Below are 123242 nucleotides of genomic sequence, written 5' to 3' on the forward strand. Positions count from 1 at the left end.
TAAAACTATGATACAACCCGAAACCCTATGCTGGTTTGCATACGAAGTCCTGTAGACCCTAATAAGACTGGGCCAACTAGCCAGAACGTGGGCTTATTGAGGCATACAAGAACTCGAGAGCATTTTCAAGTCGGCATCAATGGTTTTATGTTTAGGATTTTTGAATCGCTAAAAAACTTTGATAAAATTAAAATTGTTACTTGGGTAAGCACATTCTTAGGGTGGGACGGGAGGGTCTAGCCAAAGTCTACGCTCCATAAAAATTTAGAAAATTTTGTATGAACAAAAGTCTACGAGGGTGAAGGAGGGATCTGAGATGACCAAAAATGAGTCCACGTAGTTTATGGACATCGCCTGTTCAACTGTCGCTTTTATAGAACATTTATTCAAATGATATGCTTATTAATGTTTCTTAATTGTTACTTGGGATCTTATTGTTGCGGTCAATGCTCGCCTAAACATTTTAATGTTCTGAAAAGCTTAGGCTTTCAGCTTTCTAATGATGAGTTCAAAATTGAAATCGGTTTTTGTGAACATAGCCAAAATCGCGATTTCAAAATAAAATTCAAAATGTCGTCTAAATTCAAGATAGCTCCTAATTTTTTTTCAACTTTATATCAAAGGCCTATTCTATTCTTTCTCTGCTAAGTTTCTACAAAGTTTTGAACATGTTACAACATGACATTTCGAGATATCACGCGATAAATTAGGTGCAATTTGATGCAAAATCGTCATTATTGCCACCTTCCCGAGCAAAGTCTGACAGCAAATTGAAAACATATTTTGACGTTGTGATATTGCAAATTATGATAACTCAGGTTGTTGTCGTTTTGGTCGTTTTAACGGTTAAAACATCAAAAATGAGAGCAGAAAAATGTTCCCGTAACAGCAAGTTGAAAACAAATCCTGCTATCAATGATAGCAAATTGATAACTATTTTTGCTATTAGTAAGAAAAAATGGAAAAATCGTTAAATATAGGGGTTTTTCGATTGATATGGAACTCTAAAGGCTATAAGATAATTACACTAATAGTGTATTCTTAGAATTATTATACAAAATTGGCTAAGAAGTTCGGAAATACCTTAACAACTTATTTTCTATGATAGTTTGAAGTGACAGCAAAGCGAAGTCTAAATTTGTGATCAAATTTAATCAAGACAATCTGATATCAAAATGTGATATCAATTTGCTGCTGAATACAAATCGAGTTTTCGATTTGCTACCATTTTGATGTTAGACTCTGCTCGGGTTGCCAGCCCTTTGGCAAGCGAGGGGTTCATCAATTTAATCCAATCAAAGTGGTTTTCATCTTTTTTTTATCAAATTTCAGCGAATAAGCAAGAAGCATTTGAAAGCCCAGACTTTGTTTTAATGGCAACCTGCTTTCAGCGAGAGTTACCCATGATCAGCAGCTGTGAAATATAATAGTTGGGTTCTTGTCATTCAATATACAGTATGCGGTAGGAAAAAATGCGAAAGGGTTTTTTCAACTTCAATCTTCATGTTCGTCCATTTGACGTTAACCAATCTATGTTTCAACATTCCATGATCTCAAACAGGCTAATTTCATAAAGAATAATTTAAAATGTTTACAAGACTGCGCCTGAAGCTAAAGACAATCAACATTTTTAAACCACTGAAAATTACACAGGTCACTAAATTTTATACCCGATAAAACTTTTTTTTTTATTTTCTCTACAATATCATCATAAATATGTGATTATTTCATCTAGTATGTGAAGCTACATGGTTCTGGATTAGTATGGCCTGGTTTTTCATCGAATGAAACCTAAATTGTTTAGTGTTTTAGCCACTTTGTATTATGTCCATTGAGCGCGCAGTTTTTTGATACCCACTTTTTGGGCTTACATTATCGCATGATAAAAATCAAAAATATTTATTTTCATTTTTTTTATTTCTAGAATATAGGCAGAGAAGAGAAGGGCATCTCAGAACAAACCGACCACACGAAAAATGATAAATTTTAGGCGTGAAAAATCGTCTCGATTTATTTTGTTTCTGTCCATTTCGTTTCCATCGTGTATAAACGTCAAAACAACTACATGGCTCAAAGTGTATTGATTACTTCCAGGTATAATCAAAATAATGAATAGATGACGTCATATCGATGACTATACTCGGAGTTTTCGGCTATTCAGTCTTATGATTTCAAACGGTAGTTTGTTAACTGCCCGACGTTTCGGCTGTTCTTGGCAGCCTTCTTCTAGGGGAAATTAGATCTATCGTTTACGTTTGTGAACAAATATCGTGTGTTGGCTTGTCGTACATTTTAAGCGTGGATAGTTGTGGTTGGTTTTAGTTTGCTACTAATTTTCTACGTTTTTACCACTGAAAACAGTTAAACAGTGTCCGTGATCAGTGGTGAAAACGTAGAAAATTAGTAGCAAACTAAAACAACTATCCACGCTAAAAATGTACGACAAGCCAACACACGATATTTGTTCACAAACGTAAACGATAGATCTAATTTCCCCTAGAAGAAGGCTGCCAAGAACAGCCGAAACGTCGGGCAGTTAACAAACTACCGTTTGAAATCATAAGACTGAATAGCCGAAAACTCCGAGTATCAGAATCTACCAGTCGAAAACCACTGTAAAATATCGATGACTATTTCTCTCATTTTTTAAATATTTTTTTTTGTTTCATTGAGAGCGTATTATTTGTTGTTTCGACCACTATTGCAATAATATGGTAGACGTACCAAAGATGTTTTTGCAATTGTAGGCTGTTATCTAGGCTGTAATAAAGGATAATAATTATGTTTTACCATTTTTTTTTAATTATCATGATGATATTAAACATATTCCCATCATTATTGTATCGCCTACCCTATTTACGGTTTTAAGATATAAGAAGCTTTGACCGTCTCCCGGAAATACATTCCAGTTAAACACAATCTTTTTGCGAATCAGTTTTTGAGTTTGTGTACCAGCTTCCGAAATACTTTGCTCTTTCGTGTCAACACGTGAAAAGTGTGATTTCAACCGCTAGGTGTCGCAACCAACTGCATGAATTATTTATCAATTTCTGACTCGGAAGATGACCTTCTCTTCTCTGTTATAGATACTGACTGATACACTGTCATGAAAAAATAGTCATATATATCCCATATTCAGCGTGTGATAACGCCTTTAAATTTTCATTTTTTTTCCTGCCTTACCCTGTAAGGAATCCTAAAAACATCATTACATAAAAGCACCGTATGTCAAGAATGGCTTGACCGATCTTCATTAAATTTTGATGGTAGCTGCACAACTTCTAAAAGTCTGTGGTTTATATTTATTTACTTTTTTGATATCGGGCAATAAGCCGACATAGCTGTCGAAATTTCTCGATTTTTTTTCCAAAATTTCGAAATATTGCCCCTCCCTTCTCCAAGAACGGGCAGGGTCAATAATACAGATTTATGAGTTTCTAGTCGGGAGCAACCAGAAAGGGTGAAATTTAGAACTGGACTAGACAAATTGTTCGACGGTGTTTTTATTTTTTTTTCTACACATGTAAAACAATAATATCAATATTGAAATCTCTTTGTTTTGCATCTTTTTTTTTTATAGCAAATCATGAACTTTAAAGGGCTTGTTCTAGTAACTTCCTTTTGAACTTTAACCCTCATTTGGCATTGGGGTCATTTTGGACCCAAACCGTAAACTACGTCAGCGAGCTGTTCCCAACCTGATGCAAAAGGAAGGTTTTAACCTTTAGTTGTTTAGGGCTTGTGCAGTCAATTTTTGAAACAGGTATAGAATCAAATAAGCGGTGTGTAACTAAAACGATTTTTGAACCACCCTAACTTTACAAACAGTGCACCAATAACATTCTGGGAATTTCTCTTTTTATGGTTAGTGGACAAACACATGCTATGTTTACAAAACACAGTACTTTTCGTTTATGAAACTTTTGATGAAACAAAAATAAAACTTTATAAAACTAGTTCTTGCGACCCTTCTTGGCCTTGATCGCCATTTCAATCAGGAAACAGCACATCTCGTTAGCCTCATTGAGCAGTTGCCACTTGACTTTGTATTGCCGCTGCAAAGCAAAAATAATACACATGAACAAACTAACCTTACGATCAACAACTGATTTACTCTTACCGTCGGGTAGGACTTCATAATGGGCAGATCGTACGAATAGGATTGCCTTTGGCCGGCTGCGACCGGACAGCTGGTGTACTTGCATGCCTCCTGGTCCAATCCGGCGAACGGAAGGTCAACTGCCGAAGCCCAGAAGGCCTTTGCCGTGGCAACCTGGGCGTCGAATTCTGGCGTATAATCGAACGCGATCGTCGCATTGGTACCCTTCAGCATGACACAGGGTTTATTTTGGGCAGCTTCCGGGCACGGGTGCACACGAACTTCGTGAACCGTGCATTTCACTACGAGCGTTGAGGTAACGAGAAAATTAGACAGAGTTAGTTATATTGTCGGTTCCATTCATAGACAAGTGATGAGATTATTGCACCGATCGACCTTCAACCTACCACTGATAACACTGGGGCGCTGTGGAGTAGAAATCACAATTCCGTGACAAAAATAATCAGAAAATATGTGTAATTAAACCTAATATGACTTATTGAATGACAACATGACAACACGAAAACATTTTATCTTATTTTACTATTTCCTTGTGTCCTGAGGATTTTCACAGTTATTGATTATCAAGCTTTTTATCAAGCCTACTTTATGCAATACAATTGTATAATACTTTTTTCATACAACTTATTTCAGTGTTTTAATGACTAACTTAATCCACGCAACTGTAACAACATTTTTTGTTGATGTTGAACATAATAAATACAAACTTTGCTGTTATTGCAGATTATGGGATGCCTAAGAGCAGTAAAGAAAAAAATGAGTGCCAAACTCTTGTTTTGTGAAAATTGTCATGAAATTATAATTTCTGACCCATAGTGCGTGGTGGCGCGATTGGTTGCTCGAGCTCGACCCAATTTCCGGAGATCAGTTCCGCTGTCTCGTCGCCACATGGTATCAATCACGTCTTTCTACTTACCGCTTTCACTACACTTCTCAAACGAAATTACTTCCGCACGCGCAATGGTTATCACGCCGATCAACAAAAGAATATTGAAAATTTGGTTCATATTGAATGATTTTGCTCTATTCTACCACTCCAAAGGATCACGTCTGCTACGTAGCTTTGCGTACTGAAGACTAAGCTCCAGTCTCAGCTGTCCCCTTCAACTGTAAGAAATACGATCGAATCGTTATCGCTTCCGATCCGAGTGAGCATTTTGTCTAGACTTGTTCTTTCCTATTGAATCCGACAGACATACGTCTCGATGGTATGCGTTTCGATTGATAATTAAAAATCGTTTATTTCAACAGTATATTAACATAATACTAGTTCCACTGGTGAGTATTGGAAATGGGAGAGCCATAGGCGTTCCAAGGAACGATTTTGCACTGATATTTGTCATGATATGCAATCTTAAGGGCTGTTCAAGTATAGTATAATACTTCAAGTATAAAATACTGTCTCGATGAAAACGGACGGAGCTGGTTTACTGGTTAGCACTGGGAGTGGGACCGGGGGGTGATGTTCCACGTAGAATATATGTTACTGTTTAGTGTTAATCGATGATTCTCTTTGGCTCGGTTGAACTGTGTCGCACGTTGCTTAGTTATTATAAAGAAGAAGAAAAAAGTAGAAAACAAGAAACGTGACTACTTTACACGATGCAGAGCGTGGTGTCACGACAGAGTGATATCTGAGCCTCCTGCAGGATTCGTAACCGAGGCCCCAGCGGAATGCCCATCTTTTGCAGTCTCTCCTCTCCTAGGTACGGCAGCTCGATCATTCCGACCCGTTCGTTCTCGAAGATGGAGGCATATTTCTGGGAAGAGGAATTATTTAGGATAGTACATCATTACAAACATGAAAATAATTTAATCTGTATAAGAGATCATTGGTGGATTCATCAATAGGTGGATTTTCGTATATCATTCAAGAAACAAAAACAATTCGTAAGTCTCAGAGTATGAGGGGAAGTCCTTGGTGGGACGTCATGCAATAAAGAGAATTCTGAAGATTGAGGTATGTTGTATAAGATTTTGCCGGTTTATTATGTATGGCCATGGAGTACTTTCAGAGATTGCTATTGCTCTTGTAGTTCTTCTAGGGATTTCACTAGGAATTCTTCCAGAGATCTCTCTCAGAGTTTTCTCAACGATTGCTACTTACATTCTCACTGATGTTCCTCCAGGCAAATATTTGAATATTTCTTCAAGTATTCAATCGAATATTTATTCAAAAACCTCTTCAAAAGTTGCTCACAGAGTAACCTCAGAATTTCCTTCAAGAATTTTTCAAAAACTTCCTTGTGCATCTTCGTGCCTGACGATGTACAAATACAAAACGGTAATTAGACAAGAAAGCTCCTGGTTAATAATTGCGGAATTGCTAATAAAACAGCAAAACATTCTTGCACAAAATTCAATTTAGGTACTCCCCTCAAGGAACTTAAGAAACTCCCCCAAGGATTCTTTCTGAAATTTTCAATTGTATTCTTAAATTTTCCATTGTATTCTCCATTGTATGCTCTATGCATTCTTCCGGGATTCCTACAAGCATGATTTTTGGAATATTTTCATGGATTCTTTTTAAAATTTCTCCAAATATTTCGATAAAAATTCCGTTGGCAGGATTACAGCAGTAATTCCTTCTAGTTTTCCTCCAGAAACTATTCAAAGGCATCTCTGAAATTCCTTGGAGGATTTTTTTATGAGTTACCGATCGAAATGGTTATGCTGAATAGTAAGCAAATCAGAAATACACTACCGCTGCTATTGGTACTCCATACGACCAAATTAAATGTAGTTGTTCTATTCGAGTAAATAAAGTAAATAGTCGCGGTTGAACCGTTTGTTGAAGTGACCGATATCCCCATGATCTTTCCGAATGCTGTATGTGCGAAAACAGATTTCTTCAAGTATTACTACATGGGTTCTTCCACAAATTCCATTCCAGAATTAAACCAATCTCTGATTTCGGAATTCCTTTTACTATTCTTTCAAAAATTTCATCATGAATTCTTCCAAGGGTAATCCTGCAAGAATTTGCGGTGGATTATCCTACCAAATTGTCGACCACTTAAAACTACTGAACATTCCAACGGTAAACCAAGAACAAATTTGCTAAAGAACAATATCACAATTAGGTTTACTCTTGGCAATCAAAGGAAGGATGGTTTTGTTGATTATTCCAATATCAAAATAAGTTTTCTGGATGGATAGTAATAGCAAACAAAATTCAAATATTTTCATTAACCTTCACGTACCCGATCCCCGACAACTCATTTTCAAAATACTGGCTCTTCGTCAATTTTTATCCGATTTTTTTTAAGTCGCCGTCAATTAATCATAAATTGATGCTAGTTTATTATACTCAAGTGGCCATGCAATACCTGGAACCATTCCAGGAACATTCCGGATTGTACTGGGGTCAGAAGGGTTGCCAAATGCCTAAAAGTGAATATATTGTGTGTTATTGTGTTTGAGCCATCGATATTCAGCGATTTTTTTTATTGCGTGTGTGTTCAGAGTGAAACACAGTTGCGATAACCAGATTTAAATAAGTTGACCCATCCGGATTGCCGTGACAGGTTCCGCGGTGCCCCTTTAGGGACACTTCTGGTTTTCAACCTAAACATGCCGTGCGACATATCAATCTTCATGGTTTCGAATGACTGAGTCAGGAACGATAGACTTAAGTATGAATCAACAAATATGGCCACCCCGGAACATATCGCACAGGTTCCAAGTGGTGTCATCGGGGACATATCTGATTTGCAACCAAAACATGCCTTACGATTTCGAGAGAATGGGGCAGACAAAAATGACTGAAGTATGCGTCAACTGATGTGGCCGTTCCGGAATACCTGGAACAGGTTCCGCAGGGGCCTCTCAAACACAATAGCACACAAAATAATCACTTTTAGCCATTTGGCAAAACGGACGCCACTCCCATCCCCCGACCACAGTACAATCCGGAATATCTCAGGAATGGTTCAGGATATTACATGGCCACTTGAGTATAATAAACTAGCATCAATTTATAATCGCTTGAGGACGACTTCAAATAAATCGGATGAAAATTGACGAAATGCGAGCATTTTTAAAATCAGTTGTCGGGGGTCGGGTAAGTGAAGGTTAAAATAACCTAGTTTTAGGAAAGGTATTTGGAGTACTTAGCTCACATTTTCCAGAGCATCGTTTTATAGAACTGTGCAACGGATTTGGCTGAAAATGCATCACGATGATTGTTGTTCAGCCATTGTTAACATCGGGATGCATTTTCAGTTAAATCTCTTTGATGCTTCTTTTAAACGGTGCTCTAGAAAATTTGAGCTTTGCACTCCAAATACTTTGTAATAAAAATGTCAATATTATTTCTTTTTTGTTAAGTGCCAAAAAGGTGATGATCAACAATATCTCGGAAATTAGTATACCAAATTAGATATTCAGTAGTTTGAACAATTTTTCAATCATTTACTAAATGACAACAAATTTTATAATTTGATATGATATCATATTTTGTTATTGACATGTTGTTTTAAGCTTTCCATTGAAAACTCATATGTAAATATCGAAATTTGTTATTACCGTGAATGGGAATATCATTGACCAGCTGGGTAACATTGACCAACCACATGAAATGTTCAAATAAACATTTTTCATTGAATCACTTTCTGCTCACGAATGGTGTTTCGTAATGTGTTTTTACTTAGCTATAAAGGCTCAAATAACTATCATTCAATGATCAGCAATCATCAACTATTAAAAAGCAGTTTTTTCGCTCAAATTCACAAAGCCTGTATTGAATATTATTTTACTGTTATCAAGATGGTAAATAGAGTGCAGTGATAAATTTTCATAACCATTGTTTGAAATTTGAGCGAAAAAACTGCCTTTGAGTTTTTCAATACGGATGATGATAAATGATATGAAAATTGAATTTCATATACATTGAAATAAATGGAGTTTTGCTTAACTGTACAGGAGAAAGACAAAATGATCGGGACAAGCAAAATTTTCACTTTTCAAAAAATGTTCAACTAGCTGTAATTTTTCGAAAAGTGCATCAAATATTCTCAAATCTTTACTGTAAGTTCATCAACTAGATGTGCATCAGTGGTTCAAATTTGAAAAATATCGGGCCATTCTCCACAAAGTTATAAAGATTCTTGAAAAAGGTAAAATTATCCGGTAGCCAACTTTGAGCTGTAATATCTCCGGATTCAATGAACCGATTGAAATGAAATTTTGACAATTTATGACTTATATAATGAACTCTGGAAAACATTTGACTTTACTTGAAATTTTTAACAAGAGACAAAATTATAGCGATTATAATTTTTTCACGATTTTTTAGTAAATTGGTTCATTCTTAATATGCATTCTTTAACTTTTCCAATTTATTGGTGGCTGTGTTGTTACTTTCCTTCAAAACAATTTTATATATAAGTCAATTAGAGGGAATATCAATGAACCATAATTTGCATCTTGAATTTTGAAACGATGTTGATATTTTGGAAAATTTGGTGTTTTATTAGAAAAATAATCTAATCGACGAATTTCTCGCCAACTCGACCAACGGTTGGCAGCACCCTCTCAGAATCGAACGAAACTTTGTGGGCATAAACAATAAGTCTTTCTAAGCAACTTTGCATGTTTTTTTTTCGAAATTTTTCAAGAGTAGCATTTGAAGAGGGCCTAATTTTTTTTTTTTTTTCAAATCGATGTAACTCAAAAATGACAAGACCTTCAAAAAAGTGTTGTATGGCGGACTATCGTGAAATTCCATGAAGTTTTTTAGAAAAATATCCAAAAAATACAAAATTAATTCCTACACTGAAAAATAAAGGTTTTAAAAATTTAAATCGATATTACAAAAAACTCTATGAATAGCTAAGGTTTTTAATTATTTTTTAAATAATTGAACGCTTACAGCGCCACCTAGCGGCAAAAATAAAAAGCTTAAGATTTCTGCATACATTTGGTCAAGTTTTCCCATACAAACTTCAAGATCGTTGAGCGCCCCATTGAGGGCCATGCACAAATTACGTCACGCTTTAGAAGGGGAGGGGGCTAGGTTTTGCAGAACGTGACGACCCATACAAACAGTGGTGAGGTCCCATATAAAAAGCGTGACATAGAGGGGAGGGGAGGGGGGTTAAAAAAGGACGTATTTTGCGTGACATAATTTGTGTATCACCCCTTAGACTAACTCGTTTTCGCTCAAATGCTGAACGTAGTTCCTGGGAGTCCAAAACAATCGATACAGGAGGTAAGACTTGTCATTTTTCGAATTTTATGTTTTTCATATAAGTGTGGGCCACCCTAATACGCCCTTTTCAAATGGTAGTCTAGATAAATATTAAATTAGGCCGTTACAAATATTTATTTTACTTTTTGTCCCACCACTCTTTGGCTGGTCGAGGGGGGGGATAAAAATAATAAAGCATTTAATCAGAAAAATATTAAAAACTCATCGGTTTTGTTAAAGAATTTTTAGCAAGACTCGATATTTTGATAAATATTTTTTTATCTGCCCCCTCAAAATGCCATTTTGAGCCAAAAATTTTTGAAGGGGGGGGGACAAAAAGTCAAAATTAAATTTGTATCAGCCTTATGCAAAATTGCTTCTTCAACAATTTTTTAAACATCCATAAAGTTTCATTGGTTGATGAGAGGCTACTGAACCTATATGTGGCCATGTTGGCACGAAACACGATGAAAAATATTCACTCAATGTGGACATGAAAAAAGTTTTTGTTAGGAAAACTTTTTTCCCTTAAACATGTCAAAGCAACATTGTTTGGAGAAAATGTAGGTAATTGAAATACCTTTCTCCAGAAAAAAAATCATCGATTTAAAAACATAGGGCTTTTTGTAATAACGATTTAAATTTTTAAAACCTTTATTTTTCAGTGTAGGAATTAATTTTGTATTTTTTGGATATTTTTCTAAAAAACTTCATGGAATTTCACGATAGTCCGCCATACAACACTTTTTTGTAGGTCTTGTCATTTTTGAGTTACATCGATTTGAAAAAAATCTATGAAAAAAAATTAGGCCCTCTTCAAATGTTACTCTTGAAAAATTTCGAAAAACAAAATATGCAAAGTTGCTTAGAAAGACCTATTGTTTATGCCCACAAAGTTTCGTTCGATTCTGAGAGGGTGCTGCCAGCCCCATAGAAGGGTTGGCGCGAAATTCGTCAATCGGTATAATTTTCTTCCGTGTTAAAAATATTAAGTTAAGTCAATGGTTTTTCATATCTCATTATATAAGTCATAAATGGTCAAAATTTCATTTCAATCGGTTCATTGAATCCGGAGATATAACAGCTCAAAGTTGGCTATCGGATAATTTTACCTTTTACAAGAATCTTTATAACTTCGTGGAAAATGGCCCGATATTTTCTAATTTTGGACCACTGATACACATCTAGTTGAAGAACTTACAGTAAAAATTTGAGAATATTTGATGCACTTTTCGAAAAGTTACAGCCAGTTGAACACTTTTTGAAAAGTGAAAATTTTGCCTGTCCCGATCATTTTGTCTATCCCCTGTATTTCGTAACGTAATGAGACACATTTTCAAACATTCAGGCTTGGCATAAATACTAAATACAATCAGTGCTGAAAATGGCAAGCCTCGTTGGATAAATGTACGACTCGTGCTGAAAAAATCAACTTTTTGCAACTCGTTACATAAATAACTATTTCGACATATCTAAATTCAACCACCTGCAGCTAATTTTAGACGCTGTGTTCGTGTCTTTTTACATGCTATGCATAGTGAGCTCCTTATTTGATTTGTTTTTGATTTTTTTTTATAAACAAATTTTGGACACAACAGTTCTACCCTACATACATAAACTTACTTGGGCATTGCATTTAGGCGATTATCTGTGTATGGAGATTTCTGTCCAAATTTACAAAATTGATTCCAGTTCATAAAAACACATTTCGATAAGAGATTCAAGGCCAAACTTGTATTCTACTATAATCTGTCTACGGAATGAAACAAATATCAATTATGTTTTTCTCAAAAAGTTTCAAATAAACTCGGATTTGAAGAAAATAGTCTAAGATTGACTTTCATGTGTATATTTTTAATCTACGTTTAACTTTTTCATAAGAATCATAGATAAAGACTAAACTATACAACGCCTGTCGCACTATCAAAGTTAATCCGATTTACGGTACTAAGTTTCCTCGGCTCCGTATAGCTATCTGTTAAATTGAGCTCAAATTTTAATTGAGTTGACCAGTATTTTTGAATGTTCGTCAATTTAGATTTTAAGCTACAAAAATATGCCTTAATTTAACTTAAATTGTATCTAAAACTAGTCAAAAAGGTGTAAATTTTAAAATAAATTATTTTTCGTCTGGTACCCATTCTCTTGCGATTCACAAAGGATATATTTTATATTTTATTGTTATTTTGTCCAGATCGCGGAATGCTGCAGAATCTGAAAACTTTTTGAATGCTGAAAATGGCTAAAAGTTGACAAAAAACTTTATTTTAAAAACTTTTCTGTAAGAGAGCAAAATAAATGATGCCAGGTGCTGTTTTTAGTTTAAATGATACACTATAATTAGGAGAACTGGTTTCCATTCTCAATCATTTTTTCAAACTATTGTTACCAACCGTTTGGGTAACAATGACTTGTGTGGTGGAAAGGCTAGCTGTTGGTTCAGAGCATGTTATTGTTATTGTTTTTTTTCTTATTGAATATTGTATATTTATATTATTTATTTAAATGTCTAAGTGTATAATAAATGTTGGTCTCCACAGGTTTGTGTTTGAGTTATGTTTATTTTACGCTTAGTAGTTCAAGGTGTCTCTTTATTTATTTATTTGTTCATTCATTTATTTATTTAATTATTTTGTTCTGTTCATATTTTCCGATTGTAGATTTGTTTATTATTCAGATGCTTTATTTATCTATTTATTTATTTATATTTATTAATTTTTTTCTATTTATTTATTTATTTATTTATTTATTTATTTATTTATTTACGTATTTACTATTCAATATTAGATGCTTTATTTACATATTTATTCAGATTGATTTATATACAATTACTAGATTATTTATTTACAAAAAAAGGAAAACAAGTGTCCGTCAGGTTTTGTTAAGGCATTGCATGTGGCCACAATCGGAATTTCAACTTAAATTCACAAGACACCTTGATTAATATAATTTGTTTAGAGTGTAAGTGGCTGTCATCATCATCATCTTCAGATCTGTCACCAAGATTAAGAATATCTGGATGGAATAAGGAGTGGGTCCAAGGGTGGTGGAAGACGCCGCCCCCCCCCCCCCCTCGACACCCTCTCCACACCTCCTCCCCCTTATTGGGGACTATAAATGACATGGCGGAATTTGGGGAGGCTCTCTTATAGTTTTGGTCCGGAGAAGTGATGAACGCGACGGTCCGGTTTTGTCCGCCATATTATAAACCGGTTGAGTTCCTTGTGTTAGTGATTAAAACTTAAACTAAAAATAATCCTAACAAATTTCAATTCGATTAAATGTTAAAAATCTCTACAGCTTAAACGTCACAAACAGTATACAACATTTAAGTTTAATAGTGCGGATCTTTGTGTGCCATCACCACAACGGTTGGTTAATTAGACACCTTTCAATATAAAGTTAATACCAACTGAGTTAGGCTACCAAAGATCACCAAACGTACGAAAAGTTCGAGCGAGTGTGGTGATTTTGAACTGCAGTGTGTGAAACGGTCGGAAGTGGTAAGAAGAAGGGAATCCTCGCGTTAGGACTACCTCGTGACGTTCCGTAAAGTCTGTACCTTACCAATGAACAATGGTGTCAGCTCGCTCGAACCCCGACCCAGTGAAAGTGCACGAATTGGTACCGCTCTCCGGACCCTGTGGACAATGGCCGTAAGCTAACCAGGCCTAACCGTCAAGCTACCCCCCTCCCCCCCCCCCCCCTCTTCTTTTATGAGGATGAGTTTGTGAAGATGGCTGAAGCAGTAAAGAAGAAGCCGAATAACCGTAAGATCACCCGAAACATCCGGAATTCCAGCATCAACAGCCTACCGGATCATCAGCAGCAGCAACGGCCGCAACGTACCGGTGAGCTCGTCCCAAAACTATCTTGTACATGAACCTTATGTAAAACCGTTAGAATACACACACACACATACATAACCTCGAAGTTTTTCTAGTTCCATTAATAATAAATTTGTATGGCTCCTCTGAACCACAGTTTGTATTAGTTTTGATCGTAGAAATCTTGTTTTCCGTTGTCCGTTCCGTTTTGTATTATCCGCCTTTTTACCACACCTATACCCCAGGAATTCTCCAAGACCACCTTAACGACCCTGAGATCCAGGTTATCAAAAAGAGGCCTTGAGCGCCCACCCCGGAAGCAGCCGTCGGCTCAAGACCAGCAGCTTGGGGCTTAGGCCGATTCCCGTCTGGAATTGGCGAGCATAGAAAAACCTGGCTCTAAGAGAATCGTTTCACTATCGATATTTTGATAATTGGAGTTCTTCCGATGAGTTATGACGCAAACGAAAAAAAACAGTAGAGAAAATAGTCAATTTTACGCATTTGTTCTTAAGGACAGACTTGTTAGAAGCCCAATATGGCAGCCATAACGGCCGACTTAGGGACCTACTCACGATTTCGAGGGCACAAATCTCTTCCTAAACAAAACCAGCGCACCTGATCTTCATATTTTAGGCTTAAGTAAGCAAGAACAGAATAATAAAATGCACTGTTGTTTGAAGCTTGCTTCTTGAGATTTGTGCGTCTGAAGTTCTGATGCACTGTTGAAGCGGAATTTCAAGACGTTTGTCCTTAAAAAATATGCATACCAAAGTGTTTTATTGATTGCCACATGATGAAGCAATACTTCATACATCTTCAAAAAAAAATATAAGGCTTTGGGAAATTCCAGGAAAAAATTCGACTTATGGCCAGGTATTTGGTCCATTTACGCCTATGTGTGACGTTTGTTAGCTGAGAAAAAGAATGTGTAAGTTTCCTATTGTTTGCCATCGCTTCAACAATTCTACCAATACTAACACCAGAAGGTTAGCTCAACATGTATTCCAACAATTCTCTTAAGAATTTGTTCAGGTAATCCTTTAGGATTTGTTCCGGGAACATCCTTCAGGAGTTCCTCCAAGCTAGCTTTGCTCCGAATCCATTCAGGAGTTTCGTGAAAATTCCTTTACAAGTTTCCTGCAAGGAATGCCTTTAAAAGTACCTCTACGAGTTTCCGTAGGAATTCCTTCTGAAGTTTCTTCAGGAATATTTTTGAGAGTTTCTCTGGGAATTATTTCAGGAATTCCTCGGATAGATCGTACAGTGGTTCCTCGTGGTAATTTCTCCAGCAATTCTTTTTCCCGGCAATCCCTAATGATTTTCGTCCGGTAGTTTTCTTTCGCAGATACCCTGGGGATTTTTTCGGGTGCTTCTCTGGCAAATTATTGTTTTTTATGTGTTACCGAAGGTAACTCTTCACATATTTCGTATTTTTTTAGAAGTTTCTCCGGCAATTCCAAGAGGAGTACTTCCGTGAAATTAAATTTTCCGAATGATTGTTCGGAAATTCCTTCAGGAGTTTGTTCAGGATTTTTTTCAGAGTTTCCTCTGAAAATTTCTGTTTCATCTATATTAATGTGAATTTTGACAGTAGAATAACTAGCCACAGAAGTCCAATGTTGTGACTGTTCGTGTAACTTACATCTAGTTTGTCACGCCGTTACAGCGTCAGCAGCGGTACTAGAAGTGTTAAGTTAATTTTGTTTACAATAACAAAAGGACACTTGAAAATAGCAAATTATTGCAATTAAAGTTTTTAAATTAATTAAATACGAAATATGACTACAGCGCCATTGGAGTTCTAGTCTATTTCTATTATTTTGACCGAGGCTTATTCTTCATGTACTATGAAATTCTTTAATAATTTCGTCACAAATTTCTTCTGAACGTCATTTAATCATTTATTAGGGACTTCCTATCAAGATTCCTTAACGAGTTCTCACGGACATTCTTCAGAAGTTCCTGTACTGCCGTAATTCTGCAAAGTGACGTAAGCGATATTGATAGTTTTTGCCCATTTTTTTGGTTATTATGCATAAAACTCTTGCCCATTCTCTAAGTTTCTTTCCGTAGATGATAGATTACGACTAGATCTTGCATTCTAATACAGCAGGCAAACCACAGTGTTATTTTTACATCAGATGTTATGTATAATATACTAACAAATATCGACATTTTGAATGGCGCTTACGTCACTTTGCAGAATTACGGCAGTGTAGAAGGAGGTTTCTATGGAAATTATTATTGTTTTATTCATATAAAATTTAATCGAAGCTAATCCATCACTCAGCAGGATTTTTTTAAGGGTCGCTATGGAAATTTATTTATAAGTTTCCGGTATTTCTTCCAGAAGTTTGAAAAAACATTCAATACTTTTCGTCAAGGAATCTCTTTGTAAAATTTTAAATTATATTGTCTCAAGGTTTTTATATAATGCTTCCGGAAAGTATCATGCTACGTCGTCAGAAATTCATTGAAAATTTATTCTGAGCAAGAATTCGCGAAAAAGTGTTGTTGAAAATCCCCCCAGGCACACTGAAGAAAGTGTTTGCTAAATTATATCTCTTAAAATAAATGTAGAGATGGTTTCAGGAATGTTTGAAGAAATATCACAAGAATTCCAATTTAATTGTTCCTTAATACATTATATTACACCATGAAAAATTTATTCAAGAAATTATCAGAGTAAGCCATCTGGAATTTATCCAAAAAATTCTCCTAAAATTTCCTCTTGCAATGTTTTTATAAACTTCACCTAAATTTCTTCCAAAAGGTCAGGATGCAATGTATTAAAAGCATTCCCCTGCTAGGATTTATGCTGCACTTTGCAATGTGTTTTTGCAATTTAACCAGAATATATGGCTAAAAAATCAGAGATTCCTACAACGGTTTTCTCCATATTTTTCGAGATGTAGATCCAAGGAGCAACACCCAAATGCATATGCAGGCTAGGACACCTAAAATAATCGCAGGTGAAACTCCCCAAGAAATGCCAGACAGATCTCATTGATTGTTAATATCTGATCTTGTTATGAAAAATTATCATATGAGTTGCTCATATTTTAGCCGCCAATCAGAAATCAGATATGTATCTGTTGTGTTGTGTGATTTGAAGTTTCGAGTTGGAAGTCATGAAATTGTCTCTTTGTTCTCCAAGTGGAATTGGAATAAATTTACATTTAGAAATGAAATATCATCAAAGCGTGCTACGCTGCCTCCGTATGCTCGCTGTAGGCTAAAGCTTGACTTCCACCACTAGGTACGCTAGTGTTAAGCTTTTAAACGAGCAGTGCTTTTCGTGGCGATGATTCATCCCCCAATCCTAGGTTTTTTTTTATCTGTATTAACGAGATTTTTAGCCCTAGGCTAGTTCATCTCGGGACCCACGCTTTACTTCCCTTCCGAAGGATGAACTCACATTTTGCGAGTTTGTCGGGAGTGGGATTCGATCCCAAGTCCTCGGCGTGATAGTCAAGTGTTCTAACCATCACACCAGGTCCACTTCACAATCCTAGGATATCCCAGTGGAATTTCTTAAAAGAACTCCTACAGAAATTTCTGATGAAATTACTTAAGAGATTTTAAGTGGAAATTCTATACGAACTTCTGGGGAACAGTATTGTTTAAGTAGAACAAACTATTTAATTTTGTCCGACGTTTCGACAAAATTAAGTAGTTTGTTCCACTAAAACAATACAGGAAACCCGAAACTATCTGCAACCTGCAATCACAGTCGAAATAGCATGTATACTATTTCCTGTGAAAGTATTATTGGAACTCCCTGTGAAACTTCTATAGAAATTCTCGGTGGAACTTCTGTAGGAACTTCCGGTGGAACTCCTATTAGAATTTCAGATTAATCTTCTATAGAGATTCCTGATGAAACATCTAGAGGAGTTGTACTCTTATAGAAATTCCTATTTTAAATTTTGGAGGAATTTCTGATAGATCACTTAAATTAATGCTCGATGGCAATTGCTAGTAGATTTATCAGTGGAACACCTGCTGGATCTCCCGGTTGAACTTCTACAGAAACTCCTAGTTGAGCTTTGGTTGCAATTTTCTGAAGAATTTCAACAGAAATTCCCGATGAACTTTCAAGAAGAATTCCCAGCAGAACTCCTATAGCAATTCTTGGAGGAAATTCTATAGGAATTCCCGATGGAACATCAACCGTAATTATCTGTCATTATCTTACTTCTATGGTAATTCCAAGGTGGATCTTTTAGATAATAGCATAATAGCATAATAACTAAGGGTCTTTAATTAGCCTAGTGGTAAGGCTTTGGATCGCCAATCCGGAGACGGCAGGTTCGATTCCCGTTCCGGTCGGGAACTTTTCTCGACTGCCCTGGGCAAAGTGTTTCATTGTACTTGCCTCACAATATACAAATTAATGCAATGGCAGGCAAAGAAAGCCCTTCAATTAATAACTGTGGAAGTGCTCAAAAACCATTAAGTTGAAGTGAGGCAGGCCAAGTTCCAGCTGGAACGTCGAGCCAGAAAGAAGAAGAAGAAGAAGAGCATAATTACTAAAAGAGCGGACACAATCCTAAATAGTATGTTTTAAAAATAGAATGGATATGGAAGGAAAATAATAAATAGCGTATTTTTACTGACTAAGTTGTTTTATCACTACTCTTAAATTTTTGAAAATCAAAGGAGTGCATATTAAACTTACCTCATAGCCCAACTTCTTCAGAAACAGCTTCATCAGCGGTGGATCTTCTCCAAAAAACTTCGTAAGCTTCTTCACCCGTCTGGGGTTGGTCAGATTCATCGGTTCTTTCGAGCTGGTGTTTCCTGCCGTTGCTCCGCCACCTGCACCACCACCACTGGCATTCAACGGAATGTGATGCATCGACTGAGATCGCAACATTGCCATATCGTTCCGAATTTCCTCCAGTTCTTGCGCAACCACATGCTGCGAGCGCATTTCCGACGACAGATGAGCTACGCTGCGAGCAAGTGTGACCACGTGCGATTCCAGCCGCTGGAAGCGCTTGTTGATGCCTCGAATGTCTCGTACTTTTCTTCGCTCATCCGTTCGTCTACGATCCCGGATGGGGCGACCACTAACCGAACTGGATGGAAGAGAAGACAAACTGCCGTGTCGTCTTCGGCGATTGACTCGTTGACTGATGTCGTTACTGGCCATCCGGTTGCCGAGCATTTTCAGCACTTCACTGTACATGGATTCGAGGCCTTCGAGCTGATTGCGAATCTGCTGCAGTCCACCATCCGTTTCGGATTCACTGACCGATTGTCCAGCGTCCCATGGACCTCCGAGAAGCGATTCCAAGTCGAGGGAACGGGTTGTGTTTGTTACGGAGGCACCGTCCGTATCGAGGCCAAATACTGAAATGAGGGAGAGGAAACAGTAGATGAAGTAGTTCTATGAATGGTTCTAAGAAGTTGCTGAGTAAATTCATACTCATACGAACTACATCCATGGCTAAATGACCTTTAAGAAGTTACTTACGATGTTTCTTGAGCATGTTTTGCTCGTGCTTCTTGCTACTGGACGACAGTTTCAGATTGTGCATGTAGCTCTGAATCGTGTTCACCGACGGATGTCCCTTGGAGGGACCAATGGGCTGCGGGTTTTTACTGGCCCGATTATAGGTGTCTGTTCCGTACTCCTGTTTGGCTTGGTGCTTGGAGGAGTTGGCCGACTTGCTGTGGTGCATGGTGTTTGGACCTCCTCCACCGGATGTCGCATGATACGGCGTTCCACCATCAGGCGATAGCGGAGGCAACGGAGGAGACATGGATGAAGCACTTTCCGACATGGTACTCTCCGGACGAATCATCATTCCTTTGATGCCAGGCTCTAGAATGTTGCGCAGCTCCGCATCCACGACGTCGATCTATGAAACAATTGGAAGATGTAAAGCTAGTCGTCCTAGTCACACTATTGTAAACTTACCCATTCCGATTCAGATTTGCTACGATTCCGCTCAGTTTGTTCGACCATGCCCAGGTTGGCCGATTGCTGAACAGCACCTTTCCTTCCACTGGAGTACGCAGCACTTCCACGTCCCGAGTCCACATTGGAACTGTGATTCCCATTACGGTCGTAATCGGAGCTGGAAATCGAATCGATTTGCTTGCTCCCATTGGTGTTCATCTGGACAACATGCGACGAGTCAGATGCTATCTGTACCACTGTATTGTTACTGTTGATTTGCTGATTTCCGTTGATCAAATGCTGTTGATTCGGTGGTTTCTGGACAGATCTTGCTCCGGCTACGGGTCCGCTGGATTCCACTGGATTATGATTTTTGTCCATTTGCTCGTGCCCATTGTAACTGGAGTCACCGATGTTGATTGTCATATGGCTTGTTCCGTGAGGAATTTGCTGTTGATGCGGGACAGGACTATCCGAGTATTCAGCAAGGATTTTGTGTCTTGTTTGAGGAGTATGTTGGAAGTTCACTGGAGTCATTTGAGGCGTTGGTTGTCCGGTTTGAGGATGATTGTGACGATAGTTATGGACATAGTTTTGCTGCAGTTGGCGATTGTGCTGCTGAGCAGGAGTTTGTATGGTTACCCGGGAATTGTTGTGCTGACGGAATCCCCCATCGTCGCTATCAGTTCCATCCATTTGGTTGGGGAAATTCTGTGGAGTTCTGTTGACGTCGATTGCCGCTGTATTGAGTTGAGGTTGCGACATAGCTTTCATACTACGAAAACCGGACAGCGAATCCGCATTGTAACCTTCTGCTGGATCGGCAAACTTTTTATGGTAGTACAATGGCGAGTCACCCCTGGCATTTGAACTCCACAGATTGATATTGGACTGAGCGTGGTTCAGATTGTTACCTTGACTTACTCCAGGCATGTGGAATGATGATGATCCGAGACTATCGTGCTGTTGTTGATGTTGTTGGAGCTGGTGTTGAAGGAGCGATGAAACGTTGTTCAACTCGTCTTCGACTGTGTCAGTACTGTCCTTTTTGAACTTAGACGAAATCAAGTCTTTTAATTTATGATAATTTTTTGACACAGAATTCTTTACGGTTTCTCTATCCTTAGAAAGCCCTTCGCGTTCTGCTAGAGCTGTAATATCTTCAGGTAAACGTACTGCGTTACGGGGAATCGTTCCGGTTATGGATGAATGGATGACCTCAATTTGGGCTTGATTCTGAATTGAAAAACAAATCAATTTGTTAGTACCTAGACAAAACTTCCCCCTGTATTTGAATAAGAAACGTGGTCACAGCTGGCGTGGGAGCAGATCTCTGTCCAACGTAAACCTAAGTTAGCCATGAAAAATGTAGCAAACTTCAAACAAATTTCGGTCAGCTTATGAAACCCTTTCTACTAACTCCTTTATAATTGTAAGAAGAAAAGAAAACACCATTCCCATTTGTAAACTGCTTCTGCTTTGACTGTCAACGTCCGAAACAGAATGTAAGCCAACCCAAAGATCTTCGCACTCATTTGCAACAAGCGGAAATTTTCGTGCGCTCGCTGTGATACTCTTTTCTTTCAGAACCGTTTGCATTCTGGTTAGTTACCGTATCTGGTATCGATTTTCCAACATCAAATGCGAAAAAGATAGCTCGCGTGGAGGGATTTTTCATCCATAACAGCAGCATCATCGGCGGCAACAACATCAACAATAAGGCGCAAAACCCTTTTCCGCTTGATTTCGTTTTGTTCAACGATTCGTTTGAAGGCCCGGCCTCATTGAAGGAGTGACCCCGAGCATGATTGCTTGGATCGTTCATCTTTCGATCCCAGTTGGCGCGCATCGGCGAAAAAAAAGTTCTGATTTTGACACCTTCTCCGTCGAAGTTGGGCCCAGTGATAGTGGTATATAAGTTAGCGAAATCTTACCCTTTTTGATAAATGAGGAAAGGTCTTCTTGGGAAATTAGCCACCCGCGTCCGATATCACGAACTGATAAGGGTGAATTTCTGAGAAATTGTTCTACACTGGTAATGCTGTCCGTTGAACAACGAAAGACGACATTCGTTAGAAACTTGCAGATGGATCATTAAAATGGCAGGCCGTGAATATTTGCACGAAAACTTGAATTGATAAAAGTCCATTATCGATTCTCAAAGACGCTCAAAAACTCTTTACCAAAAAATATTCAATTGAGCTTTCGAACCCCGTCATTAAAATACCGTTTTGGATAACGTTCGATTTCACGTTGACGCTTTCCTTCGTCAGAAATCATCCCTCATTTGAAGAAACACAAATTCTACACTCCATCCAAGTAAGCCATTATAGATTTCGCGCGATATTCTCTTTAATTTGAGTTTTACGACCGACTCTCGTTTCTCGCATATATCTTACAAGGGCAATGATGAATGGTGCTTTTCTTTCGTTTTTTTTTGGCATAACGTCTCATAAAAAGTAACGATGCGTGTCGTGTCAGAATGTGTTTAATGTCACCGTTTATAGTCACCCGCCGAGGACGTAGTCAGGTTTGCGAACGCAGGAGGACTTATGCCATAGGAGCGGACCAGGAGGTTTCCGAGGGTTTCAGGGGGTTTCAAGGGGATTCAGAGGCTCGCAGATGGGTTTCACGGAGGTTTCATGTGGTTTTTAGATTCGTTTAAAGGGGTTTTATTGGGGGTTAAGGAGGCGTTTCAAGGCCTTTCAATGATTCATTTCACGGAGGTTTAATAGTGGTTTCAAAGGCATTTTAAAACGTTTCAAGACGTTGCAATGCGTTCAGGAGGTTCCAGAGGTATTTAAGGGGGTTCAGAAGCTATCTAGTAAATTTCACAGAGTTTTCATGAGAGTTTTAGAGCGTTTCAAAGCATTTCAAAGCGTTTGAAAGCGTGGTTTGGGGGGGGGGGGGGGGGTGGAGGCGTTAGGTTGTTTGAGGAGGGATTCAGAGGCTCGCGGATGAATTTTACGGAGGTTTTATGGGGGTTTTTAAAATGTTTCAAAGCAAAACGAAAATCGGGTTAAGTACCCAAGTAACACACATGTTATATAAAAGTAACGACAGCGCAAGTTTTGGTTGTATAGAAGTTTATTTTACGTTATTTCAACACAATGTTAGAATTACGTAAAATAAACTTCTATACAACCAAAACTTGCGCTGTCGTAACTTTCTTATAACATGTGTGTTGCTTGGGTAGGGTCTTGTACCATTTGTGCAGGTGTACCTATTTTGGGCTCTTGCCGCTATAACTAAGTCAATTTCAAACGGATTGATTTGAATTTTTGTATAGAATTAGGCACGTACAGTATCTAACTCTATACAAAAACTCAAACCAATCGGTTTGACTTTTACTTAGTTATAGCGGAAAGTGTCCAAAATAGGTACACCTGCCCAAATGGTACAAGACCCTACTGCTCTTTTTAATTCCGAGTCAAGTGCGAGACACTGAAGACGACCTTACAGTTGAGGTCGAAATACGTATCTGTCAAAGAATGGAATTTCTTAGTGGAGTTAAAAGGAACTTATTGGATGCTTTCGACTGTGATTGCTAATTTGTTTCGTAGGTTTTCGGCTCATTCAGTCTTTAAAGCAGCTTAAACGACTATTGCTTCTATATTTTGACGTTTCGACGTTCCTGAAAAAGACGAAACATACGTCGAAACGACGAAATGTAGAAGCAATAGTTGTTTATGCTGCTTTAAGGACTGAAAATCCGAAAACCTACGAAACAAGTTAAAACGAACAGTACTTAACCCGATTTTATTTTTACTTAGAGGTATTCCACTAATACGCCGAGGTTCATCATCATTGTTACAAAGCGTTTCTGGAGGTTTCAGAGAAGTTTCAAGTAGCTTCAGAAGCTCTCAGGTGATTTTCAGGACACTTCGTAGGGGGTTGAAAGGCGTTTCTATGCATTTCAGGGCGTTTCATAAAATTACACATAAATTTCACAGTAGTTTCATGGGGGTTTCAGAAGCGCTTTGCAGCGTTTCAGGGCTTTTCAGGAGGTTTTATATGGGTTCCATGGAGATTTCATTGGGGCTCAAGAGGTGTTTCAATGCGTTCCATGATGTTTCATGGGCTTCAGAGGCTCACAAATGAATTTCACGAAGGTTTCATGCATGGGGATTTCAGAGGCGTTTCAAGGCGATTCAATCGTTTCAGGGCGTTTCATGAGGTTTCAGATGAGTTTTAGGGGGATTCGGAGGCTCTTTGATGAGTTCCACAGAGGGGTAATTCTCGCTGAGACCAGCCCACTATTTACACCTTGACTTCAAAAATGTTTAAGGTGCTGATTTTCTGAAAGCCCTCGCTAAAAAAGTAAGAAAAATGCATTTGGTTACTCAAATTGATGGACCCCTCGTTAGTTTGAGCCACATCAATTTTTGCAAACCCCTCGATTTTGGTCAAATGGTGGCTCACTTTTTTTTTCTCCCTCATCTGTAGAGCCTTTTAACCACTGCGTCCACTATTTAGGAATATTGTGGTATGACCCATATTTAATTTGGTGCTAGTCAAGTATCCTGTCACAATTGAGCTGTGATGGACAATGGTTGATGTAACACCTGATCCCAACTAGGCACAACTCGTTTTATAAAGTTTATTACCCTGTTGGGATTACTTCTCCAAATTTCCAAGGGCTCTAGAAACCCTTTACCAAATATCGCCAATCTGTGATGGTACAGCACTCCGCAGTTGCAGAGTAAATGCTCGGCAGTTTCGTTTTCCGTTTGACAGAAACGACACTCGGAGGATTGGATTTTTCCAATCTTACTTAGATGATATTTACTCGGGCAGTGGCCAGTCATCAGACCAGTAATTACCCTGAGATCTCTTTTGTTTAGATTCAGTATGGACCTGGCTTTTTCTGCACTGGGTTTTATGAACCTTTTTGCTTGCTTGGATGTATCCGTGGCATTCCAATTAGATTCTACCGTGGACATTTCCCAAGTTTTTAGTTTCATTCGAAGAGCACACTCAGGAACTCCACAGAAAGGTTCAGGGCCTACAAAGCTTGATGCCGCACCCTGTCTAGCTAAATTGTCGGCGTTTTCATTTCCCAGAATTCCACAATGACCGGGCACCCAGTATAAAGTTACCTCATTCCTACTGGCCAATTGCTTCAGAGAAATAATGCATTCCCACACTAGCTTTGATTGACACGTGAAAGCTTTTAGCGCATTTAGAGCCGCCTGACTGTCCGAAAAAATACAGATCTTGGCAAACCTATAATTTCTTTTCAGACAAATATTGGCACACTCTAGAATGGCTTGAACTTCCGCTTGAAATACAGTGGGACTGCATCCCATTGGTATAGCCTTACTGATACCGGGGCCAAAAACACCAGCTCCAGTATTTTCTCCCATCTTGGACCCATCAGTATAAAATACAATAGAACCTGGACGTAAACTTGGCCCACCAGCATCCCAAACATAGCGACATGGTTTCACCACTTTGAAGGGAACATCATAGTTGGTCTTCGTTATCATCCAATCTTCTACTGTTTTTATGTCCATGTTTAATTTGAAGTCTTTGATGATCCTCAAATGTCCAGCAAGATCCCCGTCTAGGACTTTATTGTAACGTATAAACTGCAGGGCACTTTTTGCCGCTTGTAGTTTAACAAATTGATGCAATGGCAGTAAATTAAGAAGGGCATCCAAAGCAACTGATGGAGTGCTTTTCATTGCTCCTGTCATAGATATACATGCAAGTCTTTGTAACTTACTTAGCTTCTTTTGACAGGTTACCTCATTTGTTTTGGGCCACCAAACAAGTGAAGCATAAGTAATCTTAGGCCGGACTATTGCAGCATAGATCCAGTGAATCATGTTAGGTCTAAGACCCCAGGTTTTTCCTAAGGCTTTGCTGCAAACCCAAAGGGCATTGGTACCCTTGGTTAAAACATTGTTTAAATGAGAATTCCAATTCAGTCTTTTGTCCAAAGTTACCCCAAGATGTTTAACTTCTTCTGAGAACTGAATTTGAACTCCATCTAAAGAAGGTTCAGTAAGATTTATTTTTAACCTTCTAGTAAAAGGTACAATTACAGTTTTTGAAGGGTTTACGTTTAATCCCTCCTCTCGGCACCATTTGATGGTAACATTCAACGCAGATTGTAGCCGGCTAGATATCGTGTCGTCATATTTTCCACGTATCAGAATAGCTACATCATCTGCGTATCCAATAACCTCAAAGCCTTGATTGATGAGTTTTTTAAGGAGTTCGTCCACTACCAAAGACCACAATAAGGGCGATAGTACTCCTCCTTGAGGACAGCCCTTCACAGATCTTACTGGCTCACTTAAACCGTTATAACACGAAATTTTCTTCAAAAACCACCTCAAAACGAATAGTTGTTGAAAAGAGGAAAGATAGAGCTACTATTTACAATAATAAAAAGTTGGGTCGGCCATATTGATTTTTGCCGCCATCTTGGATTTTTATACCTAAACATTTGTTTCATCAAGAGGGCAACCACCGATTTCCAAAATTTTTGCATCAATTGAAAGCTGAGACATTTATACATAACATATAAAAAAAATTAGAGATGTCTTTTCCTTCTTTCAAAAGTTATCTGCCGTTTTGTAAATCATGCCACTTTTGCGCACTGGGCCCGGTGCCGGCCGTTTACATTAATGCAACGATATTTCGCAGTGTTTACGAACACGAATTTAAATTCTGAGTCCACTAATGGAAAGCTGAAGGTTTAAGCTTTTCAAAACACTATGAAAGTAATGAAAACAATGCCCGCATCATTGAGAAACAGTCAAAAACGGAAACGAACCTACGATTTGGCCAAATTTTGCTACACGCGCTTTTGTGTATACATGCAGGCGTAAACTCGGATGCTGTTGCATGTCGTTGCCGGTGCGCATGGAAATGTATGGAGAAAACGTGGCTTAGTTTACAAAACTGCAGATAACTTTTGATAGGAAAAAAAGACATCTCTAATTTTTTGATATGTTTTGTATAAATGCCTCAGCTCTCAATCGATGTAAAAATTTTTAAAATAGGTGGTTGCCCTCATGGTGAAAAAAATGTTATGGTATAAAAATCCAAGATGGCGGCCAAAATCAATATGGCCGACCCAACTTTTTATTATTGTGAATAGTAGTTCTATCTTTTCTCTTTTCAACAACAATTCGTTTTGAGGTGGTTTTTCAAGAAACTTTCGAGTTATAACGGTTTATATTAGCCATCATTTGGCCAAAATCAAGGGGTCTGCAAAAATTGTTGTGGCTCTAACTAACGGGGGGTCCATCAATTTGAGTAACCAAATGCTTTTTTGAATGAGTGTAATCAGTTTTGAACCTTTTAATTCCGCCCTATGTTGCTTATTCTTTGACAGATACGCGTATTTCGACTTCCACTTGTAATCTTCCTCAGTGTCAGTTATCCACTGGATACGCGTATCTGTCAAAGGATAAGCAACATAGGGCGGAATTAAAAGGTACAAAACTGATTACACCCATTCAAAGAGGGTATTCTGCTTAGAGGGTTCGAAAAGTCGGTACAAGATTATGACCAAATGCATTTTTCTTACTTTTTTAGCGAGGGCTTTCATAAAATCGGCACCTTAAACATTTTTGAAGACATGGTGTAAATAGTGGGCCGGTCTCAGCGAGAATTACCCAGAGGCTTCATAGGGGTTTAAGAAGCGTTTCAAAGTGTTTTAAGACGTTTCAGGGCGTATCATGGGGTTTGAGGGGGCTTCAAAGGCTCTCGGATGAATTTCAATTTCTTAGTAGAGCCGATGACCTATACTCAATGGAGTTCTTGGAGATCATTAAACAGACAATGAACTCATCACTTAACCCTTCAGGACGCGGGCCGTTGTAACAAGACCAAAAAAATGACTACGTTGATATATCCCATAACCTATATTCAAGGAAGCTCTTGGAGATCCCTCAACTGACAATGAGCTCACCACTTGACAACACATAGTTACATGAGGCTGTGTAAGCATAAATTTCATTCATAATGTTGGAACATTGATCACTGATTACACTAGTAGATCAGATGACCTAAACTCCAGGGAATTCTCGGATACTGCTATGCAATCATGGAAATTAAGACTTGATGGAACATAGATGCCAGATGCTGTGTGAGTATGAACCATATTCATAATCCTAATACAGGGGTTCTCAAACATTTTCAGCTTGCGAATCACTTTTGATTTTCAAAGAATTTGGCGACCCACCAGCACGAAAATTTATAAAATAAGCCATTTTCTTTTGTAAATTTGGACTACCTTTTCAAATAAATACATTTTATCACTTTCATAGGTTGTGATAAACTTACGTTACGTGGCCCTTAAACCTTTGTTTTTGTTTATTTATAGCGCTCTTTCAGTTTTTTTTTTGGGAAAAGTCTAAGAAGGGTTAAGGTTTTTTGTCTTGAAGTTTGGTATTTTTTTTTTGCTGAGTTTTTGGTATTTCTATTTTTTTATATATATTTTCACAGCAGAATCTGGCGTGCAAGTCTAACAGAAAACGTTAATTGCAAGCAACAACTTGAACTCATTATTGCCAGAACACAAAAATTGTAGCCTAATCTAAAAGCTTTTGATTGAAACTTCTAGTTTTAGAATCGATTGCATTACGCATACAGTAGTTTCAATATTCAATTATACTCCAGACCAGACATATAACATAAAATTGTGAATAGAAATAAGGGGAAACCGAAATTTTAGAAATAACCCTTCTAGTAATGGATTCATCAAGGGAGTATTTGAAAATTGGAAAAAATGCTAGTGATAACATTCGACATAAATTAATAAAGACTTCGCGATCCACCAAAAATCGGTCTGCGACCCACTAGTAGGTCGCGACCCATATTTAGTTTGAGAAAAACTGTCCTAATAGACTAGAAAATTATATCAAGTTTGTAACGTATTGTGTCATGATGTTATAAACATTATCATTACTTATTCTGTTATAAGCAACATGCAGCATGATACTAAAATAATTAAAATTTTAACAAAAAGTACACGAGCAATCAGGAAAATAACTCGGCAAGCCTCGTTAGATAAATGTACGACTCGTGCTGTAAAAATCATTATTTTGCAACTCGTTGTTATTTATTTTAATATAATATGTGGAGCGGACCTAGTGTGATGGTTAGAACACTTGACTATCACGCCGAGGACCTGGGATCGAATCCCACTCCCAACAAAACTCGCAAAACGTGAGTTCTTCCTTCGGAAGGGAAGCAAAGCGTGGGTCCCGAGATGAACTAGCCTAGGGCTAAAAATCTCGTTAATACAGAAAAAAAATATTGTATGCACACTCAATGTTAAATATAATCATAATTAAAACTAAGTAAGTTATGAATATCAGGTTTAATAATTTTTGTTAGAAACTTCTAGTCGGGTTGGTAGATCCGATGACCTATACTCAAGGAAGTTATTGGAGGTCCTCAAACAAAAAAAAACTACTTGACATCACATAGCTGCATAGGCCTGTGCAAGCATGAATTTTATTCATAAAGCTGTAATAGATCACTGATTACGCTAGTAGATCAAATGACCTAAATAGCCGGGAGTTCTCGGATGTCGGAGTGTTGGTGGGATATGGTTGACACAGGGTTCTCACATTGGTGCGTGTATGCCAGGCGTAAGGTGATAGCTTAGTGTGATTATTACTATGAAGCTAAAGCGACACAGGTCGGTCGATTGGATATCTCGTAAGCGTTATTTGACAGATTGACACTGTGCTCTGAAAGTTTGGAAAGAAGGAAACCGGCTTTTTAACCGTTTCTGGCTCTAGCATCGTTATGGACATACTATCCTGCATCCTTATAGAGCAGATTTAGTACATTTTTATTATTTCATACCAAAATACGTCAGAAACTGGAATGCGCTTATGGCACTTTGCAAAATTACGGCAGTTAACCTATTTTTGAAAAGACGTTGTTTGTTACGATGTTCTCCGATCGGAATAAATTTTTCATGGTTCGTTTTTCTCTACAAGAATAGATGTTTTGCGAAACATTAGACTTTTCTTGGGGGGATAACCGGTTAAAACACAAACGCTTGTACTATTAATTATTTTGAACATGCCATACTACGATAAAATAACAACTTTACCCTTGCTACACTCAGTATTAAAATTCAAAACTGCCGATACACCGGTAGACTATTCCCTCGCTAGCTACGCCCACGTTTCCATTGTAGGTAGTATGTGTGATACCAAATCGATCATATCCAGTGCTAAATTTAGAGCCGGACCGAATATTTTTGAGTACAAGCCATCATTTAAGTCAAATTTGCAATTTTGGAATTCTATTTCACGCTTGATGGAGTGTTTCTCCAGAAAAAGAAATAATAAAACAAGGAAACGACCCAATATCCAGTACTACTTACCCATGCCTGCGTTTGCTTAGTCGGCAAGTCCGGCCCAACTGCGGAAACTGACGACCGGTTCAACAATGGAATGCTTGTGTTTCGGTTATCTTGCATCAACGGAATCTTGGAAGCGTTCTTGTTCGAGGAAAGCACCAGCTCGCGTTCAATCTGTTAGGGAATCCATATGCAACACCATTAGTCACTCACTACGCGGTCATTTCGCGCCCATATATCACCCCGCGGTGCGGCGCGCAGTCATTCAACTTACCGGAAACTTGCTCGAGTGAGTTCGCAGGGGTGGGCTCAGCACATGGGGACCGTCGTTGGTTGCTGCGGCTGTACCGGGGATGGGATGGTCATTTTGCACACCATACGTCCCGAGTGGCTGCGGAGGCATTCTATACGGCGGATTCATGCAGTTGACGAATTTCGGTCCGGCCGGGGAAACAAAACTTTCATTTTCCACCGCTGCAAAAAGTAAGACAGAGAGAGAAAAACGCGAAGAGGGTCAAAATTTTGAATTAGGTTATGAGGTTCGCTTGCCGCGAACTTAATAGTCATTCTTCAATCAGTTGTTTTTCCATTTGTGCGTTTTTTTTTTCTTTCGATAGTGGTCATCGCATGCGAAGGAGGCCACCTTCGTCGGGGGCATAGCGAAAATTCCGAGCCAAATTTAGCCTATCGAAGCAGGCGAGCAATATGAATGACTGGCAGATATTATGGTCAGCCGTCGTAGTAAGCATGAGTTGCATAAACTGGGAGACGCTGCGCTGCTAACTGGCCCACTAAGATTGATTTTTCTTCAACGGCCTTTCACCCCCGGCGCGGCGCGTTACACTCACATAATGGTAGTATTTATCGTTTGTTTCAATATTTTGTCTGAGCAATCAGCATTCATTCTTTACGAAAAAAAAATGGGCAGAAACTCATTGTTCGGCGTGTGGAAAACATTTTAAAGTCATTCACAGCTAGCGGACAAAGCAGTAAAACTGCGCCATGGTTGGCGACGGACGGAAGGATGGGAAGAGGGTCGGTCCATGGGAGTACCATTTGATGGATGGGTGGACCGGACCGTTGCTAGATGGTTGGCCAACCGAACGAGCTGGTGTGACCACTCGAATGGGCTTTAATTTGTTTGGAAACCGTTGTCGATGCGGAGGAGAGCTGTTGAAGAAGCGATTTTCGTTGGTTTGAAATTGCTTGAAGCTTCTTGGATCATTGTTTGTTATGCAGTCGAATCGAGACGACGATTTTCGAGTGGGAATTGTTTACTGGGTGCGGAATTTATATCTTTGTTCGGGCAGCAATTCAAACTTCGTATTTTTCGTGCATTGAAAGTGCTATTTAACTCGATGTTTATTAAAACAGGTTTGTTAATATAGTGTAATTTGATTTCCATACTGTAAGTCTGAGTTAGAAATATAACAACAGAATAATGCGTTAAGTTGAACTGGTTTTATAACATACATTGAGTAAAATCCCACAGTGCCTAACAACATATAGGGTAACGGTTGAATTTTGGACCCCTAGAGGACATTAGTTTGAATTTAAGTAAAAATCAAACAGATTCAGAGGATATTTACACATAATAATGATGTTAGTATATTCGTAAAAACCTCCACTGTCCGTTAAAAATACCCACAAAGTCATTTCTGGTTGAAAATTTGATGAAAATAACTGATTTTTGAAGCATCAGTTTCCACTGTTTTGGACACCCCAATATATTTTGGACCCTCCTCAGTATATATTTTGGACACCCGGTGTTTAAACTCGTTTGAAACTATTTTGGAACATTTTGCCGCTTGAATATGCTGGATCACATCCTAATTACTTGATTGACAAAGGCTGATTAGACGAACATTGCGAATTTAATGCGCTAGAATGATAAACATTTTTGTTTACTTTTGCAAGTTTCCTCAGCACCGCAATCTCTTTTTGTAAACATGAACGACACTCGCACGGATGACGAGATTGGCAAAAATTAATTTCAATTCAACCAAGGATATTTCCAGTAAGGAAATGATTGCTGCCCGTGCAGAGCAATCTTATTTAGCGAATGATTCTAAAAATTTCCGTCATCCTATCATTAAACCTGTGTAAGTTGTGATAATACGACCCAGGGGGTCCAAAATATATGGGGGTCCAAATTATATTGGTTACCCTACATGGAGTAGTGGTTAAGCGCCGGCTTTCAACGAGGAGAACCCGAGTTCAAATCTCAGTTAGTAAAAAACATAAAAATATTCAAGGTATAATCAATTTGGATTCCATATGTACTAATTTGCCTTAATAAAAAAAATACTTTTAAGGACTAAGCGCATTTTTTCATTTTTTCGAAGCTTATTTTTATGCTGAATAGCGTTCCTTTCAGCAACACAAGTGTACTTTTTGTGAACTCAAGTTTGGTTAATTACTTGAAAAGTGAGCTGAATAGAATGCTACTCATCTTCCTTCGAATAGCTGATTAAGCCCAAACATGCTATTTTATCCGAACTTTTGGTTGCTTGGGATTGTAGTGTGCACCCTCCATAGGGACAATTATGGGTGATCTAGATCATCCAAACTACTCTTTTCAAAAAGGTTAGTTTCGATTATGACCATTAGACCTCGCAATGTTACGAGCAACTCGATATTGCGGTAGTTGGACATTCCGTGAACTACAAATGGCTTTCAATATAGTTTGAAGTTTGGGTTACATTATCTACATACCGTATCATGCTTTAATTGTGAAGAATGTTCGTGGAATGTAGTCTATGGTGCTGATGGAGACTCAGTGCACTGGTACATTCATGGGATATTCCAGGCTATCCAAACTATTCTGGAATTGGACCTTTAAGGTCTACAGCGTCTACTCTTCTTTCTCATCACTCTATCTACATAATTCTTTCACGAGTGTGTCTGTTGCACCTCATAGTAATCCGAGTGTTGCTATTTGGATGTCCACTGGCATACACACGGACCCCAATGTATTTTGAAGTATGATTCGCAATATCTGAAAGTCTTAGGATATTTTTATTGTGGCAAATGCTCGCGGAATATAATCTACGCTACACTTAGAGCCTCAGAGTGCAATTCTGATAACATAGCAACATTCCTTTGTTGATTTAGGTCATCTAAACAATTCTGAAATTAAGACCTTCAAGGTCTACTGGCTCCGCTTAATTTTCACTTCACTCTATCGGCATAATGCTGTCACTATTGTGTCGGTTGTACCTCATAATAATCGCATTACTTCAGAAGCTATACAATATGATAATAAGGTCGCAGTATTTAGAATAAGGAATCCTCTAAAGGATTTCCATGTGGAACCCTCGAATGATTTCCATGAGAAATCCCCGAAGAAGTTCCAGGAGGAACCTTGAAGAAACTGCAAAAGGAATCACTGAAGGAACTCGTGAAGGGGTACCTAAAATAAATTCCTGGCCCAATCTCTGTAAGTACTGCTGTATGGAACTCTGACGGAACTTCTGCAGGAATCCCTGCAGAAACACCTGATTGAATTCTATAAGCAAATATCCCCGAAGCAAATTTCAGATGGAGTCCCGAAGCAATTCCTAAAGATATCCTTTTGTCTATTTCAGGAAGAATTGTCGAAGGAATTTCAGAAGGAATCTCCGGAAGAATTCTAGCAAGACTACCTAAAGGAATTCCACCGGGAATCCTTAAAGAATTTTTTTTTATCAAAGGGTTTTCAAGAGGAATCCCCAAAAGAAATCCTTGAAGGAGGAATCTTTGAAGGAATTTCAGGATGAATCTCTTATTCCAGGAGGAGTCTCCAAAGAAATCACAAAAAAATTCCCCGAAGGAAGGAGAAGTCGAAGAAGAATTTTGGAACAACAAAAAAAAAACAGTCGAGGCTTCGTTGCCCAATCAGCAAGAATCTCCGGCATGAGTAGAAATTTTTCTCGGTGTACACTTTGTACAGCGCCTAAACTTATTCTATTCTGATTCTACTATATCGAACTGGTTGCCGTTGCGCTGCTTTCACTTTCTACCCTATCATGGTTGAATGATGAACACGAGGATTTTGATGTATGGCTGTTGCTTGTTCCTTTTTCCAGTCCGATCGGGGGTCCATTATGAGTTGCCGGTTCACCGATGTCCATGTATTCGGGTTCGTTTGAGCCATGGGCTCAGAAGAGGGTCAGTGTCAGCTGCTCTCAGGGGGGAAGAGCAGCTGACGAAAGTGACGGGGCAGGGATCGAGCCCATGACCATCTGCTTATGAAGCAAACGTGTGACCCGGCGCCATGAATCCCGGCTTAAATCATATCATTAACAACTAAGAAAATCGATGGTAAGAAATCAATGGATCACTAAAATAACTAAAACGGCCGCTTATAAAAGAACAGATAGCGCCACCGTAGTCTTGTATGTTTGACATAACTCCACTGCTGTCACAATGTTAATGCCCATATACGGTGGCGCCTTTGTTTACATGCGGCGAACAAAAGAAAAGTTTTCTTCATTGATAGAGTATCGGGATGCTTCGTTGGCATAGTCCCCTCGTTCGGCCTATCTCAACGTAAACCAAAAACTTAAACATGCATACATAAACAAGCTGTGCACCAAACAACTGTAACATTTCGTATCCATTTTAGCACTTTGGAGCATTAAAATTGAATGAAAATGTCACTTTGTTTAGCTATTGTAGACGCCATGATTCTTTGGCTTAGTGGCAGGGTGGCCACTCAACTCGGTAAAATTAATTCCCGGTTATTTCCCGGTTTTTCCCGGTACCCAAAAATTTTTTCCCGGTTTTCTAGAAATTGATTTATATGGTTAAATCGGAACACTGATATTGCTATTTTCTATTTTCTCACTTTTCTAATTTTGTAAACAGTTTAACCTTACCGGAAGCGCACCATTGTCAAAGGTCTAACAATGTCAAAAAATATCATTCATCATAAACAGCCCAAGTGAAGTAGACTTTTGGCTCAATTGATCGCGTTCTAGGAGGTTGACAATTTATGGCGGCTTTAATAAAATTTACATTTATATATTTTTTGAATTCCTCAACAACATAACACCATAACTGTTCAATTTTATCCTTTAAATAAGTTTGAACTGTTTAACGTTCAAAATGACATAAAAATACTTGAATGTGATTTTTTGTACCAGAAGTTATTTTGTTCTGTGCAAGTTATCAACATTCAAAATTCAGAAAACGTTAGTAAAATCTCGAACAAAGCGAAAACTAAATCATGCCTAACAATTAGAAGCGAATGAGCCCAGCTATTAGAGCGACTTTGGTGGAAAAACAAAATCCAATATAGGCCACATTTAGTAAGAAGCCCATATTTTCTCTAGTCTCAAAAATATTTTAATTTCTCAAGAAAGTATTTTCGGAATTTTATACATATTAGATATGCTCTATTCAAAGTTAGGGTAGAGATTTCTAATAGAAATGCCAAATGAAATTTTTGAAAAAAAAAACTCAAATCAATTTCTCGAGAATCTACTGCAGCAATCCCTGGGAGAATATTCGAAAAATCTCTTGAAGAAACTTGTAAAGGTAATCTGTAATGTAAAAACTGTTAGTGGAATCTCTGGAATAATTATTAAAGGATTCCTTGATAATGTTCACTGTTGAGGTGCTTGACAGTATACTAATGAAAGAGGGACTCCTGAAGAAATCCATGGTAGGATTCAAATAGGTAAAATATAGTTGGAATTCCCAAATAAATTACTTCAAAAGTATTTGACGAAAAGCATGTAAAATCTTTAAGAACGTCTTTAAAAATTATTTATAATTTTATCAATAATTTTCTTGAAAAAAGGAAATAATTGGTAAAGCTGCTTGATACGGTTGAATTGTTTTGGAAAAGTTACTTGTAAGACGTTTCAAGAAATCCCTGGGAAAATATCTTGTTAAATCTCTTTATGAATGTTTGGATAAATCTCTAGGAGAATCTGCGAAGAAAACCTTGGTTTATCATCAAGAGAAATGTTAGGCAACCTGGAAGAATCGATTGTATACTATCTAAAGAACATGTCGAACATAAAAAACTGGAAATAATGTTATGAAATTCTTGAAGACGATCGATTAAACAGAATTTCTAAAATCATCACATTTGTAATTGTAAAGGAACACTGCGGTAAAATAAGGTATTTTTTTTAATATGGAAATATTTTTTTCTGTAATGATACAATACACTGACTGTCCTACCCAAGACACATTATTTAAAGTTTATACCTTAGCTTTTTCAAAAACAATTGTAAATCTCTACAACAGTTCTATTAAAAAAGTCCAAGATTTAAAATCAAAATTTAAGAAAAATCTAAAATAAATCTTATGATTAAGTTCAAACTCTGCATCTAGTATCTGCGATATAGTATCTTTAGATTACAAAAATATTGATCATGTTTAAGAAAAAAAAAAAGATTCTCATGTAGATGCAATAGAAATTATTATCCTGAACCTACAATTTTAAGGGTGGTTTATGTTCTTAGTAAATTCCCGGTTTTTTCCCGGTTTTTCCCGGTTGTTTGCGATTCCCGGGTAATTCCCGGTTTTCCCGGAATTCCCGGTTGAGTGGCCACCCTGTGGGTAGTCTATACACATGATCATAAATGGCTTGATTCTGGAACATTTCGAATTGACTTTTCAATAACTGAACATTTGATGCGATGGTCAAATACACTATTTTGAACTGGTATATTTGTTTTCAACGAATAATAACTTTTTTTTCAAATTGGATGTGGGTCGGATATTGAGGACATTTTTCTGTACCCAAATCATGACCCATCAGTAAAATGACGTCAACAACACCGATAAAGTGACGTCAACAACATTGCTGGCGTAAGAACCAGAAAGAACGAACAGGAGAAAGATATTGTGTGTGGTGACCGTAAAAATTTAACACAATAATAGGGTTGCGTTGTTTTGTTTTCATTACTGATATAATAAATAACTTTATTTTAAGTGATTTATTAATAGTTTTGTGGAAATTTTGCTCTGAAAATGTAATTTAAAAGTAAGATTGGTGAACAAACAGTGATAATACTTCAGAAGAAATATTGAAAAAATGAGATAATTAGTGGTTCTAGTGCATGGAAAGCAATAGGCCAACGTTGTATCCACTAATAGGCAAATTTTTGTGCCACAGACTAACGTTGCATACCATCGCATCGAATCTTTTCAACGCAATGAAGTAAATTCTTGAATATTTACGTTAGTTTACTTCCAATAATAATAATAATAATAATTGGTGAAACATGCATTGCCTACTAGAGTGTGTAATAGGGTCAACATATTATTTCTAGTCCTATTAATGCATAAGTTATGGTCAAAATTGTCAAGGCGGCTTGCAAATTATGCCAAGGAATGGCACATATACCCTATATTATTAAAGTCAAACTCTTATGATAGTGATCGTGAGAATTCTTTAACTTAACTTTATGTAAACTTAATTTTGTCCGTACACTGATTATCGACGCAAAAAAAATCTCGTTCGGCGTCGGTGTGAGACAAAAACTATCGGCGGTGCACAGATTTAATTCCATGGGGTTTAGATTATAGTTAGGCTGTAGATACGTAAAAACTACTTCAGAACTTATTGGGCGACTCTGAGTGTTCTAAAATAGAATAGTAATGTCTATCAGTTTGAAATAGGTCCAACAACCATGGGCAATGTTATGATAATGGATATATGTATTATTGTAGATTATTGCAGAATATCGTTTAATATTTTCATTAATGTTCATGAATATCCTGAAAGGGATATAATATAAACCACAGCTTTATAAGAGAAAGCAATGCAAAATTAGTTACGCCCTTTAGAAATGTTGTTGCCGAAATGTTCACTTTCGAGGCTTTTGATCACAATAATGGAAATGAAAGTGAGCACAATAACAAATTACGATAGATATCGTGTCGAGCATGGAATCAGTTTTGACAATTGTATGCAGCAACAATCAACTGCATTATTCAGTTCGTTAAACGCCGAGATGATTGATTTTCCACTAATCTATTCGGCAATTAGGCATGTCAAAATATGCCATTGTTTAGCCGAGAGCACATTTATTCGCTGTCGCTTTGCGATGCATCTTCGTTCCGGCAGCTTAGCGTAGCCTACTAGATGCACTCGAGAGCTCAACATCCCACATCATCTGTGCACACTGGCTACCGCAGGCAATCGCAGCTGCAGGTTACTACGATTGCAACTTTGATACATCGAAATAAAGGCTCCCGTCGTCGTCATCTTTGTGACGGTGGCGGTTTTCCCTCCGAAGGGACTCTACATTTGCGTTACGAGAGTGAAAAGCGAAGCCGCTCTATGGAAATCCATTGCCCACTATTCGACGTTCCATATTTCATTCATCTAACGAGCATCATTCCATGGGCACCGGCACCGGCCTGGAGAAAGGTTAACATCCGCCATTCGAGAGCAAATGAAAAATGCAGTGCACGGATACGGTGCATGGTGCATATTGCCAAAAGGCAAACCGCAGCACATGCATGACACAAAACGGTGGGAATAAAGAAAAAATGACTAATCCACCTTGCAGGGACACTTATTTGTCGAGCATAGTATGATCAAACAGTAACACCTGTGGATCAGGAAAAAACTCAACACCATCGAAACCCTCACTTTCTAGTGAAGCTATACCCTTTCACCAAAAGCAGACGAGACGAAAAAAGCAAAAAACCACATCACCATCACCATCATCATCATCAGGATGCAAAACAGTTCACATGATGACGTTCAATATCGGCACTTTTTCATTGTCGGAGCACTCTGCTGGCTGTGGTATGTGCCTACCTACATATTGCCGGCAGTTCGTCAGCCATGTGCATCGTCGCACCACACCACCGAACCAGCAGGAAAAATCCATAAAAATGGTCTTCTTTTGGATGATGTGTGCCGGCCGGCTGCGGCTATATCGATAGCTCGCTCACCTGCTATGATCACCCAATTTCCCCACAGCCAATATACCTACTCTACTCACTGAATGCCAAGAGGCAGGTCAACTGAACCAGCGCCAGCCTTCGATGTTTGGTATGAACATTTTTGAATGGTGCGGAAACTGAATTTCACCAGTACTTAAAAAAAGGAAGTTTTATAAAATAAAAGTAAAGAATTTTACAAGTGTATATACACCAGTGAATGAATTCCGACGCACAATTTCTTCGAAGAGAAGAAAATTTTCTTACAGGTGGGCAATGGAAGAAAATTTCTTCTCTTCGAAGAGATTGTGCGCCGGAATTCGCCCACAGGTATACTTATCATTACGTATCTTTATTGTTATAAATAAAGGAAGTTGCTATTATCAATGATTTGTTTTTCAATTAGCAATAAAATGAGACTCGAGTAAGTTGAAATGTGGTAGTATGACTTCTACAAACACTTCTATACCTTCAAACTTCGAATCAATTCTTGAGCTCGGCAAAAATGCTGAGAATGAAAGGCAATTCATAAAAATGCTGTTTTTTTTATCAACTAAAACGGTTTTTTCTGAGATTTGGTGCAAAAGATTTTCTGAAAATTCAGAAATCATTGCAGCATATTGAGCTTGCCTAAATGCATTGATCGGTTTGTGTCGAAATCAGCAAGCGTTTGAGAGGTTGTCAGTAAATGATCTGGCATTTGTATGCGAACGTTTTTCCTTCCATTATTTTGTTCTAAGGACCAGGTGCTAAGATAAAGGATAACCTTGAGTTGATTCAGAATTCTACTAACTAACTATACTAAAACTTGTCCAAACTTAATTCTTTGGCAAAAATTGAAAGCTATACTTGTTTGCTACAAGTTCTCCGAACAATGCATGCCAATAAAATTGAAGAAAACATATGTAATTATCACATTTGTAATCAGAAAAACCTTAAAAAGTTGATTTTTTGATAGATTTTGTTCTGGAGTTTCACGAGTTTTCACTAGTATTCAATTCAAACAAACATCATACTATGAGCAAAAACCTGAGATTTCTTTATTGATTCCTTCAAGGGCACCTTCAGAAATTTCTCCAGGTATATCTTCAGGAACTTCTCAGGGATTCCATCAGGAATCAGCAAGGATGCATCGACGAATTGCTCCTACAGCTTCCATCAGTGATTCCATCATAAATTCCTCCAGAGATTCCACCAACTAACTGGTTATCGTTTTCAATAAAAATTACAATTACAATTACAATTACCAAGAATTCCTCTAGACTCCTACAGCTTCCATCAGTGATTCCATCATAAATTCCTCCAGTGATTCCTCCAGGAATTCCTATACGCTTTGTTCCAGGAATTTCTCCAGGGATTTGTTCAGAGATTCCTCTAGGAGTTTCTCCATGGGTCTCTCCAAGAATTTCACTAGAGACTCCTCCAAGAATGATTAAAGGCATGCCTGCAAGAAATTCTCTAGGAACTGCTCCAGGCATTCCTCCAGGAATTCCTCCTAGAATTCCTCCAATCATTTCTCTCGAGTTTCTTTCACGCATTCCTCCAAGTTTTCCGCCAGGAGTTGCTCCAGGAATTCCTTAAGGGATTTCTCTAAGGATACCAGCTGGAATTCCTTCAGGAACTCCTCCAGGCTTTCCTCCTTAATTCCTCCACAGCTCTTCCAGTCATTTCTTCAGAGATTCCTCTGGGAATTCCTCCAGGCATTCTTCCAGGAATTCCTTTAGGGGTTTCTCTAGGGATACCTCCTGAAATTCCTCCAAGAACTTCTCCACGAATTCCTTCTGGAATATCTCCAGAAATTCCTCTAGGAATTCAACCAGGAATTACAAAAGAAATTTCTGCAAAGATACCTTCCTAGAATCCCTCCAGAATTTCCTCCCAGATTTCTTCCATGTGTTACTCCAGAGATGGCCTTTACCTGGGGTTCCCACAGGACTTCTTCAGGGATTGCTTCGAGGATTCCTCCAGGAATTCTTTAGAGAATTCTTCCAAGATTTCCTCCAGAAATTGTTAGAGGAATTCTTCCAGGAAATTCTCAAGGAATTTATTAAAAAAAAATCTCCAATGATTCCTCCTAGAATTCCTTTAGTAATTCCTCCAGGAATTTCTGCAGAGTTTCCTTCAAGAATTCCTCTAGCAGTTTCCCCAGGAATTCCTCCAGGGACTTCACCAGGAAATCCTCCAGCGATTTCGCCAAGAATTTGTGCAGAAGTTCCTTCAGGTATTCCTCCAGGAATTCCTTCAAGGATTCCTCCAGAAATTTCTTCAGGGATTCCTCCTAGAGTTCCTCCAGGTGTACTTTCAGTGATTCCTTCATGAATTCTTCCGGGAATCCTTTAGGGATTGCTCCAAAATTTCATCCAGGAATTTCTCCCGGAATTCCTTCAGACATTCCTTCAGAAATTCCTCCAAGTGTTCTACTTGGGATTTATTCAGGAATTGTTCCACGGTCTCTTCCAGGAATCCCTCCATGGACTCCGCCAGGAATTTGTTCAGAAGTTCCTCCTGGCGTTCCTCAAGGAATTTCTCTAGAGATTCCTCCTGGAATTGCTTCAGAAATTCTTCCAGGGATTTCTCCAGGAATACCTCCAGGGAATCCTCCGCACACTTCACTACTTAGGAAATCCTCCAAGAATTTTTTTCAGATATTTTTTCAGGGATTTCTGGTTCTACGACATTACCCGGAAAACCATTACCCGAAATGCCATTTACCGGAAAACCATTTACCGGAATGACCATTTACCGGAATGTACCTTTTACCAGAATGAACCATTAACCGGAAAACCATTTATCGGAAAATATTTTTTTCCCGAAATTTGTTTCCAGATTGCACAGCGATTTCTAGACATTTGATCCCATGCCTTTTGCGCCGGTCATCTTTTGACCCTAACCATTATCCGGTCATTTTTTTTTCTCTGTTCGGGACATAACCACTGCGACAAATATTTGATCTATTGTGGTAACCCGGTCATTTAGCTGAACACAAATTTCGCCAAATTTTGATTAGCAGTAAATTGGTTAACCGACGGAGCTGCCATGTGTATATACATGTGATTCATCAGCGAGTTTATAAACAATGTGGTGAATGCGATTGTTAATATTCCCAGAAAATATTTGCCCTTCTTTTAACATGAGCTGTTCTTTATAGGTTTACTGTTATGGTCGTAAGGTTCTAACTATTTTCCAGAAAGACATTTTCCGAAATAATGCAAATTACCTATTCTCGGCCGTTTTGTTCTCTTCGTCTTTGGGGGTTTTTTGAAACATATTGAACTCAGAGTTGGTCTCAAATCCTTCCCAACTAAGCTGAATTATATGGCCAAGTTTCAGGCAATTTGGCTGACAATAAACCCCCATGACGAAGAGAACAAACCTGCCGATAATACCCATTGTCACCCTATATTCTAAATATATTTTTTTTTCAAGATTATAGAACTAGAACTAGATTCTCGGTTCAGTTCACTTAACAAAATAGAGCTAACATCGTTGGGCTGAATAAACATTTTTCGACTGATAGTAGCTTTTCCATGTGAAATTTTCTTCATTTTCGTCGAATATTGTGCTTCTAGGTTCATTTATGCAGTTTATTGGCAGTCGAACTGCTTACTGTATAGGAGATTTGCCCTTCTTCAATTTAAGTTTAAGTTTAAGTTACAAACTGTAAGTTTCACTCTTAGATATTTGCCCTTTTCCTAGCAACAGGCTGTTCTTTCGATGCCTGATTTCGGTCAGTTTACTTTGATCTAGCCTGATGACTATTGAGCTTAATATTAATTGGATTCATCTAATTTATCCAGATTATTACATAATCTGAATCAACCATTGCCAACCATAGTCAATCAATGTCATATAATCACCCAGGAAATAAAAAAAAATCTTCATGTAATGATCCTCGGACTAAGAACTAAACCTCCTGTCTGGATTGGCATTCAGAAGCAGTAACTAAATATGTACATGAGTTAATATAGACCATATGGTATACAGTATAGTAGGGGCAAAGTTCTCATGAACCTTTTTTTTCTGGAAATGTACATTTCAGTACCGTCCACCCCCGTTGGTTTGACCACATCTGAACAATTTTAAATTTGACCCCCGCTAATCTGTACATCGTTCAAACTAAAACTAGTTCAAACATCATTTTACTCAGGGAACGGGGTGAAACGAAACACAGAATCAAAACAAAACAACAGAAAGTATTTCCATGAGTGTGTTTTTCGATGCCCACAGAGTTACTAGAAGCTCAAATTAAAAATTAATTCCGTTGGTTTGCATGACGTGGCATCCAAACCAACGGAGGTAGACGGCCCAAATAACACACTTGTCACAGAATTGTCACGGCAGCGCAGGGTTATGTTACGCTGAAGTCATTGTGACATACTTTTTACATATAAATACTTACTTACTAGAATAAGTAAGTCACAATGACTTCTGTGCAACAACACTCTGCGCCACCGTGACTCTTCTGTGATAAGTTACTTGAGGGTAAATATATTTCCGGTAAACGGTTTTCCGGTAAATGGTACATTCCGGTAAATAGTTTTCCGGTAAATGGCATTCCGGGTAATGGTTTTCCGGGTAATGGTATAGAATCGGGATTCCTCCATTCAAGAAATTCCTTCAGGTATACTTTTAGAAATTCCATCACAGATTAATTCAGGTATACCTCCAGGGATTACTCCAGGAATTCCGTCATGAATTGCTCTGGGAATCTCTTCAAAAATTCATTCAGGAATTTAAGATTTTTTATCCATCCACTTTTCGAGAGATACTCCCAATCCTTCTATGAATTCCTTCAAATCTTTATTTTTTCCAAGAAACCCTTCAAGAAGTTATCCATTGATTTTTTCAGGAACCCCTCAGGGAGTTTTTTCAGGGAAGTTTTGAGGGTGTTTCTTAAGAAAGTCCTTCAGAGAATTTCAGGAACTCCCCCGGGAATGCCTCAAGGGTTTCCTTCAACGATTGTTTTAGAACTTATCCTAGGATTCCTTCAGAAAATTTACCAATGATCTCCTTCCTAATTTTGTGTAGGGATTTCTCCAAAAAGTTGCCTTAATATTTATCAGAAATTCCTTCAGTAACCCCTGTAGATCCTGGCTCGTCACATTATATATGCCAGAACGATATTGAAGAGTAGGCAACTTGTCCAAGTCTCCAGCGAGATTCGAATGGTCTGGATAGCTCTCCCGAAACTCTTACGCAGTTTTCCACACTATTCATCGTTGCTTTGAGTAGTCTGGTCAGCTTCCCAGGAAAGCTATTATCATCCATGATTTTCCATAGCTCTGTGCGGTCGATACTGTCTTACGCCGCCTTGAAGTCGATGAACAGGTGATGCGTTGGGACTTGGTATTCACGGCATTTCTGGAGGATTTACTTTACGATGAAGATCTGATCCGTTGTCGATCGTCCGTCCATGAAGCCGGTTTGGTAACTTTCCACAAGCTTATTTGTTCCAGGACAATGGAAAATAGTCTGAAATAGCGTTTAAACAGCATTTAAAATGGTGATCGCTAGGAAGTATTCACATTCCAAATGGTCGCCTTTTTTGTGAAAGTTGCAGATTGCCGTTTCTTTCCACACCTCCGGTAGTTGCTCGGTTTCCCAGATCCTGGCTACCAACCGGTGCAGACAGGTGACCAAATTTTCTGTGCTCATGTTGATGAGTTCAACAGCGATACCATCCTTACCAGCTGCTTTGTTGGTTTGAGCCGGTGAATGGCATGCTTAATTTCCCTCATCGTGGAAGTTGGCTCATTTCCGGCCTCCGCTGCACTGGCGTAGTTGTTTCCTCTATTGCCGTGGTCTCCCTTGCCAACGTTCCCCACACCATTCAGGTGTTCATCAAAGTACTGCTTCCACCTTTCGATCACCTCACGTCTGTCCATCATGAGTTACATTAACATTTTCGTCTCAAGTAACATTTTTAGCCAAATAGACTGGAAGAGGTTCTAAGAACCATCACAAAACCAAAATTAAACATATAAGTGTTTCTGATGGTTCTCAAAACCTCTTCAAGACTTTTTGGCCAACATGTTTCTTGAGGCATGAAGTCGTTGTGGAAGGCGGAAATTCCGTGTTTCTTGGGAACAGCACAGCAGTTCCATTTCTTCGCACTCTGCACTCCAACAAATTTGCTGTTCAACCAAAACGAATTAATAAATAGTCTCAAAACAGTTTCCTGGATGTATTGCTGTAAAACCAGCAAAATAGTGTGTACTCCTGTAGATACTCCTGTGAGGACTGAATGAGAGCACAATTTGGAACACATGGACCATCCTAAATACATGGACTACATAAATACATTTTGATGTAAATTATTTAAAGCTACTGAATGTACTAGTGTTGGAATGTTTCTTCAAGCTTCTTGCTAATCAGGATGTTAATCAAATAAAACTCAATTACTCATACTTTTCCCTAGAAAAGCAGATTTGTAATAACTTCGACAAAGACTGAGTTCAGCTAGTGAGCGATATTATGCAGCCATTTTTTTTTTTGGAGTTATACTGTGTCAAACAGAACCAGAGTTGTCACATTCCCGTCAGCAATCTCGTCTAAGACTCTCAGAGCACACCTAGCCACGTGCCTACGGCAATTACTTTAGGATTTAATTAGGGAGTTCACTTCCCAATTGTTCAGAAATAATTGCGACAACTATGTAATAATTTCTATTTTAACCACCATCGCCTCTATAGTAGCGATTTACGTTACATTAAAGCCGAAAAACGCCGTGTAAGAAATACAAAACACCTTAATCTGCATCAGCTAATTCGATAAAAACTGTTCACATCTCATAACCGGAACAAACAATCACAATAGATGCTGCACATTCATCGTTGATTAACTGATTGCTCCGCTGCTGGAATCCCAATCAAATTCGCGCAAGCTACCTTACCCAGCCTATGCAATGTTGCTTTCTTTAATCATTTCTCGATCGCTCAATTCACTCGCGCAGCCAATCATCATCAGCTGGGTAGGCAATTTTCAACCCGTCGCGTCGTCCGTCACCCGCCAAGTCTCGTTATCCGCTAATTTACAGCATCCGACTTTTTTTTTTGCTTGCTCGCTTGCCGCACCACGCCGCGCCGGTTGGTTAATGATGCTCTTCACATAAATTATCGATAAACTTATCGCACTTCGGACGGTTGTGTAGTGTAATGAAGGCGCGCGCGACTCATCGTCCGTCGCTTGGAGCGAGGTTCTGAAGGCGTAGGTCAATGAAACCCGCCTGGATTACGCTTTTGGTTGTTGTCTCATTGCTCTCTGACGCACGGTTTATTTTGAAAACATGCCACGAAATTAAGCTCACTCACTCACTGTGTGTTTCGTTTCGATTCGCTTGATTAGATTGCCTCACTCCACATGTAGGAGATGCATTCAAATAGATCGACGCGGCTACGCGACGATGAGCCCAAGATGCAGTAGTAGGTTTCGCGTGGAAGCACGGAAGTATGTACTCGGAGGCGTGTGCAAGCATTATTAAGTAACACTAGGAAATCAAGAGTGTTTGTGTTTTTATTCATTTCGGCTTCGAATGGGTAGATGTGTTTGCCTGGTGCAAACGATTACAGTGAGTATGATCAATTGTGGATGTTAGTCAGTCGATTGAACAAAATCCTTGCAAAATCTAAGGATTTTCGAATGAACGAACTTCGTTTGCCAAATGGCGATCTGACTTCCCCTGATGAGGAAGTACTGAAATGCTTATTCAGCACACACTTCCCCGGATATGTGGATATTACATCTTCCGATGAACCTGATGTGTTTTCTTCTAGTTATGATTCCCTCGGCTCGGAGTATTGTAACTATAGAATCGATTGAGTGGGCTCTTAATAGCTTTGCTCCTTTCAAATCTCCTGGAGCAGATGGGATTTGTCCTATTTTGCTTCAGAAGGGATTTGATTATTTCAAACATGTTTCGATAAAAATACTTGTTTGCAGTTTTGCTACAGGGCATATTCCCAAATCTTGGCGGGATATTACTGTGAAGTTCATTCCGAAACTGGGTCGTGCGTCGTATGAAGAAGCAAAGAGTTTCAGACCTATCAGTTTTCTTCTGAAATGCTTAGAACGCATTGTGGATCATCACATCCGTGATGTTCATCTGGCCAACGTGCCTCTTCATGTGAACCAACATGCTTACTAGTCCCCTATGACTCTTTTACACAAGGTTGTTTACGATATCGAGAAAGCATTCGCTCAAAAGCAATCCTGCTTGAGTGTTTTCTTAGATATCGAGGATGCCTTGGACAACGTGCCTTTCGATGCAATATTGGAAGCCACACGGGGTCGGTATATCTTCAATGATCCCAGCCAACCACATATCGTAAATCATTGTGTGGAAAAAATCGTATATTTTCATATATTAAATCAGAATTGTAAAATAATATGTATATTTGTTGACAATGATTGCGTGAATTCGTATTTCATGCCAAATAAATTACAATTGAAATTTTGTTTCATATAGTCGTCTCCGATCATAAAAGGTGCGAGATACTATCGGTAGGATCGCACAGAATCGTGAAAAAACATACATTCTTAGTGTCAAGCTGCAAGTTCGCTAGCATTGTATATATGATTTCTTTGAATCATGGAAATCGTCGCTTCACATCGTATATGAATCTGCTAAATCGAGCTTGCTACCTAAGACCGTTCGCAATGCTGTTTTATTTTGTATGGCGAGTTTTAAAATTTTTAAAACTCGCCATACAAAATAAAACAGCATTGCGAACGGCCTAAAGGTATGATGAAAATCGGTGAAATCGTATACAACTATAACAATGTTGTATATTGATCGTTTGCGTCACACTTGCGTCGTATACGAAGTGAATGAAATCGTATATTCATTTTTACAGTCGCATATGATTGTTACTGCACTTTTAATAGTCGAATCTTAATCTCGGAAATCGCAAATGGTTTGTTTACATATTTGTATGATGGAGAAAAAGAAAAAATGGTATTCATCACAAATTTGTATTTTTGTTGTTGTTGACACATTCCAACCATGGTAGCAATAATTTCAACCAAATATATAGGTTTTCATACTAGCAGATGACTTACAATAAGTGATGTATAGATTCCAACAACTATGTGAATTCTGGGCCTCTTGCACGGCACCACTTTTGGTGCCATTCAATGCTAATTTTTATTCGTTTCATGCCATTCACTTTGAACTCTCTATTTTCAACTTGGCAATATAGCCAATAGAGATAACGCGCAGTTCTCAATCAAAGGACCTACATAAGTTCGATTCCCACTGAACACCAATTGTTTTTTTTTTATTTGAAAATCGTGTGTCGTATATTGGTACGCTCAATCGTAATAAGCGATAAGGAAATTGAATATGGTGAATTTGAAATTATAAGATTCCCTTAAATTGTTAAGGTAATGCTGTTCTTTGAAAATGGGGAGACTTGATCCCTCTTTTTATGGTTTGTAATAAAATAATAAATATCTGACAAGTTTTATCATTGAATATACTAGAGTTCCGAGTAAATAGTGGCTTCCAAATAGAATTTTATTTTTCACATGTATAATGTGTGTGTAATCCTCGAGGGATCAAGTCTCCCCATGCCACTGTTGTATATACCAAGCTGCATTAATTAAAATATTTATATAACAGCCTTATTTGAATAAATACGTTTGATAGTATTTTAATTACACTATGTGCTGTAAAATTTTGACACGATTTGGTTCAATTTCAAGTTATTGAGATTTTTCAGAATCGCCTAAAAGATTTCTGAATGATTGAAAACAAACCATCAGCCATTAAAAAATAATGCAATGCACAATCAAAATCAATTGTAACCAAATCATTGTCGTCTGTCAAGATGTAGTTTTGGAAAAAATATGCTAGAAGAAAACTGTTTTTGATTCCGAGAAAATATGGGGGGAACAAGTCTCCCCAGGGATCAAGTCTCCTCAGTCTCCCCTATATATACAATGCATCTATATTTATTGAAAGAGAGGATGATTACTCACCCGACTGGAAGCTCAGCAGAACTCCCTGAAAGATAATTGAAGGAATTATAGGAGAAATTCCTTGTCGAATGACAAAAACAAGAAAAGAATATTTAAAGGGACCCTAGCAGGAATCGTGGCATGAATTCCTGGAAGATTCCCAGAAGGAATCATTTAAGGAATTCCAGCAGTAATTCCTGAAGAAATGCCGTTTGAACACTTGTCAGTTCAAGATTTTCTGAACCAATCGCGGCAGAAATCCCTAAAAGAATCCTGGGAGGATTTCCTAAAGGAATTCTCGGATGCATATTTGGTAGGATCTTGAGAGGAATCTTATCTGGAAGCTCGACAAGAATCCCTGAAAGAATCACAGAAGAAATTCCGGGTTTGAATTACTGGAACTCTGGGAGAAATCCCGAGGGTAAAGAAAGATCTATCGAGAAATACCAGTAGGAATCCCGGAACGCATACATAAAAGAATTACACCAGGATTCTCTGAATAAAATACAAGTCTTGCAGAAATCTATTCAGAGATCTTAGAAGCAATCGCTACAGCATTTCCGGAAGGAACCCTGGGAAGGTTCTCGAGAGGAATGCCTGAGGAAATCCCGGAAGGAGTACCTGAAGGTATCTCGAGAAAATCTCGTCTTATCTAATCCTTACCGTCTTACCGTCCATCTATCCATCTTCTCTGCCCTCTATTCCAAACCTCTATCCTATGCTCTACTCCTATCATCTGCTCTACCCTAACTCTCTACCCTATCCTCCAGGCTACCTTCTACTATACCCTCTACAATATCTTCCATCCTACCGTCAACTCTAACCCTCTACCGTACCATCTACGCAGCCTCCACCCTTTTACTCATCAAACCCTACTGATAGATAGCATATATTCTGGAATGTTGGTCACCATCTTGGAACTTAAGCCGCCATCTTGAATTTGAATACCCCTATAACCACTTCCACAACCTAAGGAATGTGTATGTTAAAATTGTTTGAAATTGCTTGACGAATTCCAGAGTTATGCCGGCACATACAGACGAATGATCAAAATTTCATTGCCTTCGGTTTGTTGAATCCGGAGATATAACAGCTCAAAATTGGCTATCGGATAATTATACCTTTTCCTAGAATCTTGCCACCTTCGTGTAGAATAGCCCGATTTCCAAATTTGGACCACTGATACAAGTTGATGAACTTACAGTAAAAATTTGCGAATATTTTATGCCCTTTTCGAAAAGTTATAGCTATTTGAACATTTTTTGAAAAGTGAAAATTTTGCCTGTCCCAGTTATTTTGCCCAAGTAACAATTCCATCGCTGATTGGTTTTGTTTGATTTTTTTAGGGTTTTATCACAGCAATAATTAAAACTCACAGTTTTATGTCTACTTTTATGAAAACCATTGGTGAAATGTTTTATGTAAACCTTCTGGCATTCATTATTACCACAATAAAACTGTTCAAACTCTCAACAGATGGCGATCCGTTCAATTAGTAACGACATCTGTTGGTGGAAAAGCAGAAACTACGACACTACTAGGTTTATTGCGGTCATCATAAAAGTAAACTTGCTTTCGTTTTATTTTCGCTAATTTGGGTTGTCGCCATATTGAAGAATTAGTTGACGTAAATGGGAAATAGTTAATTTTGCTCTAATAAGCAATGAATTGATAGTTTGCCGCCGTTTCCATAACATGCTCACATAAATATACTCTCTCAGCTGAGTTTTCTTGCGATTCGAGATAGTTTTAATAAATTAACAAATTGATATATTTCATTCTAAGATGATAATATTCATTATTTTCGAAGCGCATTAATTTTTTGTTTCTGCAACCCCAATATTCACGGTAAAATTGAATGCGCATAAGCCTACCACCACAATAACTACTGAAATATTACTTTGAAATGATCGTTTTTTTTTAGTTTTTATTAATGTGTATTTTGACTAAAATGCTAATTCTACACTCAGGTTTGAAATTATCGCTTTCTACTTACGAATGATGTGTCCTCCTGAACTTTACGTGCCATCGAAGAAACTTTTCTGCATCACCTCAATCATAGATTTTGTTGAAAAAAAAACAACAACAATCAGCATAGCCTGTTTTCGTGATTGGAAACTAAATTTTAAAACAGTTTTAATACTACTCTTTTTGTGGTTTGCAAAACCTCTCCGAGAGTGGTCCACTTAGCCGGAAGATGCTCTTAAAGAGGTTACCCGACCAGAAGGGAATAACAACAGCATAAGGAGCTGTGTTATTTGGGCGAAAAAACTGAATAATAAAATCGATTATTTTCAAGCTATTACCATAAAATATTGTGTTATAAACTTGTCTGTCATAAGCGGCAAAATAACAAATTCCATAACAAAAAAATGTTCCTGGAAAACCATTTCAATCACTTGTTTTGTTAGTTTCAATAACAACTTAATAACAGTGAATTCGGAAAATATTTCCATAACCAATTTTGATATTAATATGTTATTGATAGTAATCGGAGAGCAGAATTTGCTATGATATTAAACTCGTTAGTAAACAAGTTATAATACTTAGGCCGATGCAAATATTATTCTTTTATGTCCGAGACCTCTCATCAGGTACAAGAGGGGGACAAAAATAAATAAGGAACAAACAAAAAAAAACTATTAAAAATTTAAAAATTAAAAAAACACTATCGAAATTCGAAATAGTTATTTATGTAACGAGTTACGAAAAGTTGATTTTTTCAGCACAAGTCGTACATTTATCCAATGAGGCTTGCTGACTGGCCCATATAGCCGAGGCGGTAAACGCACGGGTATTCAGCATGACCATGCTGAGGGTGACGGGTTCGATTCCCGGTCGGTCCAGGATCTTTTCGTAAAGGAAATTTCCTTGACTTCCTTGGGCATAGAGTATCTTCGTGCCTGCCACACGATATACACATGCAAAATGGTCATTGGCAGAGGAAGCTCTCAGTTAAAAACTGTGGAAGTGCTCTTAGAACACTAAGCTGAGAAGCAGGCTTTGTCCCAGTGAGGACGTTACGCCAAGAAGAGGAGAGAGAGAGGAGGCTTGCTGACTCTGACGTAAGACATATTTTCAAATGATCGAAGAATACTATATTCAGCTTTTAATTCATTCTAAGAGATTTGAAGTCGCAAGATAATCGAACTTTAGTAATTTCTATATAATCAAATACGACGAGCTTCGATTTCCACCTGTAATTCATATACTGTTCTACTTTAATTGTTTCGGAGCACGGTTCCTCCTGGATTCTACAAGGATTCCGCCAAAAATTTTATTATTATTTCTCCTGAACTTCCTCTGATGATTCCTACAGGACTTTCACTAGAAATCTTTGCAATATTTTTTTTTCTAAAATTCTTCTATTTGTTTCTCTAAGGGTTCCGTCAAAAACTCCTTTTGTTTTTGTCAAGTGACTTTGTCATAAAATTCTTCCAGAAATTCGTCGACAGATTTAATCTCAACTTTTCCATAAATTACTTCAAAAATATTCCAGAAATTTCACCGAGAGTTCTTCGACGGAATCTTTCATGGATTTTCAAAGACTCCTCTAGAAATTCCTCCAGAATCCTGCACAGAATCCCTTCAAGGATTTCTTCAGAATTTCCTGTAATCATTAGTTCTGAAGTTCATCTTAAAATTTCTCTGAAAATTTCTTTGAGGATTTCATCAGGAGTTTTTCCGAATGTTTCTCCAGGTGTTTTTCAAAAGATTTTGCCAAGAATTCTAAACATTGCTCAGAAGAATTACCTTCGGAATTTCTAAGAAAATTGCGCCAGGAGTTCTCTTGAAGACTTCTCCAGGAATTTATCGAAAGATTCCTCCAGAACTTCCAAGTGTTTATCCGAAAATTATTTAAGGAATTCTTAAAACGAGTCGTTCAGAAATTTCCTTCTAACCTGAATACAAAAATGGAACAACACAAAGGGACAAGTCATAATCGTTGAATTGTTGCTGTGATTTCAAAGTTTGTTACTGTTGTATTATTGCTGATAAGTTGATCAATAGTACAACAAAACATGTTATTCAAATGTAATTTAATTAATGTATATCATTAGCTTGATTATAACAAAATGAGATTGTCCAACAAAATTTGTTACGGAAAAGCTATGCCTTGATAATTTAATAATAACAAAACAAGATATAAAAACAGGTTATGTGATTTCGTAGTTATTAACTTGGTATTCTCCTCTGCTTGGGTATCAAGAGGTTTTGATGTATAAATCAGTTTTATTTATTATTATAAATTTGGTCATGAAGATCTTTTATAGAGCAGAACAAAACTTCAAATGTTACTTGGGTTGAGTATCCCCTGTATGCCGAAGACATGAACTATTAATGCTAGACCTGAAAAGGGCGGCACAACTATTGCGCGCCTCAGCTTCTTTCGTCTTTCCTAGGCGTATTTCCATTTATTTAGACCAAGCCCACTCATGGGCTCAATCAAGCGTTTTAACGTTAAGTAGAGCCCCGAACAAAGAAGCGAACCGCACCGGTCGCTGCTAAGTAGGGCTCGAAAGCGAAAAGTTTACGTACGGTTCGTAGCAGGGCTTAGAATATAGAGACACGCAAAGTACGGTCTCTATCCGTAGGCTCGTGCGCTCTCTCGCGTTTAGCTCTCTGGGTAGCGTAAAGAGGAGACGAAAGAACATGAGTATGGATTTGTTGCCAGGTATATAGTTTCTAGAGAATGATTTTCTTGTTTTGTATAGGTAGGAATTTATTTTAGTTTCCATCAAATATTTGAAATTTTCAACCATTTTAGTTTGCATCAAATATTTGAAATTTTCAACCAATCAATATCATAGATCGTTACACGAATAACACAACAAATTGTCTGACATAGAATTGTGATAGAGTGACAACCCAAGTAACAATTATACTTTTGTGGCAATCCTGAAGTAATTTCTAAGATAGAATAATAAAACTTGGCAATAAAGCTCTTTGTTCTGCAAATTTGAGATAAAATAGGCATAAAATATCCATAAGACGAATCTGGCCCACTCTTCAGGAGATCTCCAAGGCTGCTTTTGAAGACTGCTTTGAAACTAGTTGTATTTATGAAGTTTTACTGATGATTGATTATAAGAACTTCATAAAACTTTATCAAGAATAGCTTGAGGCATGTTGATCTTTTAGCTGTCGTCCCCAAGTTGCTAAAAGTGCATAATAAATGAAATCTTTACCTAAGCATTACGCAGATGCGAACTAGTTTTGTTTCATAGATGAAATGTTAATTGAACTACGAATTAATTTTCATCAAATTGAAATGGCTAAAATATTTAAATTGCCTGACAGATCATTGATGACAGGGAATCACAAAACTCCGTGCCATATCCACTTTTTCGTTGATATGCCACCCAAAACATACAAAAATAACAAAGCGCCTCAAAAATAATATCAATCATTAATATACCAAGACATGAATTTCCTATAAAAACAAAAGGCTACGCCACTTTTTCAATTCTTTCTAAACATGGCTGCCGTTCCAAGCGAACAAAACTCATGCAGCCGCCATCAATTGTTATTACCTTTAATCCAAACCACCTCAAAACAATGATAAAACCAAGTTGCCTTGCATGAAATCTACAGCATTTATTGAAGATTGTTTTTACTAGTGATGATCTTAAGGCAGATTTGTTCGTCTTAAATGAAACTTATTCGTTTTATTCAAGAGTAACAGTCCTTGACATTTCACGTACATCCTGTAATTATATTATAGTTTTGTGTGTTTTTGCGTTAGATAATTAAGTGCAACTTACTAAAATAACACTATTTAGCATGAGCATGAGAAGAGTCCCAGTAAGTATCCGTTTAATTTTCGATTCGTATAGTTGTGGCCTGTGTGAATAACTGGTTGAAGGCAGGATGACAGCAGCCAGCTACTCGCGTTTTTGATTGGCTGTAAAATCATTATTTTGTTGATATGGTTACTTTTAAGAATCAGAATAGCTAAATTATCAGTGAGCAAAAATGTTTAAGTGTTTATATATGCATGAGAACGTGATTTTTCAACCAATTTGTTGCATTCATTATTTGGGTTGATAAAATAGTACGTTGTCTTATTATTTCGCATAGTTCTTGTTCCAGAGTAATGGCTCTAGCTCAAGAATAGAAGGTTTCAAGATGTTTTAAAATGAGGATCAGTCAGATGAAATGCACTTGCATAAACGAAGCATAAACTTTTAATAAAATATGTTGATGCTATGTGTTAAAAACTACTTCAAATACGTCTTAAAACTAATTATGAGATTAAATGCTCTTGTGAATCCAGTTGTTTTATGCGCGAATTTCAAAACTAACTTGAGGACAACTTGAAAACCGCAAACGAACGAAGATTGTTTTCTCTTGATAAAAACAATTACAAATGTTCCATGAATTGGTCATGCTGTGATAAAGCTTCCATAAAAATATTCAAATCTAAAAGGAATTGAAATTGTTACTTGGGAATACAAACGCAGAAAAATAATAGGTTTAAATTGGCAAGCTTTGCTTAAGTATGTTATGAATAAAGTTTTCGCTTCTTCGCCAATTTTAGGATCATGCATATCGAAAATGTATTGATTTTCTCTTAATAATAGTTACGATTGCTCATAATCGCACCTTTATTTTTGATTCGGCCGATCGTTTCGAAACTAATATATGAATAAATGTATAGTGATTCAGTGAGTTTTGCTGTTTTAACAAGTACATTTTTGAGCCGGGTTTTCTACGCAGCAAGTAAAGCTTAGTTTCGCACATTTAGAAAAATGTCCAAATAAATAACTCGCGAAGTTCGTTCCGACAAGTTTCAAAATTATCGTCATCCGACGCAGATTCCGGTGAGAAGTATTTTCTAACCCGAAAAGAAACTATTTGACGGTAATACAAGGTTTTCTTTCTTCACTTTCCTGGCTGAGATCCTCCGCTTTGAAAGAGCTGTGCCTCGCGTTTCGTTTTGTCGTGTATATTTCAAAAAGGCAAAAGAGTTTTGGTTTGATTGCTGTTTTTGAAAATGGTGGTCGTCAGTGGGTGGTTTATTAAATATTAATTTAAAAATATAAATTAAATAAACGAGACATTAGGAAGAAAGTGTGCGAAATGGGTAACTTCACCGTCCACGCATCCTTCCTCCCCTGTAAATTCGAGAAGTACCTTGCCTAAATAAAATATTCTGTACTCCAAGTATTTCGAAGAATCATCTTTGCGCGTAAATACAACGCAGTGGACCAGGCCGCTTTGATGCATGTGTCATATCTCTGATATGCTGCAAGCATCAGTATTGACAAGAAAAGTAACACGATTGCTTTCCAGGGTGATTCCGCGTATGTATGAGATTAGATAAGAGTAGTTACGATTTTTCAAAGATGCATTGACTGTACCTAACTCAACTCAGATATCATAGAAACACTACAGTTATTTCTTTTTGTAAAAACTAAATCATACCGATAAAAATCTTAAAAAATGTAGTCGAGCTGCCAAGTTTCACCAATTAAAATAGGCGGTGTGCAGGACTGCCATATTGTAGGTTCCTCGTTATAGAAAAAGCAAGGCGTTGGATGTTAAAATACAACAATTGTTGTATGAAGTGCCAAAAAGGAGAGTGGGCTCATTATGTACTTTGACAAATACGCAGTCTACTTCAAGCGCATAGAATCTACTTCCAACAAAATATTCATATACCAGCATCCAAAAGATCGCAATATATTAAGATTTGTGAGTGATGCTTTGTAACTAAAAGGTTGTGACTGCGTATAGAATTAGCTGATGTTAAAATACACGTTAATGAAAAAAGGTAGCGCAAACTTATCGCAGACTGTTAGAAGACAGCTTCTACTATGACCAGGATTCAAGAATCTTTTTTTATTCTTGATCACTTAACCTTATTTACAGCTCTATTGTCCACCAGGGCACTACGTGAGCGATTTCATTTGACAGCTGCACTTTGTACAGCGCCTAGATGTATTCTATTCTATTCTACAATATTGAACTGGTTGCCTTTCTGCTGCTTTCACTTTTCTACTCTATGGTAGAATGATGAGCACAAGGATGATGATTCCTTTCCGGTCCGATTGGGGGTCCATTATGAGTAGCAGTACGCCGATGTCCAGGTATCCGGGTCCGTTTGAGCCAAGGGGCTCAGAAGAGGGTCAGTGTTAGTCGCTCTCGGGAGAAGAGCAACTGACGAAAAATTGCAAGTGCCGGGGCTGGGAATCAAACCCATGACCATCCGCATATGAAGCGAACGTGTGACCAACTACGCCACGGGCCCCGACCCTTTCATTCAAGAATCTTGACCTACGCAAAGTTGTAAAGGAGACAACTACGTTATAAATGTGTTGGAAATGCAAGGGATGTAATTATTCAATAAACCTAATTATTAAAAAAGATGCTCATATGTAATCTCAAATTCAGATAAATTTCTTGCGAGAAAGGCAACATGAATAGTGAAGAGATGGATATTATCTATATATATAAAAATGCAGTGGCATACGTGGGACCGCGCATAACTTGCGAACGGAAGGTCCAATTTCGGTCGTCTTAGTTTTGTTCTGTTAGTTTTCACCCAAGGAAGGTTTATGAGGCCTAAAACATGGACAAATTGAGAGTTTTCAAACATGGGCTAGGCTAGGGACTTGACACGTCAAAACGCAGTAGGCAAAACAAAGTTTGCCGGGGACAGCTAGTTTTAGATAAAAATTCAACCTACAAGTCATACAGTAAGCAACAAACATATAATTTAAAAAAAAAGATTGCTCGAATTCCGGGATTAAATACAATCATAAATTATTGAGAAAATGAAACGCACCAAAACTGGTACAAATCTCCAAGGGAATTATTTATTTGAATTCAATTTTTACTAACAGTTTTCAGTCTTATCCAAAACCCCATCTTTCATAATATGAGCACAAATTATTATACTGAATAAGATTTGCAATAACCCCATAGAAATACACAAAGTATTGCGATGATTTACAGAAGTGCAAAAAACCGATGGTACGGAGAGAATAGAGACCACCGGTGCGCAAAGGCGACCGATCATTATTTTACTCACATGGAAACGAACGACCGGTGCGAAAATGGGTTGATAACGAAATTAAAAATCGTTAACGACGTGCTGTTGCGTGTGTAGTATTAAGCCCACGGGTGGGCTTGGTCTTATGCAATCTTTTCCCGTTTTCAGATAGAGGGGAGTCTGTTCTATCTGTTACTGATCAGAGATTACTTGAACAATGGAAAACACGCTCAGAAGGACCTGGAGAAGCAGAATTTCGAATTAGATGTTACGCCATAGTCTAGAATTATTACCCATTGTCAAGATTCCAGGGAAATGAATTTCTTTCGCATTGGAAATGACGCTCATAGATCGTGACAATATGTAATCTTTGCAACATCGTTTACGCCACCTAGTGAATCAGTCACACACTATATTGCGCACTATGAACAAGGTGTGGATGTGGAGAACAACTTCTCTGAAGCGAGTATTCTAAAATTTTGATTAATTCTGGAGATATTCACGTCAAAAGGACTGTCCTATAAATACGACACTGGAAGGCATGAGTTAAGGCAGCAGCCGTATCATGTCAACTTCGGCAAGCCAAGGACACACGAAGTTGCCGAATATGTAGACACGTTTGCAAAGCTTCGAACAAATATTCTGACAAATTTATCATCCCCATAAGCTGTTTATATCTTTTTGGTGACAAATACAGATGATGATTAACCTGGGCTTGTTAGGGGAATATCTGTAAATAAAAGAAAATCGGGTTAAGTACGGTTCCTTTGAATTCCACTAAGAATTTGCATCCTTTGACAGATACGTATTTCGACCTCAACTGTAAGGTCGTCTTCAGTGTCTTGTACTTGACTCGACTGAAGAGATCCATCGCATTCTACACGTCTCATACATCATAGGTAAAAATAATAGGTAGCTTAATCTAGGTAGTTTTTTTTTTTTTTTTTTTTTTCTCCCGAACATGCAAAAACTTATATCTATATTAACCTCCACCATAGAATAGGTAAAATTTCCCTCCACCACCGAATAGGTACATTTCCCTCCAGCACAGGATAGGTAAACAAAGTTCATGTATCACAGGTACATTATGAGACGCACGCCATACGAGAGTGCTTGGGGGGTAATAATTTGAAAAGCCACGAACTTCCATTGCCTTGATCCTTATTCAACAGCGTGTTAGGTACCTGTTTGTATATCTCTAGACTCTCAGCAACGTCCAATTTCCAAGGTGAAGTTACATTTTATTTGACAAATACAGGCAAATAATACTCATATAGGCTCATACATCTATGTGTTATCTAACTATGAGTTCGATGTCTGTAAAAGCAATCAAAAAACTCCCTTGAGACATCAGGTCTACAAACGTAATCAGTGATCTATTGAAGCATTATAAATAAAAATTGTGCTTACATAGCCTCATGCAACAATGTGCTGCCAAATGGTGAGTCTAATGTCTTTTTAAGCATCTCCAAGAAGTCCCTTGAGTTTAGGTCTTCGGATCAACAAGCGTAATTAGTCGAAACACCTTAAAGCCCTTCTGAAACCTACTGAAACTCCCCTGAAACACCTTGCAACACATCTAAACCTCCTCGAGTTCATTTTAAAGCCCGTGAAGTCCTATAAAACATACGAGAACCTCTCTGATACCCTCTGAAACTCTCTCAAACACTCTGAAACGACTTGAAATGCCTCTTAAGTCCCCTTAAACTCCTCTGCAACATGCTAATCCCTCCTGAAACAACCCCCTGAAAGCCTCCTAAAACTCTCGTGAAAGTCCCTGAAAACCCCGAGAATCTCTCTAAAGCCTCCTGAAGCCCATCTGAAACGTTTTGAAGCGCCTCTGAAGTCTCCTTGGAACTCCTTTGAAATCCCCCCAACTGCCCATGTGACTTAACTTTAAAATCTCCACTCATTCACCCTAAACTCATTCGCAACCTTGAAAACTATTAGATTAGATTAGATTGATTCTATTTGAGTAGATTCTATTTGTACACCCCTGACTCAAAACCTAAGTGAAGGCACACGTGTACTCACAATATTGATGACTTAACTAGACAAATAGTACGAAGGGCTGATGGACATGTCACCAGTTGAGTGGGCTAATAGTATTCTACTACGTTTAGGCTTTGCGATGTTTGCAGAGGTTCTCAAACAATAATCAGCATGACTATGCTGAAAGTTAACGGTTCGACTTTCGGGTGGTCCAGAAACTTTTCGTAATGGAAATTTCCTTGATTTCCTTGATCATAAAGTATCATCGTGCCTGAGAAACGAAATACTCATGCAGAATGGTCATTGGTGGAGGAAGTTCTCAGTTAATAACTATGGAAGTGCCCATACAGAAAAACTTCTCCAACTTTACACCTCATTTTTGAACATTTGACGTTAAACTTTTCTTTGCCCTGGTGAAAAATGTTAGATGAAACTTTCTGGGTGGCCCGCGGTTGTCGAAAGGACAACAATCTAGTCCTTCTCCAGTAGACAATAGGTATAATTCGACGTCCCCCTTGCATCGAGGCACACTTTCCTGACTTTGGTGGGACATAGGTATAGTGTTTCGATTCGACCCAAAGCTAAATACTTATGTGTTTAAATTTCGATTAGACCAGCAAAAATTGGTCTAACTGCTTTTTTTCTGTTATGGCCTTTGATAATTTAGAACGAATAAGCATCGAGTCACCGTTGGTGATAGCAAGCAAGCCAATGTTTCCCTACCAAGTTACAATATCAAAATCTCGGGACAGTTATCGGTGGTCTATGAGGCGATCATGCATGACTGTGTTCGTTTAAACAGCGCTTCTCGACCTTCTGTACTGATCTGAAGCGGGACTGAATTCAACAGTACACCGTTTACCAGGGAGGACAGAAGAAGATTCAACCACCATACCATCTGAATAATGTTATGTGATCTTCTCCGGGTCTGGACAAGAATGATAAAACTTCAATAAAACTTCAAGAATATTTAATCGAATATAAACTGTTACTTGAGATGACAGTGAGATGGATAGTTTTATTATGAGATTGTCATCCAAAAAATAACTGGAAACATTGACTTAAATAAACTACAATTTGCTGGATCTTTGATATGTATTATTGCAAAGCATATCCAACGGATGTAAATGAAACCGAGGAAGAAAAAAACTCAAACAATGCTCCGATTAATATTTCCGCCAGGATAAGCATCTCAACAGTCGATGCTATAAAGCCTACAATAACTATTCATCATAACCATGAGTGTATGCATATGGATTCTCTAGCCTATATAGAGCCCCCTCCCCCACTACTGTTGTCGTTCATATAGCTATCAACCAACCGTATTCGTTCTGATTCTTCCGATTCACTCGTTGGTTCTTGATCTGGCGCACTGTTTTAACACGCATACTGCTCTTCTTCTGGGCCGGTTCGTCGTCCTCGTCGTTGTGGTCTCGATTGCTACTGGCAATTTCCGCCAATTCGTTTGTATTCTCTTCTCTTCTCCGATTATATATTAGACCATTTTCCCGGGCCTTTCCACACTACACTGACTACTGTTGCTGCTGCTGCTGGTGGTATCACATTCACTGCTGCTGGGTTATAGATATCTATCCGGTTCAGGCAAAAAAAAATCACTGGAAGAAAAACTCGACGCGACCGACCGCAAATTAGTTCGTTTCGTTTATGATTCCATTTTTCGCCAGCCTTCTTCAGGAAGCATGGCAGACGCGCCGAGGACCGCCCGTGTGTGTATTCTTGTTCTGGTTCGGACCAATGAATGACTGACTGACTGACTGGTTGTTTCTAGATGGGTTATTTTAAAAAATAACCATACAGACAAGAATAGCAGATCCGACCGGCGCTGAGAATTCGCAGCTTGGTATAAGCAGGCCGCTTTTGAAACTCTGCAAAAGAGTTACTCAAATGGGCCTACTTGTGGATAAAATAGTGATTAAAGTAATTTATGAGCCAAAGACGAGATCTCCCCCAACACCACACTCGTAGTTGGCCGGGTAACCGGTAGCGTAGCAGGCAGCCAAGCGGTGGGAGATTTTCGCAACCTACTATCGCTGAAGCAATGCTCGCATGGTTTTAATAGTCAGGGTTGCCAGGTAGGTTTTCTAAATGTATTATTCTATACGTTTGAGACTATTTGAAAAACTTTAAGAAAAAAATACACTGAGAGTAATATTCATCGTGGATCTATGATAGATGTCAAATAATCTTAATTTTCCAAAAACCTTATCCTTCAATTTTTTACCATTTCTGTAGGAAGTGGTTTACTAGCCTCAAAATTTGCCAATTAGTCCAGGATTGTCTAATGCTTCTAATTATTCTTTCTCGAATTTTTTTTCATCGGTTTTCAAAACAAGCGAAGAAAAAACACGTTTATTTTTTATTTTACTCAGTAGAAAACTAAGTCTAATTTTCTTTCTTACATCTAACCATAATGCATAATTGACGCATTCCCGGAAGCAGGGATGGCATTCCGCAACGAAAATATCCACAGAGCAATTCATTTTCATATTGAAACCGTGCACACTTGCACTTACACTGAGGAGCTTCTCTGGCCGGAAGGATCCTTGGAAATTCTTGAAGGTATTCTCGTAAAAGGTTTGAAAACTATCACTTGAAGAAACCCTCGAAGTATCTCTGTAAGAATTCCTGAAAGGAATTCCTGGAGAAATTCTTGAAGAATTTCCTGAAGATATTTCCGGAGAACTCTCAGTCAATGGAATTCTTGAAAAAAAAACTTGAATTCACCTTCTGGAATTCCTAGACGAATCACTGGAATGTACCCAAGCAACACACATGTTATAATATAGTTACGACAGCGCAAGTTTTGGTTGTATAGAAGTTTATTTTACGTAATTCTAACTTTGTGTTGAAATAACGTAAAATAAACTTCTATACAACCAAAACTTGCACTGTCGTAACTTTTATATAACATGTGTGTTACTTGGGTATTCAAAAAAATGTATAAAGGGATTTATGAAGAAATTCGTTGAAGAATTCCTAGTACTGGAGTCTTCCTGGAGTCTTCCCTGGGTAAATTTCGAAACGATTCTTTAGAGAAATATCTGAAAGCGCTTCTAGTATGTAAGTATTTAAATGTTTTAAGCCACAGTGACTTCTGCGCAACTAAAACCTGCACTGCTGTGACTCTTCTTTGATATTTATGTTGTTTGGATGATTCCCTGGAAGACTGGAATTCCTGAGTAAACTCCTGAAAAAACTGCTGGAAGGACTCCTGATGGATAACTAAAAATTTATGGTAACTTCTTAGACAAATTCAAAAAGAGAAATTTCTACATAAAATTCGAAAGGAGGATCCCTGGTGAAATTACAGAAAGAATCCTAGGATCAACATTGAACAATCCCCGGAGGAAACCCTTGTGGCATTCCCGGGGGAATTTCTGAAGGAATCACTTGACAAACTTTTGGAAGAATCTCTGAAGAATATTCTAAAGCAACACCCTCACAACGTCTCTAGAAAAACTACAAGATGAATTTCTGGAGCAATTGCTAAAAAAATCAATGGATTGAATGGTTTCTTAGAAAGAAAGAAAGAATCTTAGGATGTGTTCCCAAAAGAATTGCTGGAAGAATTTCTGAAAGAATTCCTTTTCAAGGATTGCAGGGGGTATTCTCGAAAAAAATCATGGATGTAAGAATTCTTTTTTCTTTCTTGGAGATAATTGTGAAAGAATTCTTTGATGACTTCTTCGAGAATTTCCTGACTTCTGTATGTATATTTCTTAAATTATCTTAAAGAACTTCAATCATCAAATTTTTGGAGGAATTCTTCTAGAAATCCTTGTAGAAATTCCAAAAAAAAACTCACGTAATCCTGCAGAAATTCTTGGGTGCATCCATGGACAATTCGGAAAAAGTATTTCTAGAGGAAATTCTGAAAAAAAATTTGAAAAAAATCCGAGAAGAATTTCTGAAGGAATCACTAGAGGAATTCCTGGAGGAATCCCTGGAGAAATTTGTAGAGAAGTCCCTAGATGAATTCTTGGAGTAACCCCTGAAGCAATTTCTGCAGGAACATCTAGAAGAATCATTAGAATAACCCCTAAATGAATTTCTGGAGAAATTCTTAGGAGAATTTCTAAAGGAATCTCTGAAGCAATTCCTGGATTTTTTTCTGAATGAATTCCTGAAGGAATTACTGAATCAATTCCTGGCGAAATTCCTGAGGCAATTCCTTGGGTAATTTCGTGGGTAATATCTGAAGGAATTCTTGGTTGAATTCATGAAAGAGTCTCTGCCTCTGGAGAAAATTGCGGATGAAATCTTGAAAGAATGCCTGGAGGAATACTTGGAGAAATGCTAATAGGAATTCTTAAAAGAATCCCTGGAGGAATTTCCGTAGAAATACCTGTAGGAATTGCTGTTGGAATCTCCGAAGGAATTCCTAGAGGAATCTCTGGAGGAATTCTTGGAGGAATCCCTAGGGAAATTCTGGGAAGAACTTCTGGATGAATTCCGTGAGGAAGTCCTGGGGAAATTTCGAAAGGAATCCCTGGAGGATTTCCCGGAGAAATTGCTACAGCAATTTATAGAGCAATTCCTGGAAGAATTGCTAGATCACTTCATGAAGGGATTCTCGAAGGAATTCGTGGAGGAGTCCCTGAGGGGATTCCTGAATGAAATGAGAAGAATATCTGGAAGGAATGTCTGGAAGGAATGTCTGGAAGAATTCCTGGAAGAATGTCCAGACGAATGGCTAGCTAGAACAATCCTTCGAGAAATCCCTTTATGGAGGAATTCCTGGAGGAACTCCTCGAGAAATTCCTGGAGGTATTCCAGCAGAAATTCCTTCAGGAATTTCAAGAGCAATCTCTATAGGATTCCCTAGAGGTATTCCTGGAGGAACTCCTGGAGGAACTCCTGGAGGAACTCCTGGAGGAATTCCTGGAGACATGCCTGTAGGAAATCCCTAGAAGAATTCCTGGAGGGAGCTCAAGAGAAGTTCTTGAAGGAATCCCTAGAGGAGTTCTTAGAGAAATTCCGGTAAGAATTCCTTGAGGAATCTCTACACTCTGCAATAACTCCTCTCGGTGGAATCTCTGGAGGAATTCCTGCAAGAATTCCCATAGGGGCTGTTCATAATCCACGTAGACCGAATTTTGGCCATCTCAGGCCCCCCCCCCCTCTCCCTCGTAGACTTTCGTCCATACAAAAAATTTGAAATTTGTATGGAGCGTAGACTTTGGCCAGACCCCCCCCCCTCCCACCAAAAAGAAGAATTTTCTACAGAAATACTTCGAACAATTCCAGATGGTATTATTGTAGAAATCTCTAGCGGAGTTTTTGAAGGAATACAACGAGAAATCCCCTGAAGAAATCTACGAAGGAATACCTAAAAAAATCTCTAGTGAAAGGCCTTTGTCTTGTTCTTCTTCTTCTTTATGGTCCCCACAGGAACTTAGCCTGCCTCGCTTCAACTTAGTGTTCTTCGACCACTTCCACAGTTATTAATTGAAGGGATTTCTTTGCCTGACATTGCATGAATTTATGCATTGTGAGGCAAGTACAATGATACACTATGCCCAGGGAGTCGAGAAAAGCTCCCGACCCGAACAGGAATCGAACCCGCCGGCTCCGGATTGGCGATCTATAGCCTTAACCACTAGGCTAACTGAAGGCCCCTTTAGTAATTCCTGGAGAATCCTCGAAAACAGCATTGGAACCCCAGGTAACATTTTGATGCTGTACAATCGTTTTTCCAACTATTTTAAAGCAGCCTTCATTCGATCAACAACTGAGCACAAGACGTACAATCCTTTATTCAGCTCCTAGACATCTAATATTGGTGATTTTAATCAACCTTCAGCTGATTTGAAATTCACTGAAAGGCTGGTTTAAGGCTTGATATACATTCAATCAGCATCAATCAAATTTATTTATTGTGGTTAAAAAACACTTTAGTAAGCTTATTTAACCATGATCAGTTTTCTATTTCCTGAAGAGATGCTTAGGAATGTTCAAATTGATCTATAGAAAAACTGGGAATTGAACTCGGGCCTTCGATTTCTTAGTCATTCACCTTCGCATCTACACCACACACAAATGTATACATATTCTCGAAAACGAGATCATTACTTGTTGTGTGAACTACCCAGCACATCAGTTGAACTAAGCCTGTATTGAGGCAGAAGAAGCTTTATGGACTCTACGAAAGCATTGCTTGGGTTAGCTGTCAAAAGCTGTTTGCTTAAAGGTTGAACAATAGATGTTTAATACGGCATGTTGATGAAGCTGGTTACATAGAGGCATAAAATTCTATTCAACTTGATATTCGGCCATCTTAGTATTGATGTTTAAACAGGTTGGACAAGCCATACTTTAGACCAGTGGCGATTCCCTAACCTCAAATCTACCTGTTCAACGAACGTAAATTCTTGAATTTTCTCATCAAACTGGCTTGTAATTTGTAGAAAATGATGACAATAGCCGTTTCCGTCCAATTTCAATTTGATTCTGATCATGAATTCTCCGCAAATTCCAGTTTTAGGGTCGTTGAACAGGTAAAAAGTGAGGTTACGAGATGCCACTACTTTAGACCAATATTCAGTTATCATTGGGTTCAGCCTAATGGTGTCAGTGGCCAGCCCATGTTCAGTTTATACTCTCATTTTCAGCATTCATTGTTACTTGGGACAATCACTAGAGGAACCTCCAAAGATATACCAGGACAAATTCCCCCAAGGATTGTCTGGTTAATACCCTAAAGGAATTCTTGAAGGAATGTGGAGGAATTTATAATGAAATCACTGAAAAAATCTACGGGGAAAATACTGGAGGAATTCGTCGAGCTTGCATCCTTGCAAAAGCATCTGTAACATTTTCTGAAGGAATTGTCGAAGGAACTCCTAAAGTATTTTTTGGAACAAGTCCTGAAACAATCACTATCGGAACGCCGCAAGACTTAAATGGAGAAAATCGTTTGAACATACAGTATCGGACAACAACAATGCACCAAAGTCGTTTTCCAATACGAATTAGCCTTCTTTAGATTGCCATATCTCAGATATTTTTAACCCGTTGGATTTTATTTTTTCGTGATGAACTACAAAACATTTCAAAACTAAAAACTAATGAAAATGAAACAATAGCTACGGATAGGTTTATTTTGATTATAAAAATGCACCTAGCCAAAAAATCTTTAACAAAAGAGTCTGGAATGGATTCAAATGTTGTATCGAAATGGGGAACACATTTATATCAATTCAAAGTTGTTTCCCTTTCTGGGTTTTGTCTTGTTTACCATCTGAGTCAAGCCTTCCAAGCTTTTAAACTGTATTTTTTACCCTTTGATAGTGGTACAAGGCATTTGATTAGTTTTTCTTGTAATGTACCATCACATTCATAACATGTACATTGCCCGAGCAGAGGAGAATAGCAAGTTAATAACTACGAAATAACATAACCTGTTTTTATATCTTGTTTTGTTATTATTAAATTATCAAGGCATAGCTTTTCCATAACAAATTTTGTTGGACAATCTCATTTTGTTATAATCAAGCTATTGATATACATCACCTAAATTACATTTAAATAACATGTTTTGTTAAAGTACAAGTTTAGTTATTGTTGTACTATTGATCAACTTATCAGCAATAGCACAACAGTAACAAGTTTTGAAATCACAGGAACAATTCGACAATTATGACCTGGCCCATATAGCCGAGGTGGTAAACGCACGGGTATTCAGCATGACCATGCTGAAGGTGACGGGTTCGATTCCCGGTCGGTCCAGGATCTTTTCGTAAAGGAAATTTCCTTGACTTCCTTGGGCATAGAGTATCTTCGTGCCTGCCACACGATATACGCATGCAAAATGGTCATTGGCAGAGGAAGCTCTCAGTTAATAACTGTGGAAGTGCTCATAGAACACTAAGCTGAGAAGCAGGCTTTGTCCCAATGAGAACGTTACGCCAAGAAGAGAAAGAGAGAGACCTGTCCCTTTGTGTTGTTCCATTTTTAAATTCAGTTAAAAAGGAAATTCCTGAACGACTCCTTTTAAGAATTCCTTAAATAATTTTCGGATAAACACTTGGAAACCTTTCGATAAATCCCTGGAGAAGTCTTCCAGAGAACTACTGGCGCAATTTTCTTAGAAATTCCGAAGTTAATTCTTTTGAGCAATTACTAGGACTCTTGGCAGAATATTTTGAAAAAAACTCCTGGAGAACACTTCGGAAAAAAACTCATGGTGAAATCCTTAAAGAAATTTTTAGAGAAATCTTAAGATGAACTTCGGGACTAATGATCACAGGAAATTCTGAAAAAACCCTTGAAGAGATTTTATGCAGGATTCTGGAGGAATTTCTAGAGGAGTGTTTGAAAATCCATTAAAGATTCTGTCAAAGAACTCTCGGAGAAATTTCTGAAGATTTTTGGAGTCATTTATGAAAAAGTTTATGACCAAATCTGTCGACAAATTTTTGGAAGAATTTTTGATAAACATAAAAGGAGTTTTTTACGGAATCCTTAGAGAAATGAATAGAGGAATTTTAGGGAAAAAAAAAATCTGGTGAAAGTGCTTTAGGAATCATCAGAGGAAATTCAGGAGAAATCATAGCAAAATGTTTGGAGGAATTCTTGTAGAATCCAGGAGAAATATTCGACATAATTCTTGAATCCAGGGAAAAAATCGGAGGAATTAAAACAATCTTTCCAGGAAAGTTGTAATAATCTTTATAATATTTCCAATATCCCAAAAATTTTCTGCAAAACTGTTGAGTATTCTAAAAATTCTTCAGTTTCCATGCTGAAAAAAAAAACAAAGGTGCTCCGAACACAATTAAAGTATAACAGTTTATAAATTACAGGTGGAAATCGAAGCTCGTCGTATTTGATAATATAGAAATTACTAAAGTTCGATTATCTTGTGACTTCAAATCTCTTAGAATGGATTAAAAGCTGAATATAGTATTTTTCGATCATTTGAAAATATTTCAGTGAAAATAGTCAGAGAATGATGAACCTCATGTTATTGGCGGGTTTGTGAGACAAAGCGAATAATTTTATATAATAAGTGTTATAACTTATTTAGTAACGAGTTTGATATCATAGCAAACTCTGCTCTCCGATTATTATCAATAACATATTAACCCTTCAGCGCGCGCGCTGTTGTAAAACATACAACACTACCAAAAAACTTCGCTCTTCGTATACAGCGCGAGCGCGGTGCAGTTTCGATTGCTTGATGGCGCGCGTCCTGAAAGGTTAATATCAAAATTTGTTATTGAAATATTTTCCGAATTCATTGTTATTAAGTTGTTATTGAAACGAACAAAACAAGTTATTGTAATGGTTTTCCAGGAACATTTTTTTGTTATGGAATTTGTTATTTTGCCGCTTATGACAGACAAGTTTATAACACAATATATTATGGTAATAACTTAAAAAAAAATCGATTTTATTATTTAGTTATTTTGCCCGAATAACACAGCTCCTTATGCTGTTGTTATTCCCTTCTGCTTGGGTGGAAAGGTTGATATTCAGTCTAATACATGCAATTCTTAATTACACCAACAAAGCTAGCCATGAAAATGTTTGACATTGCTCAGGTCATTTTGACAGACCACACACATGCACGAAAAAGACGGATTATATATTCTACTTTATCGATCTTGTTGCCGTCCTTTTCATGCTCTTGTTACATCTGTCTAAATGACCTGAGAGTTTTCAGTCTTTTTGTGGTAATGTTCGTTGGTGTAATAATAGTTATTTATGTGACGAGTTGCAAGCCTTGTTGGATAAATGTACGACTCGTGCTGAAAAACCGAGTTTTGCAACGAGTTCCATACAAATTTTTATGCAATGATTTTTTTCATTATTCATTTGAGTTGCATAATGTTCATAATGCAACCCAAATGAGTTGCATTATGAACATTATGCAACTATTTTTCTTTATGCAACTCATTTCAGTTGCATAATGAACCAGTTCGGAAAAATTGGCCGTTATGATACCAAGATGAGTCCTGGATATTATGATACTGAATTACATAAAGAATTATATAATGCGCGTGGTTACTTGGATAATGCTTGCCCAAATGCGTACGATCGCACGAACAGAGGATCGAGTTAACCCTTTATAAGGTCGAGAAAACCAGGCACGGAATCCACTCTTTCTACATTGGAATTTAAAGTATATGCGGTGTAATGAACAAAAACGATTTTATTTTCAAAAAAATCGATGGTCGATTTCGTATGAAAAAAATTGGTCTAAATTTCAACTTTTTGTCAACAAAGTTTAAAATGTTGTTATTTTGTGATGCGTTTATCTATCATGCTGATTTTTTGATAAGTTGTTGCCCCAATATTCATGAGTGACATGTGTGGATTTGAACTCGATTGGCCAATCATTTTGGACGATATGGCAATTTTAGTACATGCCTATTTATAGTAGTACATTTTTTCAAAAGGCTGGATTCCTAAAAGTAATGAAGCAATCAAGTTGAAATGTTGTCCACAAGTATAAGGAACATAGGCCTTTTTTCCCCATCATTTGATTTTCAATTAATTCACCACAACAGAAGTTCGAGCTTATAAACCTTTATGCACCCAAAAATGGCAGTTTTGGACAGACATTTTGTTCTAAAAAAGCCCATTCATATTTGTTATGGCTCAAAAAAATCATGAGTGTTCACAAGGCCTGATGTGTCCATCAGTTAAAACAGAAGTTGTAAAAATTTTCTAAACGAACAGAAAACAATATGTGTATAAGGTGGCAATATAGTTGCCACTGCCTTATAAAGGGTTAGGAATGATTTGTGTATTTTCAAAATGACTACACCTGGCAACCCTGACCGGCGCTCAGGTGCTCCGGTTTGTTGTCGTTGCGTACCTCGGGCATTAAAGTTCCTTATAGAAAACAATGGCGTAAGCGCTGCTGGCTGGGAAAACGCTACTCCAAATTACAGTGGAAGAAAAACTAGCAAAAAAACAGATCACTTTTGTTCGAATCACCGCCAAGGCCCAGTCGTCAGTCAGTCAGCCCTCAATGATTCACTTTAGCGCGCCCCGGGTTGCTTTGATTTTGTGTTTTTTTTTTCACTTCTATTCACTCAATTCACTCCCGCGCGAAAAAAAAAACGAGAAAGTTATCACAATCGTAATTTGAGTTAGAGCTGCCCGTGAGTTGGTAACGTGTTTTTCCGTAAATTAGATTCAACTGCGCCGACTTACGTCCCCAAGACGGCGGGGGAGAGAGAATTTAACTCGCGTGTGCGATCCGCGGGATATCAAGACTTTAACTCGTTTTCAAAAATTGTGTAAAGTAATCTTCTCCCGGTTCGACGTGGTTCTGCGGAATGCGACAAAAACACTCGCCCTACTGGAAGTGACTGACATCTTCTACGCCCGTCGCAGCAAGTTCAGGTACGCGCGTGGTGTTACTTCACTGGTTTCTGAAACTACAATACCATAACTGCGGTCGTTTTTTTTTTTTTTTTCATTCGTCTGGCTGCCCCCGGTTTATTTTTTGTACCATAGCTACAGTGTCGGCCAATGCATTTGAGGTTTATTAGATGTTCTATATAAAGTGGTAATATAAGAATGGCTTGAACTGAGCCATTCTTATGCACTGATCTGACTGAAATTTCGGCAGAACCAAGGCTTGAAAGATATGATGGTCTCACCAAAATTGGTTTTCGGACACATACTTCAGGAAAAGAGATTTTCTAATATTTTTTCTATAATGCGAGGTATGCACTTCCAACGGAATCGCTCAAGTAATTTTCGTTCAGTGCATTATTTTTCCGTGACCGGAATGGTCAAGAAATTTGATTTGACGTTTCGTTTCAGCGCCGTACTAGGATCCGGAATAAAGCGACGCTTTATTATTTCTTGAGCGATTCCTTGCCTGAATTTTCCACGCATCGAGATAGTCCAAGAAATTTCTTGCGAACTGCGTACTACCCATAACGGAGCAATAATTTCATAATTTCAGATGGCTACGTTTAAAAATGCGCCTGGATGCGCTTCTTGTTCACCAAACATCGGAAAAGTGGCAAAACTTTTGTCCATCACTGCATACCGGCTTGCTTCAATGGTTTGCTTTCGTTTCATCCAACTGAGCTCTGCTGGCTGGGGCTAAAAGTTGGGCTTATGTTAAACAATTGATTTAAATTTCACATTCCAGTGATTTTGATGTGGAAAAAGTTATTAACAGTAGTGCGGCAGAAGACGAGCAGTAAATACTACTACACATACTACTGTCAAACGCCACCACCGGTGTAGCGGTGGTGGTTGCCAAAGCCACACGGGAACGACATTGAAGGTGGTTGGTTTGCGGATGTGAATTTGTGGACGAGAACTATGTTCCCCAGAGGGTGGCGAAACAAAGACCAAAGGAAATTAGAAAAAGATGTGCCAAGTAGGCTTTGAGTCAGGTGTTCACCACTGTATGCACTACCTTCTCGGTTGTGTTTTGCTCGACTCCAAGGGTGCTAATCCGTATTATTATTGCTGTACGCCTATCGGATTACAATCAGAGCCCATTCAATTCCACATATAAGAGTGACTTCTAGTCAATAGGTCGGCTCCAGTAAGCGGCGAACTGAGCTGATAGAAGAATGAGCCTAAATGGAGTAGCCACTTGAGGTGGCTATTTGAAAACTTAACACAATATCATCAGAGGTCTTTGAGGTATAATACTGTACCGATTTTTCGAATCCTCTAAGCAGAATACCCACTTAGAATGAGTGTAATCAGCAAAAACTGATGACACTCAATCGATTTAAGAATCAGTTTTTATATTAAAATGCTCTGCTTGAAGAATAAAAGCAAAAACATAGATCAAAACGTCTTTAGTATGCACAAAAAATAAGCTTATTTTTTGGAAAAGCATTGGGCTACCGATACCGTTTTATTAAAGCCTCTTTGATGGTCCACAGAGTAGTTCTAGGCAGTGGATCGAATGACAGCGGAATGATTATTCGACGTCAAAAGTAAACAGTGAGCGACAAGTTCACGCTCGCATGGTCCACTGCACGAAGTTATGCTGGCCTGCTTACTCTCACAGAAAATTTGACGTTTGAGAGGTGCCGACACCGCTCAAACGTCAAATTTCGTGTGAGAGTAAGCAGGCCAGAATAAATTCGTGCAGTAATCCATTGTAGCATCCGTCATCGTTTCAAGCTTTTGTATTCCGATTTTTTTTTGTTTGTGCTTCGTCCAAAATTTTTGATCTATTAGATACTACAATTAGTTGCAAACACAGAGAACCAGTTGAATAGGGTTATCCGGTGAGTTCGTTCCTTGTTATTGCATTGTTCTGTTTTCATTATGGTATTGGTTTAGTCTTTTAGTATAGGTGATGATTTGCATCTAGTTATTGTCATTAGTGTATGTCTACTTATGAAATATTTTTTCATGAAGTTTGTCGCGTCGTTTTTAGTAAATATATATATATATATATATATATATATATATATATATATATATATATATATATATATATATATATATATACATATATATATATATATATTTTTTTTTTTTTGAGGCTTTGAATTTTAGAAATTTTAATTCATTCGCCTCCATTTTAGTAAATATTAAGTATTTGTATTTGACTACGATTGAATTTGACTTGAAAACGGCAGATATTCTATCCGTTCGACTATCATTGTTCGAAACAAATTGGATAAAGAATCGGCACTAGAGCACTGCGTGAGCGATGCCTATTGGCAGCTGCACTCAGTGCCTAAGTGTATTCTATTCTAATTCTTCTATATCGAACTGGTTGCATATGCGCTGCTATCACTTTTCTACCCTGTCCATGGTAGAATTATAAGCACGAGGATGTTGATGTGTGGCTCTTGTTCATTTTCCAGTCCGATTGGGGGTCCATTATGAGTTGCCGTACGTCGATATCAAAGTTTCCGGGTCCGTTAGAGCATATGCTCAGAAGAGGGTCAGGTGTCAGCCGCTCTCGGGGGAATGAGCAACTGACGAAAAATTTCAAGTGCCGGGGCTGAGTTCGAACCCATGACCATCCACTCACGAAGTGAACGTGTAGCCACTACGCCACAGGCCTCGGCAATAATTATTCATGTGTCAATGTCAATTAAATAAATACCCGGGTAGACGGGAATATCTAACAATTTTTGCTGTCATTGCTCGATGTGATTTTGATGTGTTATTCAAAAATCTAATGAATATCGCACGAAGAGCTCAAATTGATATAATATCAGTTTTTGTTCTTGTAGAAATAGCTGAAAATTTCTACATAAGTTTAGCTCTTCTGCACGAAATGGAACACATACTCCCATAGAGTTGGCTCAATGTTAGTGAAATGCCATGTACCCCTTCCTGAAAACCTGAAAGTAATAAAAGTCATTAAGAATTCTTCATTTTTTTAATTCAGTGCCTTGAGATAGATCTCAACGAGTTCCAGCATATTATCAACATCCAGACATAATGAGCATTTAAGAGCATTTGCCTCCTCCAAAGCTTCGACTAGACTTAACTGGAGGTACTCAAGAACGACGAAGGTTGTTCCCTATATCTAACATCCTACCCTTCTAACAAATATCCTTCCTTTGGTGGTTGTGGGAATGCCGGGCCGAGTGTTCGAAGCCTCTAGTAGCAACAACCATTACACTCTAGCATTTTTCTAACTTTCCAACTGACTGTACAGACTTGGCCAACTCTGTCATTGATTAAAAATGTGTAGTTTACCCGCGCGGAAGAGTGTGCTTCTTCATGACATGCTGGTGGGATTTTAAAAAAAAATTAAATTTCGGAATGCCGATCAAATTTTAGAGCGTTCCAAGGGGAATGCTGGTTGGCACTTCGGTTCTGAGAAGACTTTCAAAAGGATTGTATTTAGAACCATGGAAGGGCCATAGCCTGATAAAATTTGCGTTTCAGTCTACGGAAGGATGTGTTTAGCTGGATTACCACGCTAATCCTGTGGAAAATTTTAGGGAATTCCCAAGACATACCAGGGTTTAACTTGACTTCAACTTTGAGAAAAAATCAGTGAGTATTTTATGGCGAATCCAGTCAGTGATGATTTCTATTAGCGTGTGTGGAAACTGCGTGTGAGAAACCCAAAGAAGAGCTCGTAACGGAACTCGTGAAGTAAATCCATATAAAATTAATTTTAAAAAATCCTGTAGGAGTTCCTCCATACAGACAATCTACATTGCGAGCATATTCCACAATAAACTTCCAGAAAAAAAATCAGAAGAATATGTAGAAATTATAGAACGAACTCCTGGAGGAATACAGAAAGATTTCGAAGAGAAGAAATCTTGAAGGCAGTTTTTGTAGGAATCTAGGTATTATTTCCTGAAGTGATCTAAGAAAGAACTTCTAAACGAATCCCAGATAATCTCAGAAGTCAAACCTGGACGAACCCGCGAAGAAACTCTTTGAGGAATCCCAGAAGGAAATAAAAACTTCCAATAGAAATCCCGAAAATATTTTCTGAAGAAATTCTAAAGATACTCTTACAGAAATCACAAAAGGAATGCCTAGAAGAATCCAGGAAGGAATTCCATAAATAACTCCCAAAAATACCAAAAAGTGCTTCTGGATGAATTTCAGAAGAAGGAATCCTCAAAAAAAAAGAATCCAAGAATGAACTGCTTGATGAATGCCAGAAGGAACTCCTAGAGCGATCACTAAAGCAACTTATGCATTAATCACCTGCATTGATCACAAAAGTAACAACTGGAGGAATCCAGGAAGGATTTCCTGGATAAATCTTACAAAGAATTCCTGGAAAAATCCTGAAAGACTCCTGAAGGATTCTTGGGAGGTATTTTGAATGGATCTCAGAAACATCTAAGAAGAAACTCCTGAATCAATCTCACATAGAGCTCGTGGAGACATTTCAGGAGAAGGAATCTTCAAAAGAAGGAATCCCTGACGAAACTCCTCAAATGATCAAAGGATCAGCACCTAAAGGAATCCAGGAAGAAATCCCCGGAGGAATTCTAAGTAGAACTCCTGGAGGAATCACTGAAGGATTTCCGAAGAAACCTCGGAAGTAATTTTAAAAGGAACTTCTGAATTCCTGGGATTCCTTAGAAAAAAAAGACACTACACCGTCTTCAGCCAGACTTCATAGACTGAACATTATTAACACGAGATAACGGGCAACACATATAACACCCAGTGGCCCAATGGAGAACTTTCTGTTTGACGAAAAGTTTCCCCGACTGGAGCGGGAATCGAACTCGCTCTTCAAGGCTTACGAAACGCCTAGACGACTGACGCCGCTAACTGCACGGCCACGAAGCCAGAAATATTGTCTCGACAATTGGAGGCAAACTCACAAGTAACTACTGGAGCAATGCCTTACTAAAACTGCTGACGAAATTCTATAGGAAATTGTAGGAGGAATTCCTCAACGGAAACCTGTATGAATTTTATGAATCTCATAGATGTGTTCCTTACGGAACTCATGCAATAAACCATAAGAAGTTCCATAATTCCATAGGAACATATAAGAGAATGCCAAAATGAACTTCTTTAAAAAAAAATCAGAAGAATCTGCAGAAATTACAGAAAGAACTTCTGAAGGTATACAGAAAGCATTCATTGGAGGAATTCTAGAAGCATTTTTTGAATGAATCTCAGAAAGAATTCCTGGAGAATTCCTAGAAGGATTGCTGGAGGAATATCAGATTCGAGTAACAATCCTGAAAAAAATCAGGAATGGATCCGCGAAGGGACTCTTTGAGGAATTCTAGAAAGAGGTCCTGCAAAATTACCGGAAGGAGCTAATTGTGCAATCCCGGGAAAAACTTCTAGTAAGAATCCTGGAAAAATTTCAAGAGAGACTCCTACCTAGAGAAACCCACGAAGAATTCCCATAAATAACTCCTGGAAGAATCCCAAAAGGAGCTTCTGGATGAACCGCAGAAGAATGAATCTTCAAAAGCAAGAATCCCAGGAGGAACTCCAAGAGCAATCACAGAACAGATTTAAGAAGGAATCCCAGTAGGAACTCCTGCAATAATCACAAAAGATATACCTGGAGTAATCCAGGAAGGACTTCCTGGATAAATCTAACAAAGAATTCCTCGAAAAATTCCAGAAGAACTTCTGAATGGCCTCGTCCGGAAGTTTTAAAGAATAAATGTAAGATGGAACTCCTGGATGAATCTCACCAAGAGCTCCTGGAGAAATCTCAGAAGAAGGAAACCTCAAAAGGAGGAATCTCAGAAGGAACTTCTCGAATAATCACTGGAGAAATACTTCAAGGAGCCCAGGAAGAAATTCGCGGAGGAATTTCAGGAAGAACTCCTGGAGGAATCACTGAAGGAACTCCTGCAGAAATCTAGTTTTCTTCTTCTTCTTCTTGGCGTAACGTCCTCACTGGGACAAAGCCTGCTTCTCAGCTTAGTGTTCAATGAGCACTTCCACAGTTTTTAACTGATAGCTTCCTCTGCCAATGATTATTTTGCATGTGTATATCGTGTGGCAGGCACGAAGATACTCTATGCCCAAGGATGTCAAGGAAATTTCCTTTACGAAAAGATCCTGAACCGACCGGGAATCGAACCCGTAGCCCTCAGCATGGTCATGCTGAATATCCGTGCGTTTACCGCCTCGGCTATATGGGCCCTAAGAAATCTAGTCATCTTGGATGAACCTTACAAAGAAATCCAAAAGATACTCCAGAAGGATTCCTGAAGGAACTTCGGAAGGAATTTCAAAAGGAACTCCTGATGGAAGCTCGGAAGAAAAATCTGCAAGAAACCTTTGATTCCCAAGAGAGAAATCATCCTGGAATTCCTCCAAAAGCTCTTTCTGAGATTCCATCAGAATTATCTTCTGAGATTCTATCAGGAATCCCATCCTATATTCTTCCAGGAAACTTTTCTGGGATTTTTCCAGAAATTCTTCGTGGGATTCGCCTTGGAAAACTTTTTGAGCATCATTTTAAGATTTGGCCAGGAGTTCCTTCTGAGATTCATCCAAGTGCTCCTTCTGGAACCCCTGCTTGAGTTATTTTTGGTATTCCTTCCTGGATTCCCAAAGGAATTTCTTCAGTTATTTATCTTGGAATATGTTGTGGGATTCATCCAGGAAAACCTTTCGGGATTTCGCTATGATTTTTTTTGAGAAATTCCTCTCAAAAGTTCCTACTGGATTTCCATCAATAGTCGTGCCAATATATCTATTTGGGTGCTCCATCTTGAGTCATATTCGAAGATCCAGGAAAAAAAATCTTAGAATAAATCCTAAAGACATCCCTGAAGGAAGGAACTCCTGGAAGAATCGTGGAAGCTATTGGAACTGTTGAACCCGCATAAGATTTCTATTATAAACCCGTTTAGAGTCTTCCCTGCATTCAGTAAATAATAGTAGGATCATTTCTATACACACTGGCAAGAGTCACTCTGCCTTCCACCTGCAGTTAAGTAGTCAAAATTGTGGAAATGGAGCGGACTTGGTGTGATGTTTAAAGCACGTGATTTTCACGCCGAAGGTCTGAGATCGAACCTTGCTCCCGACAAACCCCCAAAATGTTTTTCCTTTGGAAGGGAGAAGTGAAGCTGTGGGTTCCAAGATAAACTACCTCTGGAATAAAAAATCTCGTTGATAATAAGTCATCGAGTCAGTTGCAATCTCGCTCTTGTTGAACAATTGGAGTGGCCCAGCTAACGGTCGGAGTTGCAAAGCGAAGTTTGGGAAGTTATGTTTTGGACTATCGAAAAACATTTTAACCCTCTAATACCCAATCCCGCCTTTAGACGGGGTATAGTTTGAGCATTTTTGTAATTTTTGTTTCGTGGAAAATCATTTTTTTTTATATTTTTGGCTGATATTTAGGACTGTTCTGTATATCTCAAAATGGTTTTTGGCGCATTTTAAAGCGTATTTATATTTTTTTAAATCATTGAAAAATTGATGTTTTAGTCACCTTTTAGAAGTCATTGTTTATTTTGTATTGAATCGCTATAATTAACACATTTTAAATTTTTCCCAAATCCTTCTATCCTTGTTTAATAGTTTAAGGAAATCGAATACACTCTAAAATTATTTTTCTTAAAATTACACGGAAAATAAAATTTTCTGTGAAAAAAAAAATATAATAATAATATTTCAACAATAATCATAAAATCTCAAAATGTTTTCATCTCAAAAAATCCGTTCCCCAAATTGGCTTCCAGGAAAAATATAAAAGTGTGGGGATGTTCAAAAATAAAAATTAGAAAAATCAGAAACTGAAATTCACGAAATCGAGAATTAAAAAGAATCATCTTCCAAAACATGTTTAAATCGATTTTAGATGACGAAAAATGATATTTAGATCAAAATCAAAAATTTGGGTATTAGAGGGTTAAACCAAAATTACAGATAGATGTGTGCGCCAGCGTGTACACCGTACCGGCCTGAAAGCAATGTTAGGATTGGAATTTTAAAGGAGTATTGGGCCCATACACGGATGAAGTCAGTTCATGGATATGATGTTGGAAGCCTTATTAAAAAGAATCTTCAAGACGGCGTCGCATCCCGGGTAGAAGTGAAATACTGACGATCAAAACGTGTTATTGGTTTGATTGATATAAGAGATAAAAGATCTGAAAATAATATCTGAAAAATGTTCCTGGAACATTTGAACAATATAAAAATTTGATATTTCAAGATCAAACAAATAGCTTGCTGCTATTGGTTAGATCTTACAAGATCTAAATATGATTTGATGATGATGTTCCAGGAGTAAATTTTACATATTATTTTTAGATCTTTTATTTCTTATATCAATCAAACCAAATAAAAAATATGCTCTTACTGAGCTCTTTTCCTCTACCCGGGATTTGGCGGCAGCGCGGTGGAATGAACACCGCGCACTGTTCAACGTACTGTTCCTCTAACAAATTAACAGCATCAAAACGACGAAACGATTTCCACAGCACATTTCCAAATGTTTTCTTTAGGTAGGGTATCGCGCCACTTGGGCGGTGGCTTCTATATTCGTCTGTTTCCCACTATAACGCAGTCAAATTTGAACCAATTGACACAATTTTTGGAATGCGGTGAGATAGGTATGGAATCTACCCGTGTACAACATTTCAAGTCAATTGGTTCAACATCGACTGAGTTATAGTGGGAAACAGGCGAATATAGAAGCCACCGCCCAAGTGGCGCGATACCCTAATCCAATCGTTAGAAAATAGTAAACTTTGATCTCGATCACTTGAGAAGCCACACGCCGACAAATGTTGCTTTCACGCCGAAAAGTCGACGCACACATTTAATTACTGTATGGCCTACTACGTATCTTTCTACGTATAGTAGAGTGCTTTCCTTCTTGTATGCAGGTAAGGAACAACAACTGGTTATCATTATTGTAAAGAATTCATTATATTTTTTATTTCAACTAAAAACTTTTGTAATCATGGAAGGCAAGAGATCAAAACAACGAACTATTTGCTACTGCTGTTAATGAAGCTGACAAATAAAACAATTCATTTCTCTAGCATGCTTTCAAAACAATAACTGTAATTTGTTCCATTCAAGATGTGATCTCGCATAATTTCTCTAAAAAACCTCCAGCTAATTCCTTGGTTTACTGCCTCACAATTAATCAAAATGACTTTTGTGAAACCCCGACCGAAAAATTCAATTAAGAAATTTTTGCACCTTTCACGAGAAATGCAGCCATTTCATTAGCATCGCCGTCATCATCTCATCATTCGTCATTATCACCGCAGTAAACATGAGTTTTTAGTGCCCTGCCTATCGCCTGAACCACAATAAGGCAATCGAAAGCATCACAAATGGAGGTGTGCGAAACCAAAAAAAAAGCAGATACTCAAACGCAACCAACCCAACCAACCAACAGCTACGACGCTGACTAAAAGGTAAAACCCAAAGCAAAAGACTTACCACACGTTAGTCTCCGGTGCGAATTGTTCCCATCATTGTGCGCTCATTCTCAACCAGTAGCATGCAGCAGCGACAGCCTTTCATTACCCGATGGTTCGTACCCTTCCCGCACTTCACTTCCTTTGGCTAGCCAGAGAGGTTTTAACTTCCACTGCAAGCTGCGGCGCAACAGGTCTGGTCGCCGCCGTCACGTCCAAGCCAACACGCACCTTTAAACTTCACACACTTGCATCGATGTCTCCAATTATCCTGCTTCGTAAGTGCTCTCTTACTTGGCTTGTGTTGTTTTCGCTCCCTCGCGGACCACTCCGTTAAACTTTCTAGTATTCCCTTTTCTTCTTTGTTCTGCACCTTCTTCGTAGAATCACATTGCACCCACCGTACTTGGTGTTCACTGATTACTCCTAGCACCCGTCTAAGGTCAAGAAACTTGGTCAAAATAGCTGTAAAACACACTTCACTAGCTATACGCTCGGCTGATATCTTCACACTTCAGTTGATTAATCGACTTGCGCATACTGCTGCTGCTGCTGCGTGGATCTAAGTAAGCCACTCACCGTGCTACCTTGAAACCCGTTCTAATGGTTCAGCGCCGTGGCCAACTACGATCCGCACGATAGATTCAAGCTCTTCATTACGCTAATCTCTGCTCACAGCAGCATCGCAAGCAGGGGGTCACTTTTTGGTTTCTCTTGCACTTTATGCGTTTTCACCACAAATCGGAGACGGTGGAAAGAGGGTGTTCGCCGTTGGTGGCTTGATCCACTGATCTCATTCAGTTGTTGCACTCGCGCGCACTTCCCGGAAAAGATGGCAACTTGGCAATATTGGCGGCCAATGCGAACTCCTCGGATATGAATGGAAAGAAGGCACACCTTTGGTCGGGATCGCTGGCTGGCACCAAAAACTTCGCACTTTCGAACGAAACGAGATCTTAACGGAACGCAGAAACTGAACGACTGAATGGGGAATGGTGAAGAGAGCAACCGAAAGCAGAATCAACCCGTAACAGGTTTCCTTATTGAATAATTCTCCTCACATCTAGGTATGAAGCGATCTCGAAGAATGGTTGCGGATTAAAACATTTTCATCAGCTCAGCTCTCTGCTGGACTCGGGTGTGTTGTGTGCTGTGGTTGTAGTGGATTATGGTCTACCCGATGGTATTGGTGTTTTCATTCTATGCTGGTCGCCATACCAGACGATAAATATGCAGAGAGAATGATGGTGGAGGCGCAATAAAAAAAAAACACCTATGATGTTGAGGCAGGGGTTCTCTGATCATGCTACCCGGAGCGCATAATATTCTGCCAGGACATCCGCGCTTTTTTATTTACTGTTTTAACTAATAAAAGTTAACTGTTTTCATCTAAATTCTGGAACTGAAAACTTCTCTCGGGTAACTTAAAGAAATATAAGTGAAATTCATAGTAATCAAACATTTGTGTGAAAGTTTGTTAATTTGATTAAAGCCTCTTATTGTAAGCTCCTAAATCTGAATTTTAGATCAGTTCTGTTTAGAACCTACAAAGTGTGGAGCGGACCTGATGTGATGGTTAGAACACTTGACTATCACGCCGAGGACCTGGGCACGGTGTGTTGAAACAGGATTATTATCGCACTTTCATGAACCTAAAATATTTTTTCGTTATAAGTTAGCCTTAGCTGTATATATTAAGATTCTGGAGGTTAAAAAATCTTTGATCGGGGAAAATTAAAATAAATTCGATTTTAGTGGTTTTCTACTTTTCCCATATGATGTGGTATTACGCAAATCTGATGAACCTAAACTCCGCTAGAAAAAGTCCCCTTTCTAATAATACATTTGAAACCATTTAGTGAGAAACGAATTTAAAAGTCTTTACAACGAGTTTAAATTTGTTTGGCATTCGTTTCATGTGCCCAGCCCACTACAGTCTGCCGAAAGTCATAAATCATAGAAGTCTACATTTCTACCATTTGTCCGGCACATAGATATTTGCAATGGAGGTAAACAAATACTTCCCATTTGTGCGACTCATACATTTGAGGAAGCGCCATACACCTGTGGCTCGTAGCATTTGCAGCACATACTCTTCATGTGCTAATTTGCCTGAAATGGTGGGTATTGGTTGCATATACGTTGCATGCCAAACCATGTAACGATACACCTAAACGACGATCACACGGCCACGAAAGATGCTTCGGTTGGAAAATCATTAAACAAATATGGTGACTTAATCACGCGTATTTTTCAACATTCATGTTAACAGTACATTTAAAGGGTGAGTCGTTAATTATTGTGCCACCCTACCTTCAACTGATTCGCAAATTGTCTACAGTTATCTAAATAAAATCAAATTTCTACAGAAGTTTAGCATATATATGTATTTCAACTTTCTGGTTTCAGTTCAAATTTAGGATGCGTTTTAGTGAAATTTACGACATTTTTGATTGACGCCCTCCATGTGGACATGTTCAGGTGCCACTTGAATCAAATAATTAAAACTCTCTGGTTTGTTTATGCGCATCATGCCTGGTTTTCACCTAGCTCCAAGCTTATGTTTCACTGACAACCGTTCCTGAAACCTATTGACGAACATTAAGATGATCCGTTAATGTATAATCATTAATTGCTTCAAGACGCGATACCATCATTTTAGATTTTAGCATGTGATTGTACAACATCTTTATGAGATCTGTTAACTTAATTTATTCTATATCGACCAGAATCTCACTGATAACTGTTCAATTACACATATGTAAACAATAGACCATGAGGAAAAACTGTGCAAAATTTGGTTGATTTCGGTGAAGTAGGAAAAAAGTTACGTTAGTTTCAAACTGGCACAATAATTATCGACTCACCCTTTACTTGTTTTCAGCTAGTTTAGCAGAAATACTGATAGCTCTTCGAATATAATAAAAACTTTCATGTTTATTGTGCTCTGATTTTGATGGGCTCGATGTTTTACTAACAAGTGAAAATACATCCTATATATACTTTTGTTTGCATGTAGGACACATAGGGCCGATTTCTTCACCCTGACTTAAGCGTTCAACCAGATTTAACTATATGGGTAAGCCTGGTTTACCGGTTAATCCGAGGTGAAGAAACAGCCCTTAGAGAATAGCTTTTGATTACTCTTTCGGCACACGCCCTTGATACACGTACTTTAAGGTAAGCATATGTAATCACTTTTTTTTTATTGTGAATTCAATCAATGTTTGATTGAAACAGTTTTAGATTTGATGATGATGAACCTGGGCATGTTAGCGAAATACATTTACGTAAACAGAATATCGGATTAAGTACGAGACACTGAAGATGACCTAACAGTTGAGGTCGAAATACGTATCTATCAAATTATGCAAAATCGTAATGCAATTAAAAGGAAGAGTCCTTAGCTCTATTTTCTTTTTTACTTAATTTTAATGTTCATTCTTGTTTATCCTGAGAACAAATTTAACTAAATCTACAGATAAAATGAAAATTGAAAATGTAGAACAATATTAAGAAGACATGAATGTTCTGGGAATGTCATAAAATATATTTAAAAAAAACAACAACAGTGATGTGTAAAATGAGGCAAGATTGACGCAATTTGAGGTTTCAATACAACTTTCTAAGAACATTTATTTTATGCTTCATTTAGGAATCATTGGATAGATTTTGATTCCTAATTAGTTATAACACATAGAATATGGTTGAAAGGTATCGAGTGTACGGGTGACTTTTTAATTCGTTTTTATCACATTTCTCCCCATACTGAATCTGTTGTCAAACTCACTTTGCAAAAATGAAGGGATTTTACTTGGGAAAAAGAAATTTTATTTTATGCAGTCATAACATTAAAACCATTATATAAACTGCATGAAGTTTTTATCAAGACCAAAGTGTCTTATAAAATAAAACTACAGATAACCCAGACGAAGATAGAAAAAAAAACACTGCACGAGACTACCATTATTGAAATTCATCAGATTACTTGCAAATTGATATGTTTCCAATATATTCTAGGCTTATACTATAAGATGTCATTCATATTGACATATATTAAGCATGCGTTGCATTCGGTAAATTCTTAATAAAAACATGTGATGTTTTGAAAAAGATTTCAATACAATTTCTATAATTATTCTTGTCCAAATGATTGTTTGATTAAAAAAAATGTTATGACATTCAAATTGCTTATTATGACTAGATAATATCACGTTAACCCGCTGTTTCTTCTTACCCCACCCGTTTTAACTTGGCCCGGTGTGCCTTATTTTTGAATGCATTAACAACGCCAATCTTATGTATTTTGCGTCAACTTTTTGTTGTTTGAGACTCAACAGCCCACTTAACCCTAAGGTATCATAATTTTAATATTTTGTATGGACAAAAGTCCTCAACAGATCAGAGGCAGAACTTTTACAAATGAGTCATGCGCGCTCAGTATAGTCGACTCATACTTTTTGGCAAATATCCATGTGGATGTGGTTTGACATGCAAAGTATGTGTAACAAATAACCGCCATTTCAGGCAAATTAGCTCATGAATGATATGTTCTGCAAATGGTATGAGTCACAGGTGTATGGCGCTTCCTCAAATGTATGAGTCGCACAAATGGGAAGTATTTGTTTACCTCCATTGCAAATATCTATGTGCCGGACAAATGGTAGAAATGTAGACTTCTATGATTTATGACTTTCGGCAGACTGTAGTGGGCTGGGCACATGAAACGAATGCCAAACAAATTTAAACTCGTTGTAAAGACTTTTAAATTCGTTTCTCACTAAATGGTTTCAAATGTATTATTAGAAAGGGGACTTTTTCTAGCGGAGTTTAGGTTCATCAGATTTGCGTAATACCACATCATATGGGAAAAGTGGAAAACCACTAAAATCAAATTTATTTTAATTTTCCCCGATGAAAGATTTTTTAACCTCCAGAATCTTAATATATACAGCTAAGGCTAACTTATAATGAAAAAATATTTTAGGTTCATGAAAGTGCGATAATAATCCTGTTTCAACACACCGTGTGGGATCGAGTCCCACTCCCGACATACACACAACATTGTGAGCGTGGGTCCCGAGATGAACTAGCCTAGGGCTAAAAATCTCGTTGATACCGTCAACTGGGGTGTAGTCGATATCTGCGGGTAATTGAGTGATCAGGTTCACCCCACTGACCAACTACACCCCAATTTACAGTACTGATAAAAAAAACATATAAGCCACAATACCACGTAAAAGTTGAAAACAAATTTAACCGATTTTGGCGTTAATGTTAATAATCAATACTTTTCGAGAAATTCCTGAAGAATACTAGGAATTCTTGAATAAATTCCAAAAAAGAAAATAGATGGAGCAAAATGCAAATGGGGTCTCCTGTCAGCCTAGTGGTTAAGGCTATGGATTGCCCGTGTAGCTGCCGGCTTAGAATAGCACTACGGACCGCCTGTTCCGGGGGTAAAAGTCCACCAAACAGGTAACCCCAATCCAAGGTGTCAGGCGACCCGTGCTGATGGATGAATGGTTGAGGGGGTTTAAAATATGCTCGATCTTTAACGGAGCCCGTAGCGTGGGTAGATCTCCTTTTTGGTTTGCGTTGCGGAGAAAGATCTACCAAACCGAACCCTAGTCCTAACTGCTTCCAACTAGTGGAACAGCATAACTTAGTAATCAAAGGAAAACACTTTGGTCCTTATTACATTTCACACCTTGTTGAAAGTGATAGGTCTCGGTTTTAGGTGTGGCCGAGATAGATCTTGAAACAAGGACAAATGGATTAGTATTCCTAATATTTTATTCGGTGTTCACTAGTTTGAAACAGTAAGGACTAGGGTTTCGATGCATGGTCAATATCGGTATCATTTCTTGACTTTATCGTTAGGGGATCCGATTTTGACTGAAAAAGGAGCGTGTTCAAAGCGGAACCTATCAATCAGAATCCTCCCTTGCGATTAAGTTGAAAATGACTACTGTAACAAAACCGAATTCATTATAACTTCTCAGTGGTGATAAAGTAATACGGTAATAAAGGACACGGGATATACCACAATAGATCAAATTCTGGTCGCAGTGGTTTATGTTCCGAACAAAGAAAAAAATAAGGCTATGGATCGCCAATACGGAGACGGTGGGTTCGATTCCCGTTCCGGTCGGGAACATTTTCTCGACTCCCTGGGCATAGAGTATCATTGTACTTGCCTCACAATATACAAATTCAAAGCAATGGCAGGCAAATAAAAGCCCTTCAATTAATAACTGTGGAAGTGCTCAAAGAACACTAAGTTGAAGCGACGCAGGCCAAGTCCTAGTGCGGACGTAGAGCCATAAAGAAGGAAGAAGAATGGAGCAAAATGCCTTGAAGTAAACCTAACAGAGGATTTTTGGATTCCCGAAGGAATATAAAAAAGTACTGAATCAATCCTTGGAAGCATCATTAAAAGAATCTTTGAAAACACTTGTTATCGCACATTCAACCATCTGTCTGGAGCCGGAACTACGTTGGTCAATTCGGGACCATCACTAACAGGTATGTAGTTCACTATTCAACAAGTTCAACAGATTTATTGCACAAGCACAAGATTCGTATAATGATCATGGTCAGATTATTATCTAACACAAGGTACACGGAACACTTCTGGTCAAATATTGTATAATGAACAATTCAGTACAGCTTTTCTTATACTAATGATGTCTTCTGGAATGTCTGATCTGCTGTAGACACATAGTAGTTGGCGGAAAACCCGGAATATCTCCGAAGTTACAAAAAAAAAAAGATTATGAGCTGTGGTTTTTTTGTTTTGTTCATCTTATTAGAACGCTGGTAAGACTTAAATGCTAATACTAGAACAGAACTGTAAGTCTAAATTATAGTCAGATTTGGCTAAAATTGGCGCTAACAACACTCCTTCAAAAAATCTTTGGAAAAAAAATACCTGGAGCAACCCTAAGAAGAATTCCAAAGCAGATCTTTACTGAAGAAGCTCTCTAAGGAATCTTTTGAGAAATTCCTGAAGGCATCCAAGGAGAGATTCTTCAAGGAACCCTTGGGGGAGTTCCTGAGAAAATATTTTGAAAAATGCTGAAGAAATCGATTGAGGAATTCCTATGAAAATCCTCGGAGGAAGTTCTGTAACAAGTCTTCAACCCTCTAATATCAATATTCTAAATTTTGATGTAAATATCATTTTTTGTAATCTAACATCAATTTCAACCAGGCTTCCCAAAAGTACCGCATCATGATAGCATTTTGATGGCTGTCACACTCTTATTCCCATGACAGCCTTGTGAATGCATGGTTCATGACAGCCCACAGAATAAAAATCATGCGACATACAACATCACTGTCGGGAACTGCTCACATCGTCTGCTTTCGCTGTGCGTCGTTCGCCGATGACAACCTCGGCTCTCACCCAAACCGTCTCTCGTTAGCTGTACACGAAGTGACGAAAATCGCTGCGCTCCGCCCGAGCATTTTACTTCTGTTGAACGTGTCGAGTATCGTGGTATAACCCACGCTTAACATTTTCGACGCACTTAATGTATTATGTATTTTTTCAAATTGAGCATATGTACTTGTAAGTTTTGTTCTAGTAGAGTATTTTGCATAGCATTATTTTTTATTGGCATGTGAAATGCACTGCCATGTTTTCAATATAAAAGAGAGTTTAATTTCACAGCAGTGGTATATTTTAGACAGATTACAATTTTGAAAAACGCTTGCACAAACTCCTTTCCGCCCCTGGGGCATCTTGTGAAAGGCACACCATGTTTGTAAAAAAAATACTTTTGAGCACATATTTTGTGAATAACTTTTAGCGTTAAGCCATGTGCTCCCGTGACAGCCTATGACACCCTTTATGCGACAGCCTGCCTGGTTAGTCGAAGATTGTCATCGCCATGCGGCCAACAGTACTCACGATGTTTTCCACTCGGCTCGATACAACTCGAGTATGCAACTGTCAGGCAAGCAGCCGAAGCAGCGGCTGTTTCAATACATCTTTCGCTCATGCGTGTGCGTGCTGTTGGCGATACATTTCTCACTGATGGTGTTGCACACGGTAACGAGAGATGGTCTGCACACATAAGAGAGTATCGATTCAGCCTTGCGCGGGCTGTTGCGAGAAGGCTGTACATTTGGAAAGCCTGATTTCAACATATTTAAGACGGCATTTTTTTTTTGTTTCGAAATTTTGTGGGTTTTAGTTTTTAATTTTTCATTTTTTTTTTGATCATTTCTACTCTTTTATATTTTTTTCTGATAGTCTATCTGGCAAACCGATTTTTTTAAAATGGAAACAGTTTGAAATTTTATGTTTATTACCGATTTTTTTTTAATTTTTCATGGATTATTTTCGTGTAATTTTTGGGTGAATAACTTTAACGTGTGTTTAGCTCTACTAAACTTTTCTATGTACTAAGGGCCGATTTCTTCACCTCGGCTTAACTGGTAAGCCAGGCTTACCCATATAGTTAAACTTGGTTTAACGCCTAAGCCAGGGTGAAGAAATCGGCCCAAAGATATAATGATTAGGAAAATGTAAAATATGTTAATTGTTGCGAATCCTTACAAAAGAAACAATGACATCTGACATATGAGAAATGAAGAACACTTCTAAATATCAGCCAAATATACAAAAGTTTTGATAACCCGGGAAAATTAATACAAAAATGCTCAAACTTTACCCCGTCTTGAAGTGGGGTTATGTATTGAAGGTCAACGAAAATGACAAAGCCATCATATGAAGAATTCCTAAAAGTTTTTGGAGGATTTTCTGTGATAGCTTATAAGCAATTTTTGGAGATATTTTTTGAATAATCCGCAATAGGAGAAATTCTTAAAAGAAGCATTCAAGGGACTATTGAATTACCCCTAGAAGAAATTCCAGTTGGAATCCTAAGAGAAATTCTTAAACGCAATATTGAAGGATTTCATTAAGAAATCCTTGGAAGAATTTTCCTAAGATTACTTGGAGGTTTTTTCCATGCACATATTCCTGATGAAATTTATAAAGGAATTACTGTTAAAATCTTTCAAAGAATTCTGGAACAAATCTTTGGAGAGTTTTTTGCATCTTGGGACATTTCGTTAGGTACACACTTATAAAAAACAATGGTGACATAATTGAAGAAATTGACGTAATCAATCATGACACAAACAAAAATATGATTTATTTTTACGTCTCTGAAGACGTGAATGCAAAGATAATCATTTCCAGATTCTTTCTAGACATTTTGAACATGTTTTTAGAGTGTTCCCGTAACATTAAAACACTGAACTTATTATTCAGTTTATTGGTCCACAAATTTACATGAATAATAACGCAATCGAGCCAGGCAATGTTTGTGGACATATAGGGGGTGGCCAAAATGTTTGGGATAGGCAACTTTTTTTCTCTCACAAAAAAGTTCAACATGCTATAACTTTTCATAGAGTGCATAGAAAAATCTTAAATTTTGACTGTTTGTCAACCTATTATATGTGCATCATTGATACAAATTTGGGCTCGATTGATCAATGTTTCGCAAAGTTAGAACCGTTCGGGTAAAACACTATTTTTTAGACAACTCATTTTTGAGCTGTCATATCTCGGAAACCAATGAACCGAATTGAATGAAATTTTGAACGTACACTAATACTATGTAAATGCTATATAAACTATTAAAACATAGGTACTTTTTGAACGTAGAAAAAAGTTATCAAGGATTGACATTTTTTGGATTTATTTCGAAAAAATGTAATATTTTTACATAAATGTCAATAAATTTTAGTGTTGGTATCCGAAGATTTTCCACTTCTGTTCTCAAGTTATCTCTAATCAGATATATTGGAGCCTATTTAGATTGAAGGAAGAACACATTTAGTAATTTTTGTGAGCTATTGTAAATTTGACTTATTTTCCTCTATATGAATAAAAATTTCAACCCAGTGTAACTTAATTTGCCGTGAGAAAATATTACATTTTATAACGTCGTATAAAGTACCAATATATTGTTGATAAACGCTAAAAAATTCATTCAATTCGGTTCACTGGTTTCCGAGATATGACAGTTCAAAAATTAGTTGTCTCAATAATAGTGTTTCACCCGAACGGTTCTTACTTCGCGAAAAATTATTCAATCGAGCCCAAATTTGTACCAAAGATGCACATAAAATAGGTTGACAAACAGTCAAAATTTGAGATTTTTTGATGTACTCTATGAAAAGTAACAGCATGTTGAATTTTTTTGTTGGAGGAAAAAAGTTGCCTATCCCAAACATTTTGGCCATCCCCTGTATATCTTTGGTGGAATGTTTGAAAAAATCCTTGCAAAAAGTTCCAGACCGAAGTGTAAAATTAGCATAATGTTAAAATACACATTAATAAAAAAAAAAGCTCCAGACACACTGTGTATGAATTTCTGTACGAATCCTTTCATGAGTTTTTGCACAAATCGCCTGAGAAAATTTTCAAGTGAATCGTAAATTGAATATTAAATATTTGTAGATATATTTCAGAGCATTCGTGAGCATATTTTCGAAATGCCCTCAAATAAATCACTAAAATAATGCCTGAACAAATCTATGAAGATATTCTTCAAGAATACCTCCAAGATTTCCTTGACGGAGCTCCTGATAGGTTCATTGCGGAGATTTCTCGAGAATCCTTTGGAGAAATCCCTAATAGAATCTCTGGAAGATTCCCTGCAGGAATTTTGAAAGAATCTTAGCGCAAATTCCTGTTAAATTTCTTAGAGAAGCCCTGGTATGAAGGAGCCATTAGAGAAATGTATGAAGGAATTACTGAAAAAACTCTCAAAAGGTCAATTGAGAGGTACTCATTGCATTGGAAATATTTCTGAAAAAAATTCTTGAATAATTTTCGAAAAATAAATTCCCAGAAGCGTTCCTGAACAAATCATTGATGGAATTTTGCGAAAAAGTTCTGGAAAAGTCGCATTTCTCAGAGCAAGTTCTGAAGGAATTCTGCGAGAATACCTTGAAGGTATTCTTGACTTGACAGATTAATTGGAGGATTACTCGGAAGAATACGGTACGGAATTACTGACGGATTTTCTGAAAACACTCCTGACGTAATATTCGTAGGTTAAGCTGAAGGATTGCTTGGTTATTCTGGAAAAGTATCCTTGGATGAATTGCTGAAGAAATCCTTGGCATGCTATGTAGGAATACTTGTATGAATTCCTGGAAGAGTTCTTGTAGAACTTTCTGAAGAAATACTTGGGGGATTTCCTCCTTTTAATTCCAGAAGAAATCCCTATTGAAATCCTAAAGAAACTCAAGGAAAACTCTTTGAAACATCCACAAGCAAGTCCTGAACGTAGTCCATGGCTTAACAGAATAAATGAACAGTACCTAAAAATGTATCAAATTCTGTATTTAAAATGCCTTTTTCCTCCCCACTATTGGAGAAATTAAGCCAGCTAAACTTTTGTGGCATGAAAAATATTTTAAAAATTTTTGGAATACATACTGAATATCACAACGTTGCGTTTTAATTAAATATTAAACTTCCACCAGTAGAGAATCATATGACTTTTCGAGAACTTCACTGAAGAACCGAACTGTAGTATTAAAAATGCATGCAAAAATGCATATTGCGCCACGAAGCGGTGGAATTAAGTACTAATTTTTCACCATTTGAGAACTTCAAGACATCTGAACAACTTAAAAAAAAGATCTTTGTGGGTGACCTGTGTCATGAGATAAAACATCTAAAAATTGCATAGAAGCGCCACGTAGTGGTGGAATTACATACCACACTTTTCATCCTGAGCTGAACATTAAGATGTAAATATTGTTCCATAACTGTTGCAAGTTTTGATTCTATGGCATTAGGAAAATATAGTAATATAGTTCTTTTCGGGTAGAGGTCAAATTCTGACGATCAAAAAGTGATATTGGTTTGATTGATATAGGAGATAAAAGATCTGAAAATAATATCAAATAAATGTTCCTGGAATTACTTACCAATATCAATTTTTTTTATTTGAAGATCATACGAATAGCTCGCTGCTATGATTATTATTGATATGCCAGGAGTATATTTTAGATATTATTGTCAGTTCTTTTATCTCTTATGTCAATCAAAGCAACATCACTTTTTGATCTCCATATCAAGTTGTGTTATTATTGAGATTTTTTCCTCTACTCGGTTTGTTATTTCTTAATCCTCCTGAAATGTTTGATTTTTCGCACCGCGATGGCGTGCCTGTCTGGGTCATATTGACCTACATCCTACTGATAAACCTGTTGTAGTCAAAAGTGGCCTCAAAACTTTCTACAATACTGAATATTTCGACAAAGTGAATGATTTGGTCGATAAAAACCATTCATGATAAAATAGAACTAAATTTCCTAAAGTACCAAAGCGGTCCAACTACAGAATTATGATTAGATTCGTACCTACTATTAATTTTTATAATGTGAAAGCAATGTGCAACTTTCTAGATACTTGTTAGATTATCAACAAATCAATCGTTGTTTTACAACAGCCATTTCATTTAGCTCCCGATTATCTAAGTAAATCCCATAGTTTTCTAGTTTCATGCCACTTATTTTCTAACTTAAAATTCAATTTCATTTCTTACCACTCAGAATCACTACATAATACATCATAATTATGTTAGACTTCTACCAAGAATCTTGCTCAATGCAGTAGCTTCAACAAGTCAAAGAAGCACTATACAATTTTTATTATTAGTCGTATTCATAGCTATACGGATTACCGATTCAAACTGCGCGTCCTTCAATTCTTGAATAGTATTATATTCAATCAAGAACCGGAAACACCACCGCAGCGTGTCAAATTTACCTTCAAATTGGCAGTACAATAAGACGCAATCAGTGAAGTACTAGATTGAAAGTAATGAGCTGGATTTTTGTATGGTGAGATGATCAATTTTTCATTTTTGCAATAAAATGGTGCAAACAGCGTGGGTATTATGAATTCTTGACTAAGTTGATGCTGTTTGAGTAAAAGTTTGGATAATCTTACAACTTCAACAAACAGTTATCCAAAATTTTGTTCAAACAACATCAAATTTGGCAATGAATCATAATACCCACTCTGTTTGCACCATTTTATTGCAGCAATGAAGAATTGATCATCTCGCCATACAAAAATCTAGCTCACTACTTTCTATCTAGTACTTCACTGATTGCGTCCTATAAATATCAGAATGTGCAATGCTGGGCAAATCATATAGAAACCCCTGTTTTAAGGCATAGAAGACGACGGCGACACCAGACGACTGTTTGGCGCTCTTGAGCACTCAATGTTCACACACAAACCACAACACATTGACAGAGTCTCTCTCTCTCTAGTGATATCTAGTCCAGACAAAAACGGGAATCTGCAACAGGTGAAAAATTTCACTTCAAGAGCCACTTTTCGATACTCTTTGATATTTAATAACTACGTCACATCTGCGGCATTGCAGTTGCTCGAAACCGAAACCGAAACTCACAATCAACTAAACAGCACTGTTTTCGTATCCTTGACGACAACGATCGTCGCCTATATGTCAAGCACCCTCCTCGAACCGTAGCAGCACCATATGGGAAAAACGGTTAAACACGCGCCCGCGGCGGAACCTCTCCGAACTTGATCGTGGCTCGAATTGTTATGACCAACCAACTGTTGTTGGCCATCGACGTCGTCGTAGTCACCTGGGCCTGCTGCGATGCGCGAACCAAACCAGCAAGCAGCACCCCAAAACAAGTTGAAAGAAGAAAGGCAGGCGTTGGAATGGATATGTGTGGATGGTTTGGTAGACGTCCTAAAAACGCTACAACATCGCGCTTGCTGCGCTTGTGGTTGTGGTACAGCCATGAGAGAGAGGCTCAAACCCTGAGACCTCAAATCGGGCGCTAAGCAGGCTAAGCTTCAGCGAGTTGGTTCATTCAAAGTGGCACGGTGGCGCGGTGAGAGAGGAACCGATTCCCGTTTCGGGCCATTCATCGAGCGTTGGGTTTCGTCGAGCTGCTGCGATCATTATACCAGTTGATGGTCGACGAAGAGAATGGTAGGGGCGCTTGAGCAAAATTAATGAAAAAGATCGCGGGCTGCGGCCGTGCGCTGCCAGACAAGTGGTATACAACTTTGAGTCACTAAATTATTACAGAGATGTAACAAAAGTCCTGCATATTTATGTAAACATACACTAAGGTCTTTTTTTACACGGGGGATACGTAAAAAACATGTAAAAATAACCGTGTTAATTCGCAAAACCGTGTAAAAAACCTTGTTAATTTTAAAAACCGTGTAAAATATACCGTGTTGATTCGGGAGCCCGTGTAAAAAGCCCTAATTAATCCACCTAGCGGTGATGGCGCCTTTTTCGTGCCTTCGAAAACTTATTTCAACAAAACTCAACTGACATGTTGATGAATATCGCACTTTCACACGTTTAAAAAAATCTATTTCGTGGCACCAGAAATCATATCATTTTTCGGGCTTTTGATGTTTGAGCCTTAAACTATTAAAAAATCTGCCATCTACAATTTTGAGCCGCCATATTGGATTTAAGTCCGTCATCTTGTAAATTGTGGTCGTCATTTTTAAACTCCAGGCTTCTTCTCTATACCAGATATACCCACATTAAATGGTTAAGATCCAAAAACTTCATTAAACAGCTGCCATCTTGGATATTGGACCGCCATATTGGTTATTCTGTTAGCTATTTTGAAACTCCGGAAATCTTTTATATACCAAATATATCCATATTGAATGATAAGCTTGGAACACAATTGAAAATCCACTAACTTGAATTTTGGGATGCCATCTTAGATTTGGGATCGCCATCTTGGATATTCTGGCCGCCATTTTTGGACTCCGAACAACTACCTTATACCAAATATACTCATATTGCATGGTTTTGGATCATAAACCACCATCAAACAGTCGCCATCTTAAATTTGGAGCCACAGTCTTGGATTTTGGACCGCCATCTTGGCATCTTGGGTATTCTGGTCGCCATTTTTGGAGTCTAGATATCTTCCAAGTATACCCATTTTACATGGTTTTAGAGCATAATAACATTAAATAGCCGCCATATTGAATTTGGAGTCACAATCTTAGAATTTGGACCGCCTTATTGTATATTCTGGTCGTGATTTTTGGACTCCGATCATCTTCCTCATACCAGATATGCACATATTGCATGGATTCGGATCCTCAAAGCGTTCATAAAACAGCCGCCATCTTGAATTTGGAGCCGCCATTCGAAGTATTCTGGTCGCCATTTTAGAAGTCCAGACAACTTCTCCATGCCTAAAAAACATAAATAGCCGCCATCTTGGATTTTAGACCGCCATCTTGGATATTCTGGTCGCCATTATTGGACGCCGGACATCTTCCCCTTACCAAATTTACCCATATTGCGTGGTTTTAGGGCCTAAAACTCTATTAAGCAGCAGCCATCTTGAACTTGGTGCCGCCATCTTGAATGGCTGTCATCTTGAATTTTGGGCCGACATCGTGGAATTTCTGGACTCCAGTGTTAATTTTCGCACAAAATTCGTCAACCATGCCAAAGGTTACAAAACACGCCGAAGTTTGATGTGTCACATTATGGGGCTTGGCCAGTTCTACCGGTGCTGGTCCGGATCACTCAAATGGCCATAACTCCGGAACGCCTTGACCGATCCGGACTATTTTCAATAGCAAACAATGCGGTAAAGTTTCGGTTCGGTTCGAGCTATAATGGGAAGTGCCTCAAAAGTGAGTGAACTTTTTTTTGCGCACAGACATACATACATACACACATACATGCACCCATACAGACATCATCTCAATTCGTTGAACTGAGTTGATTGGTATATGTGACTTGACCCTTCGAGCCTTTTATCGAAAGTTCGTTTTTTGAGTGAACATATAGCCTTTCAGTACACTTAGGTATACGAAAAAGGCAAAAACTGAGGGGAATCTGAAAATATTTGAAATTCCCTCACCTTCAGATATCCGAGGATTGTTTTAGAGAGTTAAAGAAAAAAGGTAGGGGATAGTAGTAAGGGTTGTTTTTTAGGGTTAGTAGGGAAGAGGACAAGGGATGGGTTATGGGGAACATAGTGCATACTGGTTCCAAGGAAGATTGCAGAGGATATTTTGGGGTCTTAAGTATTGTTTAGATGGATGAAGCGAAGGATTAAGGAGACTGTCAACACCCCTTAGGTCCATGGAGTAAGGTGGTGTAGAGAAAGATGTTCCAGGACACCCAAGAACTTTCGTGAGTACAGGCTTATATATCTACGAGCGTAATCAATTGAGTGTTGTTACAATTACTGATACGGTGCAACATCCTACAGATCCGTGTAGCGTTTTTCTGCAAAGAACTAATTTCCAAAGATGCTCTAGTCTAGTTCATTGAAGAACTTCCGCGAGTCCAGACCTGAAGATCTACAAGCGCAATCAAGAGTGACACACAAATTATGTCACGCAAAAATCGACCTTTTTAAATCCTCCCCTGCCCCCTATGTCACACTTTTTGTAAGGAACCTCGCCAATTTTTGTATGGGTCGTCACGTTTTGCAAAACCCCCCTCCCCCCCAAAAGCGTTACGTAATTTGTGCACGACCCCTCAATGAATTGTTTTTACATTACTGATGCAGTGTAACGTCCTACAGGAAGCATAGTTCTGTAAAGAAATAATTTTCAAACATAATCTTCTATTTTGACCTCCTAGAACTTCCGCGAGTAAAGGCCTAGATCTACAAGCGTACTCAATGGATTGTTCTTACATGACTGATACAGTGCAACATTCTACAGGTCCATGGAGCATGGTTCTGTAGAGAACTACTTTTCAAAGATAGTCTAGGTCCTCCATGAACACCCACGAGTAAAGGCCTTAAGATCTACAAGCGTAAGCAATGGATTGTTGTTACATTATTAATACGTTGTAACATCGTACAGGTCCATGAACCATTTTTTTCTGCAAGAAACTAATTTCTATAGATATTTTAAGTCCTCCAAGAACTTCCACGAGTAAAGAGCTGAAGATCTACAAGCGTTATCAATGGTTTGTTGTCACATTACTAATGCAGTGTAACGTCCTACAGGTCCATTGAGCATTACATTGAAGAGAATTCATTTCCAAAGATATTCTATGTTTTCCATGAACTTAAGATCTACAAGGGTAATCAATGGATTGTTCTTATATGATTGATACGATCCTACATTCTACAGGTCCACGGAGCATGGTTCTGTAGAGAACTACTATCCAAAGATGATCTAGGTCCTCCAAGAAGTTCCACGAGTAAAGGCCTTAAGATCTACAAGCGTAATCAATGATTTGTTATTACACCATTTTTCTGTAAGAAATTAATTTCCACAGATGTTCTAGGTCCTCCAAGAACTTCCACGAGTAAAAACCTGACGATCTACAAGCGTTATCAATGGTTTGTTGTCATTACTAATGCAGTATAACGTCCTACATGTCCATTGAGCATTACATTGAAGAGAATTCATTTCCAAAGATATACTAGGTTTTCCATGAACTTCCGCGAGTTAAGGTCTTAAGAACTACAAGGGTAATCAATGGATTATTCTTACATGATTGATACGATCCAACATTCTACAGGCCCACGGAGCATGGTTCTGTAGAGAACTACTTTTCAAAGATGGTCTAGGTCCTCCATGAACACCCACGAGTAAAGGCCTTAAGATCTGCAAGCGTAATCAATGGATTGTTGTTACATTATTAATACGTTGTAACATCGTACAGGTCCATGAACCATTTTTTTCTGCAAGAAACTATTTTCTATAGATATTTTAAGTCCTCCAAGAACTTCCACGAGTAAAGAGCTGAAGATCTACAAGCGTTATCAATGGTTTGTTGTCACATTACTAATGCAGTGTAACGTGCTACAGGTCCATTGTGCATTACATTGAAGAGAATTCATTTCCAAAGATATTCTATGTTTTCCATGAACTTAAGATCTACAAGGGTAATCAATGGATTGTTCTTATATGATTGATACGATCCTACATTCTACAGGTCCACGGTGCATGGTTCTGTAGAGAACTACTATCCAAAGATGATCTAGGTCCTCCAAGAAGTCCCACGAGTAAAGGCCTTAAGATCTACAAGCGTAATCAATGATTTGTTGTTACACCATTTTTCTGTAAGAAATTAATTTCCAAAGATGTTCTAGGTCCTCCAAGAACTTCCACGAGTAAAGAACTGCAGATCTACAAGCGTTATCAAGGGTTTGTTGTCACATTACTTATGCAGTGTAACGTCCTACATGTCCATTGAGCATTACATTGAAGAGAATTTATTTCCAAATATATACTAGGCCTTCCATGAGCTTCCGCGAGTTAAGGCCTTAAGATCTCCAAGCGTAATCAATGGATTGTTCTTTCATGACTGATACGATGCAACATTCTGCATCTCCATGGAGAAAGGTTCTGTAGAGAACTACTTTCCAAAGATGATCTGGGTCCTCCAAGAACTCCCACGAATAAAGGCCTTATGATCTATAAGCGTAATCAATGGATTGTTCCCGAGTAGAGGAAAAGATCTCAATAATAGCATATTTTGATATGGAGATCAAAAAGTGATATGGGTTTGATTGATATAAGAGATAAAAGATCTAAAAATAAAATCAAACATTTACTCCTGGAACATCATTATAATATCATATTTAGATTTTGTAAGATCTAACCAATAGCAGCGAGCTATTCGTGTGATTATAAAATATCAAATTTTGATATTGTTCAGATGTTCCAGGAACGTTTTTCAGATATTATTTTCAGATCTTTTATCTCTTATATCAATCAAACCAATATCACGTTTTGATCGTCAGTATTTCACCTCTACCCGGGTTGTTACATTTTTAATACGTTGCATCATCCTACAGGTCCATAACTATTTTTCTACAAGAAACTAATTTTCATAGATGTTTTAGGACCTCCAAGAGCATCCACGAGTAAAGACCTGAAGATCTACAATAGATCTGTGCGTCGCCACGCCACGCCGCCGCCGCCGACACTTTTTGTCCCAAACCGACGCCGATCGGTGCCACGCCACCTATTTTAATTTTTCGCGCCGGTGATCAGTGCACGAACAAGATTGAGTTTACATAAAGTTGAGATAACAAATTCTCACGATCACTATTTTAAGAGTTTGACTGCAATAATTGACTTCTCACCATCGATTTTCTCATCTGTAAATGTAATACGATCATTAGCAAAAGAGAAAACCGATTATTCATATTCACATCTGAAACTCTTAAAACTTTTATTTTTATTTTTAGTTAGATTTCATTCATTACTCATCATTCACATCTCTATAGGAGTTATGAGATTCTTCAATAAGGATTCCAGGACTCCAGGAGATTTATCAGGAATTCTTCAAGAAAATTCTCCAGGGATGCCTCCAGGAGTTTCATAATTGTTTTTTTTAGAAGATCTCTCAGGAAGATCTCGATAGGAGTACCTTTAGGGAAAACTCCAAGAGTTCCTTCAGGAGGATTCAGGAATGCCTCCTAGAGATAGGGTATCGCGCCACTTGGGCGGTGGCTTCTATATTCGTCTGTTTTCCACTATAACTCAGTCAATTTTGAACTAATTGACTTGAAATGTTGTACACGGGTAGATACTATACCTATCTCACCGCATTCCAAAAATTTTGTCAATTGGTTCAAATTTGACTCAGTTATAGCGGAAAAGAGACGAAAATAGAAGCCACCGCCCAAGTGGCGCGATTCCCTACATCAGAGATTTATCCTGAAGATCCTTGAGAAAATCCTCTAGAATTTCAACAAGACATTTCTCCTAACGTTGTGTAGGAATCCCTCCTGGATTTTCATCAAGGGTTTGTACAGGAATTCCTTCTAGCATCCATCCTGGAATTTCTTCAAGTATCCCTTCTGAAATTCCGTCGGGGATTCCCCTTGGAATTACTTCGAGATGCCTCATGATTTTTTTTTTAAATAAGTCTTTCAGAAGTTCTTAAGATTGCTCCAGAAGTTCCTTCGGTGATCTCACCTGGAGTTCGTTCAGGAGGATTCAGGGATGCCTCCAGGTGTTCATTGAGAATTTCTTCAGAAGTTCCGAAGCTATTTCAACAGGAGTTCACTCAGGAATTCTTCCAGAAGTCCCTTCAGAAATTCTTTCATGAGGATTCATAACCTCCTGGAGTTCCATCAAGCATTCCGTAAGAAGTTTCTTCAGGAATTCCTGCAGGAGGTCTTCAGAAATTAGTCCAGGAGTTCCTTCAGACATTTCGTCAGGAGTTTCAGGGATTTTTGCAGATATTTCTTCAGAAATTCCTCCTGAATTTCCACAGGGATTTCTAGAGATTTTCCTTCAGAAGTCTCTCCAGGAGTTCCTACAGAGAATCTTACAGGAGGATCCAAGGATACCTCCAGGAGAATTAAGGGATTCTCCCAGAAGTTTATTCAGAGATTCCTATATAAGAGTTCATTCTAAGATTCCTTCAGCATTTCTTAGGGGATTCTTCCAGAAGTTCTTCCAGGGATCTCTGCTGGCTCCTGGGGTTCTTTCTGCTTATAGATTAAGATTGAGATTTTTCCAGGAAGACTCACGGATTCATCAGAGATTTCTCCAGAAGCTCATTCAGGAATTTCTACAGGAGATCCTTGGTATTATAATCAGGCATATCTCCACGATATTCTCGAGGGATCTTTCATGGAGTTGTTACAAGTATTCCTCCAGGATTTCCTTCTCAAATTCCTGCAGGAATTCTTTAGGGGATACCTCCTGCAAATCCTTCCCCCTACCCGAGAAGATTCCCTTTGGGAGATTTCGCTGAAAATCCTTCGAGGATTCCGCCTGGATTTCTTTCAGGGCTTCCCCTGGACTTCGTCCGGGAATTCCTCCTGGAATTTCTTCGGAGATTCCTCTTGTAATTGCTTCGGAGAATTCTTTCCAGATTATCTTCCGTGGTTTACTACCAAATTTCCATTTTGCATCCCTCCTGGAATTTCTTCAACAATGCCTTCTGAAATTCCTTCGGGGATTCCTCCTGGACTTCCTATTGGGATTTCTTATGGAATTCCTTCGGGGTTTCCTCTTGAAAAGCCTTTGAGGATTCCGCTTGGAATTCCTTCGGTGATTCGCCCCAGAATTGCTTCGGTGGTTCCCCCTGGGATTCATGCAGGGATTTTTCCTGTAATTTCATTGGAGGCTCCTCCTAGAATTCCTTCGGGGATTTCTCCTGGACTTCCTTCGAGGATTCCTCCTGAAACTTTGTTCGAGGATTCCTCCTGATATTTCATCGGGGATTCCTCCTAGAATTCCTTCCGGGTTTCCTCCTAGAATTCCTTCGAGAATTTCTCCTTGAATTCTTTCCGGATTCCTCTTGGAATTCCTTCGTGGATTCCTTCTAAAATTCTTCCATGTTTTTTTTCTTAGAGGATGCCTTCTGGAAATCCTTTGGAGATTCTTCCCAGAATTCTTTCGGGGATTCCTTTTGGAATTCCTTAGGGGATTCCTCTTGGAGTTCCTTCGGTGGTTTCTTCTGGAATTCCTTCGGGGATTCTTTCTGGACTTCCTTCGAGGATTCATCCTGAAACTCCTTCGGGGATTCCTCCTGATATTCCGCCGAGGATTCCTTCTGGAATTTCTTAGGGATTCCTTTGGTGATTTCACTTCGAATTTCTTCAGAGATTTCTCCTGGAATTCCTTCGAGGATTCCTCGTGGAATTCTTTTGGCAATTCCTCCTAGAATTCTTTCAGGCATTTCTCCTGTAATTTCTTCAGAGAATCCTCCTGTATATTTTTCAGAGATTCCTCCTAGAAATCTTTTGGGGATTTCTTCTCGAATTCCTTTAGAAATTCCCGCTGGAATTCCTTCGGAATTCCTCATGAATTCCTTTGGGGATTCCTGCTGTGATTGTTTTTAGATTCCTGCTTGAATTCAGTTAGGGATTCCTCCTGGAATTTCTTCGGAGATTCTTTATGGAGGATTTCTTCAGAAGTTTCTGCAGGGAACTCTCTAAGAGAGGTTCTTGACCCACCAGTGATTCCTGCAAAATTTGTTTCAAGGTTACATATAGCAGATCCTGCAGAGATAAGTCCAGAATTTTCTTCCTGGATATCTTCAGGAGTTTCTTGAAGGCTCCTCCTGAAATTCCTTCCGAGATTCTTCCCTGAAATCATCTGGGGATTCCTTAACATAAATAGTGCGACCTTATCACAACATTTGATAGCTTCTGTGACGGCGAGCAGAGTCCGGAGGCCAACGCAGTGGAATACAACGTACTCGGAAATCCGTAGACGATAATATACGGGGGAACTCGCGAAATCACGTTATAAAAACACAATCAGCAGTATACGCAAAGAAGATGATGCATGTGGCAGATACGCATGCTCGGGGTAGGACTGCAGAACAGGGCAAGGTACAGTGAAGAGGTACACAATGCACCATTCCACACTCCCCCTTAATGTGGAATCTCTTCAGGAGTCCTCCTTGAGCCCTAGCAGTTCGCAGAACTCACGGTGCTTCAGTGGACCCAGGGGTTTCGTCATGATATCGGCAGCCATACGATCGGTCGAGCAGTACTGCAGAACAATCTTCTTCTCGACGCATAGCTCCTGTATGAAGCGCTCACGGGTGTCTATGTGCTTGAAGCGCCTATTAGTCCTCTCCGATCGTACGAATGCTAAACAGCTCTGGTTGTCCTCCATCCATGATTGGCGACGACTTGCCCACGAAATGGTACCGCCGCCGAATTGAAATACCATTCCGGAAGTAGAACGGCGACTTTCAGCATCGTCAGCCCAGTTCGCATCGGAGAACCCAACCAGCGGCTGATCAGCGATTTCTCCTTTTGTCTTCTTCAGGCACACGCTTCGCAGTCGTCCAATCTGCTTCAGTTGGTGCGCTAAACCTCCTTCCCAAAATCGCAGCAGAAGCATCAATATCCGGTCTCGCTACGACGGTAGAGTAACGCACCAACAAGACTGGGGTAATTCGTCGGATCGTCAAATGGTTTCCCAGATTCGGCCTGTTTATGGTATCCGAGGTTCATGGGCGACTTTGCAGACTTTGCCTCTTCCATACCGTGGGGCTTCAGCAGTCTGTCGATGTAGTTGCGCAAACTGATGTTGAACACGCCGCTGTTGATGCCGTACTGCAACCCCCAGAAAGTGACGCACTTCCCCGAGATTGGACACTGTTCATGGACAGTTCAAGCTCTGCATTGAGACGCTTCTCGATCATCTCAATTTGGGTCCTATCGTTTAATGCAAGCAGAAGATCGTCAACATACCAGGAGAAGAACTTTTGTCTTGCCATTGTCCCGAATGTAGAGGCAAGGATCTGCTGCGGCGGCCTTGAATCCATTCTGCACGAGCACTTCATCCAGCTTACTGTTCCAGCAGCGAGCAGACTGGCGCAATCCGTAGATGCTACGCTGGAGCCTGCACACCATCTGTTCCTTCCCGATCTTCACGAATCCCGGCAGTTGTCGCATGTAAACCTCTTCCTCCAGAGTTCCATGCAGATATTCCGTCTTGATATCCAGATGCTGAACAATCATGTCATGCTTCGCCGCCACTGTCAAGAACGTTCGGAATGTTGCTTGACTAGTAACGGGGGCGAACACCTCACCAACGTCGACACCGATTCGCTGCGCATATCCTTGGACTACCAGCCTCGCCTTGAATTTCACGACACGGTTTTCTTCATTTTTCTTCACTTTGTACACCCATCTCGATCCGATTATCTTCCGTCCCTCGGGCAGCTTCACCAGTCTTCATGTTCCGTTGACACGATGTGCTTCCAGTTCTTCTTCCATGGCTTTGCGCCACACAGGTTCTTGGAGAGCTTCCTTTACAGTCACGGGTTCTTCCACTGCGCACGCTGCAACGTAGTCCAGGTCGCAATCGTCGAGATGCTTTGATCGTGTTCCTCGATTGGACCGCTCCGATCTACGGACAGTCGAGCTTGCTTCGGGCTCTCCATCGTCGGCTTCATAAAAATCTCCCGGATCTGACTCGTTTTCTTCCACTTCGTTATCGGGATTTTTTTCAGCGGCAGCATCACGACCTGTTCCTCTATCTTCTTGCTTGTAGCTGGGATCGTTACTTCCACCGACGACGTTCCGTTTCCCATCTCGATGAAGCGGGCATCGCGGCTAATGGTCACTCCCAAGCAACACACTTGGACATTAATAAGTTCCTGTAATTTGTATGCAACTATATTGAAAGTTATGTCATTTGAACCAATCGTCTTATTAACGACTAAATTGCAACCAAAAAAGCGCAAGAGGTGGAGCCAATATAAAACATTCATTCATGATATTAACGGTTTCAATACGCAATCGAATTATAACCAAGATACAACTTATAGTCGACTTAAAAAATGGTAACCGATTCGACAACTAGTCAGCTAGTCACCACATTCGTCACTGCCAGTTATTATGCATCAACAGTTTCGTTCATGTGATTAATGAATTGTGTGCATAAATATGCCGCAAATAAGGCTGACCGAGAACGTCAATTCGTGTGCCGGTCCAGATTTATCGGTAAGTTTCGCATTTTAGCTCCGTATTCTCAACGCGCCTCAGTCTACCTAGCATTTTGCGAGTGAAAATTTAGGGATTTGTGGTAAAAATTAACTCGCCATGTTGCTTCGGCGGAGTGCATTTCAGCAGCTTGTTTAATGCAACCATAAAATGCTGAAAATTTATTTTAGAATTTAGAAAGATACTATTTTCTGAATCATGTCTCTTGGAATCCGTATTGACAAAGTACAACAATGCTGCACGTGGTACACGTAACCGCCAAACTACCAAAAATTGGATTCTTTTAACGCAATAGTTCGGCCCAATAAGGCAACATTTGAGTGAATCGATTAAACCCACGCAAGGTAAATTGACTTTACCTCCAACTAAAAATATATTCAAGTGTTGGTAAATTCAACCCAAGACCCCCTTCATTCAACCCAAATTTAGGTAAATCTTCATTTACCCAAAATTGGCTTATTGGCCTCAAGGACCCCCATTGGATAGACGCATCTCTATTTACTTACGACAACATCTGTGGGGGAGAGAGGAAAAACAACCTTATTTTGGGTAACTAATCAATTTGATATACTCATTTTAGGGTGAAATCGACCCAGAATAAGGTAGTTTGAATTTTCCATGTAGGACATAAATAACCAAAAGAGTAGACACTTGGACGTGTACTTCCCATTTACGTCGGCAAAAGGCTTTGAATTCATTACGTTCCGAAAATTTCATGTTTTTTGTAAAAAAAAAATGTAAACCCATTGTAAAATTTTTCGTGGGAAACTCCTAATATTTTTGTACGTTACGTTAGATTTCTCAAAACCCCATATATTCAAATCTTCCCAGTGGTTGGTACCAGTCGTTCAGTACTGCGAAAATGAGCCAGAATTTTTTTTATTGGGTCAATATTATACTTCCAATCAGATTTTTTTTTTCTATTTTACCACTTTAATTTTATAAAATTTGGAATATGTCGATACATTTATGAAGAAAAGGTTACATTTTATTTGTACATGATTTCGTTATTTTTGAAAAATTTTGTTTTTTATAGTGCATTTTATATTTTTCGTGATCACAAAAACATTTTGCCGCCCATTTTGGAACTTCTATCTCTCCTGTCAAAATTGTTAGTTATGTTCTAAATAAGTTCCAGGTGCAACATGTTTATAACAATCAGAATCAATGTTTTGGTTGATTTGGTTTGTAAACGGTTGTAACTAAGATTCGTTGAAGCAATCAGATTATACTTCAGTTACAAATTGGTTTCGCAAGTTTCAACTAATGATGACGTTTGTTTTCATTTTGCTAGTTGTTATAAAACTGTTACACCTCAGTTTGGCATTAACAACAGGATTTTAATAGGTTTTAATTTTGTTTGTTTCATGAAAACTCAGTTGCAACATGTTTGCAACGATGATCATTTCCATTTTAGTTGCAGGTGCTACTTGGGTAGTATGGGACATACACTGTGGTGCATAATTGATCGGACAAACGCCGATTTTCATACAAAATGGCCAAGTTTAAGATGCTGTAACTATGGTTTGCTTTGTTGGATTGAGCTCAATTTTTGACACGGAACTACAAATATGCTGAATTTTGTGTATACAAAGTATAAAATGTTTTCGTTCACAGGTCTGGGCGTGGCAAGGCGTTGAAAATATTGCAAAAGTGATCGGACAGCGGTACCCCTTTGATTTACACGCGTGCCGCTGTCCGATCACTTTTGCAATATTTTCAACGCCTTGCCACGCCCAGACCTGTGAACGAAAACATTTTATACTTTGTATACACAAAATTCAGCATATTTGTAGTTCCGTGTCAAAAATTGAGCTCAATCCATCAAAGCAAACCATAGTTACAGCATCTCAAATTCGGCCATTTTGTATGAAAATCGGCGTTTGTCCGATCAATTATGCACCACAGTGTACATCAAATTCTCGCTCCAGTCGACTTTTTTGATTCCATTTAGGTCCCATATGAACTGTGCAAAATTTCAGCCCAATCGGTGAAACTATAATTTAGCACAAGCGCTTCAAAGTTTTCATAGGATTTACTATGGGAAAAGTTACACTTTCAGATAAAAAATCCCAGAGGTCGCCCCTTGTCTCCTTAATTCAAATCGATCAACGCTTCTTGTAGAAAAATCATTCATGAAACTTTCCTTCGAAGACCGCAAAACGATTGGACGATTGTGAAAAAAGTTATTGATTTATAACCGATTAGTGATCCAACGAACGGCTTTTTGTTTTGTTTTATTAGCAGCACTGTAGCTGCTGCCTTTGCTGCTACTGTTTCTGGGGGTGGTGATGCCTCCCGGCACCCCATGCAACAACGGCAGCAGCAGTGCTGCTGATAAAACAAAACAAAAAGCCGTTCGTTGAATCACAAATCAGTAATAAATCAATAACTTTTTCCACAAGCATCCAATCGTTTTGCGGTCTTCGAAGGAAAGTTTCAAAAATGATTTTTCTACGAGAAGCGTTGATCGATTTTAATTAAGGGGACAAAGGGCGACCTCTGGGATTTTTTGTTTGAAAGTGTAACTTTTCCCATAGTAAATCCTATGCAAACTTTGAAGCGCTTGCGCTAAATTATAGTTTCACCGATTGCGCTGAAATTTTGTACAGTTCATATGGGACCTAAATTAAAACTAAAAAGTTGACTGGAGCGAGGATTCATTTTTTCCATACAAGCGTGTCCCATACTAATGGTCACCTGATCCGTCTCAAGGTCAACGAATCGGTAACCCTTTTGTTCCATCGCGTACCCGATAAACGTCAGTTTGGTCGCTTTGCTGTCTAACTTCTTCCGCTTCGAGTCAGGCACGTGCACGTACGCCTGGCATCCAAAAATCCGGAGATTACTCAAGTCCGGTTTCCGGCCCCACCACATCTGGTATGATGTTGTCTGGATAGACCTAGATGGGAGCCGATTTTGAAGGTACGTGGCAGTCAGCATCGCTTCGCCCCAGTAGCGCTTCTCCAAACCAGCGTCCACCAGCATACAAGTCGCCATCTCGGTAAGGGAGCGGTTTTTGCGTTCAGCGATGCCGTTTTGTTGCGGGGAGTAGGGGGTTGTAAACTGTGGCTGAATTCCTTCGGATTTGTAGAACGCCCGAAGCTCCTTATTGTCAAACTCTCCCCCGCCATCGGAGCGTACAATGCGAGGTTTTCGCCCGAAGATGTTGCTCACCCACCGCACGTAATCCCTGATGTTGCCAGCCGCCTCATTCTTGTTCTTCAACAGGTACGTAACCGTGAGCTATAGTCATTAGCGTGGTTCAAAAAATCGTTTTTGCTCCACACCGCTTATTCGATTCATAACCAGATTCTACGCCTTCTCCCAAAAAATGAGCTGATTTGGTTGAAAATTGAGAGTGCACAAGCTCTTCAAAGTTTGTATGGGAATTACTATGGGAAAAGGACGTTTTTCATTCAATTGACCGTAGCATTTCCCCAAGTGCACTAGAGTGTTAGTTGACCCTTGGTTCTCCTAGGCTACTCTATCAGCTACAACTTTGCCGAAGACCACATTCAAATCGGACGCCTCATTAATTAGTTATCGATTGTTATCCAACTGCAGAAACTTTAACAGTGATCGTTCAGCTTCCCAGCAGGCAACATTGCTGCACATGGCGCCAAAGATAGCGCACATAAATCATGGCTACTATGTTTCAAGGCAAATTGCAGTGATGCCCATCGAATAGTGTAATCATCATGATCAAAGATTTTCATTCTGGATAAAAATCGATAACAAATTAATGAGGCGTCGACACCGTGGATTACTCCGCAACCTTCACCCTCGATTTGGGTCTTCTTCCCGTCGGCCAGGGTGATAAAACCACCAGCAAATTCACTTAACGACCCAAAAAACAACTTGTCCTTAGACATATCCGCACTGGCACCACTATCTATCACCCAGCTCGACGAACTTTCACCACCGACATTGAACGCCACGCCTTTCGTCATTCTGCGCTGCTTTGGCCTTCGGAGGCCCATCCGAGTCTTGTCTGAAATGCGGATGATTTTCGTCTTTCTTATGCGCCGACAAAAACTTCCGGCAGTTTCGCTTAATGTGGCCGGACTTCTTGCAGTAGTGGCAAGTTCTCGATTCCCTATCCGGCTTGCCATCACCATACCGCACATCTGACCTCATCGCTCGTTCCACCTTCGCTGATCCACCTCTTCGTTCCAATTGCCGATTATATTCGTCCACCAGCTTTGATTTCACCACATCCAGCGAAATATCATCGTCGGAACGACTATCGAGGGCAGTTACCAAACCATCGAAGGAGGCAGGAAGACTCCGTAATAACATACAGATCTTCGTATCTTTGTCCAACTTCATCCCGGCAGCATCCAGGCGATCGAAGATATCGTCAAACTCGTGGAGATGTTTTTCGACATCACCGTTATCGGACAGATTGGTGGAGCAAATCTGCTTCAGTAGTGATACACGAATCGAACGTGTAGTCTTCTAGTGGTAACTTCTGAGTGCATCGTATGCATTTTTCGCGTGCACACAGTTGCGGAACTAGTGGGAGTTGACTGTCCTCCAGCAGTAGAATCATCGTTGCCTTTCGATCCTCACTTTTCCACATCTTCTTGTGGAATGTCGTTTTCGATGACGTGCCACAAATATTCGCGCGCTAGCAGATTCTAGTCGCACCTTCCAAGTCTGCTAGTTATGTAATACCTTTCAGCTTGGGAATAGTGAATTTCGCATCGGCCATGGTTAACTTTCAGCCACTAACCGAACTTTTCTTCACCCGATCGACTACCGGGGCACAATTGAGTCAGCCCTTTACACCATTCGATTTTTCCTGATCGAATCTTCCCGAGATCGAATCCGTTCCAAACTGAGACCGTAACCTGACGGCGAGCAGAGTCCGGAGGCCAACGCAGTGGAATACAACGTACTCGGAAATTCGTAGACGATAATATACGGGGGAACTCGCGAAATCACGTTATAAAAACACGGGCACTTTATTGAAAAGTTAAAACAAACGCATTATATAACTAGCCCGTTCGATAGTCTAAATAGAACTGAAGTATTGTGTTTCCAGTTCAAAACCGAATTAGCGACATTTTTTCTTTTACTTCCGCTGCTTTTGCCTTGCGTTATACACTATGTCGGAAGTGGGGCGCTGTATAGAATACCAGGTGTAGAATACAGCGCCCCACTTCCGACATTGTGTTTAACGCAAGACAAAAGCAGCGCAAGTAAAAGAAAAAATGTCGCTAATTCGGTTTTGAACTGGAAACATAATACATGTCGAGAACTGTCAATCAGCAGTATACGCAAAGAAGATGATGCGTATGGCAGATACGCATACTCGGGGTAGGACTGCAGAACAGCGCAAGGTACAGTGAAGAGGTACACAATGCACCATTGTGGAGCGGACCTGGTGTGATGGTTAGACCACTTGACTATCACACCGAGGACCTGGGATCGAATCCCACTTCCGACAAACTCACAAAAAATGTGAGTTCTTCCTTCGGAAGGGAAGTAAAGCGTGGGTCCCGAGATGAACTAGCCTGGGGCTAAAAATCTCGTTAATACAGATAAAAAATGCACCATTGCACATTCTGAAGGTTCTAAGAAAACAGAACTGCAAAATCGATACTTTATTGCCCTTCATTTTCAATGGAGTAATGCAACATGCACTACACTAAGGATACGGGTAATGTCACAATAAGTCTAATCACTGGTCGCAGTGATGGTCCCGAAAGAAAAATAAAAGAGATATTCATTCAAACGTAATAGTTTTTTGTCATCAATAGTAATAAAAAAGCTTTGACTACAAATTCTAGAGCGTAATGACAACTTCTTTGTTTTGCCAATGTTGACATTATGGTCAAATTTTGGTCACGCCGATTCACGCCGCCGCCGCCGCCGGCCGAAAATGGCCCTCACGCCATCGCCGATCAAAATATAGTCAGCGCACAGGTCTATTCATCAACGTAGCATCTCCCATGCCATAATTGAGTATCCCGAATCACATCAAAAGATGATCAGTGCGCATCCTGCGAGGCAGCAAAAGTTATTTAATTCGTCACTAACTCCATTAGTGTCCTTTTACCGCGTCGCATAGACTAACCGGATACCGACTACCGTCTCCCTGTGTGTGTGTGTCTGTGCCTGATTTCCGCCCATGACAGACATGTCCTTGGTCGTGTTGGCCCTGCTCTGGAGCATCTTCAAGAGTCAACAAGAAACACTACGAAGAGTGTGCTCCCGACCCGACTGTACTAGGATCCTTCCTGTGCGCTAGCTCCATCCCAACCCAGAGTAGCAGGCCATGATGAGACGACGGCACTCATGGGACAAACTTTTATCTTCCCGTTCATATCCGGCTGCTGGCTGTCCGGCCTACTTTTGTTCGGTCCGAAGAGCTGGCTGTTTTCCTTGGCTTGTTACTGTTTCTCGGTGCTTTATGTCGTCGCACATTGTCGACAGCGCCGCCGGAGGGATACACTCGGCCTCGTCCTCGTCATTGTCAACACCCACCGTCATCATGGTCATCGTCGTTGTCGTCATCATCACCACCGAAATGGAAGGCCTCGTGAAAATTTAGTCTAGGGTACCATGTGCCTGGCTTGGGATGAGCTTTCCGTAGGAGATGATGTTTATGGATGCCGCATGTTTGTGGATACTGCTGCTAAAGTTATGCAATTAACTTAATTGATTCGAGGATATATGATTAATTCGATGATGCTCACACGCACACGCTCCGCTCGCTCAAGAACCGACAAATGAGGACGCGTGGCGGTGCCGGTGTGGTTTCACATGCTCATTCATAAAGCTTTTCCCGCCTCCTCCTGTCTGAGGACGCTAACGATGCGTGGTGGTGGAAGCACTTCAACGCTTCACCACGATTCGACTCAGCCACCCTTCAGCATGATTATTATTTTGTTATTATCATTGTTATTGCTCCGACGATGGGGGTGTGCGAGAGCAGTAAAACGATGGCGCGTAAATTTGTATCCTTCGTGAGTACGATGAATTGGATTTGGCGTGCATAAGTGGTTATAAATTGGAATGAAGGATGCTCGGAATGCGACAGTAAATGCATGCGCATAGAATGCAGGAAGTGTGTTTTTCTTCCTGCGGAAGCCGACAAACGAAGGCAATTACGGAGATTGGATAGACGCAGCATAAATACAAACAAGATGCATATAATTTTGCTAAGATGTCTGTTTTACGATGTGCAAAAATCTTGTTTAGGCTAACAAATGAAACTGGAGAAACGGAGATTGAAATCAGTACAAAAAATTATAAGTTATAACAATAAGAGTAACTAATACAACAAAAGATTAAATAAACCTACTGATTTTAAGCTAGCTTGTCGTTTTAATCACTGGGGGTTTGATCTATTTAAAAAACAGTGGGGTAGAGTTGCCTCCACCAACATATTATAGCGAAGATTGCAGAGACGTTTTTCCCATGAGTTCTTCTTTTGGGAACTCCTCAAAAATTTCTTCTGTGAGTTTTAAAGGAGTTCTTTCTTAGAGTCCTTCCTGAACTGCTTCGAAGATTTCCACAGAAGTTCTGTTACGAAATACCTCCTGAAGTTCCTTCTGGAATTCCTCCAAAATTTTCCGAAATTGGCAAGAAGTTGCTTCTGGGATTTATCCAAGAGATCCTTCAAAGATTTATCCTTCTGGGAATATCAATCGTGATTTCTTCCGTCACTCACTCCTTCCTTTAAGGATTTATCAAGAGTCTTCTGGGATTTTCAAGGATTTTCTTCTGAGATTCATCGTTTGAAAATTCCTAAGGAATTCGAGGAATTCCTTCCGGGATTCTTCCAGTATTTTTCTCCTGGATTCCTGAAGGAGTTCCTTCTGTGATTCCTCAAGGAGTTTCTTCCGGGATCTCTCAAGAAGTTACTTCTGAGATTTCTCCTAGAGTCATTTCTAGGATTGATCCAGGAGATCTCTCCTGGATTTCACCAAGAACTTTTAGCTCTTATTGGGAATCAATAGGAGATTCCTTCTAAAATTCCTTCATGAATTTCTCCCATACTTTCTCCTGGAATTCCTTCAGGATTTTCTCCGGATATTACACTAAAAGATTCTTGTGGGATCCTTTCAAGAATGGTCCCTGGAATTATTCCAGGTTTCCTCCAAAAGTTCTTTTTGGGATTGCTTAAGAAGTTCCTTCCAGGTAACTCGGATTTTGACGGCTACGCAGTCTTTTTAAATCAAAACGAGTTGTTATATAACAACTCGTTTTGATTTAGCAAGACCTCGTAGCCGTCAAAATCCGAGTTGCGCAGAATACAGTCGATTCTCCCCCACCAGTTCCTTCCAGGTATTCTCCTAAGAAAAACTTCTTGGGGGATTCCTTCAAGAACTTATTCCGGAATTCTTTTAGGAACTCCTTCCGGAATGACATAGGGATCGCATCTCGGTGATGGAGGAGGAACACCAAAATATTTTTTTATGAAAATTACTGGGAAAACTACTAGGAAAACTACTGGAGTTATGTATAAATTTATCCAGATGTTCGTTCTGGGTTACCTTCAAAAGCTTCTTCTGAGATTACATTTCTCCAGGATTTCCTTATGGGAATCCTGGGTAAAAGTACTTCTGAAGACATTACAAAAGGAATCCCATTCCCTGAAGGAACCTTTATAGAAACCACAGAAGGAATTCCTAGAGGTATCACAAAAATAATTCCTGGTAGATTGCGCCTGGATGCATGTCAAATGAAACCTCTTTAGGTATATCAGAAAAAACCTAAAAACCTGGAAGAATCACAGTGCAAACTTTTGAAGGAATCCTGGATAGACCCCTGGGTAAATATCAATTGAATCACTCAAGGAGCCATTGAGCCAAATATTTACATTGAAGTCCGACATTTATCCAAGGTTGTTATGATTCACGATGTGTTGGTCATTTGTTGGACTTGTTTGACCAAATATGTGTCATGTCTAATGGGACCTTCATATAGGAATTTTCCAGAATCACTCCAGAATTCCCCCGGCATCTGAGGAAATTCCTTGAAAAATCCCAGAAAGCTCTTGAAGAAATTATAAAAGGAAGGAGTGAATTCCGGAAGGAACTTCTGGAGAAATGCCGAAAAAAAACACGGTTGCAATTCCCAGAAAGAGGAATCTTTAAAGAAACTCTTGGTTAAATCCAAGATGCAACTTCTGGTCAATCTTGGAACATCTTGGAAGAACTGTTGGAGTAATTTCAGCATTAACTCCTAGGGAAATTGAAGGAACTCTGGATAAATTTAAGAAAGAACTCTTGGATCAATCTCATAAGGCACTTCCGGAGGAATTCCAGAAAAATAGAGAAGGAGCAGAAGAACTTTAGGAGGAATCTGAGAAGACACTTCCGTAGTAAAATCAGAATGAATTTATGAAAAAATTCAGAAAGACCTTCTGAAGGAATGCCTGAAGCAATTCTTGAAGGATTATAACTCTTCAGCAGACGCTGGTATGTTTTTCTAACTGAAGTTCACCCAGTAGCCCATATAAAAGTAAAAAAAAAAATAACGGCGTTTTTAAAGCGATGGAGACGCATGATCATTCCATTCATATATGAGCACAAAACTTGAATTTTCCAAAAATTGCAGCTCAAAAACAACTAGAAAAACATTGCAACTTTTTCGATATGTTATGTGAAAATAAAGTTTCGTTAAAAATATAAAAATGTAAAGCCGTTGTGGTCCAACAGTGTGAAAATCATAAAAAATAAACATTTTTACATATTATATATTACTAATTTTTTTCGTGATATTTTTTCTTAAATCTAAAACTAATAATCTTTTCATTCTTGAAAAAAGATTGCAAATTGGTCACTGGGTTATGACGGCTCGCTAATTAAAAAAGAGAAATGTCATTTTTGGACCACCCTCTTTTCAAAATAAGCGAGATAAAAAATTACGGGTCTAATTATTCTACCGAATTTGAGCAATATCGGATCACTCGTTGCTCATCGCAACTAGAATAAAACCTGCCTCTCAGTTTACTTATCCTACCGGTCTGACTGAGGCCAGAGTGACCTCTGCTGTATATAGGGGTCGTCTCCGTTCTGCTCGGTCCATGGCTGCGTGTCCAGTTCAACACCAACACTCTGCGAAGGGTCCACAGATCGTCCTCCACCTGATCGAGTCTTCGCTCCCTGCGCACCACGTTTTCTTGTGCCGGTCGGATGACTCTCGAGAACCATTTTATTCGGGATGCTATCCGACATCCTGAAGACGTGACCCGTCCACCTTAGCCTCCCGATTTTCACCCGATTTGTGGACGATGATTGGTTCTCTCAGCAGCTGATGCAGCTCGTGGTTCATTCGCCTTCTCCAAGTCCCGTCTTCCATCTGTACTCCGCCGTAGATGGTAGTTGTTGTGCTTACGTTCGAAAACTCCAAGGGTGCGTCCATGCTTCGTGCCCATAGAGGACTTCCGATCTAATCAGCGTTTTGTGGATAGTTAACTTCGTGTGACGGTGAACTTTAGTTGATCTTAGAGTTCCACGGAGTCCAAAGTAAGCACGATTTCCTGCCCCAATGCGCCTCTGAATTTCTCTGCTGGTGTCGTTGTCGGCGGTCACCAGTGAGCCCAAGTACACTGTGGAGCTTGGAATTATCGTGGACAAGCGGGTGCCCCCAGGAAGTTACTTCTGTTGACACTTTGACGTTCGCGAAGTAGTGATGCGACGACAGTTTGCGCGCCTACTAGATTGCTTGATATGGATTTGGCAGGCCATGTGCTACTAGCGTGCATTGGAAGTCTAGTCGAATAACAATGCAGATTCAGTACCACACATACACGAATTCTTCAACTACTTCGATTTCATCACCGTCGATAGAAATTCGGGGTGGCGGGCACGGTGATTTCTCCCTGGAGCCCTTTGACGTCATGTACTTTGTCTTCGACTCATTAATGACTAGCCGAGCGATTCGCCTGGCCTCGCTCTTTAGTCGAATGTACGTTTCCGCCATCGTCTCAAATTTACGAGCAATAATATCAATATCATCGGCGAAACCAAGCACCTGAACGGACTTCGTGAAAATCGTCCCACTCGTGTTTATCCCCGCTCTCCTTATTACACCCTCTAAAGCAATGTTGAACAGCAAGCACGAAAGACCATAACCTTGCCGTAACTCTCTGCGAGATTCGAAGGGACTCGAGAGTGTCCCTGATACTCAAACTACGCACATCACTCGATCCATCGTCGCCTTGATCAATCGTATCAGTTTATCCGTATTCGTGAATAATCTGCCATAGCTGTTCTCGATCGATTGTATCATACGCCGATTTAAAATCGATGAACAAGTGATGTGTGGGCACGTTGTGTTCGCGGCATTTCTGCAACACCTGACGGATGGCGAACATCTAGATGAGGGATGAGGGGGATCAGAAAATTAAGATTTTAACGTTACATAATAAATTTGTGATGCCTAGAAGAATAGAGGGTATTTTGCTTAAAGGGTTCAAAAAGCCGGTACAAAGTAATACGATTATAATGTTTTGCTTGATCAAATCACATTGGGTGGACAGCTCACTGCTGTCGGGCATCATCATCATTGTCATTATGTATCAGTTAAAATTCGATTGCCGATCGTTCGGCTGTGCAAATTTCGGCAGAAGAATGCAAAATAATTAAAATCAACTGAGTTTGTACTAAGATTTGGTATTTTTGCAAGGTATTTTCAAGTTTAGACCAATGTTCACCGGAATTGGTTAAGTACACGATCTTCCCTGAGGTTGCTCGCAGCCTGGCCGATGCACCGCTACTAATGATTTCAATGAGGTTTACGCAAAATATTGAGTCTTTACCGTGCCAGAATATCTTCGTAGCTACTATTGGCATAAAGCAGGTCATAGGTAAAATTATCGTAGACTATTGTAGCATTGCTTTATTCCCGCTCGTTTTGAATTTTGAATCAGCTGGGGCTGGCAAAGGACAATTAGTGTGTATGCCCAATTAACCCCACGTCTTTTCCAAGCGTTATTATGGAACTTTTTCTACGTTTTTCTGTTGTTTTGGTATAAAAAGGGTAGAATGTCATGCAGAATATTTCCTGGATATACTAGGCCATCCAAACTATTCTTGAGTTTAGATCCTAAAGTCTTCTGGTGTGCATCGGTAACTTATTTTATTATACAAAGCTACGATTTGTAATCGATCATGTCCAGTGAGTCTTCTGAAAATTCAATAGACAATATCAGATAAGTCGGGATATCTTAGATCATTCAAACTGATCTTGTAACGGTTGAAACTATGACTTCTTTCAGTATACAAAGCTACGATTTGTAATCTAACATGACCAGTAAGTCTTCTGAAAGTTCAATAGACAGTATCAGATCAGTCGCGATATCCTAGATCATCCAATCTGTTCTTAGGTTTAGATCTTAAATTTACGGGTGTAACGGTGGTTTCCTTCATTATACAAAGTTACGATTTGAAAATCTATATAGGTTTATAATCTATATGTCCAATTAATCTTCTGAATGCTCAATAGACATCATAAGATCAGCCGGGGCCATCCAAACTATTATGATGTTTAATATCTAGCATCTACAGCAATTAAAGTTTCTGTTTTGGCTATATATAGAGTTATGTTGTATAATATGTTATACTTACTAGAGCTCACAGAATACAACCAGAGACGACGACATACCTAAATTACCAAAAAAAAATGTGTAATATTACTATCTGAAACGAAATCGCTTCATGTCATAGTGGTTGTTTTTATCAACTAAGCTTCATAACAGTAAGGAAGCCCATAATATCCCAAAAATATATAACAACGCTTATTTTTCCTTCAACTACTTTGCAAGTACGGTGGATTATGTAACACTACTTAACGTAGTGGCAAAAGGTATTATCCCAAGTGTAGATCTGAAGCCATGGTCTCCGGAGTAGTGTTGATCTGGAATATCTCAAAACTATCTTGAAATAACTCATGATATGCCAGGGCGATTAAAGATTACAGTTTAAAGTTTATCCTGAGAATAACTATTGTTACTCAAGAGCTGAACTTCAGGATAGTTTGGGACGACTGTCCCGAAGGTTTAAAATAATAAATAATATACTTCAGGTTGTTATTATGAAACCGCGATTGATTATGAAACGTTACTCAGTATGTCAGATATAGCTGATGTTACGAGTTCTAAACTCCAAGATAGTTTGGCTGACCTGGAATATGACCATGGTGTCGCCAAATGACAATTGAGATAGCAAAAGCTTCACGGATCTCAACAGATTATGCAATGCTATTATTTATGGTGAAAACATAAAATTTTTCTTATTGATTTGAAGACTTCATTATAAAACAGTTTTGACGAACCTGATTTTCTCAAAGGTTTATAGTAAACAAGTAGACTTAAGATTGGTCCAGTAATCACGAATGAATATGCATCGTTACTCAGAATAGCAGATAGGACTGTTGTTGCGAGTGTAGACCTGAAGTTAGGGTCTCTAAATGGCATTTGAGATTTCAAGAGTTTCGCAGTTCCCAGCAGATTATGCAATATTATTTCATTTCATTTATTTAGTTCACATCAAATTCATGATAATACTGAATCAACAATTTGCCGCCATAATACTCGATTTGCAGCTGCAGCTCTCCATCCTCGGTCACGCCCAACACTCGCCAGATCACGCTCCACCTGGTCCGCCCATCGTGCTCTCTGCGCTCCACGCCTTCTTGTGCCAACCGGATCAGTTGCAAACACCAGCTTTGCAGGGTTGTTGTCCGGCATTCTTGCAACATGCCTTGCCCACCGTATCCTTCCGGTTTTGGCCACCTTCTGGATGCTGGGTTCACCGTAAAGTGCAGCGAGCTCGTGGTTGATACTTCTCCGCCACACACCGTTCTCCTGCACACCGCCGAAGATCGTCCTTAGCACCCGTCGCTCGAAAACTCCGAGTGCTTGCAGGTCCTCCTCGAGCATCGTCCATGTCTCGTGTCCGTAGAGAACCACCGGTCTTATTAACGTCTTGTACATGGTACATTTGGTGCGGGGGTGAATCTTTTTTGACCGCAGTTTCTTCTGGAGCCCATAGTAGGCACGACTTCCACTGATGATGCGCCTTCGTATTTCACGGCTCACGTTATTGTCAGCCGTTAGCAAGGAACCGAGGTAGACGAATTCTTCTACCATCTCGAAAGTATCCCCGTCTATCGTAACATTGCTGCCAAGGCTTGTCCTGTCTCGCTCAGTCCCACCTCAGTACCCAGTAAACATTTTGGTCCATATAATTTGTGATATACATCACTATATAAGAATTAACTCACTCGTATAAGATGCACAAAACTGCTATATGCGTACCAAAGTGGAGGCCATATACATACTTCAGACGACTTTCCATGACTCTCTTTGACCAATTATACGATGATGCAAAATTCGCGAAAAAAAAACAAATAATATAAATCAGATTTGATCTCATAACCTTCAGATTAGGAATACCGCCCTATACCACTGTACCAATCACTTACATATGCACTTGTAAGGTTTTTTACCTATTTTGATTTTCAAACTCCACGACTCCCTCCGTCATATACAAAGTTAAGAAGGAAACTTTTACAAGTCCTCACGATTTTTGCCGATACTATTCTAGCATGAAATATGATCTGTCAGATTATGCATTCGACTTCTCCTTGTGCGCCTCTCAGTTCAAAACAAATCGCGCGCGAGAAACATGGAATTCGACGTCCAATCGCGAAAAGGTGCAGTATTGTGGCTGGTTGAATCCGGTAATTTTAATGTCGCCCCAAGCATCATCCCGAATAAACTTTCGGCGGGGAGATCAGCATTTCGGTCACTGGAAAAATACACAACACATCGACCCAGGGCAGTTGATCCGGAAGCTCCTGCTGGATATCGAATGGAAAAGTTCCGCAACCCGAAATGTTCTACCTTCGTGATTTAAACGTGACACCCAGGATAAGTGAGAAATCTTGAAGATTGCAGTGAGAAAATAGTGCTCAAGTGATTAATTTTGCTTTCCCAGAACCACGGTAGTTTTATTGCCCACCAGAGAAAAATAATAATTTACCAAACTATGTCTGCCGTTCAAGCGGTGGCTGGTTGGAACAGGCCCAGGAGCTCGCGGTGCTGGAGGAGTATAAGGAGCTACAGTAGCCTACGAGTGCGGTCCGTTCCAGCTGCCGAAGGGCAAAAATGCAATAAAAAAGAACCCGTGTGGATAAAATATTTTCAATTGTGAATGATTTGCGTGGAAAATGTGCTATCCTGGCTAGTGAAAGAGTAAAAAGATATGTAGGATTGGTTCCCTTATTAAGCATGTGGCTCCCATTTTCATCCCACGAAAAACAAGGGATTGAAGCGCTGTTTGTTTTGTTTCTTATTTTTGTATTTTTTGTTAGAAGTGAGCACCCATGAAAACAAAAAGAACGGAGTCATTCGGTGCCGTAATCGCTTGTTTTCGAATAGGATGGAAATGGGAGCATGAGATTACTGATGGCACACATTCCCTACCTACGAGCTGAAGTTGCTTGAGTGATGTGTGGTCAAAATATGACAGGAAAGGATAGGTTGCGATCCTTCCGAAGTGAAACGGGGTTCTTAGGAAGTTCTCCAGATTACTGTGGCACGTCGGATGTCGAAAATGCTCAAGTTTTATGGGTAGGTAAGTATTTCATTCAGATTTTTCCCTCGACCCTGAGTGAAGTTTACAACTTGTTGCGAGTTTGAATCGCGACTTTTATGATCATTGTTGTTTACATCCCCGCTGATCGTTAACTAATCGCAGTGGTGATTTCAATTCAAGTTAATTTCTCACCCTTGTAGCGTGATTTTGGCATTTTGTGCGACTTGGATATCAGATGAACTTGCTTCAGCATGTACTTTGTCTTAGCCGCATTCACCACCAGTCCGACCTTTGCTGCTTCACGTTTCAGGCGGGTGTACAGTTCTGCCACCGTTCCAAATGTTCTGGCAATAATATCCATGTCATCCGCAAAACAGACAAATTGGCTGGATTTCGTGAAGATCGTACCTCGGCTGTTGAGCCCGGCTCGTCGCATAACACCTTTTAGGGCGATGTTGAATAGTAGGCAGGAAAGTCCATCACCTTGTCGTAGTCCCCGTCGAGATTCAAATGAACTGGATAGCTCACCCGAAATCCTTACGCTGTTCTGCACACCGTCCATCGTTGCTCTTATCAGTCTAGTCAGCTTCCCGGGAAAGCTGTTCTCGTCCATAATTTTCCATAGCTCTGTGCGGTCGATACTGTCGTATGCCGCTTTGAAGTCGATGAACAGGTGGTGCGTTGGGACCTGGTATTCACGGCATTTCTGGAGGATTTGCCGTACGGTGAAGATCTGGTCCGTTGTCGACCGGCCGTCGATGAAACCGGCTTGGTAACTTCCCACGAACTCATTTACTTTAGGTGCAAGACGACGGAAGATGATCTGGGATAGCACTTTGTAGGCGGCATTCAAAACGGTGATCGCTCGAAAGTTCTCACACATTAACTTGTCGCCTTTCTTGTGGATGGGACAGATTATTCCTTCCTTCCACTCCTCCGGTAGCTGTTCGGTTTCCCAGATCTTGACTACTAACTGGTGCAGACAGGTGGCCAACTTTTCCAGGCCCATCTTGATGAGTTCTGCTGCGATACCGTCCTTACCAGCCGCTTTGTTGTTTTTGAGCTGGTGGATGACATCCTTAACTTCCCTCAGCGTGGGAGTTGGTTCGTTCCCGTCCTCTGCTGCACCAACATAGTCATTTCCTCCGCTGCCTTGGTCCTCCGTGCCTACATTCTCTTCGCCATTCAGGTGCTCGTCGAAGTGCTGCTTCCACCTTTCGATCACCTCACGTTTGTCCGTCAGGAGGCTCCCTTCCTTATCCCTGCATATTTCGGCTTGCGGCACGTAGCCTTTGCGGGATGCGTTGAGCTTCTGGTAGAACTTGCGTGTTTCCTGTGAACGGCACAGCAGTTCCATTTCCTCGCCCCCCGCTTCTTCCAGGCGGCGCTTTTTCTCCCGGAAGAGACGGGTCTGCTGTTTCCGCTTCTGTCTGTATCGCTCCACATTCTGTCGGGTTCCATGCTGCAGCATTACCGCCCGCGCTGCATCCTTCTCCTCCAGAACCGCTCTGCACTCCTCGTCGAACCAATCGTTTCGTCGACTCCGTTCTACGTACCCGATTGTGCTCTCGGCTGCGTTGTTGATGGCTGCTTTCACTGTACTCCAGCAGTCCTCTAGAGGGGCCACATCGAGCACACCCTCGTCCGGCAACGCTGCCTCGAGATTCTGCGCGTATGCGGTGGCGACATCCGGTTGCTTCAGTCGCTCTAGATCGTACCGGGGCGGCCGCCGGTAATGTAGGGTCAAGTGGGGTAAAATTCCATTTTTCAAACTTTCATCGTTTTCAATGATAACACTAGTTTACAGCATTTTTGAACTCGGTAAGCTGATGATCATTTTTGGTGTAGAATCATGCCCTGAGTTCAAAAACACGAAAGAAAAAAATTACAGTAGAGTGGAAATTTTTTCGACTTTCCATACAAGGTTGATGATTTGAAATCGATTTTTGTTCTATTTTTAAGCAAAGTCGCTCACTTCAAACATCTCATTCTCCGTAATCAATGTTCCGATTGAGCTGAAATTTTTACTGTAACTCGCCCACATATGATGTGTCAAATACACGTCGAGAAAGAATTTTTAAATTGTTTTTTTCTTACTGAAAAAAATACATTTCT

The 123242-nt window shown here is 38.9% G+C and overlaps 2 protein-coding genes and 1 long non-coding RNA gene across 9 annotated transcripts; all 3 read right to left on the minus strand.

Annotated features, from left to right (window-relative positions):
* Positions 1–3888: 3888 nt before the first annotated feature.
* On the minus strand, positions 3889–5204 carry LOC109425930 (MD-2-related lipid-recognition protein). Its single transcript, XM_019701317.3, has 3 exons — positions 5037–5204; positions 4121–4401; positions 3889–4055 (listed from the first exon to the last, which is right to left on the minus strand). The coding sequence occupies exons 1-3, from the start codon at positions 5125–5127 to the stop codon at positions 3954–3956; spliced, it is 474 nt and encodes a 157-aa protein (XP_019556862.2). The 5' UTR covers positions 5128–5204; the 3' UTR covers positions 3889–3953.
* A 123-nt stretch (positions 5205–5327) lies between these two features.
* LOC109425927 (uncharacterized) lies at positions 5328–94855 on the minus strand. Of its 7 annotated transcripts, none has more exons than XM_062856679.1 (8): positions 94539–94855; positions 81092–81506; positions 30668–30867; positions 30418–30567; positions 20070–21287; positions 19623–20010; positions 18822–19498; positions 5328–5880 (listed from the first exon to the last, which is right to left on the minus strand). In XM_062856679.1, the coding sequence occupies exons 3-8, from the start codon at positions 30812–30814 to the stop codon at positions 5716–5718; spliced, it is 2745 nt and encodes a 914-aa protein (XP_062712663.1). In that variant the 5' UTR covers positions 30815–30867; positions 81092–81506; positions 94539–94855; the 3' UTR covers positions 5328–5715. The 7 variants fall into 7 exon arrangements, with proteins under 7 accessions (XP_062712663.1, XP_062712662.1, XP_062712659.1 ...); XM_062856678.1 differs by having other exon boundaries at positions 81092–81534; XM_062856675.1 differs by having other exon boundaries at positions 81092–81612.
* On the minus strand, positions 67802–68347 carry LOC134292129 (uncharacterized). The gene is made up of 2 exons (XR_009999487.1): positions 68186–68347; positions 67802–67899 (listed from the first exon to the last, which is right to left on the minus strand). It is a non-coding gene; the product is annotated as an uncharacterized LOC134292129 (long non-coding RNA).
* Positions 94856–123242: the final 28387 nt, after the last annotated feature.

Source organism: Aedes albopictus, chromosome 3 (assembly GCF_035046485.1).
Source record: "Aedes albopictus strain Foshan chromosome 3, AalbF5, whole genome shotgun sequence".
Lineage (NCBI taxonomy): Eukaryota > Metazoa > Arthropoda > Insecta > Diptera > Culicidae > Aedes > Aedes albopictus.

What these genes read in the sequence shown, in the direction of transcription:
- LOC109425930 (XM_019701317.3), bottom strand. Translation starts at nt 5,127, where the DNA reads ATGAACCAAATTTTCAATATTCTTTTGTTGATCGGCGTGATAACCATT. An exon ending in TGAGAAGTGTAGTGAAAGCG is followed by an intron (nt 4,402 to 5,036) that starts GTAAGTAGAAAG and finishes CAACGCTCGTAG; the next exon opens with TGAAATGCACGGTTCACGAA. An exon ending in TTATGAAGTCCTACCCGACG is followed by an intron (nt 4,056 to 4,120) that starts GTAAGAGTAAAT and finishes TTTGCTTTGCAG; the next exon opens with CGGCAATACAAAGTCAAGTG.
- LOC109425927 (XM_062856673.1), bottom strand. Translation starts at nt 61,623, where the DNA reads ATGCGTGTTAAAACAGTGCGCCAGATCAAGAACCAACGAGTGAATCGG. An exon ending in GAAGAATCAGAACGAATACG is followed by an intron (nt 30,868 to 61,556) that starts GTTGGTTGATAG and finishes TACTTTTTGCAG; the next exon opens with CGGTGGAAAATGAAAGTTTT. An exon ending in CTCACTCGAGCAAGTTTCCG is followed by an intron (nt 30,568 to 30,667) that starts GTAAGTTGAATG and finishes ATTCCCTAACAG; the next exon opens with ATTGAACGCGAGCTGGTGCT.